Raw genomic sequence first — 144,179 nt, 5'->3', positions numbered from 1 at the left:
TGCAACACCGATCCAAGAGCCACTTGTGTCGCTGGGACTGATGGATTCTGAGGAACGCTCCAAGAACCGCTTCTGAAAGAAATTGCAAAATGTTACATCATAATACATATTACAAGAATTGTGATGGTGTGACAGTATTGTTTTAAAACGTACTGCCAGTGGTGCGCCACTGGCTCCACCACGATTGTCCTGTCCTGTCAGAAATAATTATCTTTTCATAATTATCTTAAGCCCCTTGTAGATCAGATATAGAGTCGCTATTTGAGAGAGAGGGAGAGAGAGAGAGAGAGGTCTAGACTCCATTCATGTGTAACAGTGGCCATGTTTAACTGCTATACTTGATGCTTTTTGAAGATGTCACAATGTGATTCAATCACATAACATGTTATTGTACTTTTGTGTGGGTATGCGTGCGTGCCCGGAACAGAGTAAAGTTGGTTGTAGCATGTGCCTGTGAACGTATTGAATGCAGATGATTTTCTGTTTGCCGCAAATGGAAATTATATCGTCCACAAATGCAAGCTTTGACATGAACTCATTTAGACCGTAGGACGTGTGGAGCCGTCCTAGCTAATCCAACCGATGGATCGCAAGGACTTATACACACGTCCTAACACAAGATAGGCCTAGCATCTGTTTTATGGACTGTGGAATGTAAAATAAGAGCAATACAATGCAGAGGCAAGGAAGTCGGGAGAACACATAGATGTGTTATCCCGATTGATCCCAGGAGCACCTACAGTAACCCTGACCCTAGTATAGATCTATATAGAACAAAGCGGAAATCCGGGCACACTTAATGTTAAAAAGGAGGAAAACTTTATTGAACCGACATGTTTTGACCTATACGGTCTTCATCAGGGCTGAAACATTAAGTGTGCCCGAATCTCCGCTTTGTTCTATAAAGAGCTATACAATGTTTACCTATAATGTGCTGTTTTCACTGTTGATAGACTTACAAATATAAAATTGTGAAGTGTGAATCCACAGTCATATTCATATGATTTTGGCATAAAAATGTAGTCTGGCATTTATTTGCACTCAGCCCCAGAAAGTAAACCAATCAAACTTGTGTGAAGTGAGCGGTGGCGTGCCTTTGAGTTGCAGCAGCCACTGTCAAGTACGTACGTGACGAGCGCCGGCTCACGTAATGAAGTGTTAAAATGACTACTTTTTAGGCAATTGGGCAAGACCTGTGAACATGAACTGTACTTTCCTCTTATACTTGCCCGACGGGAAAGTGGCTCCTCTTCTGCAAGCATTACACAGTACGTCCTGCACCCGTTACATGCGTCTTAATTGGTAACTGACACCATAGACTATACTAAACTTCTCCGTAAAGGAGGGCAATGTGCGAATGACGCTGCCTATGCTGGCTGTTTATATCTAACAATGCCGTGGATTCCTTGTGGGGAAAAGGGCTTAACACCACCATCGCAGCTCCATTCCTATACTTTCCTAATATTTGAACTGCTTTTTTTGGAAGCCATCTGCATATGACTGTCAAACACCTCAATGTAAACATTGATAATTTTTTATCTTTTTTGCTGTACGGTTCACATACCCACAAGACACGCAGACGGCATTTAATATATCAGCAGAGGAAAACGACTGCTTTTTTTGGAAGCCATCTGCATATGACTGTCAAACACCTCAATGTAAACATTGATAATCTTTTTTTTTACTGAACAGTTCACATACCCACAAGACACGCACGCAGAAGGCATTTAATTTAACAGCAGAGGAAAACGATGAATAATTGAATGTGACTGAATCTGAACGAAAATCCCTGCAGTCGTCATGAAAGGGAATTTGTGTATGTACATGCGTTCAGTATATGCACTATTTGGCTTTAATGCGCTGCTGGCTCTCTTGATGCATAAACAAATTGGGTCTAATACATTGAACCAGACACTTTACATGAGCTTATCAATGGGTGAATATAACCTGTTAAAGACCTAGTGAAATTAAAAATAAGTTTTTCACACTTTTAGACCATATCTGTGGTCATCATATAGGCATAACTAACATTGGATGCCAATTTCTTTTTGTATTTTATATCAAAAGTTCATAAAATCTAATTTCAATTACTTCTAGATGTGTGATGACGTGTAGAGGCTCACATGAATAAGAATTAAACTTGATTTCATTCACCTGTATTGTTACCAAATACTCATTCAAGATGACATGATCCAGACAGTATCAACTCGTTAACTTAATCATCACGCTAAAATAGGTAATATATCTGAAAACATTATAGGTTAGAATTGAAATAAGCCACAAAGCAGTAAACTGGTATAGCTGGCCAACTGTCTGCCTTGTAAACAAACAAAGTTCATGCGTCGTGCGTGGTCGTGCGTGTACGATGTAACACACTGATTGGTTCAGAAACTCAGAGCCTGCCGTTTCAGGCTGAAACTTTAAAAAAAATGCCCAAATTAACCATTTCACCCCGTCTTTACCTCATGGTTCCCATTCGGCTGCTCTACCAGCCACTCTACCCCCCCAGTCACTCCCGCCCAAGAAGATGGCAGAATGGGAACAGATTATATGATTGTATTAATAGTAGTCTGGCCTATAATAAGACATGCAAGCAATCCCGAGTGGCATGGCACTGTGTGATCACTCCAGCCTTAGAAAGCAGCTAAGTTCTCGTGCCCAAAAATGTTGCCCAACCCCTTTCATGCTCTCATCCTCTGTCATGATGCGCATGTACTCTGTATGTTGAGATGGTGATTAGCATTAAATCCGTCCAAAACATTTAAATCTCCCCAGCTTATGCAGTGTCACTCCGGGACAGGTGTGTACGAGGCTGGGAGGGAATAATCATCACAGTGCACCACTGCAGAGACAGTACTGTGGGGCTACTGCCTTATCTGTGCCGGCGCAGAGCAGATTTTCTCCTCTCTGCTCCAAGTGGTATGAAACTTACTATGGGTTGGTTCTAGCCCTTCAGAAGCCTATTTTGTTGATTACTAAACACGCTCCATCACACTTTCTCACCAAGTTTCTGTTGTTTGATTAATTACCAACAATGATCTCCCGGTAGGATTTGTTGACAATGCTAATGAGATATGCAGAGCTTTGACGCACTGCCTGCAGGTGACAAAAACAAATGAAGTGAGATGAACAACCTATATGTGAATAGGAGTGTTCCTCAGTCCTCAGTAGTCACTCTAATGAATGGAAAGGTGATACAGGGGCAAGCAGAGGTGTCCCTGACCTGGCCGACCATACAGCGCAGAGGAAAAATGAATTGAGAGCTGTAGCCAAAGCGGCAACATGTGCTGTGGGAGATTATTGGTTATCAGACCGCCGCTACTCATTTTACAGTCACACCGGTGGACAGGAAGGTTCAACCCTCAGTGTTATGGATGTGTTTACAGTGCAGAAAAAGAGAGAGGCAAAGATAGGAGGAAGCCAACTGTGCCAGTGTCACTCAGGCCCCCACGACCCAATGCGAGGTGAGATTGATGGCCGGGACAGAAGGCAGGGCAGGCAAGATGAAGCCTTCTCACTGCCACCTCTCCATAACGCCGTTTCGAGCGAGGTTGCGGCATCACACGGTGTGAACACAGTATATTTCTCCCTCTCTCCTCCTATGTACAGTAGTATAAAAAATTAATACAATAGGAATCAGCCTGGCATAACCACAAGGAGGAGAAATGCCTCTCCTTTTTAACTAACTGCGACATATATTATGGTATAACCGCAACGCTTACATAAATATTTTGATCTTCAAGGTCTAGAGGTTATTTGATTACTGTTAAAAAGAAACGTCTGCATCACTGAGCAATAGCATAACTCCGCACCTGATTTCCTTCTGTAATAGCACGACCCCCCCTCCCATAAAATAAATCACCCATAAATTTGCCTCTTAGATCAGGCCCTGTGGCAGACATTTTGCTCATGAGGTTAGTACCTTTTTAGCATCATGTCAACTTCATAAGCAGTCATCCTCACCGTTGATTAAATTCCAAAACATCCGATATAGGACAGTTAGAGACTGGGGGGGGGGGGGGGGGGGAAGAAAAAAAGAAAAACAGAGCAACAACAAAATAAAGTAAAAATAAATTGCATCTCAATTTTAGCGCACATCCTGAGCCAGAAGCGTCATTCTGTGGAAAAAAGGGACAGTTAAAATTTGCATTTAGATTACTGTGGTAATAGAAAAACCGTGGCGATGAATCTTGTTCTGAAAAGGAGACTAATGTGCTTGTATTCTGAATGAAATCATGAAAGTTAAACACTAGGGGATAGTCTGTATGGGGGTGAGAAAAAGACAATGAAATTGAATCATCATAGTCAATCCATCAGACTGAGTCTATATTAAGGCGGGTACAGTGCATTAGCAACAGTCAGGGGCCAGGAGGGGTAGGGGATTATATTATGACACAACAAAAACAACAACAAAAACAACAACACATAAATAGAGATTATGATAATGAATGTGTTATATTACGCAGATTAGTGTAAGCAGTAATTGCCGTTGCCGAAGGTTCATTTTGTTTGCGAGCCCATACCATGTAGCTAGCTTCATGATCTCGTGGGTGAGCTCCTGGAAATTAATTATTATGCCTAGCCTTTTGTAGGTTGTGTTTTTCAAACATTAACAATCGCATAAAATAATGTCATAACACTGGACTGCCTTCTTGGACATCATCAGCCATCATAACCCCTTTCAGAAAAACAGATAATACACTTGAGGTATTAACACCTCCACTCAACTGTTGTACTTAAGTAAACGTATCAATGCTGCAATGTAGAAATACTCAGTTACCAGTAAAAAGTCTGGAATTCAAAATGTACTCGAGTAAAAGCACAAAAGTATTGGCATGGAAATGTACTTAAAGTACCAAAAGTAAAAAGTACTCATTATGCAGAATATCCATCTCATTTCAAGTTTTCAAACATATAACAAAATCTTTTGAAAATAGCCGATCTACAAGCTTACAATGCGTTGCATTGCGACACATGCAATACTAATCAAAATATAAAGTAACTAACTAAAGTTGTCAAATAAATGTAGTGGAGTAACAGTACAATATTTTGCTTCTGAGATGTAGTGTTGTTTTCACAGCACATCTGTGCATAATGTAAAAACGTATTTACAGTATGTGCAACCACACTGACACACACAGCAGGCGATGCAAAAGCCTATTCCAAGAACTGAGAGGCGTTTGCCACACCACGCGTCGTGTTGATTTTCATATTCATGAGTGCCTCATTGTTTGTCAATAGCACATGCCGAGAGGGACCTAATTTGTTTTCCGTTTGCTTTACCCCCCTACAATCCTATAAATGATAGCTCCTCACCATCAGAGGCACTTAATTAACCACCAGCCAAGACTGTGCGCACGCAAACACACGTTCTAGAGCTGTCCCAAAATCTAATGATGAGGCGTCCATCGGGTGTTGTTTTGAGTCCCTCCGTCATCGTCACAACAGCAGGAATCAATCCACAAAAGGAGGAAAAGAGAACTGTGCACAAAGTTGGGGCTAATCTCTAATCTTTACGGGGTGAATTGTCCTCTGCTTTAAAAAAAATCTTTATCTGAGGCATCAGCGACTGAGCGTAGGATTGTGTGACATCCCATCAAGCTAGTTAGCGCTTGACACTCATTTGCAGTGTCAGTTGGATAGAGTGATACATTTCTCAACGGGAAACAGAAAAGCCAGACATGTCACACGATGGAAATCCATGTAAATGTCTGCCAGACACCATCAACATTCAGCTGCTTGCTGAGCTGATGATTCTGGCCTTGTTCTGGCGGGTAACATTGTGCAGGTGTTTACTTCTCCCATGCTCATACTTTTTTAATCTTGTAATTGTCCAGAAAGAATGCTTGGGTGATTCTATTACAAGTCTGTATTATTGCTTACCCACCACATAGTGTACAAGAGAGAGAAAGTGCTGTGTTTTATCTGGTGGTAGAATCAACATTTGTGCTGCAAGGAATGTGTGTGCGCGGCTGCGCGCGTGCGTGTTTTGTTTTACAATCTTTGGAAATGGATCTCATATGGACTATTTTCTGGTCCCCATGAGGAAAATGGTGATTTGTCGAGTAAAAGCAAGTATTGGCATGGAAATGTACTTAAAGTACCAAAAGTAAAAAGTACTCATTATGCAGAATATCCATCTCATTTCAAGTTTTCAAACGTATAACAAAATCTTTTGAAAATAGCCGATCTACAAGCTCAAATCTTTAGACCGTCACCTCAATGAAAAATAACGCACACATGTACACACACACACTCCTCTCTCTCTCTGTCGCTCTAATTAATTAGTCTCATGTCCTGCCGCTGTGTCTAGTTCCTCCCGGCAGATCTTGCCGGGAGCTGCCTATGCCATAGAAAGCATAGCAGTTCCAGTCTACACAGGAGGTGTTCCAGACTGGCTCAAAGATGGCAGATCAGGATTCTGTACAAGCATATTTGCGTTTCCATGGTGTTTCGAGTGCAGAGGGGGCTAGGCACAGATGGAGATTTGGAGAAACATGACCTCACAGCTCAAATTGTGCATATAGCCATTCTTGCTCCTGAAAACCACAATACCACAATAATGGCAGATGCATACACATATACACCAAGTTGTTTATGTTTAGTGTATAACTCTACACGCAGTTTATTGTCCAGCCGATACGACGGTTTTGGAATACCTATCTTTGACCTTTGACCCTTCACTTTAGCTCTGGGCCACTGGGTGACTCACATGATTCACATTGCATTTTAAGTTCTATTTAATCTATCTAACCAATTTGCGAATATTGTATAAAAACAATGTTGTCTATTTTTACTCCAAATGGCAATTGGTATATACATTTTGTCATGTAGAGACATGAGAAAAAGAAAATACAAAAGTATTGGCCTCAAAATGCACTTGCAGTACCAGCAGAATTGGTTCATTTATCATTACTACTACTACTACTACTACTACTACTCACTAATCAGTGTGGCGACAGTTACACATGAATGGAGTAGACCTTATGCCACTGCTTGCTCTCTCTCTCTCTCTCTCTCTCTCTCATACATTCATTGCCATCTGTACAGCATGAGTGTAAATCTGAAAGTGTACTTACTTGCACCTGTACGGACTTGTACAATTCACTTTGTCTAATCGAAGTGAAAGTAGAATGCGTTGGCTAAACAATGAAATGATAAGTTGCCACTACCAACCTGATAGAAAGTAGACCAGACTGCTTTGCAGCTGGTAAAAATGTGCTGGCCGGATAATGGCAGTCATAATAGTTTGGGATGTGTTTCTGTCACAAGATGCAAATTATCTCATTAGACCACGGCAATTAGAAGACAACAACCGCTATAATACGCAAAAGCTGTTCGACTATGATTAAAGATGCTGAAACAAGGGCATCAGCAGTGTTGTTTTCCTCTTAACCACCAGTGTTGGTAAGTAGGCCTAACAAGAGTAAAGTGACGGAAAGAACAGAAGTATTATTATTACTCTTTCCAGTAACACGTAATATAACTATTGCTAATATTACAGTTGCTTTCCCCCAAAGCCATTTGTAATTTTTGTGAGCTTTAGTTGAAATGGAGGACATTGCAGATTGAGACGTATTGCATGTTGTAGCCTAGTGCAATTTGTTTAAGTTGTCGTCCTTATTTTGGATTTTGTCTCAGAAGTCTCGCACATCATGTTTGGATACTAGCCTTCTAGCAACAGCACAGTCTGTTTTATACTGTGTTATATGTTTCTGATTTATACAGGACTCCAATATAAATCCCCCCCACCCCTTATCCAAGATGGGGTGCAGTGGCTTTTTGGAGCATTTTATTTTGTAGTTTCACTCTGAAACGGAAAGCTGTGTGTTTTTTAGGTCTGTGTGGGTCGAACAAATAATTAGAAGAAAAAAGGGCAGGGTACAACACTTTCTTTTTTACTTTTTCTTCTTTCAAATTATTTGTTAGGCCCAAAAAAAAATGTCCGAGACTTAAATGCCTTAAATAAATACTTTTGGAAACATCTATGGGAAAGAATAATGGGGAATTATTTCCTGGTGCCCTCGTCGTTCTGAAAGGGGACTGCGACACTCTATTCCCCTCACCTTGTTTTAAAGTCAAACTGAATGAATGAGAGTTATGAGACTTTTCAATCTTCTACAACAGTAGAAGTATGAACTAATGTTCATAGTAGGCTATGGTTGCACACCATGTCGCACACTGAAAATGGCTGATCTACAAGCTCACAAGTGGTTCACGTTGCGACAAGCTGTGGGCTTGTGGATCAAATTATTTTTCGTCAATCAGGAACACTGCAAACTGCTACTCGATCCAAGATGGTTTTTATTTTGCAGTTCATATTGTACATATCAACTTGATCTAAGTGCAAGGCAATTTTATTTGTATAGCACATTTCAACAAGGCAATTCAATGTGCTTATTCAAAACACGAAAAAACGAAGCAAGACTAATGTATTTGAAAGCTATTTGGTCCATGCTGTAGACTAATAATAATGTGGTTATTTTTACCTGGGGCTCGCATTTTTACCCGGGGCTCGCATGTTGAATATAATTATATACATGTATATAGATACAGTAAAGTCTGTATTGTTAACTTACTCTGATAGGTGTGTACAAATGTAACCAAATGGTCCTGTTCCAATAGGATTCCACAGTGTGTACAAAAAAATACCAGTAACCAAAAGAATAGTAGTAGTAGTGTGAGTAGTGTACAGATGGATTGTGCAGTCCAAGTAGGGAATGAGACATTACCCCAGGTGAAGGAGTTTAAGTATCTCGAGGTCTTGTTCACGAGTGAGGTGAGGACGGAGAAGGAGATCAGCCGGTTAAACGGAACGGGAGGGGCTGTACCGCACTGTTGTGACGAAAAGAGAGCTGAGCCAGAAGGCAAAGCTCTCTGTCTACCGAGCAATCTTCATTCCCACCTATGAATCATGTGTGTCATAACCGAAAGAATAAGGTCGCGAATACAAGCGGACGAAGTGAGTTTTCTCCAACGGGTGGCTGGCATTAGTGATGGGGGGAGAAGTTCAGTCACGCAAGAGAGACTTGGAGTAGAGTCGCTGCTTCTTCACCTAGAAAGGAGCCAGCTTAGGTGGTTTGGGCATCTGGTTAGGATGCCTCTCGAGCGTCTCCCTAGAGAGGAGACACTCGGAGAAGCCCCCGGGAAAGACCAAGGATGAGATGGAGGGATTTCATCGGCTCACTGGCCTTGGAACGTCTCGGGATCCCCCAGGAGGAAGTTACTAATGTTGTTGAAAGTCTGGAGCTCTCTGGTGGAGCTGTTGCCCCCCTGACCCGACTACGGATAAGTGGTTGAAGATGGATGGATGGATAGTGTGCTTCGTTACTTCTGGCAGGGAGTAAAGTTATAATATGGCTTTTGAAAATAGTAACAAGTAACGAGTAATATACAGACAGATTGGATTGAAACTGATACCAAATATACATTATCAATTAATAATGTTAGGAAAAAAGGGAAATAAACGCTTTAATATTGTAGGTGAACTTCACATACTATGGTATTTCTGCTACCATACACGGAGATACAGAGAAGTTAAGAACTCAAATGTAGCCTCCCCCTGGCCAGCCGGGGCGCCTGATGGAGGGGAAAAGAACTGGTTGGAATAACGTGTTCCTTTCACGCGCTACGTCCAACCAGGGAAACTCCCCCCTGTCAGGTGTAAAGGAGCAACTTGGACACTCAAGCATGAAGGAAGCATGAGTTAAGTCCGTTGCTCTCCCCAGGTTGGCGGAGGGTGTGTAGAGCCCAGGATCACAGTAGATGATTGACACAGGGGTGAAAAATGGGTTACAAAATCGTGGGATAAAAAATATATTTAAAAAAAGAAAAATAACTCAAATGTAATGTCTGTGTGTCTCCTTGGTCTTATCTGAGACTGAGTTGACATGTTGGGAGGATGAGAGTGGTCACTGGTCAGGGTCTGTTGGCTGTCCACCCAGAGGTACATGTGTCTCTTCTAATGTGCAAAAGGGAAGACTGTCACTTTTGACTTGGCAATCCTGTTGATGTTTTTATAGCTGTGCCCGTCAGTTCACCCCTGACAGGTCTGCAAAGTTTTGTACATCAGGCTACAGTATGTCTGACGGCCGCACCGCCCTCACTTTCTAGGCTTGATGATGGTGGTGAGTGCATTCTGCTGTACCATCTATCAGCGACCTCTTGAAGTTTTCTTTTCTTTTCTTTTCTTTTGTTGCCGGCAGTGGCCAAGTGCTGTTCCTCAGCAGGCAACCAATCACCGTACCCACTCTCAGCAATGGATGTATTAAAAGCTCTCAACTGCAAATCAGCCCGTTAATTAGTGGCAATGGTGAAGGATGTATAGTCGACCTGTTGCTCAATTACATTTTTATTGCAGCTGAATTAGTCCTTAGCCCGAGAAGGGGAATAAATAATTCACACCTTTAAAAAAGGACTTCTACTGAAGTGAAATAACTAGGCTACTTCTTCAACTTTGAATAGTTTGACCATGCAGGCTGTGAATTCTCCCCTGTCACCCTCACCACCTTTTTTCACCTGAGTTGAGATGGACACATTGGACAGTACAGTAGAAGCTTAGAGTATATATTAATAGAGACGTCACCAGATTTCTCCTCCCATCCACTTGCATTGCTATATACAGTATAGTATTTTTTTTTTTTTTTTTACATTTTTAATAAACATTTGACGTTTTTCAGAAAACTGGTTATCCGTACCATCATCAGTTTAAATGTCATAGATGGATTCACAAGTTGCCCCAACTAGGAAAAACACACAGAGACAGAAACAGAACATCAGATAGGATTTAATACCTGGGCACTTCAGGAGAGACTATACCCAAATAAAATAAACTGGAGCACTTGACTGGGGTGGAGTGCTCTGGTTTATTTTATTTGGGTAGGCCTATAGTCTCTCCTGAAGTGCCCAGAGGTATTACCGCTATATCTACTCTGATGCAAGTTGTCCCTATTGAGCACCGACGATCCCTTCTACCTTCTGCTGGCTGAAGCGTGCAGGACTTCTCCCAAACGGCACCAATGGTTCGCCACGCATCTCCGTGCAATATGCAACTACTTGCGACTACTTGCAGCCATTATCCCCAATGGCAGTTGCAAGGACTTGCATTGGCGTGGTTGACATTCAAACAGTTTTATTGCGAGTTGCGACTGGTGTGGTTTGGGCTTTACACAGAGACACACATGTCAGCTAGACAGGGACATTCGGACTACATGGCTTCCGTGTGCGGTTAGGGTAAGGGTTAGGGACAGGGTTAGGGTTAGTAATGCGGCGAGTCGGAATGGCGATGCGTTGGAATAGCAGGCTTCAGATTGTCAAAGCCTGCTGTTGTGTAACTCAGCCAGAAAGGCTCTCACCCTGTCGAGATCTTCTCATTCAAAAATCAATATTTAATGAGAAACAATAGTGAAGAAAATCAATTTGAATTTAATATTTTCCATTGGCCTCAATGAAATGTTAGCAATATTGGCTTTAATTTAGCTGCCAGTCCCTGCAGTTCATGAACTGTGAAATTGTAAGAGATGATAGCTTTATAATGTTAACAAGCAGAACAGAGGCTATTCTCAACACACTAGCCAGTTTGCTGTGCAGTTGGCCATTTTAGATGATGGTCTTACACGGGGTAATTTCCAATCAGAGACTACATCTAGTCAGAGAGACATTTACTCTTGAGACACAATCTAAATCTGATCAGCTTCCTGGAAGTTTTTTTTTGCTGCGGACCCCATTACATCTGAAAACATTTCAGTCAGGAACACTGACGTCAAAAAGTAGATTTAACCATTCATTGCAACAAATGGAATGCAATTAAACTGGCTCCACTCTTCATGTTCCCTACATTTTACTAAGCAGCATGCTAGCAAAATCAGGGAACGCTATGAAAAATCCACCATGAGTATACAAGAGCATTAAGTGTAAATTTCACGTGCAAAGAGTTTTGAGATGTCTTTGTTTGGACACTGTTTTGTCCAACAGGGTCAATTACACTCCTTGTTTTGCTAAGCACAATATGACTCAACACTTTAATTATTGTTGCATCTTTTAGCCTTGCAATGGAACAGGTGCATTTGCAATGCCTGTATGCTTTAATTTCCTGCTCAATGTTATCCATCTTGTCAGAATCAAACTGACCACTTAAACACTTCTGAAAGCCCCCCACACACCCAAAAGCTGCAATTGATTAACTCACTAAAATGACAGCGCAACAGCTAAAGTCCAACATGCATGGTAACATGGTTTTATTATTTTATTACAAGTAACAGCCCCCATCAGAGGGTAGTCCAGTTTCCTTCTCTCTGTCAAGTTTAACTTGTGCTCTGACAGCCTTTCCCGATCCATGAATCTTCATATCCAAACAGTGCAAACACATATTTGCTTGAGATGTGAGTTAACCATAACGGCTTTCACTCTGTCACACATTGCAGTATACTGTAGTGTAGGCTACTCTTTAGAGTGCTTTTGAGACAGCCATGCCCGTGATCGGATCAAGGACTCGTTTTCGTTCCTTTTATACCTTCAAAATTCCATGTACCATATGTCACGTTATCTCGGATTTGGAAAGAGTAATGCATAATTCACACCGTGCTGCAGGCATTTGCCGATGCTCTCACAGAAGTGTCTCTCCTTTTCTTTCTTAATCACTTGGCTTTCATTCGGAATGCTATCTGTTTCATCAGAGACCTCGTTGGAAGTGGATCCAGACACATTCACGCAGGGGAGAGCTGACTCAGTGTGATGCTCCTTTCTTTCGCCTCGGGCCATTTCTGTCTGTACAGCGAAGCCCTCCATATTATCTTCAGGGGGGAAAAGTTCAGTCTCTTACAGAGAACCCTCTCGTTCAGTGGGACATGCATCTCATTTAGTATACCCGTCATCACTATATGCAAGGTGATGTGCCATACCGGGGAGTGTGCATACTCAACAACTTTAGAGGTGTCTACGGGCAAAGAGTCAACCCAAGACACTTCTGAATTGTGTGAGTGTGTGTGTGGGGGGTCTTAATGGAAAGGTTACAGTTTGCTGTGCCCGCTTAAAGATGGAGTGCTGTGATTTTACCCCCTCCTAAAACATGATCATCAGGTACTATACTACAGTAGGAGGATTTTCTGAGTAGTGCAACCACTCCTATAGACAGCTATGTGTGTCCCTGGGTCTGTCCCTGGTCTGTCCGAGCACGGACACTTGACCAGGTGACACTGTTGTGCAGCCTAACGCACGCACACGCACACACACATTAGCTGTATGATTTGGGGTGTTACAGTACAGTCCAGTGACGGTACAGTAGAGGGACCCCCTGGGGACCCCCACACGGTAACTCTGTAATTTCTCAAACATTTCGGACGTGGGGTGGCTCGCCGGAACCGGGCCACCCCCCTGGGCGCGTTCCTGGGGTTTTGGGTATTCCGGGGACCCCCACACGGTAACTGTCATTTCTCGACCGTTTCGGACACGGGCGGCTTGCCGGAACCCTGGCCGCATTCTGTGGGTCTGGAACTTCCGGGGACCCCGCACGGAATGCACCACTCACTTCATACGGGTGTGATTTTGTTAAATTATTTTTTTCTTCAAAAAAGTTTACAGAAAATGTTAAAATGATTTTTATGGGGCCACACCCACCCACCACTTAATTAAGTATACCTGGTTTTCACCTTGGCATCACCCACCTGAACTTAAGCCTCGCCACAGCTGTTGTTGTATGATAATGGGGAGGGGTTAGTGGAGGGGATGATGTTAGGCCAAGCAAAATAATACTTTGGTCTCCGATTGGCTTTTTTGGGCTGAGTAGGTAGGGAATTAATTTTATTGTATTTTTTATTTTATTTTTTCGTGGGAAGGATGGGTAGCAAGGATTTTTCTTTTTTTCCCCTACGGAAATGATGGTTAGGCTTCTTTTTTTAATAACTTCAATATTTGCCTGAATTACCATCTTTTAAATAATTCTAATTCTAAAGTACACTGTACTTACAAAAGAGTGTCAGAAACATAACACTGTATGCCTACAGGATTTGAACATTTTGAATAGAATGTCCACACACTGGTTGAATACTTTTGAGTTTTAACTTAAGTGATGGCTGATGTTTAACAATAATTCAACTCATCTTGAGAGTGGAAAATGGAACTAAATGGACCCATAAGGGTCCACTTGGTTTCATTGTACACTCAAGAGTTATAAAGATCTACTGGTATAGGGGTTCATTTGGTTACCAACCCTCCATTATTTAGCTGGGGACCACCTGGAACCCCCCCCCCCCCCCTCCCAAGGACCACTGGTGGTCCCCGGACCACTGGTCCAAAGGAATGATAGACAGTATGTAAAGCACAGGCTGGGGCTGACAGAGAAAAAACAATGGTCTGGTCTCAGTGAACTGGTAAGCAGGGGGGGTGAGAGAGAACTCCCTCAAGGACCACCTGGGTCACTGGTTCAGAACCACTGACTTTAACAGATCGTTTTTAAGTACACACACACACACACACACACACACACACACACACACACACACACACACACTCTCTCTCTCAACCCCCCCCCCCCCCCCCCCCTCACTCTCTCCCGCATGCACTTCAGTCTGTTGTTGGCGTTAGCAGTCAATATTAGCATGAGTGTAGCTTCAGGCTTTCACAACTAACAAAGTTTTGTTGCTTGTCAAACAAAACTTTCTGAGCTTTTGTTTTTGACCAATGCCCACTTCAAAGATCATCTGATCTTACACGTGGAGCAAATTCATTAATAATGAGCTACTGACAGTGTTGGGTGAAAGACAACTAGCTCAGCAATGAGTACAGAGAGCAGGCAGCCTGCCTGCTTGGTGCACTGCTGCTGAATGACTGAATGATCAGTGAGAGAGAGAGGGAGGCAACATGCAAAGCATGGCATGCACTCTTTCAAACTCTTTCAAACGCAACACCGTGGGTTGCGTTATTCGCGTTAAAAGGAATTTGCGTTTGACAGCCTTATACAAAAAAAATCTTCAAGTAATAAAGCTGAAACATGAACTAGTGTTTTGAAGCAGAGAGCTACTGGTTATCTGGTTTGACTCGGTCGGATTTTGACTTTTCTTTTTTTCACCAAATGCCAATAAAATTTTCTGGGTCACGCATATTTAATATAGAGTCGGTTGGCAACCGGAGACCAATGTATTATTTTGCGTGGCCTTATGATCTCACTAAAGTGGTGGTATTTCGTTCTGGCCTTTTGACTCAAAGGCTTTCAGCTTTCAGGAAGAGACTACAAAATACACAGGGAAGACATATTTTAATATTATAACCCCCGTATGAAGTGTGGGTCATGACCCAAATAATAAGGTCACGAGTACAAGCGGCCAAAATGAGTTTTCTCCAACCGGTGGCTGGCATCTCCCTTAGAGATAGGGTGAGAAATTCAGTCGCACGAGAGAGACTCGGAGTAGAGGCGCTGCTTCTTCGCCTGGAAAGGAGCTCTCTGGTGGAGCTGTTTGCCCCCGTGACCTGACTACGGATAAGCGGTTGACGATGAAAATAATAATATTAAATAGTAAATACTTGGAGTTTAATTAATGCGTTTGTTTGTTTGTTTCCTCCATACGTCTTTTAGTCTACTCTCCTCCATATGAGCGGCCATGGGGACAAGATTCTCAGATGAGAGAGAGATGAGATGATTTTCAGGTGGCAGCTAGCAAATTGAGCCTAGGTCGGGGTGAAAAGTTGTGGCTTCACTGCCCATATTGATGGCAAAAGTTGCATACACACTGATGGTGCTCCTCAGCTGCCTCGGTGCAGAGACAGCTGACTTATCTCATCTCTGTAGCTGTCTGTCTTTCGGGCGTTCCAGAATGAGATCAGGCATGTTTCCTGACTCCGAATATTTGTACCAAAACTTCAGATGTCATGAGTCATGATTAAAGAAAGATATATATATATATATAAATAGTCCACTTGCCAGATTGTGAACCCAGTCATGTTGAGTACGCCAAAGTTTTATGTTAGAAATGTTGAGTATGGGTCTGTATGTAGAAACTGCCGGATGCTAACTTGCAGATGTTGAGCAATTTTCATAATTGCAATAATATGTGACCATACCATAAACAACCAAAATTCAAAATCAAAATTGTATCATGCTTTAAGTAGCGAGTGAAGTTTCTAAATGCTGGGGACCCATACTCAACATTTCTAACATAAAACCTTGGTGTATACTCAACATGTCCGGGTTCACAATGGGGCTCTATCGGTCGGGGGGGTAGGACCAAGGGATTTGGGATTTGTTTATAAACATTTTGGTATTTGTTTATAAACATTTGTGATTTGTTTATAAACATTTGTGATTTATTTATAAACATTTTGGGATTTGTTTATAAACATTTGGGATTTGTTTACAAACATTTGGGATTTGTTTATAAACATTTGGGATTTGTAAGTCTCATGGGGGGGGTAGGACCACTACCAGTTGACCTGTAGTAAGTCTCATGGTCGGGGGGGTAGGACCAAGGCATTTGGGATTTGTTTATAAACATTTTGGTATTTGTTTATAAACATTTGTGATTTGTTTATAAACATGTGTGATTTGTTTATAAACATTTTGGGATTTGTTTATAAACATTTGGGATTTGTTTATAAACATTTGGGATTTGTTTACAAACATTTGGGATTTGTAAGTCTCATGGGGGGGGTAGGACCACTACCAGTTGACCTGTAGTAAGTCTCATGGTCGGGGGGGTAGGACCAAGTCTTATGGGATTTGGGATTTGTTTATAAACATTTTGGTATTTGTTTATAAACATTTGGGATTTGTTTATAAACATTTGGGATTTGTTTATAAACATTTGGGATTTGTTTATAAACATATGTGGCCCCCACCTAGCTTCTTAATTTTGATCTCAAAGTGCACCAGATTGAAGCATTTTCATGGCAAATTTACAATTTTTATCCAGCGTGGCAAAGCAGGAGGGGGGGGGGGCTCTGTATAATATGTTGCCTAGGGCCTCAAAAGGCCTAGAACCGGCACTGGCTCTATGGACTGGCAAGTAGACTACTATAGCCGAGTGTCCAAAAATCAGCAAGGCAGAAACTTTAGCGGGGGAAAAGAGGCTCTCAGTTGTCGCCCCACTCCTAACAAACCACCATCCCAGTTATGTGTCACTCCGAACATAATTAAAACGTCGCCCTCTGCATGTCTCTCGTGTAAAATAATAAATATGCTAAAGAGCTGTTCCTTCCTCTCCCCCTATTTCCCAGCTCTCCAGAAGTCAACATCTGTTTGTCTTATTTATGGCAAGTGTTGATTTTGGCAGCACATTTTTATTTTGTTTTAGTCATAGTCTTTTGAATACATTTCTATTTAGTTTTAGTTATATATTAGTCATCTGAAAAGTTTTAGGTCTAGTTTTAGTCGACTAAGTTGATTTTGTTGACTAAAATGTATGTTGGCGGACCTTGATATTGTCGTAATGGCATATTTTACACCTGGTTACATGCTGAAAATAGCTGATCTACAAGCTCACAACGTGTTGCATTGTGGCATGTTGTGAGCTTGTAGATCTGCTATTTTCACTTCAGAGCGCTACACCCTTTTAGTTCTACTGGATCTCTTCTTCACTAGTCCCTCCCTAATAATTATGTTAGTCTAGTTTTTATAATTTGACGACATTGTCAACTGGTATATTTAGTCATAGTTTTAGTTTAGTTTTTATTTAGTTTTCGTCGGTGGAAAAATGTAGTCGACAAACCTTTTTCGTCCTAGTTTTTGTCGATTGAATCAACAGTTCTCCGACCGCAAATGAGGATCAACTAAGACACTTGATTGCTGTTTAATTACTCCTCTGTGTAGCAATGTGCTCAAATCTCTCTTCAAGGACCCTCGCTGGTATCATTGACTTTTCTTGTTGTGCAGACGTTGCACTTTGTTGAAGTAAATATTGTGTAGATTTATCAACAGAAACAGTTTTGGCAATGCGAATGGCTGCCATTCGTCACTATTAATGGCATAGTTTGGCTCTCCGTCTCGGTGATAATGAACTCCCTGGAAGATAAGGGTGATCCTCTGCAGGGGCGAGGTGTTGGTTCCCCAAACCAAGTGCTCATTTTCATTCTTTCAAATGCCTTTTGTGATCATTGGCTCCATTGCTGTTTATGCAACAAACCGAGCAAAGCCCAGTAATAATAATTCCTTTCAGACAGATATTGACTTGTAAACAGTTAAAAATAAGTTATTGAGATCAGGCATTTCGGGCGTGCCAGTTAAACTCTTATTTATTTTGTAATAAATAAATAAAGGCCACATGTTCACCTGTATGACATGCCCGGAATATAGAGTCTAGAGTTCATTTGGTTAATGAGAGACACATTTGTGTTCCGTGTTGTTGGTTTGTCGAATCCTTTTGTTCCATCTGTCATGTACCTGCATGTTGGCCTGCAATGTTTGTTCCCACGCCCCCTGTTTTTCTCCCCCTCTGACCCCAGTTCACCCCCGTCTGCCCCTCAGGCGTTGTGCTGATCATAACTAAACTTCACCTCACCCAGCATCTGTTGTCATCGTGAGGCAAATGTGCTGAATCAACTGTACGTACACCGTACAGTAACACCTACCCACATCTAGATAGACTATTTTTGTTTTAGGTGGGAAAATAAACCGTGTCATTCCTGATCGTCATATCTATGTAATGTTCGAGACAGACATGGACACAAATAAACATTCAAGTATTTAGCATATGGTGAGCTTAAAATAAATACATGAATAATAACAATCCCAGACCAAGGATTTATTTCTCAACCTACTCATGAGAGCTTATAAGCACAAACATATTGGATCAGATAATTCTGTAGTGTGTAAAGCTGGGCTCACACTACAAGTTTTAAAATCCTCTGCAAAGTGGATGTGTGTTTGATTTAACAAGATTATCTTCTCTATAATCTTAAACATGCACACACAATTAAACAACAAAGCATCTCCCATGATCACATGCAGATCGCAGACATAAGCAGCAGTGGAGCCGGATAAACTTGCTGCGGTGACAGTAATATGTCTGGGAAGACATACTGTACCTTACTGTATATGTACCATTGTGTTCTTAACACATATCGACAAGCCTCAGCTGCCCAGCCTAGCCTCAGCTAGATTGTTTTGACATGTTGACATGTTTCATCGCCATGATGTCAAACATCCTCTCATTCACTGCGATGTGGATTCGCTCATTCACTTCTGTCTCCTTGTCTCTTATGGTCATGTGCCATTCCCACCATCCCGCTTGGACTTTAGTGACAAACAGCTAAATCAATCAGATAATTATCAGAGCGGAACGATCATCTGTGATAAGGAGTTTAACCCATTTTGGGCGTCAACCCCTTTTGGTGTTGGCATTATGTTATAATATAGCTATTGAAAAATAGCAGATCTACAAGCTCATAGCGCGCCACCGAGTGGCGCGCTACGAGCTTGTAGGTCTGCTATTTTTGAAAAATCGAAGAACGACTGACATAGAAACATAGCTTTTTCAGAAAACTGTCAGGATTTAAAACGTATCGGTAAAACTCTGTCTAACCTCTAGCCTTGAGCCTTATCAGTCAGTTAGGCAACAGTATCGCCCACAAATATCTTGACCAAGGATCAAGCAGCAGCTATGCAGTATGCACTAAAATATCCAAAAGTAGGAGTCCACCTCAGTCTGTAGGAAATCGGGGACCATGGAAATATGTTTTACTCGTATAGAAAGCACCAACAGCAAAAGAAGCCATCATCAAAGTCCCATGATAGAACTGCCTTAAATAATTGCTTTCTCTCTTTACTTCCTTGAGAACAGGGCAACATGCAATTTCTCCTAATTGTTTTTTTGGTAACAGGCTGTTGCTCTGTTTCCTGTTTATTCCCACCACACCGAAATTCCACACTTGAAACACTTGAAATCCGGCATATGCAGACAATATGCACAACACAACATAATTAAAATAACGCAACAATCAATAAATTCTTTCCGATACCGGTGCACACACGCAACTCAAGCAAGGCTCAACTCTGCTGAATAGCCCACTGGGCCAGTCTGAACAGTTACCCCGGTCTTTAACCACCAGGGCCGGACGGGCACAGTGAACATTGGCATAATTAATTGCTATTACCGGTAGCAGCTACAGTATAACGAGGAGAGAACAAATATTTGGAGAGAACAAGAAAAGAAAACACTAAAGCTGTAACTTCCATTAATGCAGGTTCACTATTTCCCTGTCACTTTATTCCACACCTTTTTTTATAAAGCTCTGGGGATGTATTATTTTCTTATTTTATTTGTTTTCATAAAAATGATTGGCACTGTATTAATATACTTTTAAGACAGGTGTGAGGAAACTTAAAGTTAAGAATGAAAATAAGAACTAAACCTGAGAACCTTCCTCTCAGGAATGACATTTGTACAGTACAGTATATTTAAGAAGAAATGTGAGAAATAAATGTATTATATTCTGGTATCAAATATTTTTCTTAAGTGAACATTTAGGGCATGACTCGGTACCCAGGCTTTTATTTTCGTTCACATTCGGCTCGAAAAGGAATGCCTGAGGAAGATCTGGCATAGGAAGCCCACTTCCTTGTATTTCGCTAACCAATAACAGTGCAGAGGGGCGTTGCTCCAAAGTTGGTGACGTCGGTGTTCTCCGCGGGGGGTCCTCTAGATCATACAGGCTGGTCCAGGCCAGGTTATTACACAATCCAACCTTTTGTTTTCACCACATTGCTAAGCATAACTCATTCCTGCCACGGACCATCATTACTTTCATTCATGATTAGGCCATTGAACGTCTCTTACCATATAGCGGTGTATCTCCTACAAGTAATTTGAATGAGAAAATTCTCCACAGCTTAAGACAAAGTAGGCCTATTGTACCTGTGTTGTAAAAAGTAATGTGGTACAGAAAGAGCTAGGACTTTGACTGTTGCCTCTTGTAAAATCACATCCTTAACCTCATTAGTGAAGTGACTTATTTGAATGCCTCGCATTGACACGCCAGTCCACGAGGTAAAACACCTGTGCCTGTGGCATAATTAAAACGTCGCCCTCTGCATGTCTCTCGTGTAAAATAATAAATATGCTAAAGAGCTGTTTCTTCCTCTTCCCCCTATTTCCCAGCTCTCCAGAAGTCAACATCTATTTATGTTTGTCTTATTTATGGCAAGCCTTGACAACTAATAACTTTCGGAGGTAGTCTGTCTCTTATACGGTTGTGTGTGGGTGTGCGCAGGCACGTGCGAGTACGTCGGTGCATGCACGGGGGATATGGCTGCACCAGCAGATTGTCCGAGCCATATGCTCTTTGATTATTGGGGGTGACGTGCAAGCAAGAGCGCCTGTCAGCGCCGCCACCGCCATGTTATCTGAAACCCAAGACATGGCAGGGTCAGGCCGCGCACGCCCGTTGCCCTGACACATGCTAATGTGACTACCTCATCAAGTATGCGTGGAGCCGTTCTCACGGGGATCCTACAAGCAGTGGCGGGGCGTATATGGACAGAAATTATGGGAGCGGTCATTATCCATTAATGTTGATGCTAAATGAGGAGTGGCCCCCGAGGGAGAGGTATGTCTGGTTGGTTCAGAACTTTGAGCTCATCACGTTTGATTTTTCAGAGGGAAAATTGCATAACCTCACGTCCTCACATTTGCACTCAAGCCTAAATATAAGTTTACTTTGTCGTATGACAAATATACAAGGTTGTGACGCATTGTGAGATCGTAGATCGGCATTTATTATGTTTGCCAAAAATAGGGACTATTTTCAACGTGGTGAAGAAAATGTCCTCTGTTGGTAAAAAAGTTGTATACGTACACTAAACTACAGAGCCATTACACTGCTACAGTAGACCAGTGTGGATGACACCCTACTTGATGTGTGCTCAATAACATAATTTAAGGACCACTTCACCACTCGGAAACCCGTCCACCAGTGACATCTGGTAGTACTGTAGTATACAAATAATACAATACACGGGGGAAAAACACATGGAGGGTGCAACACATGGACACACTGCCTAAAAGAAAAGAAAATCAACACTCTGAATCATCGAAAGCCAAGGAGTGCAAGTGAATTCTCAAACGTGTTTTAAACACAGCCAAGGTTTGAGATGGGGTGGAAGATCATTCCACAGTTCCAAATGATCTCTCTCCCCTTGTCTCCAGCCTTGTATTTTGGACCACAATAATTTACTGGTCACAGTAGACCTCAAGACCTCTTGTAAAAACAATTTAATATGAAGCACAGATAGCAGGAGAAGAGTGTGAACAACACACATTCCTATAAACCCTCTATAAATGCGTACTGTAGAGGCAACGAGGTGTCTGTGAATGCACGGCCACCGGTTTTAATCTCAGGCTGCTGTTTACCTACATGGCTCTCAGGTGTAAGATGATCAGCATCATTGATCTTTTCTCTTGTCTAGCAGAGTGTTTAAGTGTGTTGCTTTATTGAAATAAGTAAGTAACGAGAGTTTGGATTGTGTTAAATGGATTCAACTGTGAATGATAGTGTGTTGTCATTGTAAATGGCCACCAACCAAGAAGTTATTGCCACTTAAGAAGTTATGGTTTACCTTAATTGTTAATTGCTGTTTTTCTGTTTTTCTATATTTGTGGCGATATGCCATGGTTTACTTGGTTTTAAAACTGTCCACTAGGTGGCAGAATTGGCCATGTCCTCTCTGGGCATTCAGGTATACAAGGTGACGTTAGAGTTGAAAGTTCATTGAAAATACAAGATGGCGGAAGCGCAGTTTTGATTGATTGATTGATTGAAATCTTTATTAACAGTTTGCAGAATTACAGTACATTTCAAGCACAAACTCAATACAAAGACTGTTAACTGTGAGTGGACGACCCAATTAAGCCTTACACTTGTTTACAACAGGGTCCACATTGTTCAATTCATCAAAACATTTAGAGACAAACAAATAGACACTTCTATGTAGTTAAAGAACAGAACAGGAATTCATCATATAGGAAGCGAAAAGGGAAAAAAAGTATATATACAGTGAGGGGAACAGGGGGATAAAAGAAAAGAAAACGAAAGACAGAGTGTAGGGCGCCTGCACACAACACCATGCGTTGATGCCATGTGTGCATATGTGCAGGCACCCAACACCACGTCCATACAAAAACATAGTACAATCCATAGTACAAAGACAGAGTGTAGGGCGCCTGCACACAACACCATGCGTTGATGCCATGTGTGCATATGTGCAGGCACCCAACACCACGTCCATACAAAAACATAGTACAATCCAGATACAAATTCAGCTTTTACAGAGGCCAGTTTCGAATTGCAGCCATCCGTAGGTGCCCTTTGAGAGCAGTTTTGAAGGAGCCAAGGGATTCACATGTCTTAATGACTGTTGGTAGGGCGTTCCACATTTTGGTCGCATAGGAGCGAAAAGAATTTAGTCCCTTGTTTGTGCCGAATCTGGGTTGTACATGGTTTGTTGCACTCCCTCTGGTGTTGTGGGTGTGGACTTCGTTTACATTAAGGAAGTATTTAGACAGGTACATGGGTATCTTGGTGGTGTATCTAATCTTGTGGACCAGACCCATTGCAAGATGCATGCAGTTCAGAACGAACTTTGTCAGCAATAAATATGTTTATATTTCATGATTAACACCCCTTGGAAGGCGGAATGAGGTTCGTGAGATAAAGATGTAATAGTGCCTAGAGTGTGTTTTTATTTAGTCAGTTAAAAAGAGCGTCTTTTATTGCCGTAATGTAAACACTATTGTCATGTGACATTGGCTGCAACACGTGGCTCCCGAAGGACTACGTTTACAAGAGTTAATTCATGTCTAATGTTTTATAGCTACAAGTTGACTTATGGTGATTAAGAAATATACCATTGGTGTTTATGGTCAAGTTTTGAAGTTTATTTTGGCTAAACTGTATACGTTGTATGACTTTGTATTTTGACTAATGTTGATTATATTTTCGTCATATCTCTGCAGTTTTTACGGTGCTTCTTGGTACCACACCAAAAATAAAGAGCATCAGTCTGAAACTCTACTGTCTCACTCTCAAAGTCCATACCAAGCCCAGGGGGCAGTTACAGTCATTTCCTTTACTGTTTTGCTTATACTCATCAAAAGTCTGAGTGTTCTTTAAAGGGCTATTTCACTTTCAAATGAAATAAACAAACAACATATAAAAATGAATGAAAAAAGTTAAAGAAAAAACACGACCTCCTCCAGTAGAACCAAGGACGGGTGCTTTCAAGTTTGAAGTTACAAACATGTTTGAAAGAGAAATATCCCATTAAGTGTTGTCTAATTTCTATCCGTACGTTATTTGAAGTAGATGGCACATTGGATTGGACTTTATGTGCTGCCATCTTTATGATCCGGACATCATTGCCATGAACTCTCTCTGTTTGAGGAGAGATAAACGCTTTTGGATTGTAGCTTTAACCCTTTTTGGGCGGGAACCCCTTTTGGTGTTTTAACTAAGCATTATTTTATACTTTAGCTATTGAAAAATAGCAGATCTACAAGGTCTGCTATTTTATTTTAATCGTAAAAATGCGGCACAAATCTTTTAATATGTATTCTTTCAGAGCGAACGTTTTTTCATTTCGATGTCAGGCCTAAATGGGTTAATGGATGAGCTTTGTTTCTGTGTATATTCAGGCGCAATTATGGTGCAATAACTTATATCCTATTGATCGCTGCTGTGTGCTGTATGTAAAACAATGACAAACTGTAGCCTTGAGAAACCTTTATTACCCGGCCATGCATGAACAAGATGTGATTATCAGAGCCTTTTGTGGAGTATATATATTTAAGAATGAAAATCATGCTTATTCCACATGGCGTTCTGATCATATTTATCATTGTTCCGTCAAATGAAATTCATCCTGCACTCCTGTGTGCTGCATCCAAATCAAATTTATTTTCTAAGCAGATGAATACTTCAAGGACATTGTTATTTGGCATGTTGTAGTGAAGCCCATAGGCTTAAGTGCATAGATTGAACTGCTCTATGTCCATTTGATAATATCACAATGCCCAACAAATAGATATTCAGATGCATACCTGGTGGCTGAATTATAATACTACAGTATTAGTTTTTTTTCTCCATGAGAGTTTCAAGTTAACTGCAATGTGATATATATGGCAGGGCAATGTGAGGCATTACACTCTTTGTATTCATTTGACATAGGTCAGATTCATGCCATTGTGCAAACATTGTTTTGTTTTATGTTAATTTTTTTTGCATTGGATGCGAGAAAGCTGAACAATTATTATCAGAAGAATAACTGTCAAGAACAAGCCTTCTCCAACACCTTTTAATTAATAATTGTCTCATCTTTAACACTTGCATGTCTCATTGAAGTAGGCTACTGTGATCTTTTTATAACACATTTTTTTTGTCCTTCAATTTCTGTTCAAATCAATCAAATCACATGTATTTATATAGCACATTTAAAAACAACTCTCATTGTACCAAAGTGCTTCACAAGTCAGAATATAATACAGTGCAGAAGTAAATAATAGAACAACAGGCAATTAAGACAAAATAATAAAAAATAGAAAGGTGCAAGATCATGTGGGGGATTCAAAGTCTTGTGAATATAAAAATCGTCAAAATATCAGGGCACGGTGGCACAGTTGGTAGTGCTGTCGCCTCACAGCTACAGTAGAAGGTCCCGGGTTCGATTCCCGCTCGGGACGCTGTGGGCGTGTCCTCTCCTCCGCGTCATCAGTGCCCATAGCCGAGGCCCTCACAAAAAACATACAGTAATCCTGGTCTATAAACTGCCTCCCCCTGGCCACCCGGGGCGCCTGATGGAGGGGAAAGGAACTGGTTGGAATAACGTGTTCCTTCACGCACTACGTCAAACCAGGGAAACTCCCCCCGTCAGGTGTAATGGAGCGACTTGGACACTCATGCATGAAGGAAGCATCTTTAAAAAGCTGCTAAAAGGGGTCACGGTGGTGCAGTCGGTAGTGCTGTCACAGCTTGAAGGTCCTAGGTTCGATTCCCGCTGGGGACACTGTGGGCGCTGTAGGCGTGTTCTCTCAGTTCTATCAGTTATCTATGCGCTACGTCCAAGCAGGGAAAAAGGCAGCTTGGACTCCTCATGCATAGAAGGAAGCATGAGGTCAGTCCGTTGCTCTCCCCAGGTTGGCAGAGGGAGTGTAGTGCCCAGGACTTGCATTAGATAATTGACACTGAGTGAAAGAAATGGGTTGAAAATTGTGGGATAAAAATTATATAAAAAAAAGCTGCTAAAAAGAAAAGCATTTGTTTGTTTATATGGCACCTCGTAACATATGTTTTCAACAGCATCAGGCATCAGGTGATGCTAAAGATGAGTCTACTCGTTTTATCAAATTAAATCTGTTTAATGGTCGAAAAGAGATGGAAAACCAGAAGCATGATGAACAATTGTCATTGTAAACTTGTGGTGAAAGTAAAGACAAAAACAGGTCACTGTATACATATCTTCAAGCTTGTCATTAAAGTGCTGTCTTTTCTTTTAAAATTAATGCATAATTTTTTTTTGGAGCAGCAGTAGCCTGAAATGTAAATATGGGCAGATGGCTAAATGGTCTTTTCTTCTCATTACAGGTAATGAACTTCATTCCTCGGTGAGCGGGAACCCTGACTGACGCAGGTGCTTGCTTTCCGCCACGCCACGCCTGCCTGCCTGCGCACCAGGGCCAGCCCACTCCCCTACACCAACCTCCCCAGACCACCACCCCCCCCAGCCCCACCCCCTCCCCCCAACCCCCCTCCCTACCTCCCCCAACGACCGATCCTCTTGTACACATCACATCTGATCTGAACCAAGGTCCGTCAGAGTGGCTTGGCTCCTGCCTTTGGACTTTGAACTCGGGGACTCAAAGCCCGCCAATGCTTACAAGGAACTGTTTGCTGCTGCCGTTCCTTTGGTTTGTCTTTCATGAAGGCTCGGTCTCCTGTACGCGGCCAGCCTTGGCGGTGGCGATGAGCAGGAGCCGGGCGGGAAGGGAGCAACGTCCCAGGAGCCTGGTGGGCCCGCCGCGCAATGGGCCGTTGGCCGGGTTTCAGCGCGTCAAGCGGGGCTGGGTGTGGAACCAGTTCTTTGTCCTGGAGGAGTACATGGGGTCAGACCCACAGTACGTCGGGAAGGTAAAGAGACGCCTTATTTCTGTTATAGTTATTTACAAGCATAGGAAAGAGATGATATAAATATAAGTAAAGTGCCGGGGAGAAATTGAATTGGTGGTAAATGGCGGGAGCGATGGAACATGAGGGAGATAGAATAGTCAATAGATGGACTGTGGCGTAAGTAGAATATGGTCCGGTCTACTCCAGTACCGTCACTGCTTTCGCTTCATTGCCTTTTTAATCTCATGATAGTGTGTTTTTTTAAGACATGTATTTCTGTTTCTGTTTGAGTGTTTCAAAGTTATTAATGGGGTAAGGTGTGCAGGGGTAAGAAGAAAAAAAGAAACTATACATGCATTTGGTTTCTTGCCAACATTTCTGTGCATTTCACTTGAATCTCCATGGCACACACATTGCGGTGCAGAGTGGATCGATGCATTCGATGCAATAAATTTAAATTTTATGGCTCTTGTAAAGCTGTCAGAACATCACAGTTATGAGCCAGGGGAAGATGCTGACAGCAATAGAAAGATAAAACGCCAGACCACTGTAAGCAGAAGTGAATTTCAGACTGAAAGACTCGGATACACCTTTCTCTTTGTTCTAGGGCATAAGACGACATTTTCTCTTTTTCCCCCAGCACATTCATTTAGTTTTTTCTCCCTTCTCAGCGGTGGCTTAAGACCACGTGCGGGTAACCTCTGCAGGGGTTTAAGGCTGTAGTTGTAATTTGGCACTCCTCGCTTACCCAGGATAATAGTAAGGCTGACTTATCAGGCCCAGTGCCGCTGCAATCGGCCCTGATGTGTTACGCCGTTTGTGGAAATCTCTGAAGGCTGAAGGCGAAATGAGGGAGAGAGGCCGCTGTCTGTGGCATTCTGAAGTCACTTAATCCCAGACTGCTGCACCGCTTCAAAATAATTGACTGATTCCCCCACCCTTGCGAAAGGCATTTGGACATGGCCCTTTCTTAATACAATCTTAAATAGAGTAAGGTGAATAAGTAACAGAGCTAACAGGATGAGACTTGAGCAGGTAATGCGTGCGTGCTAGGCGGTTGCAGGGTGTACTGTGACATTTTCTCCGGGCAAATTATCAAGCAGCAGTCATGGAGGGTGCCGTAATGGTGACAGTTTTGTTTTCAGTGCACATAAATGATCTCTAATGGGCTGTGCGCCTTAGTGGAATGAATGCCCAACCCTATAATACATCAATGCCTAATTGTGGCAAGGCATTCACTCCAGAGCATAAACATGATTACCATTCATTAGTTCCAGAAAAGACTTCAACAGCTTGCCGTGTGATGAAATGTCTTTTTCTTTTTTCTTTTGTATGCTACTGGTATAAAGCCTAGGCTGCATACAGCATACATTTTGCTTCCAGGTATGGGCTCTGCATAGAGGCATCTGGATATACAGGGCTCACAACTTAAAGCCCAAATTACAGCCATGTTTCCCTCTACAACACATTTCTTCGGAATGAAATGGCCAATCTCACAACGCGTTTCATTGTGATGTGTTGTGAGCTTGCAGATTGGCTGTTTTCTCTGATGACTACACTCGTACAATCACTTGCCTGTCCCCAGACGGAAAGACTGTTGTTCGGATCCCAGCACAACTGAAAAATATGTCGAAGTAATAAAAGAAGTTTGCTGGTTGTATAATATATACACCCTTACACCAGTGTGCCTATAGCATGTGAAAACGTGTACGTCACCAAGAGGGGGCAGCGTCTGAAAAGCTAGGGGCGGCCCTCTCGTGGTCTTTACATTCTAGCCCACATCACTCAGAATAGAGTGACTGTATGGTGTTGGTAGTGAACCAACACCAGGATGGATAGAAAGAACGTCTGGCCCAAATACATTACAAGGACAAGGAAAATGTTGTGAACAAACACGGCTGTGCTTAGATACTTTGTTGAACCTTATGTCTCTGCGCCTGTGCGCCATACAGCCGAGATCCAAGCCATTCTACGTCTTTTTTGTAAACATGATCAAATAGACAAATACTACAAATCATAAACACCAGTAATAAATAATCATATAGATCATGGAACAAATTACAGGAATGCATCAAATAAATAACATTACAGGATCTTCTCACTACTTCATTATATAAATAACATTACGGGATCTCAGTGCAAGAGAAGATACAGTTTAATAAACAGAGAAGAGAATTACTTATATTATATATTATATTAACGCATCAAGGTGGACGCAGAACTACCTCTTCACCCTTCAACATTTATAAACCAAATGAGACCAAATGTTTGCTCTGAGGGTTACACCTGGGCCTTTATAGTCCTACCACAGGTGTGGTGAATTAGTAGCCCCACCCATCACCAAATGAGGCAATCTCTTCCCACTCCACACCACTCTCAGCCAGAGAGTGGTGGGGTTTTCTACAACAACTATAGTGCCCCTAAAAACAACCTTGTGTCTTGTGAAACTTATACTCTTTGAGATACCATCACTTCTTATCTGGTAAAACCCTGACTTTTGATCTGGTTCCTCAATTGAATTGACGACGGTTGGTCTGATCATGTGACGATATAGTTGGACTCGGAATGTCAAACCAAGGAAACCAGACAAATCTGCCACAGGAAAAGATAATCCCTGGAGAGATTGTACTGGCACTGGTTTGAATTACATTTCGCTCACTCCAGGGTTGTGGGTCACCAATCGGAGCCCAGTATTCAAATGAGACTTTTTTTTGCTGTGACATTGGAATCTGTTTTTAATTATAATATCCATGCAGTGATATTAGTCTGGCCATGCCAGACTATCATTGTTTATGCTGTTCTTCAAGATGGACACACAGACACAGACTGACTGACACAACGCCCATTCCTTTCAGAATAGAAAGGCAGGGGAGATATGAATAAATCTGTCTTATCTAACCTCTACGGCACATCTCAGATCTGCCTGTTATGTGCTCATTGGAGACTTTGTTTTGTCGAGCCTTCTGGATCAGTAGGCCTAGTAATTCCATCAAACACTTTCAGCTCTTATTCCCTTGTGTTACAAACTCATGTGTCTAGGCGGGGTATATTGAGTGAGCAACATGTAAAGGAGGAACAGGAAACCATGATCTAATACAAAGTTTTAATATTTAATTTAATATTTATTTATATTTAATATTGAATATTGAATATAGGAGGTATTTACAATAAGTAGCTCTATAGCAAAATAAGAGACAATCAACAGAATATCAAACCTGAACTAAACGGAACAATCTCCTTTCCAAAGGGAGATTAGAACAGAGTGTGTGTGTGTGTGTGTGTGTGTGTGTGTGTGTGTGTGTGTGTGTGTGTGTGTGTGTGTGTGTGTGTGTGTGTGTGTGTGTGTGTGTGTGTGTGTGTGTGTGTGTGTGTGTGTGTGTGTGTGTGTGTGTGTGTGTGTGACATTAATATTAACCAACAAATATATATATTTATACTACTGTACATCATATCACTCATAATAACTACAGTAATACTCAAAACTAATCATAATAAACAATAAACACACACGCGACACAGTTGGCACCAACAATAAGACTTATTTCATTACTCTCCTATGTAGCCTCTTCTGATGGTAAAAAAATATGTGTTAATGGATCCAAAAATATAACAAACAGATTGAAGCAGGCACAGAAATGCACAAATTGGGCTTTGTCCTTACTGCTTTACAATGCTAATAACGCAGAAGTGCGAGAACGTTGAGAAAGCCAAACAAAAACAGTGAAAACCAGACAACACAACATCCCTAAGAGCCTCATCCACAGCGTTTAAATAAAAGCTTTTAATGAGGCATAATACTTTCACGCACTGCCACATTTATTTGCGAATTCCACAAATATACATAGATATCCACCTCCGGGCCATATGCTCATCATCCAGAAGACTTCACATGAAGCCTCGAACAGGATTTGCCTATTTGTTATGCGGCACACGAGAGACCGTTTTTCTAACGCTCCGAAATTAATATCACGTTCCAAGTACACACCTTGTCTTTTCACACTGCGGCGATGTCAAGCTCACAGAGGTCACATCTGTACATACGAGCCGCGTGTCACCAAAGAACAGGGAGCGGGGCTGAGGGGGGACGACTGTGATGAATCTGCTGTGCTGTTATGAGTTCTCTCATCTTGTCTATTTTTGGTTAATGAATGCAAACAAGGCAGTCTTTCCTTTTCTTCTGCGGTACCAGAGGGAAAATATGCAGCCTCGACAGTTTTATTGTGGTGTTGGGGGGACAAGGTACTGAAGCAATTGATACTTGAGATTTGATGTCCTCCAAAGGATGACAGCTTTTTCATTTTTTTTAATTGAACAGTATAATTGGCATGTTCAGTTCAGTTCAGTTTTATTGTTAATTTATTTACATGTTCTTGTCAAAAGGCATGTTAGGACTGCTAGACAAGTTTGCTTACAGTGCGTTTACAGTGAACCCGTTGTGCAGCAGTAGACTGGGGCTATGGTGATAGAACTTGCAAGGTCACAGCGGTTTGCACACAAACTCTGGCTCACACCTGGGACCTGTCTAATACAATCACACCCTTGTACTGTAGTGATTTGGTTTTTATTGCCTTAACCGCAGGGCAGTTTAGTGGCTAAGAGTAAGGGAAGGATGTGGCTTGTATTCCCTCTGATGCATTTCCTTACTTATACAACTGATTAATATACAAACTTATTGTGTTTGAAATCAGAGTTGACAGTGGAAGTTATAATTATATTGATAATAAGTTATACATAAGTAAATGAGTAAGAAAAGCCTGTTTAGTCCCATTGACCACAGCAATTATTTGATTGGGTGATGTATGATGTATGATCATAAGAGCGCCCCTCACTTCAATCAAGTGTGATTTTTAATGAATTAAGGAACATGCAAGGAACAAGCAATTTGTGGGATAAGTAGCACAGCTGAGTCTGAGGGTTGTGCCCATGAAAATATTGCCAAATCTTCTCTGCAAACATCTTATTCTGCTGTTGCTATTGACTCTTGCTTGGCATTGTATGATGGATTGTCTATCAGTAGCAAGGAAGAAAGACCTACTGGCATTTTACAATTTATTTACGCCATACAAGGATTTCAAAACACGTTGTACATCATTATGTTAAACTATCTAATGCAATCCAAAAACAATAATAATATGGTGGGGGTCTCTGAGGTTAAATTAATGGTTAAAAGTTGGGCATGCTGCACAAAAAAAGCACTACGCAACTTTTTACATTTTACACAATCACTGTTATGTACTGTATCTGCATCTGCATCTTTGCAAGGTGTTTGAAATGTATCTCCACCTTTTCATAAAACGCATTCAATTTTTAGAAATCATTGCAGCACCACATAATGATGCGTTTGAGACCTTTTTTGTTTGTTTCCCTCTCTTTGTTTTTTCCATTATTTAGATGAAGCAAGGATTTCGCAGAAGATCAGCAATTAAATCCCAGTCTGCCTTGGGGAATAATGTAACATGGCTGTATTATGTACTCAACAATTTGATAATGTTTTTAGCCTTTCCCAGCACTAGTAATCGACAACCAATAACTGCCATTGCTAGTTTGCCCATACAGTACGTCAAGCCAAGCCTCCTTGCTCTCAATCACTGTAATAGCTACTCTTTGCTGAGGTCAGCATCGCTTCCCCTCAGCATTTCACCCTACTGAGATATAAGCCTCTATCCCACACACACATAATGGATATAAAAAAGGTTTTGTGACACGTTTTGTTACTTAGGACAGATGGATGCATGATTTATAAACATTATCGCCAGGCACTTAGAAGACTAAAGTGCTGATTCACACACCGAACATATTGTACGTAGATCTACTAGCCTAGAAACATTCACCGGCCAGTATTTCTTAATTTTGCTTTGTTTATTTGTCATGCCTCCGGTGTGTAAAGACCATTTAATCATAAGCAGCACTTCCAGCCAGGCTCTAAGGTTCCAGTCCTGTACAAAGGTTTATATACAGTGAGTCATATACAGTGAGTCAATGTCATAATTCCTGTTTTTGCGGGATGCAGCATGCTTTCCCAGACACAGTTGGTCGCAAGGAAAATAATCAATTCCACACTATGCTTGGCTATTCAATTACTCTTGTATTGTGATTGAAGGCTCATGAAGATTTTTTGGTATGGTGGTATGGGCATAATGTTTTCAAAAAACATCGCAAACTGTTTTGCCACGGTTAGCGGGCCTCCATCATGTTGCGTCCACTCTCGAAAGAACAACACAAAGGAAGCACAAAATGATTCAGTCAGTGGGCAAGCACAGTCAGGGCGAATCAATTCAAGGCACCAAGGTTTGGACCATTGTGTTCTTAACCCATTTTGGGCGAGAACCCGTTTGGTGTTCACGTTGTGCTTTAGCTATTGAAAAATAGCAGATCTACAAGCTCATAGCGCACCACCGAGTGGCGCGCTACGAGCTTGTAGGTCTGCTATTTTTGAAAAATCGACTGTCATTTTCAAACAGACATTTTTAGAATCTGATATCAGGTCAAAATGGGTTAACCAGCTTCACATAGCTACATATTATGCATTGTGAAGTTTGCTGGGAGACCGATCAATTTTGTTGCGGAGGTTGTTAAATGCAAAGTGTGATGCCGAGGACCAGAAATGGAGAGGAGAAAACTCTGAGGCGGCACTGCACTACTCGAGTGGATGTGACACGTTGAAAACATGTGACCGGTGTGCGGTTGCACAGCCCAATCAACCGCCCCCGACCTCTAATGGATAAAGGTTGCTCATTTGAATAAAAGTCAATAAACCAGCGTTTGCGGGTGAGGTCGACTCCAACAACTTTGTTTATCCGGCTCGCTTCCTGGCTTTGACAAGCAGTGGCCATCCCTTCCATTTTTATATTGATGGCCCTGCCTCATGGCCTCGTCCAACATCGTGGCATAGATTTATCACCGGCACGAGGGGCCACATAATTTAATCTTTCAGTGGGAACCCATCAGTAGGTCATAAAACCTTTTCAACAAGACTTATGCCCTGATTGATTGCCACGCCCACCAACAAAGAAAGCTTTCATCTTCCCACGGTATGAAATTCACCAGCCCGAGCGGCATAACTACCCCGTGTTCCGCATCATTAAAGACAACCGGGGTTTTGAATGTTGTGGCATTTAGCTGTAAACCGCTTCCAAACATGCAGGGGGCTATTAGAAATTAAATGAAATACGGGAAAAAAATAATAAAAGCCTCTTTAACCGTGCAAGTGCTTTGATGATGATGGCCACCGCTGTAAAATACCCCAGCGTGGTTGCACGGAGGCAGGGTAGTTAATTAACTTTTACTCCGGGACTCGCAGGCTTCGTATCTGTAACCCACCGTGTCAGTACCGTGGAGGGGGCAAACTCAGTGACCCGTGAGCCAATCAAGGTTATTGCGAGCAGAGACCAAATGAAGTGGCAGATAATTATCCTGTTGATCTAGCCATGAAGCATGGCTAATGCAGGAGCTGGGTGTCTGTCTCACACTGCATAAGTGCACCTTCACTGATACAGGTGTGTGTGTGTGTGTGTGTGTGTGTGTGTGTGTGTGTGTGTGTGTGTGTGTGTGTACAGTATTATAAGTAATACTGTGTGTTTTTACGTGCATGTTCAGCAATTAGTCGAATCAATGTCAATGAAATTATCTCAAGAAGCCGTTACATTTTGGTTCAGGGAAATATAAAAGACGATAAGTTCAATGTGTATAACAACGAGCTTGCATATAAACAGTCTTGCAATATAGCGTCCATCTCATTGCGGTGCAGAGCTCAAAATACTTCACGGTTTGCAGACGCAAAGTTAATTTGAACGGATCGCTGTAGCGAGAATTATGCATGAGTCTTGCCAGGCACTCGTTAGAACATGTTAAGAAATTTGAGGACCATTTACAATGGTAATGCATGTTGATGATGAATGCCTCGAGAAGCCCTGGAAAAGCACTACGGACACAAAATGAAATCTAATGACGTCGTCCATCTATCCTGCCACTGGAATACCTTTCCATAAATTATCTTTCTCTTTGATAATGGAGCCCCCACCCCATCCCCTATGCCTTTCCATGAATTCCCTGAAAGATATTTCCAAATGGTTCCGCTAATGTCCCCAATCAGTATAACTTATTTGGCCCCTTGTTCGTATCTCGGCTGTGATGTGCAATGTGTCACGTGATTCTGGGCAGAAAATGGCACGCCTGTATCAGTCAATAAATATTATATTGTCTAATCAAGTGTGATATGAGAAATGGGGAATCCAAGATCAATAACTATCACATAGGTTAATGAGATGTACCGTATCAGACATTGCTCGAGTGCCGTGCCATGCCATATTCTGAGGAAAACACGTGTAATATTATCATTTTGGATCAATTCTAGGAATCTCTCTGCACCTCTTTATTAACGGATATCGCTGCTTGCCATGTTTAGATGGTTAGTATTGGTTAATAATACTGGGTGGGTACAACTTCCTAATCCTTCATCCCTCACCCCTCTTCACAACCAGTGAGTGTGTGAGATTGGGCTGGGCGAATGTATAATAAATATTGATATATACAATTTTATGTATGTATTGTATGTACTAGTCCTTACCCGTTCTGAATATATGAACAGCAAATTAACAGTATTATAACTGTTGCCAAGGCAATGCCCCGTCTGGGTGGAGTTAAACCCTGTTGTTGTTGCGTGTTAACGGTAGGCGGTTAAGAAAACGTCTCCATTTGGCCACCCAGAGTCCCCGACAGATAAGCATTCCGTTATGATGGAGCTGTTCAGTGTGTGACGCAGCCACGCTGTGTGCACACAGGGCTGTAACCTGTCGTTGCCAGTGTCCAGGCTTTGAGCGTGAATGTAGCTCATGTGTACGGCACGGCGAAGGAGGTGGTAGAGGAGGGAGCGGACAGTGTGGTGTCGAAACAGATGTTGTGCGGAAAACCCAGTATTAATCAGTGTCCGTCCCAAAATGCATTTCACTGGTGGCACTGGTGACACGTGATTTCCGGGGGGGGGGGGGGGGGGGGTTGTTTTTGACACAAATTAATTTAATTAAGATGATTGTTAGAAGATTGAGGTTGGAGGACAGGGCTGTGCGGCGCTACTGTAGGTTCCGTGAGGCTGTCCGTGCATTGTGGTGTTGTGAGGAGGCGCTTTGCTCTATGCGGAAGTGGACAGACACACACACACACACAGCGGTGCTTGAATTTAATAATGGTGTGTGTGTGTGTGTGTGTGTATATATATATATATATATATATATATATACACCATTATATATATATATATATACACACACACACACACACACACACACACACACGTATAACCTGCTTCTCAATTGTTCGATGATTGATTGAATAGGACAGAAATAGGACAGAAATGTAAAAAACAGTACAGTCAAACAAATAGTCTAAAAGGAATAGCACCTTGCGGTCTTGTTTCCAATTTACATGAGCAAGATTAAGTTGGTTATTGGTTCTAACTATCAAGAGTGCAAGTTGTCAGAGTTTCTTTTTTCTCCATTCTTTTTTTTGATGAATGCGTTTACGACCGCATAGCAGGTGAGATGTGGCAAGAGCTGTGAACAGCTGTAATAGGTTTTCAGAGCAGGGTGTAGGCCCCACTGCTATCTGCTGTGATCTATCAGTCTAGTCCATTTCACTCCTCTCTCTCAAGGCACACAAGGCACAGGCACGTGCATGCACATATACACCAGCTGTCCACACACATTAACATTAACTTCCAGCAGATGCACACACGCAAGCACACACACACACACACACACACACACACACGTCCAAGTCTTGCACATTCACGGTTATCACTTGGCAGACACTGCCAGCAGTTGCATATCTAGTGTAGTCCCCTGATTTGTATGTACAGTATGTTTGGCTTCCATTCCCTGTTAGCTGACTGAGAGGTCTGTCACAAACCAAACAGTCAACCACCTAGCGAGGCTGTCAGCTGTGAAAAGGAGATTTGCGTGCCAGTATCGATCGTCTGCAGCAAGTAACCCAAATCTGCCATGTTGTTTCTTGTTCTTACTACCAACCAAAGTCCTGAATCACTGGAAACACCAGGCCCAAAAAAGATTACAGCTTTAACATTACATCATATCCTATTTAATTTGAAAATTTCTGGGGCGAACATTCAGTGAAAATTGCATATTTGATCTGCCATTTTCGGGAAAGATATTCAGTTTAAAGCAAAAACAGGAGGGGGCCCAGTATAGAGCCCTGGGAGACTATACTGTACAGTATGTATACTGGGTATAAGTGGGTTAAATAAGATGTCTGATCAACGTTCCAATCATGGGCATGGACTTTCTTTGGTCCTCTGCAATACACCTGCATAGTGTGAAGATGATCGGATGAGGGGTCTGCGACACATGTGAGGCCGCCTGGAGTGGGTCTCTTCAGGGGAACTGCTCATCCGATCGACTTAACTCTTGACACTGCACTCCCCTGGGTTCTCAGAAAAAAAACACCCACTTCAGTGTGAAGTCGATCGGATGAACAATTCTTGATATGCGAAAGACATAAATGCGCATAAATACAGACAGACAGACCTCTGCTTCAGAATTTGGGACAGGGACCTACAGCAGCAGGGAAAAAAAAGTTTGTTTCTTTTCATTGGGTACTTTTATTTACAGTTTGTAATAAACACAGTGGTACGATTTCAGTTCACAATGAGCAAATGACTTGTTTCAACATGTCAGCACCATGCACCGGCGTAGGGTCAGTTTAGAGCTTGCCCAGTCTAACTTCGAAGAGAGAGAGGGGGGCGAAAAAACTAGAAAAACAACAAAAGATAGCCTACTTTGGCAGCCCTTGTGCATGCACATTTCTGTTAGTAGCAAACCATGCAAGCCGCCTTTGTTTGAAATTGTCCCCCATAAGCACGTCGGCAAAACCATTCACACCTATCGGCCAGATAGCCGTGAGCGAGCGAGCGCGCGCGCGCGCGCGCGCGCACACACACACACACACACACACGTTGTGCATGACACCAATTGAATCCAATCAAGAGAGAGAGAGCATTCAATCTTATTGTGTAACAGTTCCAATATTGTCCTTTTTCTATCCCTTTATTTTTCATTGCTTCCAATTTCAATTGTTTACCCTTGATCCTGTATGAGCTCCCTCTCTTGATTGGATGGAATTGGATTGAAAATGCACTTTCGGTTTACTAAAGAACTGGAGAGACGGGGAAACCCCTGTTACTGAACAAACACTCTATTGCAATGTTTACTCTCAAAATATAGAGCTCTTTTACTCTTACTGACAAGAAATATCACAAAGCATTGGTTTTCGATGCTTTCAAAGTGGGAGTTCCGTAGCCTGAATTTTCGTTTCACTTCATCGCCAGAATATATTTTCTTAGTGGACGTGGCTAGCGATTCAGGGCTGGAGCCAGGCTAGGAGTTCCGGGACTTCCAATTGGGTGCCCAGCGAAATTTGCAGTGGTAGAAAAAAGTACTCACTTGTTTTACTTAAGTAAAAGTACCAATACTGCAATGCTCACAATGCGACGCATTGTGAGCATTGTGAGCTTGTAGATCGGCTATTTTCAAATGGCCGAACTGTATAGTGTTGAAGTGGTTAATTTATGTTTTGTAATCAAAATTTTAATCTCCAAAGTAACTAGTAACTAAAGTTTAAAAAAAATATGTAGTGGAGTAAAAGTACAAATGTTGGTCTGGTTTGGACTAAAACAATGACAATTCTTTTTCGTTGACTACCTTTTTTCACTGACAACATCTAAGCTATGATGACTAAAACTACAGGACTAAATATATTGACAATTTCATCAACCGATAACAACTAGACTAAAATGTTAGGGAGGGACTATAGTGCAGAAGAGATCCAGTAGAACTTAAAGACAAGTAATTTTATGCTTGGTTGGGCTCGGGTGTTATCCATTAGCCATTACGACGCCCTCAAGGCCTGCCAGAATACATTTAGACTAAATCTAAATCTGTCGACTATCAACTGTACTAGATTTAGTTGAGTAAAATTAGACTCAACACAGAGAGAGAGAGAGAGAGCGCTGTGAGAGACCTGGTGGAAGTGGGATCGCAAATCGTTTTAGGCCCAACTCGCTGGCCGTGAAACCTCCCGGTCGGAACGCTGCCAGTCTTGTGTTTACCAAGGTCAGAATATGTGTTTGTCCATTGATCTGAGCTCAGATAGTCTTACATAAACAGAGGATAGTACAAAATTGAATTCAGAGCCAGCCAACAGGGACTACTGCTATATCCCTGCTAATACATTGTATTTGTGTGTGTGTGTGTGTCTTTTTTTTCTTCAACTTATTGTTTTTATTGTCATTGCCGGGGTAGACTACATTTTATACACAAGCATCATAGCATCATTCGGTTCTCAGTACAAAATTCACATTGTCTCCCCAAGGAGACAGCAGCAACATTAAAAGTAACACATTTGAAAAAATAATAATAATCATGAATAATAATACTAATAATAATAATAAAGTGAAGAAATGTAAACATGAAAGACAACATCTGATCGAGTAGTTCAGTCAACGGACATGAAAGAAAAAGAAAAAAGAAAAGAAAAGGAAAGAGGGGAAGGGTCCATCAATCAAAGAGAATGATATAGTATGCGAGTTACAGAACGTACCATACATATTTTTATAAATACTGTCACAGTGCGCATCTACCCACATATTGTACAATCATATCACATTAAACATTCATAATCTCTTTGTAGAAATACATCTTGGTAATGTCAAATCTCGATGCGTTGCGAAGGGCGTCCATTTCTTAATAAATTGCTCATGTTGTAGCCTCGCCAAATAAGTAATTTCTTCCATGTCTCTAATTTCTTTTACTTTATTCAGCCATTGTTCGTGGGTTGGAGGGTGTTTTCCTAGCCAATTTATTGTGATAGTCTTTTTGGCCGCTGTTAACAATGTCTGGAGGAGGTACTCCTAGAATAGCTGTCTTGAAATCTTGTGGTATCTGAGTGTCAAACACTTTTTTAAGCACCTCGCTGTGAACGCATTATCAAACACCTTTTCAACATCTGTAGCACAACTGGAGGTGCTGCTTGTTGTGTTGGCGTGTCAAACCATGTTGACATACGTACGTACCATGATGCCACCGAAAACAACTACACATCATAATACTACATGGTGGTGAAAAAAGTTTTGAAATGCTGAAAGTTTTGCTTCGAAAGGGTGAATATTTATTTTGAAGCATTGTAGAGTGTATGTATTATTGCAGAATATGTTTTTGTCGGATTAATTAAATAGACAAAGATCTGCTGTACAGAAAAAAATAATAAGCTTGTCTGTGAAACCACAGTAACGCCATTGTGCAAGATATTTTTGCCTTCATTGATATATTAACAGTAGTTCGACAGGAAAGGGGGAGAGAGATGGGGGGAAGACACGCAAGAAAAGGACGACGGATCGGGACTCGAACCCGCGATACGCTGTCGCTGGATTACCTTGGTGCCTGGACCGCTTGGCCGACCCAGGCCTGTGCACGTTTTTTTTTGACGACGGCACATTCAGTTGATATTTACAACTGGATGATGATGCTCGGTTTGCCCCGCTGAATCCACGGAGACAGCAGACACAGAACATGTCCCCAAACACTGAGGTAAACTTGTTGTTTTGTTTGATTCAGAGTGCCACCGAAAAATAGTTTCCAATAGCTTGTTATTTTGCGTCGAGTAGCGCTGTTTGCAGGCTACACGCATGATTGCCTCGGCCAGTAAAATACATCTCCCACATGAAACCTGGTATAATCTTCGTCGTACGGCGTATTGCATGCTGAAAATAGCAGATCTACAAGCTCACAATGCATTGTGTCCACCACACGTTGTGAGCTTGTAGATCAGATATTTTCAGCACGTGGAAATATGCAGGCTGAGACGTTCAGAAACTTTTCCCTTTTCAATAAAAGCACATCAGTTTTCACATGTTTGGGGCTTCATTCCATATATAGATGGAAGCAATTACATGAGGTGCTGCTTGTTGTGTTGGCGTGTCAAACCATGTCAACGCCAGTTTTTTTCAGTTCATGGTTCTATTTTGGAGTGTCGTTGACACATTGCCAAATTACATACGCACCATGATACCACCGAAAACGACTACACATCATCAACTACATGGTAGTGAAAAAGGTTTTGATTTTAGTTTAGTCATAGTCATTTGAATAAAACATTTTGTTTTAGTCACATTTTAGTCACCTGAAATGTTTTAGTTTTAGTCTAATGTTTAATGTTTTATTTTTTGTCTGACTAACACGACTTGCCATATGCTGTCCGTGGTGTGGCTATTCCGATGGCAATTGGTTTCCCACCCTACAGGCAAATTCACTATAGGATGTGTGTGTGTGAGAGAGAGAGAGAGAGAGAGAGAGAGAGAGAGAGAGGCGCCATGGTGCTGAACTAAGTAACTGTAGCTGCTGTCCATGGTTTTGAAGTAACTGTGGCTGCTTTCCGTGGTCCTGAAATAACTGCAACTGCTGTCCATGGTTCTGAAGTAACTGTAGCTGCTGTCCATGGTTCTGAAGTAGCTGGGGCTGCTGTCCATGGTTCTGCAGTAACTGTAGCTGCTGTCAATGGTTCTGAGGTAACTGTGGCTGCTGTCCATGGTTCTGAAGTAACTGTAGCTGCTGTCCATGGTTCTGAAGTAGCTGGGGCTGCTCTCCATGGTTCTGCAGTAACTGTAGCTGCTGTCAATGGTTCTGAGGTAACTGTGGCTGCTGTCCACGGTTCTGAAGTAGCTGGGGCTGCTGTCCATGGTCCTGAAGTACCTGTCACAGTGTTTTTGCTGTCGGCCAACCCTCTAGTCAATTTTAATGCAACAATATCTCCTTCAAATATTTTCCAATTTCATTGAATGATACATCATATGAAAGCTTACATTCTGTACTTTAATAATCTGTAAAAAACTACTCTGGCCGAAATAAGTCCCTTTTTGTCAGCTCCAGTCACATATGATAATGTGTTCCAATGGATCTAATGTAGTTATTTAGTCACCAGCTCTTGTGACTACTTGCACTTTCCAACCCTTTGCTTTGTGAAACATCAGGTGCTTGTAGATCGGCTACTTTCGCTACTTTGCACAACACTCTTGTACGGCAAAGTTGGGCATATATTTATACACTATTAAATCAATCAAATGTAATAGTTTTTTAGAAAACTGCAACAGAGTACAGTCAAACACTTATTCCAAAATAGCTTGCGGTCTTGTTTCCATTTAGGCCCTATGCAATCAATTCATAGACATGACTATGGAAGGTTTATGCCGAATGGCAACCATATGCATTCCTAACATGAAACCAAGATAATCCTGGTTTCAATGATCCAATTATAGTGTTTTCCACAGAGATTGGCTACATATACCACTTTAATGACTCAAATTAATCAATCAATATACAAGGTCCATAACCAATGAGGGGCAGAGAGCTACAATTCCTACAGAAAGCGGCTAAATAGCATGCTTTCCTTTTAACTAGCCTACCGCACAGAAGTGCAATTGGATTTATTTCCTCCACCAAGATAAATGTTTTCAGCTACAGTACAGTAAATACCATTGAGTATTGTTGAGAAAAGTAACATTCATAGTAGTTATAGTTATGACGGTCTCTTTGTATAGCTGCTGTATCTGTGCCTTGAATGGAGGAACATTATAATTGCTCCTCTCCTGTATTGTCAAAACAAGGCAAGGTTTGCCTAGTTTTTCCTGTACCTAAGTACAAGAGGTTTAGTGTCAGAGGCATGTGTGTTGTATACTGTAGCGTATACATTCTACTAGCAAAACAAAACTGACATCATATCATCGTCCGCTTCAATACAAAACAAACTTTAATGTGTATGTAGCTGCAAGCTATCCATCGGGGGAACTTCAGTGTTTGAATAACAAGCCGGGCTACTGTAGCAAAACTGTTTACTGTTTGCATTGGGGGAATCTAACAATGATTTCTAAGCTTTGGCTGGAAAAATGCGGGAAAATGTGGGAATGAAATGTATATTTGCCAGAGATAACAGCCTACTAGCAAAAGTTAACATTTTCAAATAGAAAAAGCTGCAGAATATGTCCACCAAAAGTCCACATGTAAGCTATAATAGCGTTATTAGTCTTGTAGGCTATACTCTTGGCCAAATGGCTGGCGTGCCCAACACATGAAGTTGATTGATTATTGAAAAGACAAACAGAGGAGAAAGTGTAGTGTGCCTCTCTGCCAAGCAGAGATTGCAAATTGGCTTTTTTACTACATACATCTTTCACATCTTACACATCTTATCACACTCTTATCACACCCTTATCTGGCTTTTTCGCTTTAGTCACTTTCTCTTGCATTCTCTGTCTGTCACCTTTTCTCTATTTCGCCCCCCCCCCCCTCTCTCTCTCTCTCTCTCTCTCTCTCTCTCTGTCTCTCTCTGTTGCCCATTTTCTTGGATTTACATAATGTTATCAGTAATACCACAATCAGAATTCAGCACAGACATTCAACATGTCCGTTGATTCATTGTATAACTTGTAAATAAGTGCTGCAAGGCATAAGAATACAAACCAGTGCCTGTGTTCTGTTGGGCCCAATGTGGCACAGTTTAAAAAGAGACCTTCTCATTAAAGAATCTCTTTATGTAATTGATTACCATTGTTGCAGTAATGGAATTTATAATTAGTACCAGCCAACCTTTGCTTCTAATTAATGAGTCTGTGGGCCTACAGTATTCTTTCCCCCCTTCCTTTATTTGCATTCATGTTTCTGTTTCATCTTTAATTGTGCTTTGTTGAATAGTTTTGCAGGTGTCTCTCCTCCTGGGTACTCTTGGGTAAACGGTAGCAGCTGTTGCTGCTGTCAATCATTGTGGGACTATCAAACGTAATGTCCTGTAAATGTGTTGACACAGTAGCAGTATATCACCATGCAATTCAGAGGTCCTCCAACTGGACAGCGCTACTGCTGTTGACTGCTATAGTCAACAGCAGTAGTCATTTACACAACGTGTCGCACGTGTTCTTCAGAATAATGAGTAAAGGCGGGTCACAGCCTGCACCGGTTTCGCCCCGGCGGCCTGGGACAGGGGCGTTTTGTCTCCCTTGTGGGGAACTGGCCACAGCCTCCCGCGTCGGAAAAGCGGGCGTCGCCTGTTCTGTTTTTCTCACTTGTACTGGTTTCTCACTTGTGCTGTAACATACACACACCCACCCACACGGACACACGCACACACAGGCACACACACACACACACACACACACACACACACACACACACACACACACACACACACACACACGCATTTATCATGTAGAGTGTATATAGTAATATTTGAGATTAGATTTTGTGTATTGTGTAATTATACACTATAATTATTAAGTGTTTCTTGAAAAACTGATAGTTCACCAGAGTACCTTTGCCAGCCCAGGAGTGGTTTCTATGGATTGTGTTGTGTTGCTCTAGGTCTAGGACATTGCCTTTCTGCTTATGTGCTGCTGCTGTTCCATTTTGAATTGTAAAGTACCCTTTGTACTACCACAGAGTTTTTGTAACTTTTGATATATATATATATATATATATATATATATATATATATATATATACATTTTTTTGTTCTTGTCTTTGTTCATTTTCAATCGTCTTCTTTGTTATCAATGCATGGCAGGGCACTGAACGGCCAGCTGTGTGGGTGTGACAATCCACTTGTGCTTCGATGCACACAGGGGCTATAGCTGCCATCCCCACCCACACTCTGTCGTGCACAGGTTATTTTATCTTCTCTAGTTTGAATCGTATTCCTGTGTGATGAGAACTAATTTCTTCATGTGCATTGTTCTTTTTATATATATATATGCAGATGTATTTAACAAAGTGTTGCAGTAAGTAGGTGCATAGATTCAATCTTAACTACTGTAAATCAACATAAATTAGTGCATGCTTATAATTTGTTGCTATTTAAATCAAGAAGTCAAATCAAAAGTAGAAACTGTATTTCCTCCACTCAGTGCTTAATACCTCAACTTTATATTCAGTTCACTCAAGTTCACTCACCGTATTAACAGTACAAAGTAGTAAGTATGCAGGAGTGGGTGAAAGATATTTCTGGCAAGGTTCCTTTCCTATGACACAGCAAAATTCTCACATAAATAATAATTAAATAAGATGAGATAAAAGTGCATAAAAGGTATAAAGGTAGGCTATTATGGCACAATAATGCTGCTTTACTTATTTACTGCACATATAGTCAAAGAAAGATAGGCTACAGCAGCTTCAAATATGCTGTGTTCCCCAGACTAGTGCTTATTATCAACTATAGATAAAAATGTATAAGGATATGTGCTTAGCTTAACCCATTCTGACCTGAGATCAGATTATAAAAATGTCTGTTTGAAAATGACAGTTTTCTGAAAAAGCTATGTTTCTATGTCAGTCGTTCTTCGATTTAACCCTTTAAGTGCCGGAAGTGCATCAAAATAGAAGCTCCGGAGTGCCGGATTTGTCTGAGTGCTTTTACTCTGAAAGCCATGAACCGGAAACACTTTCTTAAAAAAGTTGACTTGACAAAGTGACCTCACAATCTCCGATCATCTTAATATATTTATATACGCTCCAAAAAGCGTTCATATTTTGCGGGAGATACGGATGAGGAGCAGAAATGAAGCGCCAGCATATCGATCCATTTATCACCACGGAGAGCGCCCTGGATGAGGAGATACGAGTCATTCTTTCCGCCGCGCTAACATGGGAGTCAATGACAAGCTAATAGTTGCACAGAGCGTTAGCATACGGCAAGCGAAATGCAAAAAAAAAAAATAGGAATAATTCTGAATATTCTTATCTCGCCCCGTGTCGTTTGGACGTCGCTAGGACGTCCACAGACGTCGAAGGCACCTCTCGGTTCCAATCCTTATGACTTTTCCAGACGATTTATGTACTAAATGTGTTAAAAAGAATAGCATACCTACAAGCTCGTAGCTATGAGCTTGTAGATCTGCTATTTTTATATAGCTAAAACATAATGTAATGCTAACACCAAAAGGGGTTCCCGCCTAAAATGGGTTAAGGGTGGACAGGTCAGTGTACCCGTGGGTGCTAATATGGAGAAACAAGAAAGTACAGATTGCAGGCAAAAAGCGCAGCAGGCAAAAATATGGGAGAAATATAGTGGTGGTGGTGCAAGGGGATGCAATTTAAAAATATCGTTTTCCAATTCATGTCATACTGTATACTGTCGCTACTTGAGGACATGAGTGATGACCTAGAACGGATGGGATAGTTCATTCCCATTTTATATTTTTACTGTTTCACTTACTTCACCTTAGACTTTCCAGCTCGTTGGAAGAAAATGTAATTGTCCCCTTCCTGCTTTCCTCAGAGTGCCCTCCAAACCACTGCATACATCATTTTCCCCTCCAATGTTTTAATTGGACGATTGCATTTGATGCGAATGGTCATAGAACAGTAAATCATGGCGGCCAGCTACACTCCTTAGTTGAGTGCCTGTTTAAAAGGTTTAGTGCTCTCCCCAGTATAGTGTATGCCCTCTTGTCTCTTTGAGCAAAAGAATGCATTTAATTTTAGTTCCCCGCTGAAGTGAAGTACAAAGAGATCTCATCTCAAGAGTGCCATGGGTAGTTCAAGCACATAGTGAGATGACACCTCGGCACCCCCAAAATCTGATATTCATGAATTCAATAACGCATTAAAGAGGTATTAGATTCCTGTGTGGTGACCATCGCATCACATTGCATTACCTCCCATGAATACCTGAAAGGCTTTTAGATGGTGTGTCGATGCGTGTCAACAGGTGTATTGCTACAGGCCGGGGAAGTGTTCATCTTAGCAGACGCACAGAGATGGACTGCAGTGTTCTAGGTCAGAGCAGATATTTCCTCTGTGCAGGATGAAGTGTGTATTATAGCCTGCCTCCTTCAGGCTCATTCATAGTCTGGATTTCCGGTGGTGAGGTCTGAGGTGATCACAGAACTACTCGCCACCAGCTCAACGTTATTTCAGGCCCTGGTCACCTCACCACCGAAAATCCAGACTATGAATGAGCCTTCAGTTGAGCCGTCGAGAAGTGTCTGTCTGTCTGTCTGTCTGTCTGTCTGTCTGTCTGTCTGTCTGTCTGTCTGTCTGTCTGTCTGTGGCAATATGCATTATACTGTAGGCTTACTTGTTGTCAACGCAACTGTCATTGGAATTAATGTGGGTCCGTTCTCAATATATATTATAACTGTTTGTGCATCCAGCTGCTCAAACGCGACAAAAGCTCGGCCAAAGCAGATGGGTCGGGTTGGCTATAGTCAGGGAAGCCGATGCCTAACCAACCCCCAACGCCTCTGACACAGAGATATATTATAGACTGACAAAATAGATGTCAAACGCTGGTCATATGAAGTCCGAGATCCACATTGGAGCCATGACGTTTGAGTCAATCTTCATGACCATGATTTACGACCAACAGATGTTAGGAAAAATGTCACAAACGGGGTTCAATTGGCCAGGCTTCGCATGATGTAGTGCTCTAATCAGCGTTAGAGTTCTAGATCTGAAGGCTGCATAGCAGCCTGAAATTGTAGTGTGATTCTTGTGGAAAACCTTTCAAGCCTGAATGTGTTTGTCTGAGGTTTGTTACGGCATCTCATAGTGCACAGTTTTGGTAACCGCACTGCAATGTCGAACGGTTATCACGGCAACAGTAATTGGCCAGGGAAAATACATTATTTATGACACATTTAGCCTCATTAATCTGCAAAACGCTCTCAAGCATCTGATCATTCTATGTTTCTTTATAGCTGAAATGGTTTCTGCACGTCTACTCTCCACAGACACGAGTCTGCTCTTTGATGCTCTGTCTGCTTATGCTCGACACTCCCCGCAAATGTGCTCCATTAAAGATCTTCTGCACTGCATTCATCCAGCCATTATCTCTGTCATTGCCTGGACTTGACCCGTCATTTCCCAGTGTCTCAGCCAATTAGCCAATTCACAGGCATCTCTACACCTGTCCCCCGTTTACTGCAGTGTTCGATGAAAGTAGAAATGCTTGTCTAGTTGAAAAAATAAAACAGGCTTTCTCTCGCCTCGCAGCTGCACACCGACCTGGACGGCGGAGAGAGCGCGGTGAAGTACACACTGTCGGGGGAAGGAGCCGGCTCCATCTTCACCATCGACAAGACGACGGGGGACATCCACGCCTTACGGAGCCTGGACAGGGAGGAGAAGCCTTACTACACGCTCCGCGCCCAGGCCGTCGACATAGACACCAACAGGCCCCTGGAGCCCGAGTCGGAGTTCGTCATCAAGGTCCAGGACATCAACGACAACGAGCCCAAGTTCCTGGAGGGCCCGTACACTGCCAGCGTCCCGGAGATGTCACCCGTAGGTGAGTGCACTCATACTGATCGTTTACAAACCATGTGCGCCAGTACAGGCGCAGAGGACCGGGTCGGATGTCATCTTTATACTGTCTTTTATACCATACAGTATCTTGTCTTGTCAAGATTCAATTCATCCCCCTGAGCAAGCAGGCAGGCTCTATTGGTGCAATTGTAAATATGTACTTGTGCAGGAAAAAGGGTTCAAAGCCGGGGGAGAAGACATAGTGCATCTTTAAAATGCTATAGACACCGTTATCTTTACTGCTAAATGGCAGAATAGCAATAAATTAAACAACATTCAGTCACTTTAGGACAAATAAAACTTTTGCAAATATATTCCTCTCCTTTCTTCCGAAGGCTGCTTTTAAGCCTTGCAAGGTTCACAGTTCAAGGCTGTTTACTGTTGCTTGTGTACAGGTACAACAGGGTGAGATTTATTTTTGTTCCAGCATTCTATGAAGGATCCTATATCATCCTGAGAAGGGTGCAGAAGTTCAGCATCCATGCAGAACCAACCAAACAAACAAACAAACAAACAAACAAACAAGTTTTGCAATGGCTCGCCTATTGCCTCTAACAATGAAAGCTACATGGTCAGCTGCTGGAGCACATAAACATAACGGGACTAGAGGAGGACTGGCACCACACACACCAAAAAACAGACAAATCTAAAAGCTTCACAACATGAGCTTGTGGATCGTATACTTCCGATGTGGCGCCGGCCGCGGTGCACAACCAAGTGTAAATCAGGCACCACTCAGCTGATTTCACGTTTCACAGAGGCCGGTTATGCTCTAGAGTGCTGCGGCGTTATTTCACAGGCTTGTCTTTATGCTGCCCCCGCCCCCGGGGGAGGGCAGATCAAGGTAATTCACTGGGTGTATGGCTCCCCCTTGATCTGAATGGCAATGAGAGCTCTCATAGAAGAGAACTGCAAATCAGGCTTCTCCAGAGTATTACTGGCAGAGAGGCAGGAACACAACAGGCCAGGCTCCGTATGTGGGCACGCACACACAGCACGCACGCATGCACGCACACACACACACAGCACGCACGCACACAGCTCGCACGCACGCACGCACACACACAAACCCCCAAATGAACTGATTTCTCTTGAAGTGGAGGTTAAATGGAGTGTATATTAGAATGATGACGCTCTCTCCCATTATTTGGCAGAATACATTGTGCTTCGATGGCGTGATGGAGTGTGTGCTTACAAACTTGGAATCGGTGCTAATTACATTAATGAGACAAATGAAGCTGAAAGGGCCTTCCTCGGAGAAATGGATTGAAATCAGACCAACTCCAAAGAGTTGCACTTGCCTGCCTTGCATCACACACTGAATGCTGCCCATAGCATTAGACTTTTAAACAAAGTTTGTCTTGACTGAGACATTACTCATACAAACCAATATGCATTATGGCAAAGTATGTGTCATCTGCATTCTGCACATATCGCAGGTCTGTGCTGTTACTGTCCGGCCTAATTTGGCATATGTATGGCTTGGTTAACCCATTTAGGCCTGATGTCAAAATTAAAAAAAATTCTTCTAAATCCTGACAGTTTTCTGAAAAACCTTATGTTTCTGTATTCAGTGGTGCTCAATATTTCATGTCAAGGACCCCAACAATTATAATGTAATATGCCTCCGCCCCCCCTCCAGAGACCCTCTCAGTAGCAAAGATTTGATTTAAAATGTTCACTCTGTAATAATATATATTCAAAGATTTGAGACACATTTTCACAGTTTTTTCACCTGCTATGAGCTTGTAGATCTGCTATTTTTCAATAGCTTAAGTATAACATAATGCTTTAAAACACCAAAAGGGGTTCCCGCCCAAAATGGGTTAAGGAGGATTTAGACTAATCTCTGAAACCTAATGTTTGAATACAACAGTCGCCATCTGCTCAGACTACAAAACCATGTTGGCTACAACAAACAACTGGGAGATTACTGCAATGCAGCAATGACCATCTAAATGCTATCCCTATGGAGTGTCTTGGAGACTTAACCAGCAGGCTAGAAACCCTGAAGTTTACCGGAGTCCCCCATGGGTCTATCCTGGGCCCCTCCTTTGTTTCCTGCTACACCAAAACTCTTTGTCCACAATAGCAGATCTACAAGCTCACAAGGTGAATGTTCGCCTATTATGTAATCCCTCAAGAACAGATTCCGAGCTGCAGAGGGCACTGTATTTTTTTTATTATTATATATTTTTTTTACCTATTATATAAATCTTTCTCTGCCGCTAGCTGTTAGCCTATATGCTAACCATCTGCGTTCACTTTAAGAGGAGTTTGCCCGCCCCCCGCCCAATACACACACTCAATACACACATTTTAGTATTATTAAAATGGAAAAATCTGGGTCGGGAAGTGATTGGTCATCACTCACCCAACACCGCTGAACCCCCGACTGCTCCAGTGGAGCTGTTTAGTGGCCCACAGTATAAGACTGCAATCAGTTGTACTGATCAGCTCCCAGGTTTTAATGTGTTTGTTTGTCTGTGTGTTTCTATGTGCAGGGCGTTGCTGAAAAAGAGCACTTGTGCTCAGTTGGAGAAAAAAAAGAACCCTAACCCTAATCAAATAACATCCCCTAGCGGTGGGGTACGTACAGTACATATTATAAGCTGCTCTCTGAGTTGGCTCTGTACTTGGACTCCCCCCCCACATCAAATCTCTTTGCCAAAATATAGGCGATGTGCAGGCCAGGGAATCGTTCCCCCAAGAATAATATTCTGGTTGCTGGCGTCCAACTCCAAGTGGTTACGAGTGTTGCTCACCCAATATGTCTGTTTATATCTCTCTACACCCCTCTCTCTTCTTTCACCATTTTGATCTCTCTCTCTCTCTCTCTCTCTCTCTCTCTCTCTCTCTCTCTCTCTCTCTCTCTCTAGGCTTTTTGGCCTAGTAGGTCAGGTATTTAATTGGATTGACTATGGGACATTTGGGACACAGAATTCCTGTCCAGCCGTCATCCTAGCTGTGCCAACTGCAAAACGGGGGCTCTCGTGGGTTCTTCACAATGATGATCCCAGTTATTCTGGCTCGGAACACTGCAGTTATTTTTGGTTAATTTCCCCACATCTAAAGTTTGTTTGAGGAAGTTGTGATACAATGTTAGGGATGTGGATTAAAAGCGGTCGCACTCAGGATTGCCAACTAGTTTAAAGGGAGACGAACCGTACGGACAACAAGTAATTACTGTCCCTATTATTGTGTGGGAGCTGGATGGCTGCCATCTTGCTTCTATGCCTACCATGGCTCTTTGTTATCTAAATGGTAACATTGCTTAATGATTTGGCCCGCAAAAGGAGCATTTTGTTGTTGGCCTTGATTCCGTTTTTTTTTGCTAACCACAGCCACATAATGTTACAAATATAAAGGATATACAAATGCATACTACCGGAAAATACAAAAGCTATTTTACTAAACATTATTGTCCTTTTACACTCCATTACCGGTCATACCTAACAGTCTTTCCACTTTGAATGCTAACTACTGTATCTGAAAGGGCTCACACATGGGGTGATGCTGCGTCATGACATGAAACTAAACACAATCCTTTTGCCCCCCCATTACCAACCCCCCTCCCAGGTACATACGTGACGCAAGTGACGGCTACGGATGCGGACGACCCGACATACGGCAACAGCGCCAGGGTGGTGTACAGCATCCTCCACGGCCAGCCATATTTCTCTGTTGACCCGAAAACAGGTATTTAAAAAAATTAAATAAAACAGGGGAAAAGGGAAAAGGGCAGAATGTGAATGAAGCACTTGACACTCGGCGTGCCCGGTTGGACCGGTTGGAAGTTTGTATTCATAAACCAACATTCCATGTGATAGCAGGTGTGTGCATGCAGGGTACGAGTATAGCCATCTCCCAGTCAGTGACCTTCTGTGCATTTGCTGCTAAGAGACCGCGGGCACATTCTCAGACTACAGCAACTAGATACCACCACAGCGGCAGCAACTAAATTGGCATATCATGGCTAGCAGCAATTTAGCTGCGGTGACATTCACAGAGGGATTCAAAGGAAGCAATCATAAGAGAAAGAGGACTTCCAATTCCAAACAGATATGTCCTATGGCGTAGGTCCTCTGAGGCGAGCCGTCTAGAAGATGGTCTGTCTGTCTGTCTGTCTGTCTGTCTGTCTGTCTGTCTGTCTGTCTGTCTGTCTGTCTGTCTGGAATGTCTATGATTTTTCTTTTATTTCTTATTACTGAAAAAAACTAATAATTGAATGTTGTTTTGACAATTGTTGCTTTTTTGGTAATGTTTATTGAACATGTATTGAAATAATAATTTAAAACAAAACGTAGGAAACAAAACACAAAGAGACCCATAAAAAATGTGTCCACGACCCACAATTGGGTCCTGACCCAGTTTTGGGGAAACACTGCTATACAGTATAGATGTTTGTCATGGTGCTCTATAACCATTAAAGTTAAGTGCCTAAACTAAGCTGAAGAACCAGCTCTAAACTAAGCACCTAAAAAACACTCTAATAGGCGCTGAACAGGTTCTTGGAATGTATATAATGTCGCTCAATGGAAAAAGGGGAATATCTGCACTCATCAGCTACAGAGACTCAACTTGACTTCCTGAGTAGAGCGCGCCTTCAACTATAACGGTTTTGTTGTTCTATAATGTAGCTCAACCATGCCAAAATTCCAAAAATGTTTTGGTGTGGATGGAGCGATAGACGGATGGATAGATATAGGTACAGAGAGACTATATTCTTACCTTGAAAAAACACAGCACACAGGGGCAGATCAAACACTATTTGCCCGCTGTGTGGAGTAACTGCGAGGAAGAGGAACAAGTGGAGTAAGTGTGTGTGTGCACGGGTGCGTGCGTGCTTGTGTGTGCGTGTGCGAATATGTGTGTGTGTGGGTGGTTGTTCGCACAGGCCCTGACTCCGCTGTCTCCCTCCACTTTCTTTTAGGCGAGCAACCTCCTAATGACCTAGCTATTAATCTGCAGTACAAACGCTGTCTGATCCTGGGGCCTCTGATCCTCAAGTGAATCATTACGGTGCCTCCTCTGCTGAATGTCAAGCGTATCTGGGTTTGAGGATGACCTCCGTGTGGCTCGGCAGACAGCGAGTGCAGCGATCAGGACTCCTTTGAGGCAGGGGGCCCTCGATCTCTTGACTGGGCTCAGATAGCAAATCGGTCATTTCATGTTGCTAAACATCTTCCAGACGCATTATCCCCTTAAATCCTCTAGACTTAGTTAACTGGATCTGAGTGGGCTCTGTACTTGGACGCCAATCTGCAGTGTTCAAGTAGTGGTTGAGTGTTAATGTTCTCCCAATCTCTCTCTCTCTCTCTCTCTCTCCCCCCTCTCCCTCTCTCATGTCCCCTGCTTCCCTTGTCTCTCTCTGGCTGTCGGGTCAGGCGTTATAAAGACAGCATTGCCCAACATGGACCGCGAGGTCAAGGAGCAGTACCAGGTGCTGATCCAGGCCAAGGACATGGGCGGTCAGCTGGGAGGGCTGGCGGGGACGACCACCATCAACATCACCCTGAGCGACGTCAACGACAACCCGCCCCGCTTCTCCAAAAGTGAGTTCCCGGGATTTTTTGGTTTTTTTTAGTCTATCCCCTGAAATCAGTGAGGTGAGATGTTCTGACAGAAAAGGATAACATACTACTGCTACTGCTGCTGTATCACTAATGTTTTGTTATTTATTCTGGACAGAATAAATCCTGTGTGGACAGAATTGATTCGGGACAAATGGAAAGTATACAATACGAACAGAGGTATATAGGTTTGATCCATTATAAAATAATAATCCAAATTGATTGTATATCATACGCGCCGTGTGGCACAGTTGTGAAGTACCTGTGCACCACCGTGGATTGTATAGGTGCTCGATTATCATCATCATCAGCGTTGTAACTGGGTTACTGAGCGATCAAGCACAATTGACCGAGTTCGAGGGAAGGCCATCTTTGTCGGTGTGCTAGTAACTCCTACAGGCTGTGACGGTGCCTTTCAGTGTGGGGTGTTGAACCGGAGGGGTAGGGCGGTGGAACTTTGTCCTCCCGGTGGGGGCTCCTCACTGGCAGGTGAGTCAATAGGGTAAAACAGCAGTGGCAAACCACAGCAAACCACAGCAGAGGGTGTTTAAATGTAATAAAACATATATTCTATAGCTTTCAAGAAAGGGCAACTCTGCAAAGAAACATATGCATTCTGGCATACAGTGGTATGCGGTGCACTCTGCATACCACTGTACTGGTTGAAATGCTGTCATGAACGATTATGAAAATAAAATTATCATTTAGAATGTGCTCATTTAAATTTTAATGACATTGTGTTCACTCTTTTTTTCATAATAACATTGATAACTCTGGTTGGTACATCACATATTAGACAGCAAACACCATCCAATTACAAGGGAATCCATTGGTACCTCTCATTTGTAATTGCTTTTCATTATTTGTCATCATGCATTATTATAAGCAAGGGACCTATTTAGCTACGATGATTGCATCTCACTATCTGGGTAAATAGACGGAGGGTTTTGTCACTTTGCTCATTGGATCACTTTTTGTATTATATTGAGCATGCCAAGGTTGTCAGAATACTATATTTTGTTAATTAACCACATGAACCCTAGTGTCCCTATTCTGGGACTGTCATAATTGACGGACCTTTTGTGAACAACAAATATTCATATTAGTGTGCAAGCAAATATAGCAGGTGTATACAAGTTGTGAGCTTGCAGATTCACTATTTTCAGAAAAGAGATTTCATGCAGAGGGGGAAAATAGGGAGGAGGGAGGGGGGGGGGGGGGGGTTCAAGTACAGGTGTGGCTAGTTTCTTATTTTATACTTTGTCATATGACAGTGTCCTGCAAAACTATAGTAGCATTAGTGATCTACAAGCTGTCAAGGTGTCATGCATGGTGAGCTTTTATATCTGCAATCTGGTTTTATAAATATTCTCCTATGAAAAGTTCAAAAGTATTAACAAGATCGTCTGACTAATAACTGTATTGGAACATATAATGGTAAGTAATGGTTTTAGAATTTTCCCAACCAACAGCGGTAATATTGCACATATATCAGGCAGCAGCAGTAGGTACAGTAGCTGTATCGGCACGGCAGACTAGATTCGAGTCTGTGCACTAAAACTCATCTCTTTTATTTTCATCTTGAACCACTAAACAAGATTAATCATGTTGTCTGCTTCCTATACGGTCACGTAACAAGTTACCCCCGCCCCGAAACCTTTTCCAGTGCCTCTTCAGTGTACTCGTTCATCTGTGAAAGTACATTATATCGCACTCAGCACAAAAATTAGTCTGTGCAGGGTTTTTTTCCGTATTCCAAAAGTGTATGTATGAGGCAGACTTGGAAGGGAAGCAACATCGACACAGTTGCCCTCGTTTCCGCTTCTTAGGTTCATTTGAGGCGCAGCCGGGAGACTCCCCATGTGAACAGACAGGTAGATAGACGGTCCATGGTCTGTTTACACCTCCTTTTACCTTCTCTGCTTCTCTCTAAGTGCATAAGTGCATTTAAGTACGGCACTTTACTTTAAGGCACTTTTAACTTTACTTGAGAATTTCCATCTACTTGGAAATTATGGTTACAAGTTACTTTATATATGTTTGATTTGGTTAGCAGATCTATACGAGCTCGTGCTGTGAGCTTGTAGATCGGCTATTTTTGCTACTTCTGTGTGACACTGCAGTACGACAAAGTAGGGCATTCATTTACAAGAAAACATGAAAGGTTGGATATACGCAGGGCAACAAAGTGGCACCCGCACGCACACACGATCCCGCCCCATCTGCACAACACAGAAATAATGACTCCTCAAATGAACAGATGCCTCAACTGTAACAACCTGTCGTCTTCGGGGGGTGGCATGAGAGACGCAGAGAATCTCCATCTCGTGTCAGGTGTCTGGTAATGAATTAATCTAATCTGCGGTTTGAATGCTTTCAAACGGTTCTCGCTGTACTGTTCCTGGGCTCTCTGCAGTGGGAGGATTAAATCCCGTCGGCTGTCCAGCTGGTCTCAATGTTGAAGGGCTGCCGCAGCCTTGATGCCCGCATATGCTCCAAACCTGTCTAGATGTCCAACATTGCGCTGATACTCCAAGGTATCATGTCTGCGCCACTGGAGTCCTGTCGCCCTTACCTCTATTGTAAGTAAATGTTTCGAGAGGTTGGTGAGACTACATCTGTTCCTTGCTACCTGCCTTGCCGGACCCATGGCAATTTGCATATTGTCAAAACAAATCCACCGTGTAATTGCAATGGCTCTTCACACCACAGCTGTGGACAACAGCTCAGCATTCAACACGATGTAGTTCCTGCCAAATTCAACACAGAGCTCAGAGACAGAGGCCCGCAATCAACCATGTGCAGCCGGATACTGGACTTCACTGACAAGCTACCAAGACGTGAGAATGGGCAACATCACCGCAGACCCCTGGCCCTTAATACAGGTGCCCCTCAGGATTGAGCCCTTTCCTACAGTGCCTGTAAACATACGACTGGATAGCCTTTCATAGCCCCTACTCAGTGTTAGGTGTTAAGTTACTCTTAAACAGTAATTTATGACTTATTACTTTAAAAAAAAGTAATATAGTTACACTACTTACACTACTCCCTGCCAAAAGTAACTAGTTACTTATTACTTTACTTTTTCTCGCCCCCAGTAATTGCATATTTTGTAGCCAAAAGTCTTACTTTGCATTTTCAATAGGGATGTCCCTATATGTGACACTCCTAGCAGCCAACAATATTGTGTGACATTATTGTCTGGCTTTCCTGAATAATCACCTTTCCAATATTGTCCGTCATTTTGTTTCAGGAAAACTGAACCTCGTGTTATTCTGTGGCTTGTTTATTTACTTTCAATGGGAAAAACTACCCAACATAACTTATTTATTTTAAACGGCTACTAATTGCGTTTACTATGAAAACCTGCATTTCCCGTCAGTCTGTCAGTGCGTTGTGTCACACCACGTCATGAAAGGGACAGGTTCTGACATTCCATAATGTTGATCTGACCTCATCAAACCCTGTACACTCAAGACATGCTCCATATATGGCCAGTAGGCATACAGAATGCATTCCATACACAAATTTGATCCACACTGTTCATATAACAGGCACTCTCATCAGCATGTCCATCGTTGTATTATGCTGATGTATGAAATAGTTTTAAAGTGTTTAAACTGATTTTGACTGCCTATGACTGCGCTTCGAAAAATCTCACTGCAGTCTGTTTTTTAGATATTATTATGGCCGGTGGATGAGTTATTGCGAACGCAGTGATTACGAACGCAGTGATTGCGAACGCAGTGAGCACTTACTATGAGACCTAGCAGATCATGTCTGTCTGTGTGTCTCTCTGTCTGTCTGTGTGTCTGTCCCGCTATACGTCCAAATATGGAGTGTGTTGCATCAGCAATCACTCAGCTCCATATATGGGCACAAAAGGGGCCAGGTCCACATATACAGTAACAGCGGGACAGACACACAGACAGACAGACAGACAGACAGACAGACAGACATGATCTGCAGGGTCTCAGCTGCGTTCGCTTCCCGCGTTTGCGCGTCTCACTGATAAGTGGTCAGGACACCCCTCCCTGAAAAAGCCTTTTTGTCCTGACGACTTATCCATGATTCATACATTATGGATTGCTTTGAACTTCTCTATACAAATGGTATGGAAAAGTTCAAAGCAATTACTTCAATATAGAAAGTGAAGAAAGTTGGAGTAGAAAGTAGACAAAAATACAGAGATGGCCATGGAAATAATAACAATAATACACTTGTAATTTTGTGAGTTAAATTGCTCCATCTATGCCTTCCCTCCCAGCTTTGTACAAAGCTCAAACCACTCTCCCACAGCTTTTCTTCATCGTGGCCATCACAAGCCTGCATGTTGATGACCCCTGCTCCGGACAAGTGACTTTTGTGTCCGGACATGATTTATATACACTAGTCCTTACCCGTTGTGAGATATTGCCTCCCCATAAATATTGTTAATTGCCGTTCATTTTAACTTGTATGATATGTCTCCACAGGTAGGGTGAATATTTGTGTGTTTTTCAGAACTGATATCAAAGACTTCATAAGGATCCGTTTCAAGTAATTATCCCAATTCCCTGTGGCTGACCTGCAGTCTGAGAAGACTGCCACTGGTCCTTACGCTTAGTTGCAAATCATGTTGAATAACATGCCCTTGTGGCATGCGACAATAATAATGTCCCTGTGGCATTATTATTATGAGCTGCAGGAAGAAAGTGTGAGGGAAAAATGTTATTTCTCTCTCTGTGTGTGTGTGTGTGTGTGTGTGTGTGTGTGTGTGTGTTATGAAGCGGTTGAGCCGAAAAACAGCGTTTAACATTGGTCCGGTTGCTAAGCAACTTTGACCACGGCCCCCATAGACCTGTTCAAAGTTGTATTTTCAAAGCCTCTGAAACTCTGAAAATACGAGCACTGCATGTCCTTGGTGATCGGCATCCATTCGAGGTTCTTATGTCATTTGTGATTTTGTACTGCATCGCTCTCGACATGTTAACGTTTCTGAGCTAACGCTAATAATAGCCGATCATTACAACGGCGGTCTCCAGGCTGGGACACAGGAAATGAGCCAAAATATAAGAATCCCCCTGCAGGCATGATTTACCTCCACTCTGCTGCCACCTATCCAAATAACCACATCTGTGAGCTCTTCAAGTATGATCAACTCCCACAGTGATTCAAAACCTTTTTTTTCCTCTTTTTTTCCCTCTCTTTTTATGATTGGTAAACTTCTGTCTACATGCCTCGGGCACGAATTCAGTGCATTGGAAATTGCGGTTAAATTGATCAAATTTCAAACTGTCCTCCAGACGGAGGGCTGACACTACATCTTAAACCATGGATATGGGACGGAATCAATGATACGTGGTCACTGAAGTACAGAGGCAATCAGCTCAAATGTAGTCAAATACTGCTTCAGACTCACAGAAACGGGTACTACAGCAAGAGGAAGCCAAGTGTGCAGAGGCCGCCACCGGCAAGTCTCCTCCGATTCAAACTCAAATCTCCAGCTTCCGTACCTCCAGCTAGAAGTCTCTGTGCAGTCTAGCTGTGCTCGGGCACATCGGCACTTTTTTCTTGTACCTCCATTTGGAGCAATGTGCACTCTTGCACAATCTTGTGCATTCAGTGTTTTTTTTTTTATTCATTCAATAAATTGTGTAGCCCTTATGTTTTTAATGAGTATTTTCCTCTAACCATTGTGTTCGTGTCATGGGTCCAGTCAACTATATCTGTACGGTACGCTGTTTCTTTCCTTACCTGCTTGTGTGCGTCTGGCTGCCCCCTCACGGTCTCCCCATTGGCCTTGTTACAATCTATCTCAATACATTAATCTGTCCGGAGAATGAACCCTTTTTTCCTTCTGGGGAATAACACAACAACCGGGGGGGAAAAAAGATAACAAATGAGTCCAATATCCTCCTCCTCTGTTTGTGTTCCAGGTTTCTTTCACCTACGAGTCCCAGAGTCTTCGACGGTGGGGTCCGCCGTGGGCAGAATTAAAGCCCACGACTTGGACATCGGGAGAAATGCAGAGGTGGAGTACAGCATCGTGCCCGGCGACGGAGGCGTCATGTTTGACATTACCACCAACGAACACAACCAAGAGGGGATCATCCTCCTGAAAAGGGTATGAAGCGGAGCCCTGTTGTTATCCTGTTAAGTTACTCGGGGTGGAAACCTTGTATTTCTCAAAACTGTTCAGAAAAATAACCCGTGGTCCAATGGCTCCAATGTAGTTATTATTTAGTCACAGGCTCTGGTTAATATTTTCCAATGGTTTAATATTTATTAAACCCACACAGATTAACGATCACAAAAAAATAAGAAAGTACACGCATGAGCGTGTACTATCTAGCCTCATTTTGGGTTCACAGAATACTTAAGTGGTTGGTGGATGGACCAATGGTGGAATCCTGTGTGGTGGGAACCTTATGTGTACAAAACAGGGAATGCAGTTTTTATTTAGCCACAAACCATTTCCTCTGATATATATTCACAAAATCCACAGACTTAAAAACCTGGCATCCCTATTTTGACCATGTCATAATAGGCGACTGTTTTCAAAACATTTCAATAAGAGTGAAAATAGCTAATCTACAAAGTAGGCCCACACGGCACATTGTGAGCGTGACAGCCTGTAGATCGGCTATTTTAACAATTTCAACATTTGCACGTCGCTGTCATGCGACAGACTATTAGGGATAGATAGGAGGGATGGGAGGGATACAAGGTTTATTATCTCTAATAGACCCGCTGGACAGTCTGTACCCAAGGCACGAGCTCATCTAGTCATCAATCTTAACCTGGGAACACCTGGTGGATGCAATTAGCTGCTTTGCAGCTTAGAAAACCCCCAGCAGTCACAACGGAGAACCACTGGTAAAAGAGTGCAAACTCTACGAAACCATTTTTAGCCGTAGTTTTGCTGAGCACACACATCGGTGTTCGAGCGCTGTACCGCTTCACAGCCATTCCTTCACACCTGGGAGCTGACCAGTACAACCACAGTATTCTGCTGTCGGCCATTCAAGAACAGTTAGGGGTTAAGTGCTCCCGTCAGGAGGACACCGTGACCACGGCAGGATTTCTTGAGGAGCGCGACTGGAATACATTTTCAGTGGTGTAAATACAGAGTGGGGACAACTCTGTTCAGTGGACCATTTGTTTTCTCCACATGTATTTTACGGATCACAGCTAGAGCTTTGGTTCAGTTCCCGGAAACAGTTTTAGAAGAATTAACAGTTTGTGGTGCACTTAGACAACAGCAATATTCGTATTATCCAAATCAACAAGGTTTGAAAGGATGTTGACCAGGAAGGTAACGTTAGCTGTTCACACTCAAAGATCTTAACACGTTTCTTTTTTAAGAAATATTGATCTACTTTATTTATACTAATGACCAAAACTCTGTCTCATTCAAATCCCACCAGAGGACTTTATGCAAACTGTCTACACGAGTGACATGAAGTATTTCGGGCTTCTGTTGTCGCCACTGTCTCTTTACACCACCCTGGGCGGTGGGAGGGTTTCCATGTCCTACGTAGCTTACAGTCTTTGCCTCGGCTATCAACCGTAACCTTCACCACTTCATGGCCTGCGGATTATTCTTTATCCTCTGATTATGGTTTACTGTCTCTTTGGGGCCATGTTTTGTATTCCACTTTCTCTAGCGGTCCCTTATGACAAGCAGTGAATGAAAAGCAATGGGCTGAGTGTCATGCTAAAGGACATTTCAGATAGAGCCACACTGGCTGATGCATGGATCAAACATGTGCCATTTACAGTATGTCACAAACCAGACCTTCTATCCACTGCATCACCCCACTGACCACACCCTCTATAGCACCTACTGTAAGTGGGGTCTGGGGGCAAGAGTTCAAACACGCATGCACATTTGAGCTATTTAAATATAGCCAATCTACAAGCTCACAATACAAAAATGGTATCCTTGGAACCAAAACATTTCAATTGAGGCTGAACAATTTGGGATTCCTCGACATGAAAGCCTCTTGTGGGTCATTTTGATTCCATTCTGTACACTCTCAGAGTTCTGCAGTGGTCCTTGGAAATTAAATATTTGAGAACCACTGCTCTAAAGTAGTTGAGTGCTGTGCCCTAGCAGGCTCTAAGAGCCTCTGAGTCTTCTGTGCCAGGGGCTAATTTATTATGCCATATACACCCAAATCGATCAATTTGCCCGAGAAAAGTGACCTGTGGCAAAATGGATGTGTTTGGATATAAATCTGGCCTTGTTTGAACCACAGAGCAGATCTGTCCCATTTCTTATTAACACCACTGTATCCAAATATAGGCTTTGTAGGGTGATGGTGTCATTTCATTACCTTGTAGTCTATGGCTAAATGCCAGGGATATTCACTTATTTGCTGGCAAGGAGGAAGAAAGCCTTCTGCAGACACTTGCTACATTTACTGGAGACAAATGGAATACAGCGGTCGAAGCCATAGCAGTGAGTGTTCATCCACTAAATAACCAAGCTATTTAAAGACATAATCTAAATTATTAACTGCAGGCTATGCATACAGAGCAATTCAATATTGTTTCTCGAATGCTCATACAGTATATAAACAAACAAACACATAATACGTTTAGCTTGCCCTGTAACATGTTTACAATATAATTGGCCCAGTCAGTAAAAGTGATTTCTAAACCACACATTTATGTTAATTAGTGTCCTTAAAACAAGACTATCCAGACGATATTTAAATGTGTTTTTTTCTTTTATTATTTGTAAATAATGCATGACTTTAAAACTGCATTTGGAGGATGGAGAAAGGAAAGGATGCACTAAAAATGATGCCAATGTTATTATCCCTCGTAGATTTCGGTGTGCAGCTCACCCCACTACAATGCTATTACTTAGCAAAAACTGCCAAATGTATCATTATTGGCTCCCAGTTTTATAACCTCTATAACATTTTCTTTTTACTTCAATTATCTCCAATAAACCACCTGCACCAAATGCACTCACCTGAGTGTGAGTGCATTTTATTTTGGTGGATGCACCATTCTCAAACACACATCATTTGCATAATGTGCAAGATATTCTTCCTTGCAACCACATAAACAAGAGCTGCAAAATTGTTTGATTGCACATTCACAACACCCACAATCGTGAATAGCATCATGTTCTATTGACCGCTTGTCAATACAAGGAGGCCGCAAGCCCTGTTTCTTGCTGATTCTATTATGTTTTTGTTTAGTTGTTTTTCATTGTCCACTAAAGAGTTGGCCTCCTTTCTGTGCTCCTCTCACTCACTGGCTTGGCTTCTTGCGGCAATGACACTAGATCAGTCATCCTGGGTGACTGGTCGCTCTGCCAGTTATTGCACAGACCTTGTGAGTATAGGGACAGAGGTTTGAATCTGTCCGCCGTCTTGTCTCGCATGTCTCTCCTCCTTTCTCTCCCTCTGCCCTTGGAAATAAAGCACACAGATGCAAAAAAGGGTTAAAGAAAAAGATCACTCATCCAATATCAAAGAGCTGAAATAATAACTATACTGCCACAGGCATGACCTCAGACAGAGAAGCAAATACTGCTCCATGTTGCTGTGTTTTGGTATTAAGAGTTTGGCTCATTGCCCAGAGATGTGGATGAGATGTAGATATCGATGACTACAGTATATGTTCCAAGGACAGAGAATGTGGAGTGCTCACTGCTCAGTAATATGTGCAACACTTTCCTTGAGAGGGTTCTATTACAAACTGAGACATCCGTTTCCAAAATTGAGTGATCCATCTTTGGAGAAATGGTACACCTAATCCTAAAAAGATTGCAGGCGCAGCCGCAGACCCTGGTATTCGGCAATGGGGAATATAAAGCAGGGCTTCCCAAAAAACATTCAGCTCAAGGACCAAAAGATACATTTTGTGTCTGCCTGCGTGACCCAAATTTACCAAACATATTAAACACTAGTACTACGGTGTAAATAGTGAAACTAGCCCATCTCCAAGCTCACAGCACATGCACATATAAGTAGGCTACGATATACTATCATTACAATTATTGTGGGCATGCATGTGGCTACACAGCATGGGGTGTAGCTCATTTATAAAATAACACGCGTACGCGCAGGCACGCACGCACGCATGCATGCAAAGATGTTCACCTATAGCAGATGTTGGTTGTTATGAAGTCATATTCTGTTATAATGTATGTGAAGTCTTGTTTATGCAGTTCATTGTAATCGAGGCTCTGTACCTTGCAGTAGGCTAGTGTCAGAGCTGATCACACACAGACATGTGCGCGATGACATAACCCAGTAACACGCCCACGATAACACACACGCACAATGAAGTAACCCCAAATCAGACCCGTCTGAACCGAGTGGTGCTGTACTAGTACTGTACTGTACTGTACTGTACTGTACTGTACTGTACTGTACTGTACTGTACTGTACTGTACTGACACTGTACTGTTACACCCGGAATTACATGACTTACTTGACTTATTCCTGTAGGCTCCTAGGTGGAGCATAGGGCCGCAATCACACCCTGCCATCGGACTCTGTTTTGAGCAGTTTTCTTCAGCTGGGCCCACGATAGTCCGGTCGCCTTTGCCTCACTCTCCACTGATCTTCTCTAGGTCTGTTTTGGCCTTCCCACTTTTCTTTTACCCTGTGGATTCCAGTCCAGTGCTTGCCTAGTGATGTCGTCAGTAGGTTTTCAGAGGGTATGTCCAATCCACCCCCACCTTCTCTTCTTCACATCCTGGCTGATGGAGTTTTGGTTGGTTTTCTCCAACAGGCTGGTGTTTGATATTGTATCGGTGTATCTGATGTTCAGAATGCGTCTTAGGCATCTGTTGACAAATGTCTGGAGTATGTTGGTGGTAGTATTTGTCACTCTCCATGTCTCTGATCCATAGAGGAGAACTGACTTGACGTTGGTGTTAAATATTCTGGTCTTATTTCGGAGGGACAGTGCCTTGGAGTTCCAGATGGGTCGTAGCGTGGTGAACGTGTCTGGCCTTGTTTATTCTGCTTTTAATGTCATCATCTGATCCACCATCCTTGCGCAGTATGCCCCCGAGATATGTGAAGCGGTCAGTCTCTTTGATTTTGTATCCCTGTAGTTGGACTGGGAGGTCCTGTTTGTTGTTCACCTTCACAAGTTCTGTCTTTTTCACATTTATCTTGAGGCCAGTCTTTGCCGCCTCTCCGGAGAGTAGTGTTAGCTGTGCTGCCTGCAGCCTGCGTGCTGCTGCTCTGGAACGCCAGTCATGCAGTGTGCTGCGCTCCCCCCTCCACTCCTCCTCCAGTCACATAGAAAAGGTTAATCGCCAAGATTAACACAGCACGGCACAGCCCTCTTCATAATAAATAAATGCACATTACACAAACAACATAATTGTTGTTTTTATTATAATAAAAGTCTTTGGAAAAAAATCACGGGAAATCACGGAACCCGAGGCTCGCATAACTTTGGGGCTCGGCTCGGCCCGAAAACGTCGGGTCGAGTTCGGGCAGAGTTTGAGAACTCTATCTAGAACATAACAACAAAGAATAATACCCCAACTCCATCCCTAGACAGATAACCCTAGCACGGTGCCTACTTTATTTGTATTTCTTTATTCAGCACAGTATAAAAAAAACCACAGTGGACATATAAATATAAGGGTAAAGTGATAGGCTGAGGCAAAAAAGCCCAAGGGGCTTATACAAGGCCTCTACCTATGTAAATCAGAAAACATGATTGCAGTATATAAAACAAGAACAAAACAAAAAAACAACAAGAACATGATTAGAACAATGCAAGTTGGAAATGTATGCCCCACCCACTTATTATGTCTGTGTCCCTTGTATGCCCATATATGGAGTTCTTTGTCAGACATGCCCAAATATGGTGTCTATGCAGATGTCAGAACTTCATTGTGAAGTCAGAACAGGCCAGCTCCATATTGGTCAGGGGTGATCAGTTGGCTAATTTGGGCCCTGTCCAGAACCTGGGCAGAGAGGCCTTTTGTGGCGGTTTTAGACAACTGTGGGACCGCCCAACTTGAGACCAGGCACTGCAATCCCTGTGGCGGTGTGGAACGCGTGTGTCGAATTTGAAGTCTGTGTAGTGGGGCGAACAGTTCTCGAGTTACGTGGATTACAGATGTACACACAGAGACTTGGTGCATTTATAGATAGATAGCTATAACTGAATTGGCTGCAACAAGTTTAAGTCAAGTATAGCGTCATTTGAGTCGGAGACATTCGAGCCAAAGAATACACCGACTGTTTGTTTCTCCACTTCTGTAGGCTACAGTGGGGGACCTTTATTTTTTTTAACACCTCTGAAGTATAGGCCTATAGTAATGACATAGTTTAATGTTGAAAATGAGCAGCAGTCCCATTTAAGTGTGTCTGTGTGTTGTATAGATATTGAACCAATGAAAACTATGAGCTTGGTGGCTAAATAGACTGCAGCGCATTGATTCATTGGTACACAGGTTTCTTTGAAAGTAATAGTTTTGGACATACATTGTTTCTACCCGACAGCGACAAAATGTTTGTCCTTTACACTGTACATGTTACCTTAACTACCTTTACCCTCATGCGGCGCAGTGCCTAGCACAATGACTCCCTCACAGCGCCCCACTGAGATTCCACGCTCTGTCGAAAGCAGTGTGTGACCCCCCTGCGGTGAATATAAATGCCATTTCCTTAGCAGGAGGGTGAGAGGTTCAATAGGAAATGGCAGAGCAAAGCTAACTTTGCATAACCCAGTGGCCACATCATCAAAGAAATTCTCCTCACAAAAGGGGACAAAAACAGGACAAGTAGCAGGTTTTTGCTGAAGCCTAATTTGTGCTTTAAATGCCTTCTTCTGAGAAGATAACTGAGATAACCTTGACTTCAAAGATATATTGAACAAAAGAACAATAGTTTACAGAAATGAGAAACACTTGGCCATACAAAGCCAAACATAAATGTGCCACACCTTTTATTTCTAGGTTGTATGCTATTATTATTATTACCCTTATTATATTATTATTTACTTATTCTTGACTCTTGACTATATTATTCTTGATAGACCAGTTGTCTATCAGTTCTCTAGTGGATACTTGAATCCGCCTTGCAACATTGCAATTCATTCCACGCACTTGGAATGACAACGTGTGATGAGTTGGTACCGGATTTGACCATGCGGCGTCCTTTTGATGTCGGATGTTGACACGATGGAATGTTCCTGTCACATCGCACAGTGACGGATGACAGCTCTAACATTGCTCGACCAAAGCTGACTTTGCTCCGCTCAGCATGGCCACTTGCTAACCGGTTATTCCGACCAACGCGCGCAAGCTAATGAGAAAAAGTAATTAAAAGGCAAACAGACTGTACTGACAAGCAACAGCACATTGTGCAGTGATGATGTCCCCTAAAATGTTCTATTTGAGTGAATTGCATGTGTACCCACCTCAAACTATATATTTTTTCCTTTTTCAAGATCTGCTCGCTGCTTTGCGCCTGCTCCTTTCCAAACCTCGCTGTCCTCCTCATGCACTTCATAGTTATATTTCAGGATTGTTCAAACCTCCTCTAGTGGTTGTTTTTACTGAAGGGAGGTACTAGGTTTAGGGTTAGGGACAGGGTTAGTAATGGGGTGAGTCGGACCAACACGCCATCGGAATAATGCGGCGTTGGAATAATGATGCTGTGTGTGTGTGAGTGTGTGCGTGTGTGCGTGCGTGCGCGCGTCATATCCAGTTGTACCCAGCTACATATCAGGACTGATTGATGCAATTGTGTTGCCAGATCGCTTGCTAGCTGGCTGGGATGTAGGCATATAGTTATAATGCCCACCCGTCTGTCTGTCTTTACCTCTCACAGACAGACAGACCAACCGACATGTTTCAACTTAATAGCCCTTCCTCTGCATTGACAACGCTGTGTGGGAGAGCAACTACGTGAAAGGGACATTGTTGTATTGACTGCTGCCTGTTTTCTCAGTTTCATTACAGTATTGGGCCATGTGCAACAAAAACGACAGTCTCAAGTTGAGACTTAATTCAATCAGACTATACTGACAAGCAACATGCAGTGATGATGTCCACCCCTCAAATCTTGTTTGAGTGAATTGCATGTGTCCCATGGTGCCTTAATTGCACCTGTTCCGGTCAGAACCTTTATTTAGAAGAGTGAAGAGTGTTGCCAGTTGTTGTTGTACTTGTTTTTTTGGAATTAGCCATGTTTTCAAACTCTCCTTTGGTGATTGTAATCTGTGGAAGGATGATGTCATGGTACAGTGCGGACGAGTGTGGTTAGGAACTGTAGCTTAGTTTCCATGCACCTCACTCAGTCGCTCTCTCTCTCTCTCTCTCTCTCTCTCTCTCTCTCTCTCTCTCTCTGTCTCTTGTTTTCTTACAAACTGTTATAGCATATATATACTGTTTCCACAAGCGTACCATGGTCTCTGACCCTCTTTTTCAAATCAATTTGTACCAAAGAGCACCTTGTTGGGGATTTTTACTCCGGCAAAACGGATGCGCTCCTTTCTATCTGTTATACTGCAAATCCTTCTTTGTTTTCATTGATGGAAACTATTTTAGTATTTGCCACACAGCAGAATCACGCAAAGGTGTTTGAATGCCTTGATCCCCAAAAGATTCACCTGAGTGAATAATTGATTCTCAGCTCAGTGCAGCAGCTGTATATGTATGTGTGAGAGGTAGAGGAGGAGAGAGGAGAGAGGAGAGACTGTCGGGCGGAATTAGTTTCACGGCATTACTTTTCAGGAAATGGGGGGAAAAGTTAATGGAAACATTTTTAGTATTTGCCACACAGTAGAATCACGCAAAGGTGTTTGGATGCCTTGATCCCAAAAGATTCACCTGAGTGAATAATTGATTCTCAGCTCAGTGCAGCAGCTGTGAGAGAGAGAGAGAGAGAGAGAGAGAGAGAGAGAGAGAGAGAGAGAGAGAGAGAGAGAGAGAGAGAGAGAGAGAGAGAGAGAGAGAGAGAGAGAGAGAGAGAGAGAGAGAGAGAGAGAGAGAGAGAGAGAGAGAGAGAGAGAGAGAGAGAGAGAGAGAGAGAGAGAGAGAGAGAGATGAGAGAGAGAGAGAGAGAGAGAGAGAGAGAGAGAGAGAGAGAGAGAGAGAGAGAGAGAGAGAGAGAGAGAGAGAGAGAGAGAGAGAGAGAGAGAGAGAGAGAGAGAGAGAGAGAAAGTTATATAGCGGAATATTCGCTTCAGCGATTCACTATGGGAGCGCTCCCTCTGAGCGCGAGACACAGAATAATTATTAATAAACTCACATTCTACTAGTCGAATGGGCCTTTGCGACATGCCGTATTCCGTCACCTCCCCGGGTATAACCGGCGAAATACGCGCATGCGCACTAATTCGATTTTCTTCTGCTCGTGAGACACAAGCTTTCATATCACTGAGATCCTTTTTCCGATATTGGTTAAATAAAACAATTAATCTCAATAAGGACGGGTCTGCAATTCGACCTGTACCGCGAGGTTCCTTTATCGGTGATCTCACCTCGGTGATATAAGCTCACGAATTTAAGACTTCTATCGCTAAGTAAGTACTCGCTGTGTAAGCTAAAACTGCTTAGCCTGTTAGCTGCTGTATAAGCCTTTGTTAGCTAGTTAGCCCCGCTGTGAAAGCATAGCTTCTAGCCTGTTAGCTGCTGTACAAGCATAGCCTTTGTTAGCTAGTTAGCCCCGCTGTGAAAGCGATAGCTTCTAGCCTGTTAGCTGCTGTATAAGCCTAGCCTTTGTGAACTAGTTAGCCCCGCTGCATAAGCGATAGCTTCTAGCCTTTTTGTTCGGGTTGCTGTATAAGCCATACACTGTCTCGTGCTGCACAAGCCGTGTCGTTTATCTCCGTTGCTGTACCTATTAGCTGCTAGTGTACTGTAACCACAGCAGCATGTCTGAACGGAGTTGTTCTAGAGCTTCAGCCCGCCGCTATCAAGGCGACAAGTACCCGATGCAACAAAAGACATGTAAGAACCGCTCTTGCGGCAACTCCATGTCCGGATGGGACCAGCACAACTTGTGCGCCTACTGTCTGGGCCTCGACCACGCAGAAGAGGCCCTAGATTTTCCGGATAAATGTCTTAAGTGCGCGAACATGGACAAACGCAACCTTTGGCGCCGTTTGACCCGTGTACGGAAGTTATACGAGTCCCCCGAGCGCGACAACGACGAAAACTATGATGACTTCGAGGAACGTCTGCTCGAAGACGCACAAGATGGATGCCGTGCAGGCCCCGCCACGGTAAATAACACACGGCCTAGCCATAGTCCCTCGTGTGTACCAATGAGCTCAGGGATCCCCTTACCCTCTGCTGATTATAATAATAATGACCAGAAAGATGTTTTCATCAGGCAAGGCGCCAGGCCCCGCTCCACTGCGTCGGCCACGGTAAGTAGGCCTCCACCAGACGAAGTAGCCTCCACGTCTAGGCACTCCGAGTCCCAGGGGGCCCCAGTAGCGATGGCCAAGACCCCCCCAGTCTTTGACATGGACAAGGACTTCCCGCCCTTGACCCACACCCCACGTGCCGACCATGATTGGGACGGAGACGGGGACGAAGGCGACGACATGGAGACCGGCCTTCCCTCCTACCAACACTATAAAGTGCTGGACCAGGTCCACGACTCCGACTACGACGACGACGACGACGTCATTGTTGAGGAGGAATATGTTGATGTGGACGGAGAGCAGCGGGCCGAGGACCCTCCGGCCGTCGACGCCCAAGCAGCTGCTATGGCGGCCGAACAGGCAGCCCCTGCTGGACAGGAAGTGGCGCCCGTGCAGGGCGCCATCGCACCACCAGAGGCCAATCCACCTACAGCCGAGCTGCGTAAGCGAGAGACCGAGCTGCTGGATCTATACAGAACAGCAGCGGTCAGGTGCGGGCGAGACTGGCCCAAAGAGGACCCTGGCCTGCCGCCAGAGGACGGCTGGCAATGCCGCAGAGTCGTGCGGACCGAGCCTCCACCTAAAGACTCGCTGCCGCTCGCCGGAGGTTTTAAAAGTGTACTGACCCACACCTGGGCCGAACCTGCCTCTGACGCCAAGAAGCAGCGCCGTCGGGGGCTGGCCCTAGACACCGAGCTCGCCAACGAGGTGGGCTTGCTAGGACTCCCAAAAATAGACAGGGCCACCGCAGGGTACCTGGTGAACCCTCACAGCCCTCACTACTTCCCCATGGATAGGGACCCGGTTTTCCCTGACAAGAAAGACAAGGACGCCTCGCTAGCTCTCAACCGCCTCTACGACAACATGGTGACCATTGCCAAGTCAGCCAACGCAGGGGCCCTACTGCAGGGCTCCCTATCGATGCTCTTGGCCGAGGCGGGTGCAGCTCCCACTCCGGACCAACTGGCCGAGGCCCAACGCCTCGTCGATGAGATCATAGAGCTCACGCTGACCGTCACGGAGGCTGTTGGACGAGGCATGGCCAACGCAGTCCAACAAGAAAGAGTGAGATGGCTGGACGTGTTTCCAATTCCAAACCCAGGTGACGTCCGCTCTGTAATGCTTAGAGGGTCCATTACCCATGAGGGCCTGTTCCACGACGCTCTAAACAAGCTCATCGCCTCCGGAGAGGAGCAGAAACGGCAAGCCGAAGCGGGGAGCCACCTCCCCCGCCCGGGTAGACCTGCTCAGTCAGCCCCGCCTCCTCCTGCTCGCCAGCCTGCCGAGAGGCACAGCCGTCAGGCCTGGAGAGTCCGCAATGAGCGTCCGTCCTCCCGCCCCCCCCCGTTCACGGGGAGAGGGGAGGGGTCACGTGCATTCAACCAGACCCGTGGAAGACAGCGAACGCCTCGTGGAGACGACCGCCGCCGCCAGAACTCCCCATCACGCAGAGGCGGATTCAGGGGACGTGGACGCGGGCGTGGCCGCAATAAATAGCAGGCCTGGCCCTGCCTCGGGGGGCCGCAGAGGGCCAGCCCCCCAGCACCCCTGGTTCTGGGTTTGAATCCGTCGGGAGTGGTCTCGGACCTCGCCGGCGGACCACCTCCAAAGAGGTTAAAATTGTGCTCACACCGGATCGCAGTAGACGACGTTGGTGTTCAGAGTGTACACAATTTCCACACTGTGAAATATTCTGTAAATGTACAAGAATGTCATATTGCAAAATGTTCTGTGGATGTTTTTTCTGTAATAAAATATTGCAAAATAAAAAACAAACAAAAAACCCAAATACAAACCCGAACCCAGAGGGTCATGAACCCACCTTCAAGAGAGCCACTGCGGCTCTCGGGAAGTGTGGGGGGACGTGTCAACAAAGTGACAGGTCACAGCCTCAGACCTGTCACTTGCTGGCACCGTCACGGCCAAATTTTCCAGGATTGGTCGCCCCCGCCACCAGAGGGCGCCATTGCACCATCAATGAGCGCCAGGCCGGTGGCGGAGAATTCTGTGTCATCTCACAAGGTGAGTCAGGCCGCTGCCAGCCCCTGTCCAACAGGGGGCAGCATAGTACCACAGAAAAATTCTCCAGTAGTTATAGAGAATCCACTAGCTCTACATTTAGAACAGTGGAAACAGATTGGTGCATCTCCGTGGGTGCTGCGCACCATCGCCCGCGGATACAAGCTACAGTTTGCAATGAGACCACCCGTGTTCGAGAAGATTGTTATGTCACACGCGAGTGGTCAGGCGGCGGATGTACTACGATCGGAGATAGTCTCTTTGGTAAACAAGAGAGCCATCAGGGAGATTCCCACGAACGAGAGCAAGATGGGTTTTTATTCAAGATACTTTCTCGTACCAAAAAAGGGGGGGGGGCTAAGGCCTATCCTAGACCTCCGTGCTCTCAATCGACACATGAAAACTTTCCGCTTCAAGATGCTGACAGCGGACTCGCTAGTGCGTTCTCTGCGCCAGGGCGACTGGTACACCAGCGTGGATTTAAAAGACGCCTATTTTCACATCCCTATCTATCCACCGCACAGGAAGTTTCTGCGCTTCGGTTTCGAGGGGAAGCTGTACGAGTACATGGTGCTGCCGTTCGGGATGTCCCTCTCTCCCAGGGTTTTCGTGAAATGCACACAAGCCGCCATCGCTCCACTGAGACGGCGGGGGGTCCGCATCGCAACCTACATAGACGATTGGCTGATCTGCGCGAGCTCACCACCGGAGACGCTGTCCCACACTCAACTAGTGGTGAGTCTCCTATCTTCTCTGGGTTTCAGCATAAATCACGTGAAAAGTATTTTAGTGCCTGCACGGATAATAGACTATATAGGCATAACACTGAACTCTCTCTCTTTCACGGCCAGGCTGAGTCAAGAGAGAGTCAAGTCATTCCGTGCATGTTTGACTCTTTTCAGAACAGGTCACAAGATTGCGTTTGGAACTTGTCTGAGGATGGCGGGCCTCATGGCCTCGGCCATCTCCCTGGTACGCCTAGGCAGGTTATATATGAGACCGTTTCAGGCATGGCTGAGATCTCTGCGGATCCCCAGCAGTCAGCGACACAGACGGGTCCTAGTGACAGCGGAATGTGTGCTGGCTCTGAAATGGTGGAATGGTCAAAATGTCCTAACAGAGGGCGTCCCCATGGGGATAGTCCTCTCCAGAAAGGTGGTCACTACGGACGCGAGTCTATCGGGGTGGGGTGCCACCCTCGATGGGAGGACGGCCAGGGGGACATGGGACGCCGGCCTCCGAACCGCCCACATAAACTATTTGGAGTTAATGGCGGTTCTACTAGCTCTACACCGTTTCAAGCGGTTTCTACGTGGTTGCCACGTGCTGATACGCACGGACAACACTACGACGATGTACTACATCAACAAACAGGGCGGACTCAGGTCACGCCAGCTGCACATGCTAGCACGCCAGCTGATTTTGTGGTGCGACGAGCACCTCCTCTCGATCAGGGCATGTCACGTCCCAGGTCTCCTGAATGCAGGGGCCGACCTGCTATCCAGGGGTCCGCTCAGGTATGCGAACTGGTCTCTACATCCCGCGGTAGCGGCACAGGTTTGGGACAGGTTCGGGACTCCCGAGGTGGACTTGTTCGCCTCGACAGAGGACACGAAATGTCCCCTGTTCTTCTCTATCGGGGGGGAGGCACCTCTGGGCTTGGATGCTCTAGCTCACGGGTGGCCTCGGTCTCTGCTATATGCGTTCCCCCCACTGTCCCTGATCCTTCCCACGCTAAACAGGGTGAGGACTCAGGGCCTGACCTTGATCCTGATCGCTCCGTCATGGGGGTCGTGGAGGTCGGAGATAACTCCGCTCCTGTACGACCGCCCTTGGCAGCTCCCGCTGCGGGCGGACCTGCTCACTCAAGTGAGACACGAAATATTCCATCCCCAACCGCACACGCTGGACCTGTGGGCCTGGCCCGTGAGAGGTTGAATCTGCAGGATGAGGGCCTACCTCCTAACGTCATAGCGACTATTCAGGGAGCTAGGGCCCAGTCGACCAGAAAACAGTACGATGTAGCCTGGCGGGTCTTCGAACGGTGGTGTTTGAAGAGGCCTGGGCAAGTAGTCCCGTACCTGGCCTCGGTGAAGGAAGTTCTGACCTTCCTTCAGGAGTTCTTGGACGACGGAAAATCCTTCTCCACGGTGAAGGTCAATCTGGCAGCCATTTCGTCCTGTCACATAGGTATTGAGGGGAAGACCTTGGGTGAATACCCCCTAGTACGTCGCTTCATGAAGGGCGCGAACAGGGCACGTCCGGTCTCTCGGTCTATGGCTCCGCCATGGGACATATCTCTGGTTCTGGACGCTCTTATGGGGGCGCCGTTTGAACCTCTGGAGTTGGTGGAGCTAAAGTTCCTATCGCTCAAGACCGCTCTGTTGATCGCGCTGACGACCGCTAAGCGGGTTAGTGACATGCATGCCTTGTCTGTAAGTGCGGACTGCATGTTCTTCAGTGTAGATGGACTTAGGGTGACGGTGAAACCGAACCCAGCCTTTGTGCCTAAGAATTTTCTCGCTCGGAGTGTTCCTGTTGATCTGGGGTCGTTCCATCCACCTCCTCATGCGGGGGAGGAGGATAGGAAGTTACACTCTTTATGCCCAGTGAGGGCGTTACGGATATACATGCAGAAAACAGCTCCCTTGAGGCAGGGTAGCCAGCTGTTTGTGGCATGGGGCGCTGGGGCGATAGGTAAACCTGTCACGAAGGTGCGGCTTTCCCGGTGGATTGTGGAAGCCATTCAACTGGCCTATGCTAGTACGGGTACACCCCCGCCGGATGGCCTGAGGGCACACTCCACGAGGGGTGTGGCGGCATCCTGGGCGTTGTTCAAGGGTGTCTCGATACAGGACGTCTGTACGGCGGCGAGCTGGTCGTCCCCGTCGACGTTTGCGAGGTTTTATAACCTGGACGTAGCAGAGCCGGCTCTGGCTCATGCTGTCCTTGGTGTCGCGTCTGCACGCGGCGGTTCGCATAGGTAGGCCCTGGTTCAGGTAACTTAGGTTAGCCCAGAGCCTGGGGCATAGGTTTAGGCCCTGGAGCCATGAGGTGGTCCAAGACCATCAGCCCAGTTAGCCCTGAGGTGCTCTAGACGGCCTTTGGGCTGTCTGCGCCTCACTAGGTAGGGACATGGCCAGCGGGTCGGTGACCCGGGTGGCCTTCGTCTGCCTGTCTTCCCGAATCCTGGTTGTGGTCACTGTGTCAGGGACGCAGGTGGCCACGGAGGTATACCTGTCGGATGGGTGTGTCACGTCAGTGATATGGTGAAGGGAGTTTATGAAGTCTCCCATAGTGAATCGCTGAAGCGAATATTCCGCTATATAACTGGAGGTTACGCAGTAACCGTGGTTATATTAGGGATATGAGTGAAGCGATTCACCAAGATACCCTTCTAGCTTGTTACGGCAGAAGGAAAATGTTCACCGAATTAGTGCGCATGCGCGTATTTCGCCGGTTATACCCGGGGAGGTGACGGAATACGGCATGTCGCAAAGGCCCATTCGACTAGTAGAATGTGAGTTTATTAATAATTATTCTGTGTCTCGCGCTCAGAGGGAGCGCTCCCATAGTGAATCGCTTCACTCATATCCCTAATATAACCACGGTTACTGCGTAACCTCCAGTTTTTTATTGGTTCAACATTCATAAGACCCACACAAAAACACTCAAACCTCTTAAGCCCCAATCCCCCGCCGGATAGAAGCTAAACATCCAATCAACAAGCTCACAACACAAATCATCATATATACAGTTAATATGGGCGTGTGTGTTTGTGTGTGTGTTAGGTTGCGCACAGGTGGTGAAAAACAACCATGCCATTTCCGTGCTCATACCCAGCCACCCAGGCAGGCACCCAGCCAGCCACACACATAGCTCCGTAAGGGAGTGGTTGCACCACTCAAAAACATACCAAGGTGAAATATGGAGATAGGAGTTAAAACTCTGCCCGGCCCAACAATATGAAACCTCACCTTACTTCCATGTGAGTGTGTGCGTGCGTGCTTGTGTGCATGTGCATGCACACTAAACACTCTGTATGTGAACATGTGTACTTTCCTCATTTTCTACATGTGCACGCATTTAGTATATGCCTGCGTGACGACGGTGTGCCAACTTCGGTCTGTAGCCAATGGCCATACATCACTCGTCGCTGACCTTCTCACAAGGAGTAATGGCGGCACAGAATGCGACGCTGGCACAATTATGATGTAAATGAGGACATTTATTTGTTTACATGGCGAATGCCCTAGATGGATGGGCAAGGAGGCATCTTTTCCGCTGCCATTGTCTCACTTGCAGCCTTTGATATGCTGCCATTACAACAATGGGGTGGCGGGGATGCTTTCCCTTTCCGTTGGAGGCTACGCTGGCAGCTGCGCTGGCAGTGGGGGACATTCTGGGTAATTTAGTAATTCCCAGCCTGTGGCATGGGGCCTACCGGTTGGGCTGCGAGGATACTGTAAGTTGGCCCCCAAATAATTAGCAAAGACTAAGACGTCAATTTCCAAGTTTCAAATGTGTATTTTTTTGTTTGTTTTGTTTGTTAGCAGATCTACAAGCTTAAAAGCTTATACAAGCTCTACAAGATCTACAAGCTTAAAAGCTTGTACATCTGATGCTTTAGCTATTGTTTTTATTTGAATCCAGCTGAAAAGTAACCGTTTCAGACATGAGTTTTCCACTCTATTCCAGACGATATAGAACATAATGTAAAATGGCATGGCATTTCTTCATTTAAAACCTTGAACATGTTCTTTTCCTTGTGATATAACTACCGGTACATAAGAACGTATTATGTTAGTTCCATTTTTTTGAAGCCCCTTTACACCTTTTGCTGAATTGTGGAAAGGGATGTGTGGAAGAGAAAGATAGTGAAAGAAAGGTAGAGGGAGGGATTGAGGAAATGAGAGGGGGGAGGTAAGTGAAAGAGAATAATGAAAGAAGGAGGGAGAAAAAAATCAACAGGGAGCGAAAATAAAGTGTGAGTAGTAGTAGTGTGGAAGACTAATTTAATAATCCAATGGTGTCTGTGAGAGAGAGAGAGAGAGAGAGAGAGAGACTGTGTAGGTATACTGGGAGATGACGAGCTGTGTTTCCAGAAGCCGGACCCACCCCCGCCCCAGAACTTGTCTTGTTTCTGATTGCCACTGGACCCCCAGGGAGGGGGAGTGCAAAGTCTGTTTGGACAATGTCTCTCTGTCTCTGCCACTGTGCCTCTCTCCCTTTTTTCTCCTTTTTTTTGGTTAAGATTTATTCTGGGCATTTCAGATAGACAGTGAACAGAGAGACAGGGAAGGTAAGGGAGAAGAGAGGGCGGATGACATGCAGTAAGTGCTTCAGGTTCAGGTTGGATTTGAACTGGGGTCAGATGCCTTATTTATATGGTACAGTATGTGCCCTCCATTCTCTATTTCTGACACTCGCTCGCTCTCTGTCTCTCTGTCTCTCTGTCCGCAGAGTTTAACTTAACTCTTTACTCTGGAATAAAATATTTTGTGATGGCGGTCCGTGGCCAAATATATATGATTTTTAGGCTCCTTGACATGGAAAAAGTTTGAGCACCACTGATACAGATTTAGACTAGAAGACATTTGTAGAACCGGCCTCAAGTCTTAATGGGTTAAGGACTGCAAGGTTTGCCTGTGATAAGAGGATCAGCCAGGATAATGGTTCCAGAGGATGGTGGCCTGTCTGTGGATATAGTAGAAAAGGTAGCCAGCCTGAGTATATGGATGGGAAGGGGGTGTCTTTCTACCTCCCATCTGCAACCCACAAGATTATGAGAGACAATAGATTACGTCCACCACGGGATTCCACCACAGGGACATATATGTAAATGTGTCCAAACTGTCCATGCACGCACGCACGCACACACGCACGCATGCATGCATGCAAGCACCCACACACACACGCACGCACACACACACACACACACACACACACACACACACACACACACACACACACACACACACACACACACACACACACACACACACACACACACACACAGACTGCACACAGCTGGACCATATAGCATGATATCCCGGGGCTTTGTTAGTCGCAAGGCTTACAGTCAGATTAAATATTGTTTACATCAATTTGTCCACTTGCAGGTCCCCTCATCATCAAGTCCAGTGTCTCTAAGCACATGGAAGGGGGGGGGCTGACACGCTTGCCTGCTACATGTTTATGAAATGTGTTCCACATGTGTTCCACATGACATTGTTTAATGACAACATGCAGTGTTAGACTCGCTGTATGGGTTTAAATCCATGGGAATCCATTTAAATACAGGAGTATCTCATTATAGAGAGCGAATACCCCCCAGCATATCACAGCACAGTTAATATAGGCTATATGGTATGCTGTAGATGTTTGACACGGCTCGCAACAAATAAGGCCATGTATGGTACTGTAAACAGTTAAAACGGGTCTATGTGAAGTCATTTATTGCTAATATTATGAGAAAAGAGAAAAACATCTGCCCATAGTGAGATAAATGCAATTGTCTATAGCCGGGGAGCCACAGGCCCAAAAGCTCAAGGAATAGGGTTTAACCTGTGTTGTCATGCCGTACTTTTTATTTGTGTTTTTTCTATTCACTTGGTCATTAAGGTCCACAGAATGAGAGGCCTGCTCTGCCGGAAACATTGCGAGAAAAACTAATTATTGCCAGTTTTGTATACCACCTTAGACAATCAATATAAGGCAACATTTTTAAAATTTCATTATGTTTTAAGTATAGCATGTGACAATTGTGACATGTTAAACTAGGGGGTTTTCATGACATTTGTGTTGACCACATCACATTTGTGATGACGGCTATGTGATGAGGTCAGCACAAATGTAATGAGGTCAGCACATTTGGGCACATTTTGGCAAGTGGCTATGGCAGAATTTAGGCCAAGGAATGTTTTCGTGCAAAACGAATGCTTGGAATGAATTCATAGTCATGAAAACCCCCTAGTTTGACATGTCACAATTGTCACATGCTGCTTAAAGCATGATGAAATTTGGGAAATGTAGCCTTATATTGATTGTCTATGGTGTGGTATACAAAAATGGTCATAACCTTTTTTCGCAATGTTTCCGGCAGAGCAGGAGAACAGTGGAGTCTGTTATCCTATATGACAGTGCACGCTGGACCCTGAAGCCAATCCTGCAGAAGTCCCTTGACGGGTGCTACACCAGAATGCTGCGTGCAGTATTTAACATCAGCAAGACTGTACATGTCACTAACAAGACTCTGTATGAGGGATTACCAAGGGTGAGCCAGAAAATAGCAGCCAGGAGAATGAGACTAGTGGGACACTGCCAAAGGCATCAAGAACTACCAGCCAGCAAACTGGTGCTCTGGGAACCAACACACAGACATCGATCGCGAGGACGTCACACGCTAACATACGTGGATGTACTCAAGAGAGATGCAGCAGTGCAAAGTACCAACGAACTGACCAGATGTATGGAGAACCGGGATGACTGGAAACGACGATGGAGGGCTCATCTAAAGGACGACCTAGAGGCCTCTCATTCTGTGGATCTTAATGACCAAGTGAATAGAAAAAACACAAATAAAAAGTATGCCATGACATCACAGGTCCTGTCCAATTTTGGCTACTATGCTTGTTGTTGCCTTCAAACTTGTTTACTGTAAGACATTATCTGGGCATAGACTTCAAAAGTGGCGCATTGTTGAGAATGTTTAATTAAATTATGGGGTAATCTTGTGTTTGTAAATGTTTTTATATAGCATTTAATACTCAAAAACAGAACACAAGCAAACAGAACACAAGCAAAACACCTCTTTTCTTCACTCTGCGGAAAGCCAATTCTAAAGATTATTGGTCAGCACTTCTCATAATATTATGCCATTCAAGCACATTCAATACACAAATCATACTAATTGCCTGCAAATGACAGAATCAGACCTCTGTTGTCAAATATGTCCACTGTTATACTTTTTGTTTCCAACAGAAACTCACAATTATTGTCGAAGGGTGTAGAAACCCGGGTTCAATTCCCATGCAGTGTAGTGCCTTCGGCTTGGCCGGGTGCTCCAACCAACAATAACTATAATTGACAACGTGGGTGAAAAGCCAGCATGGGGTTGTGTCCATGTTTCTGCACTGGCAACTCCTACTGATAATGAAACGACCGCTAACCCTAACATCACTAACTTGACTGTGGGCAGTGCTGGACATTAACAAAGTGCATAACTTTCCCAACATACTGTACACATAACAGTATCTGTTCTTGGTATTTTTTGATACCTATTGCTTTCACTCCACTACATTGATGGAGCAACGTTCACTTGCAGTGGAGTAATATTTGACCAGGAGTATCTATATACTTTCTAGTATATAGATACTAGAAAGTATCTATATACTGGGGTTGAGTACTTTGTCCACCCTTAGCTGTGGGCTATCAGGGAAGAACAGGGGCACAGCAATAATGGACATTTGCACTTGGGACAAGGCGGTGGTTTCAAGATCATCGTGTCTCGCCGAGATAACAGACATCAATAGGACACGCCGTTAGAGATGGACAAACTGGCGTTGTGAAATTCAAACCCAGGTCAAGTCTGTAAGAGCGGGACCACGTGCGACATAATCCCTGTATTTGAGTATTTGAATAACGGGTGCACTTTAGGTTCACTTCACAGCCCATTGTCGAATATACTTTATTCTACTAGAATAACTTATTGTATTTAGCTACGGGAAGAGCTTAGAAACTAATCTATAGATTGCGGTGATTTGTTTTTGTACATTAATTGAATAACTCTTCAGAGGGTGACCGAGCGATCTAGACGAGCTGACGCTCTGATCCAGTGGGACATAAAGTCTGTGATCAGGTGTTGGCTGAGTGTTTCAAGGACACTTTGACAGCGGACACTTTTTTTGTAATTATGCGGCCCCTATAGGCCACCCTCACACACAAATGACACCTTGACGGGCACCGTTGCCATCGATGGGAATCAATCCGGTGGCATTTGGGCGTCTCGTAAATACAGACCACGGGTGACAAATCCGCTCACTGATCCGTTCGCAGTTTTCTGGATCGTATGAGTGCATGATGACTTTGTAATGCCTAATTTATGCTTTTGCCGCATGACGGCATCACAGACTGACAGTGGTGTAAAGTAACTAAGTACATTTACTGAAGTACTGTAGTACAATTTTGGTACTTTGTGGATTGTCATCATTATTACAAAACATACATTAACAGCTTCAGCCTTGATACATCCTGTACTTCTATTAATTCTAATGTATATATACATATACAAGCTCACTACACGTCGCAGCACCTCTACAAGCTCTTATGAGCTTGTAGATCTGCTATTTTCTAAATATTTGTATGCATTTAGAAAACTTGTGAAATGGGATATTCTGCACAATGCAGACAATTTTATTTTTTAGGTGGGATTGTCGAAAGGGCCTTTCTGTGTGGAGTTTGCATGTTCTCCCTGTGTCCCCTAGGGTAGGTACCCTCACAAATACATGCAGTAATCCTGGTCTCTAAACTACCTCCCCCTGGCCAGCCGGGGCGCCTGATGGAGCTTGGACTCCTCATGCATAGAAGGAAGCATGAAGTCTGTCCGCTGCCCCCCCAGGGTGGCAGTGGAAGTGTAGCACCCAGGATTACATTAGATATTTGACACTAGGTGGAAAAAATGGGTTAATTTTTTTTTCTTTCTTTTTTTCTCCATTGGTAATATCTTTTGATTTGTTACAGAAGGATTCAACAAAATAGTGTCAAATATCTTTGGCTCCGCGTTGCCATAGAGATGGTGGTTGAAGCTGCTCTATAGATTGAGTCGATCATTGCAGCAGGGGGTGAAATTACAGTCGTTATTTTAGGTCATGCTGTAGAAAGAGGCCAAATGAATGCTGTAGAGATGGTTTTAACCGGCTACCCTGGGCCCGTGCTTCTTACATGGATTCCCCTCAAACGATCGCGGCCTACTTTCACGCTCCAGGCCTACCACCAGAATCTACAAACCTGGACGAGGGACCCCACCCCCAACGACCCCACTCCACCCCCCTCCCTCCCCCAATGCAACCCGCGGCGACTATAGACACCATCAATGACCCTCCGCTTTCCTACTTCACCACGGAGGAAATAAGCACCATAGTCAGAGCCAACGGACTGCATATCTTTCACCTGAATGTCAACAGCCTTGGACCCAAACTGGCTGAAATCGGAATAGGAAACCCCAGAATAGGCATGCTGGGGTTCAAGCAGTTAATCTATTGCACCCCACACCTCTGGGGAAACCAGGCCACCCTATTGACTCCAAGCTCATCTGTCCTCTCTCGGTATCACCCTGCTACGTCTTTTCCTTTTCTATTCATTCCATAATTTTCTGGATTTGTGCACTTTTGGGCATGCAAATTGCAATATGCTGACGCAGGCAAAGGCAAGCGCTTTTGTCAATGTGAAGGCCATGGGCATGGCAATGACGCACACACAGATTTCTGCTTGGGTGTAAAGTCATGTTAGAACTCTGTCTGCACCGCATTCGCAGAAAATAGCAGATCTACGCGTGTTGTGAGCTTGTAGACCGGTTATTTTTGGAACAGAGATTTGCCGTAGACGGGGACAAAAGCGGTAATCCTGGTCTCTTTACTGCCTCCCCCTGGACAGCTGGGGCGCCTGATGGAGGGGAAAGGAACTGGTTGGAATAACCTGTTCCTTCCACGCGCTACGTCCGACCGGTGAAGCTCCCGTCTGTCAGGTGAAAAGAAGCGGCTTGGACTCCTCATGCATAGATGGAAGCATGAGATCAGTCTGTTGCTCTCCCCAGGTTGGCAGGGGAGTGCAGCGCCCAGGGTTACATTAGATAATTGACACTGGGTGAAAAAATGGGTTTACAAAATTGTGGGATAAAAATTATATAATATATTAGGGCCAACAACTAAGCCCCTTAGAGCAGTGCTGTGACTCAGTCTCTCGCACACAATGCTCTCCACTGCAGCAGAGGAGCGAGGACAGCACATCTCTGTGAGTGAGCTGTGGGGTGTTGGAGGGAGGGAGGGAGGCTATGAGGCAGCCAAGGACACTAACCAAAGTGACTGATGGCAGCTCGATCAAGTTAGCATTCACTTCCTTTCCCCCCTGATGCTTTAAAGAGGACCCCCCCATCCCCACCCTGAATGTGATGGGACATCAAACAGCTCTGTGAATCATGTAAGCCGCGTGCGATGATGATGTGCTCTTTGTGCTCGCTGCTCAATTGGCCGGTGATGTCACGGCCGTGAGCAGGTTGGGGGCGATGGGTTTGTCTTTAGCGCTCTCCCATGTGGCAGAATCTGGTTGATCTGTCAGTCAGCCCGGCGGCAGTATAAGTCGCTCCGGTCGCGAGAAAGGGATGATTAGACCTGGGCCTCCCTCTCTAACCGCAGAGTCGCTGATGGCGCGTGACGGCCCACCGGCTGGAAATTCCGGCAGATGCTTTTGACATTGAGACGGCTCGACGTGCCGGAACTATAATTTGGTGTCTGAGCGATGATGCGCACAACCGGTGGAACTAATGTGGTCGTTCTTTGGAGAAGTCGTTTGGTTTGACTGTAAATCAAAGTTAAATAAAAGCGTGAATTGTTTGTGGGAGTTGATTTGAAATGACTTTATTATGTAGCCCGAGTTATACAGTACTTAGATGCGTCACACATGTAAACATCGTGTAAGCTTGTACAGTATATTGGCTGTTTTCTGTGCGTGACACTGGCGCACTACAACATATAAATCAGGCTTTGGAGGTGTTTGGCGCAGCATTACGCCTTATTAGCTCAGCTCTGATGAGCTCTCAAAGGATGAACCGCGCCAAGTGTGCGTTAATGATTCATACGTGGTAGTGCAAATAAACAATACCACAATTAATGGGATTTTACGGCCCGGACACATTAAAGATTAAACAGCAGTGTTTTCCTAACCCCCTTTAATCTTCAGCCTGTTACCTTGGGTAATACCTGCATTCCAGTCGAAACCGCTGAATCAGCAGGCTAATGACCTGCTCGGACGCGATAAAGCCTCTTGGATGGGGGAAACTAGACTGGCCCATTGGTGCTGGTGGCTGAGAGTCCCCCTCATTAGCAGGATAGGAGAGGAAGGCCTGGGGGGATGAGGGGCCTTGGGAGAGGAGAGAGAGGCTATGTCATCACATTGAACTCTACACACATACACATGAAAAAATATTTGTTAAAACAGAGATTCTATTAAAAATGCATGACATCCTGCTTGGAGCTTCATCTTTAAAAAATGAATGAAATAAAAACATCTTCGTGACATTTCAATACAGGGGGTCTGGGGACACTGATCTGGGATCTGAGGGAAAGGGCAGAAGAGACTCTCTCTAATACCTCTGCAGTATCTGAGAGCGAGAGAGAGAGAGAGAGAGATTTGGCAGGTCTACTCAATACATTTGCAGTATAGTTTTTTGTAAATCTATGACAATTATGTCTTGCATTTGCTGTGATTTAAATACAAATTTGTCTCAAATACAGTATATACTGTAGCACAGTAGTGTTCCCTATGGGATTGTCACAAACCCTGTTATACATACCGGTACTTCAAAAATGGATCATGTTGCTTTTTTTGCGACATGGTAAAGTATAAATTATGTTTTACTGTTTTAGGCTCTGTCGCTGCATGGATTCTGTTTTAGGCTCTGTCGCTGCATGGATTCTGTTTTAGGCTCTGTCGCTGCATGGATTGTTTTAGGCTCTGTCGCTGCATGGATTCTGTTTTAGGCTCTGTCGCTGCATGGATTCTGTTTTAGGCTCTGTCGCTGCATGGATTCTGTTTTAGGCTCTGTCGCTGCATGGATTCTGTTTTAGGCTCTGTCGCTGCATGGATTCTGTTTTAGGCTCTGTCGCTGCATGGATTCGCAAAAAATATCTTAGAACCTAAAATTCCACCCTGGAATCCCCCCAAAAATGCACCCTGGTGTCTCCATTCAGCATTACTGCTAGTGCAATGAAGGTCTGCATTTACATATCAAAGGCTGTGGCACCACATCTAGAATTTCAAGCATGTTTTGTTGTGGTGTTGAAGAGCACCAGCACTGACATCAGAGGAAGTAGACCTGTCCTCTTTAACAAATCCTACCCGGCTGATGTTCATCCTTGTTATGTTTGTGCGTTATGCAAGTACATGTATTCAAGTATTGTACTTTTGAGGTATTTTATTTACTTTCTTCGGTGTTTAAAATGTCTCATACTCTGACTTCTACTCTAAAACAACAACAACAATCTGTAGTTACTTTGTAGATTTTGCTGATTATTATTACAAAACACAAGCCATATATATTTCAGCCATTTGAACATTATCCAGGTGATAATGAGTAGCCCAAGTAGGTGTAATTCCACGACTGGAACTATTGGCAAACATGGATGTCTTAGGCAAAGCATCCGAGCATATGGATGTCAATGTCATGTGGGTAATATTTAACTATACGACATGACAGTTCTTGGATAAGTAGGTCATGATTAAGAGGGAATGGCAAATGACTCGCTCGCTCATGAGACAGAATATTCAATAGCTAATTCATTTATCAACCAAGGCTGCTAGGAATGTGTGCTTGCTCAGGATAAATGCCCCCCCGCACCCGATATAGTACTCATCATTATCACATACCCACCCACTTTTTGGCATGGTTGAGGGGTGATTAACTACTTGAATCCTAGCCTCCCAATTCTGGGCATGTCAAAATAGGCAAACCTTCAGCAAAAAAAATAGCTGAATCTACTTTTGGTGAAGAGATTTGATGTAGAGTAGAGAGGCCAAATACGGACCCCTGGGGAACCCTGGCCAATGAAGTATGGGATTTAAGTGCTTAAAGGGCCAAGCGGGTGATACAGTAAGCTTCCAATGGCTGGACAGCTGCAATATCAGCCCTATGGATAATGTTGCAGCTGGACAATCAGCACAAGCTGAAGAGCCTACTACGCTGAACTGGCGCCATAAGCGACCTTGTCACTGAAGGAACTCGCCATGACAAATATGGATGAAACTCTTGTCGGGTAACAAAATCACATGCCTTGAAAGTGACTCAAGCTGTCTCATTTCTCTCCAAAAGCCCTTGAATATGATGGGATATGATTAATTGGGAATGTGCACTTTCTACATGAACTAGTTCAGTTCACAGTTCACAATTTAAAAAATGAACTATTTTAGTTCATCATTAAAAATAAAAATAAATAAAAAAACAGGTATATGGTTCAACTATTTTTGTTCTATTTCGCCCCCCAAAAAATACTTTGGCATTACTATGTCTATTACCGTTATCCAAATTAATTCCTTATTTGGACTTAAACTGTTATTCGTCTATAGTACTCAATTATTTTATTATATTTTGTGGAAAAATGCCATTTTAACACTGAGGTGCCCACAATGTTTAAGTGCCAACTCTTCCTGCACCCTTTTTGCAATGTGAAATGCCACTGAATCAGTCAGTAATCCTTTTCCACTTTGCTTCTGTCTTTATGGGCCACGTAAAAATGAACAGAAATGAACTTTCTGAACGTCTCACATCACGTGCTGAAAATAGCTGATATGCAGGCTAACAACGTGTTGTTGACGCGACGCGCTGTGAGCTTGCAGATCGGCTATTTTCAGCATGCAACACGTCGTACGATGAAGATTAAATCAGGCTTCACTGTTTTGTTGGCCGAAGGGATCATGTACAAAGCCTTCCTCGAAGCAAAATAAATAAGCTATTTATTGGATTTATTTTTCAGTATCAACAACATGTTTACCTCAGTGTTTTGGGTCGGGACTGGCCGTGCCTGGCTGTCTGTGTCTGCGTGGATCGGATCAGCGCGTCTGGTGTTTTAAGGCCTGTTTAGATGGAAATCTGGCACACAGTCTTAAACGAAGTGCACTATGAGAGAGTGACGTTCACACGCCCATGAACTCATTCACAAGAACATTCATCAAGCAGAAATACACTATCGTTCAGTTCACGTTCACACAAGATATGAACGAGTTTGTGAACGATCGGTCATTGAACGCGTTCAGGGACAACACTGACTGTGATTGTGGTAAGCTCACATTTCATATCACACACACCATACAGTAATAACTCCTATAAATGTTACAAAAATGTATAGATATTTTATGATATTTACTTTTAATCTGATAATTTCGAGAGGCCGATAATATCGGACAACCCAAATGTACACACCGCTAAGACGCGAAGCAAGACAGAAATCTCATTATGAACATTATTGAGGGCCCCATTATATGAAGACTATTGATTCTACATTTTGTTATGCTTTATTTTCAGTAGATAAGAGAGTGTACTGTAGACAGACCAAGGGCAGAGCAGTGGGAAAGACATGTGAGACATGACAGGCGTTGCATTCGATCTGGGGTACTCAAGACTCAACCTTTTTTTCCTGCCTCTTTTTTTAATAACCAATGGGATGCATGGATATGGGTGAGATTTACTTACAAAACAGTCCCCATTGTATGTGGTTTATACATAGCTAAGGGACGAAACTCACAGAAGGTGAAATTAGTTATTCAGTTACACAACATTTATCCAATATCCATTACAACAAAGTATACATATTCATTATGCTATACAATGTCATGAAATTATATATTAAGCAATATTACACAAAAGGGTGTGCGTTATCGTGATTATTAACAAGCCAGTTATGCGAAGGAACGAGGTGGAGCCAAGTTCCGAAAGCATCACTGAAGTGTATGCGATTGTACAACACTTAACATCAGAATAAAACATATCAAAATGTATTCATATTGTGGGACATTTCTCTCAAAATAACAACCTTTCTGCGAGTCTGCTCCGCGAGACTGTCTGATCAGCACAGCTGATTTATTTTTAAACATTTTGATCAGGTCTTGCTCGTTTGAAGCACGTTGTGCTGTTACTGTATGCTCGACGCACAGGTAAATAGCTATTTAAACCAAACAGATTGCTTTGTTGGAACTACCTGTTCTATAATCAGTGGTAAGACACATTTGCCCTAGTCTCAGTGCCAGGCATATTGAAGTTCTCCGCCAACCAATACACCACATATGGTGACATCTAAATTCACCGTATGGGCTAAGTGTAGATCTCGATACACCTGTCGCCTGGCTATACATGACTTATATTAGCACTAACAAAAGCCATTATCTTATCAGTAATATTTGCCTACCGGTATGTAGCACCAGTCCATGACATATAGCCAATAAGTGGTTCAGAGTGAAGGTAAAATTACACATGTACTCAGACAACAACCATCAGATATGACCTCCAGATCTGATTCACTTTCTCCCCTGATTCACGAATTGACACATCAGCCACACTTCTCATTAGCAGAGGAATTGTCATTACCCCTTCATCACCCTCATTTCAACCCTATTTCCAGGATTTTTGTGGCAAGAGACATTAACACCGGTTACTGTGGCTGCACTGTCTCCGGTACATCATGCGAGTCAGACAATTATAAAGGGTACCGGAGCTCTTGACATTCTTCATTTTTTGCCCCCGCCTCAGCCAGAAGACCTATGTTAATCGGAAGGAATTCGACTGACATTTAATCACAGTGAATTATCCCTCCTTTGCTGTGTACGGTTCAAAATGGCTTCTCTCGGTTCCATCTGCCGAGGAGCTGAGGGGTGTATAATTCACGGGACAGAGCTTCTCGACATGGCCGTGCAGATGTAAGATCCTCAATACAGCCTGGCGCTTTCGTAAAGTTCTACTGCGTGCACCAGACTGGGCGTAATGGATCGAGTACAAGGAATAAGCTGTAAGTAATGGAACAGTGAGCCGGCTGACATGAACATTTGGATCATGGAGCTAAGTGTTTGATGATCAGTACAGGGAACGATATGGTGATTTTGTGCCAAAGTGAAGCAGACTCTTATCTTCATTATTAAAATACATTGGCACATAAAGTCTCAACTGAAGTGAACACCTCGGTTGACAAAATATAAACACCATAACAGGCTTTATAGATACTGTAGAGTAGTTGTTCAAACACCTTTCAGGTCGAGATTATACCGTACGTTTGCCCATTGAAAATAGCAGATCGGCTTTTTTCACTGCTTTTTGGGGGGAAATTCTTTGATTTTTATTTTATTTCAAAATGCATAAAATTATTAACCTATTCCATGCTATCCTCAATATATCTTGTGGAAAGTTATAAATTCCATTTGAGCCATCCGCGAGATACACAAGATATGATTAAAATTGTTTAAAAATATTACTTTACCTTTTTTATATTGTTGTTACAGTAGCTTCCGTCGCTATCATCCATATAGGCCTCTCATTGTAGAAACAGCCTACATGCTAATCCATGGTACGCGTGCACGTGCACGCGGTTATTAGTGGTATTTATGCTCAGAATGGCATACAATGCCATGTTTATAGCCTATTAAAACATTAATCCAAGCCACACGAATCATGATGCTGCACTGATAGTGTAGGTGACAGGCCCATCCGTTCCCTAGGCCTACACTACAGATCCGGATGATGAGTGTGCAAAACCATACCTACATTAAATTGTTATCACCATGGAACTTCCCCAGTTGATTACTTACACGAAGACAATGATTTATTGTATTACAACATTTTAAATGTTTAATATGTAAATGAGGCATTATATGGGAAAATATGCAAACAATTTAAAATATGAAAAAGCTACTACTGTGGAAGGGTTATCATATATTTATTTACTTATATTGATCCTATAAACAATTGAATGTATAGGTATAGTTTTGCCCACTCAATTCATAATTGACGTTCTAATTTTGGAGCTCTGGCTCATGGACTGAGAACCAAAAAGAACTGAACCGGTTCCAACCGGTGGAAAAGGGGTCTCGGTGTGTGCCAAGCTCAGCACGTCTCCATCTCCGGCTAGCCAATTACGTGAAGATTATAGCCTAGACGTGTTTATCGCTGGGGAGAGGCCGTGGATGGAGGCGAGGGCTCGGGCTTCCATCCTAATTGTAATGATGCATTGTGTGGAGTCGGAGAGCAACGTTTTCCCAGGGCGACACTGTGGCTAATGAGGGCTACAGCATACGCCTCCTGCTGTCCACTTACAGTATATATATGTGCCATCGCCTTCGCTCTCCACCTGTGTATGTTTCAGCTGAGCTATGCATTGCTGTCTGCGCCAGCAATGCATAGCTGTGAGCTCCAGGCACGCCATGATAGTATATTAGGACTGTGTCTCAGAGGGACGTTCAGTTTATTCCTTTATTTTGATGTCTTTAATTATCTCTCTTTCTTCCAAAATAATCCACTTTCACACAAGCAGCGTTATTGACCTTTATATCGCACTGCTGTAAAGAAAAGAATACATTGAAAAAAGAATACGCACGCACACATGCACGCATGCAAGCACGTTATTTTTTAATACGTTATATTTGAATTCCTTTATGTCAAAGAAATTAAATACTAATCAAAGAATAAGGTCAGATGCAATGGACAGCTGACTCAGCCAATACAATGCAAATCGTGTACTCTGGGCCAGTCCTGGGTGTTATGCCTATCAACCAATCATTAGCAATTTGCTGAGTTTTGAGGTGAGTTGAGGTGAGTTCCAGCAAATCATTACTGGGATTATCCCAAACATAAACAAATAAATGTGCCAGGCATAGTCAGACTTGACTACACATTTTTTTTTAAACAGATATGTTCGAACATGCTGGTGGGGGCCTCTAAAGAAGAGTGCGAAACTTTGAAAATGTATGCAGCATTCTCCAGCGAATGTCTAATTTTGACCAACGTTGTTCTTTTGCGCCACCTTTTTTCGTATTGCCTATAGGATTTCTATTATGCCGAGTAGACCTTCACGGTTTCACCACACGACTTACACACAAGCAGCCTGTATAGGATAGTGTGGTTATACCACTGAACACCACACTGTGATTTTTGTGGCTTCAATCACAAACTGCACACAGTAACTGAGAGGATTGGTCAGGCTTACATCATTATTTGTATACTTATAGTATAGTACTTATATGTATTATAGGTATACTTTTACCTGACAATACATTATTATTATATTTCATGAATTAAAAGCAAACATCAAATGCCTAAAATGTGACTCGAATGACCCACAAGTTGAAAGCAGTGTGTGATTTCAGATCCAAGATTTACTTTATGTCAGCATCATAAAACACTGGCGTACTTTTGTTGGTGTAGCTACAAGGTGACTTTAGATGTTGTGTAAGAAAGAAGAAAGAAAGAAGGAAAGAAAGAAAAATGTTGAAATGTCGAACAAGCTCCCATATGGCTTGCTGTTAGGCTGCTTTGAAGCCTGAAGTCTTTCGGTAATGGTTGTGGAGATTGGCGTGCGGCGATTATCCACACTGAGTTTAGAGTTTTGGATAGAACTGTTGGATGAAGGGAGTTTGGTCTCCTCTCAGTGAGAGATCGGAGCACTGCAGTGTATTTCCTGTTGTGTGCCCAGCCGGTTGCATCTGGTGCACTGTAATCAAAACTGTCACAGTGGTTGATGGTCAATGATTGCTTTCAGATTGACTCAGCTTCACATTTTTTCCTTTACTTTTTATAAGCACGTGCTCTCTAGCAGAGACCTACAAAACCACAGAAAGGAGATGGAAGGGAGGTACTGGCCTTTAGTAACATTTGCCAATTTGCTGTGAAATTCTGAGTGCCCGCATGATTTCAAGTGTTTGCTCTCTGATTGGATCTGATTGGATTTAATCCAAGTGCGCACGTTGATTCAAACTACTAGTAGAGTGGTCATTTTAAAATGTGCGCTCACATGAAGAACCCATTTCTTGTGCTTTCCCCACGTGCACCTCTCTTCCCTCGCCTTCGCCATCTCTTGAAATAAGAATATTTTGCTAAGCTCTCACAAGCTGTTAACATGCAAGAGAATGCAAAAGGGGCCTGGGTCGGACAGATACTGTAGCATTGCTGCCACAGCGGTTATGTGTGTTAGTCAATTTGAAATAAACAGAAAGGAAGGTCTCTCATGTGACTCCGCAGTCGGTGGAGCATGGCCGAGCGCAAGCTCGTCAACCGCAGCCTGGTCACAGATGAGAGGGCAGGAGACCGGCAGAAGAACAAGCACCCGTTGTAGATGTGGGCCGGTTCGCCGATCCCTCCCCTCGCCTTTGACTAATTGACTCTGAGCCGGTGTGTCAGAGGCAGAGGATGTAGAACACCCCTTAAGCTGTTGTTCTGAGCGCTATTGTCAAGGGCGAAGTTCCACTGAACCACAATATCTACAACTTGACTTTTCTCACACACTGACGGAGGTATAGGGGAGCGCATCAAATTGCTCTGCTGATGTAGTGAGGTTCAACGTTTCACATAGATTCACAATTTGGCTCACTGTTCAAGTACCATTATGGGCCAAATATTCAGTTTGGTCAAAGTTGGAGAAAATGTGATAATTTCACTCCACTCGAGTATATTTCCCCGAACTGGTTCGCAAGCTATGCATCATTTCAGTTACAATTCACACGAAACAGAATGGATTGCCTCCGAGCACACATTTTGCCGGTTAACAAATGAGAAAGCAGTAATGAACCAAGTACTGTGAGGGACCTGAAGAACGCCCCCTCCCACACTAAGGCGAAATCCATTTCACCCGACCAAGTACTATACTTAAATAAATAAAAATGCAATTTCCAATACTTTTACTTATAATCCACTACACCTTGGATCCAAATGTTTTACGTCTGCTCCACATTCTTTTTTTGAAAAGGTAGTTAGTACTAGTTACTTTGTAGAGTTTATTAAATATTATTAATAAACATACATTAACCACTTCAACCCTATACACATTTCGGCCATTTGAAAATAGCCAATCTACAAGCTCACAAGATCTGCTATTTTCAAAAGATGTATATACATTTGAAAACTTATAATGGAACATTCTGCATATACGTTGCCAATACTATTGTTGAAATCAAGTACATTTTGAAATCCAGACTTCTACTTGTAACAGAGTATTTCTACATTGCAGTATTGACACTTTTACTTAAGTAAAAAATGTACACTGATGAAATGGTGTTGGTATGTCGTGCGACAGTTGTAGTTAGTTAGTACCGTAGTGTTTCAAATAGTTGCCCTTTAATTTGAAATATCTTTGAAATTTGGGACTTTAGCATGCCATCATGTTTGGTGCAGTCATTAGGTATTAGGGTTATTCACAATAACTGTAACTTGTTACAGTTTACAGTTCACTATTTAACACAATTTGTCTGGTCAGTATTCAAATGTGTTCCAGAAGTTTACATTTTCTGTGTGTTTATTATTATTACTACTACTACTACTAAACTCCATTCCCCCTCCCCTCCCCCCTCAGCCGCTGGACTTCGAGACCAAGAAGTCGTACACCTTCAAGGTGGACGCCGCCAACGCTCACCTGGACCCGAGATTCCAAAGCTTCGGGGCCTTCAAAGACACGGCGACGGTGAAGATTAACGTGCTGGATGTGGATGAGCCGCCTGTGTTCAATAAACCCTCCTACGTGATGGATGTGTATGAGGACACGAGCACCGGCACCATCATCGGCGCCGTCACAGCCCAGGACCTGGACGCCAGCAGCAGCCCTGTCAGGTATACTTGATCAATGCAAGCCGGGAAAGATACAAATTGCGAGTACCCGTTGAACCCATCTCTCTCTCTCTCTCTCTCTCTCTCTCTCTCTCTCTCTCTCTCTCTCTCTAGAACGTATTGACGTGCACACAAGCGTAAACCTGTGTACTTACCTTAGAACACATGTTGAGCGGAAGACAACAATAGACTCTTGCGAAGACAGAAACGGCATATGATAAAAAATGCATGTTCTTGGTTTCGTAATCTTTCGGCTTTTGTTCTAAAGCATTTGTGTACGCGCCGCCGCCGCCCCACTCAGAGAGCAAGACAGAAATGGAAAGGATACCTGTTGCAGAATGGGTTATTTGTTTTATTATGAATATTTAATATTACAACGGAATGGACAAGAAAGAGATTTGTGAAACACAATAGCTGATTCACTTTGTTGTGTGTTTCCCTACTTTTGTCTCGAGCATGTTAAAATATTCATCAATACAACAGCAGACTTTGTTCTTTTGTGCCATCTGAGAATGGTTCCGCATTCTTCCCCATACATACAGCAATAGACACAATGACCCATCATGCATAGGGAATTATGCTTTTACACTCGGAGAAGACCAGGCTATTTAGTACGACGACGCATTGTTTTCCGTCTCTGAAGCAAACAAAATATAGTATCATGAATACTGCATCATTGACTGAGTTCTAAGTGCTCCCTAAAGTTCACACCACTTTGAGAAATCGGGGCTCGTCGCAGTCTAATCAGAATCGTTGAGGTCACTAACTTTCAGACATTTGAGAGGATGTAAAACTACGCTGTATTTTTTTATTAAGCCGTAATGTCTTAGAAACAATTGCTAGAGTGTTAAATACCCTAAGACTGACGTTCTCACCACTAAAGTCTGTCAGTAATGTTCACTGGCTTGACATCATATTATGATTCAATTGAGTAGATAGCACGGTAATTAATTTTCATATCCACAGAATGCAGTGCATACTGAGGCAGACTTTCAATTTGTGGTGTACTGCTAACAAGTCGTTGATGTGTGTAGTCTTTTATCTTATTTTATTATATGGAAATTGCATTGAATAATGCATGTTGTCCTCTATTGTAAACAACAACAAAACATATAAGCAGAAGAAGAAGGGAAATGTTACGCAAGTCTTTGGGTGTGTTAGTCGAGGACAATTTGCCACAATGCATGGAATGTTTCTTTTACTCATATGTAAAGAGAGGAAAAAGTGTGCAACCCTCTAATTCTCCTCTCATAAAATGGACAATGAAACACAAAGACACAGATAGACAAGATACTAAGATTTGTGGATTTTATATACTCTATATAATATGGGTCTCTGGATAACCATCGATCCGACCGAAATCCCACTGAACTCCCTCGGGTCCTTGGCGATGCCCACGGCCAGTTTCAAGTCGATTGCTCAAGCGGTTCTCAAGATATGCAGGGCCTGCGACACACACACACACACACACACACACACACACACACACACACACACACACACTGATACACACAGATTTCCTGCATCTAGATTGATATTAATAGAGTATTATTGATCCCATGAGGGAAATTGAGTTGTCATAGTAAGAGCAACTGGAGTTAACAGACCTGTGGCGTGTACGCGGCCTCCAGGACAGTTGATATTGCTATCAACGTATTGACGGTGTATTTGAATATTCAATTTTTTGAGACGAACCACACGAAACAAGGTTTGCCTGAAGCACAAGAAAACACCACATTCTTCCCGGAGGTGGGAATTTCAATGTACTGACCCTGTCAACCCTTTGTGTAATATTCATCAAAGACACTCACACTGAGCTATTTGGACAAGATCATGTTCGGCTTCACGGCTCCCCTGCAAGCCGGGGTTAAAGCCTGAACCTGGGTAATTGGAAATTGAAGTGGTAGAAGTGGATGGAACTGAGGTCTTCTTAGTCTGAGTTTCTCATGAATTTTGCATCGGACTTCTGGTCTCATATGATTGACTCAGTTTGGGCAACAGGCAGCAGAGTAGTGGGGGGGAAACACAACACCATACGCCATACATATTTATGAGCAACTGTCTTTTAAGCTTAAACAGCGAAAATGGTGTGTGGGATGTGGTATGCCATTAGATTTTTGAGATGGTGACGAGTGTTTTATAGTCCAGCTTGGGGGCATTGGCCACATCTCACAGAGGACGTGCTGCACCATCCGTCTGGCGCTCTTTGTCGTTCATAGGTTGTGAGAGATTGATACGGTTTGATACAGTAGCGTGTTAAATTCATTTATGCTCTCCCGACAAAACGTTTACTCAGCATTGCCGTGTGGGTGCGTGTGCGTGTGCGTGTGTGTGTGTGTGTGTGTGTGTGTGCGTGTGTGTGTTTGTTTGTGTGTGCATGTGCCCGCAGTACTAGATTATATGGAGTATGTACGGTAAATGCAAAGTTCAGCATATTTCCTTTGGAATTGCCACTCAGAGTGAATAACGAAGGCGCCGCCACGTTATATTACACCTAACTCATATGCACGAGTCCCAGGGGGGAAATCACCGCCGGTTTAATTCTCTTGTTTGTGCTTGAAATGGCCGCCGTTAACCCAACGTTCCGTTGCAGGTATTCCATCGACTGGAAGAGTGACTTGGACAGCTACTTTGACATCGACCCGGTGGAGGGCACCATCTCCACCAACGAACCCCTCGACAGAGAGAGCATCGCCCAGCACAACATCTCCATTGTGGCAACCAAACTCAGTAAGTCCATGACAACGCCATCGATTGTGATTCATGCAGGTCTTATCATCCTTCGTCGGCCGGAATCTTTGTGACGGATTTAATGCACTTTTACCTCAAGTCAATACTCCAATCCGGTTTTGTTGGAAAGGTTTATGGGTGACTATAAACCATGATGCTTCCCCTACACGGTTTACGTCCAGGACATTGTCTGGCTTTGGCTGTAGGCCTACCAATCTCTCAACGCACATTTTTGCTTTTTCTTTTTACGGCATTGTACCGATGACGTCAGCTGTGTGTGTGTGTTCATGGCCATGAACAAATAGCTGAAACCATGTCCCACATCTTAAAAGGTTGCTATGTTTACATAAGTAGGCACGACAGAATAGTGGATTTAATATCGAAAGACATCTCTTCCATTTTCAGGTCCTCCATCATGCTTTATAAGCATTCTACTGTGAAGCAGAGGATGTTTAACCTGTGTAATGATGATTCTGAGTTCTCTAACATTTCAGCTAACACCCCTAATGTCATTGTTAATTTGTTGTAAATGAAAACCATAGAGAGGTGTTCATTCTCGAGGTCGGCTGTACCTTTGACTATAGCCTGGAAGAAGCCTTTCTAACCAAAGTGCTGAAGTATCAGCAGCTAGTGCAGACCATCTCACAGCCTAGGGCATGTGAATAAATTGGTTGTGAGGGGCTTACAAATGGCCGGCCTTTCCAAAAGGAGAGCCAAGCCGTTATTACGAGGTACTGCTCAGTTTCAGCCATTATAGGAAGCCGCTCAATTTATGCTCTGCCAACAAAACGTTTACTCAGCATTGCTGTGTGTGTGTGTGTGTGTGTGTGTGTGTGTGTGTGTGTGTGTGTGTGTGTGTGTGTGTGTGTGTGTGTGTGTGTGTGTGTGTGTGTGTGTGTGTGTGTGTGTGTGTGTGTGTGTGTGTGTGTGTGTGTGTGTGTGTGTGTGTGTGTGTGTGTGTGTGTGGTAATTGCGTATCTCCCCAAACTCTGCCTAATTTTGCCACGCCTAGTTTAACTTTTACTGCATCAGGGGATCAGTCACAAATAGCCTACTGACTGCACTGGGAAGCTGTTATTAGACCCTGTCTTGTTTAAATTATTAACCGCTTTTCCACAGATTTAATAGGCATCTCTGAGAGCTTTCTCACACCTCAGGTTGAAGAGTTGTACACTTGTTGTTCAATTTGATCAACATAACAACATTTTTTATTTTATCATTTAGTATTTGTAACACAGAAGATTCACAAATGTTGAAGTGAGAAAGAAATTAAAAGGGTAGGCTACCCTGAGATGTTGTTGCTTTATGCCCCCCCAAGCAATCGGTACGTACTGTATCTCAATTTGGAGCCGCTCTTGTTTCTCCACCTCCTTGCAATGCAGTAAAGCTTCGACATGAGCTTGTTGACAAAGCGGAACAAACCAGGCAGAGACATGTGAGGCTCTGCCAAGAAAGAGCAAGCTTTAAATAGTGTAGCTGTGACATTATAAGATGTATCAAGCTAATTCTCTTTTCATGAAGGAAGCGGAGCAAATTTCCCAGATAAATAATCAAATCCATCGTCATCAAGTCATCAGATCTCCTACGAGCCATCAAAGTCGTTATCTTGGAGGCTGGCTGGTGCTCAATCAAAATTACCCGCTCTGTATGTTCATTAGGGCTGGCTGTGAAATAAGGCCTGTCAAAACTTGAAGCTTTTATCGCCCTGGAAACTAGTATTAGCCACTTCCACTCAAGGTCATGGCTGATGAAATCTAAATACTGTTCTCGATATGTGTGCACTTGTAGTGTGTGTGTGTGTGTGTGTGTGTGTGTGTGTGTGTGTGTGTGTGTGTGTGTGTGTGTGTGTGTGTGTGTGTGTGTGTGTGTGTCTGTGTCTGTGTCTGCGTGCGTTTGCACGAGCAGTGGCATATAGCGCAAAATCAGGGGCCCTGATGCAAGGACGGGGGTGGGGGCCCTTTCGCAAATGGTAATGGAAGTGGTGCTCGTGCGGGAAATGTATTTTGCCTGCATACAGCCCAATGAGCCCATATGGTATAGTCCATCAATACAACACGCTGCATGTTTTCTCAAACGGAGATACATGGTGTAGGAAGCTTTCCTAAGGAAAGTGTGTCTGTGACGGTGCGTGCATGCTGTGTCTCAATTAACACCGGCAGACGACGTGTGTAATGTGCCCATACATGGATAGACATTAGACACCGGTTTATTAGACGTTAAAGATGGAGTGCCACCATTTTTGTACTTTTTCCAGTTTTTCATGTGTCTATGAGGTGACAGTACTTCAGTAGACACCCTGGAGTCGTTTTTATGTGCAATGGTGTATTAACTTTGTATTTAGGGTTTCTTCCTGGAGGCTGAACCCTTGACACAAGTTGACAGTCAAATTTTTTACAGTACCAGGATTAGAGCTTTATTTCAAGCCAAAGTCATTTATGAGGTCGGAAAAATCCAATTGAGGTGATATTCAATGGACAAGTTAAACCCAGTATGTGGAATAGATGCACTCCCCCAGTCTATTTTTGATCATTTCCATTTTCCAAAAATGTTCTTTCCCCGCTACTGAGACAGGGGAGAAATACATGCTGAGAGCAATGTCAACATTGGATAAAACACAAAGCTGTCACTCGTTCAGTAATAGGATGTGAGCAACTGTTCTCATATTTACATTTGATGAGAACCCTCGTGTGATGGCTTTGTTCTGTTGAATTTGGCAGCAAATTTTGATTTAGTTTGTCATGTTTTAGTCAACTGAAAAGTTTTACCATTAGTCTAGTCGACTAAATATCATAAGATTGTAGTCGTATTAATCTACAGTTGGTTTTGTCGACTAAAATGGCAGATTTGTTGAATGCTGAAAATAGCCCATCTACAAGCTCACAGCGCATTGCAGCGCAACGCGTTGTGAGCTTGTAGATCGGCTATTTTCAGAGCGCAACACCCAAGCCAATTCCAAGCTTTTAGTTGTACAACTTGTACTGGATGTCTTCTCCACTAGTCCATCCCTAACATTTTAGTCTAGTTATCTGTTGACTAAATTAATACACTTTTTAGTCCTAGTTTTAGTCAAAGCTCTCTGTCTAGCGAGCAGTCTTCGTTCCTACTCTCACCTATAAGGTCATGAAGTGTGGGTCATGACCGAAAGAAGTTCAGTCACACGAGAGAGACTTGGAGTAGAACCGCTGCTGCTTCGCCTGGAAAGCGGTTGAAGATTGATGGATGGATAGTTTTAGTCATCATAGCTTAGTTTTTATTTCATTTTTGCTAGCCCGTCCTATGCCCACGCAAATTGTGATTGGCCGGAATGAGATGATGTATGATAATAAGAGCGCCCCTCACTTCACAGTACACCGGTGTGATTTTTTAAATACCGAAAAAGAACGTTGTTTGTAATCAATATGCAGAGGCCCCTCCAGCACTGCACCCGAGTGGAAATCAGTCGAAAGTCTTTCACAAGTATAGCAGTATGAAAAAAGTGTGTGTGTGCGTGTTTTGTGTTGGTGATCAGTGGTTTGTTGGAATTGGGTGTGATAGTGGACTATCATGCCTGGCACTTAAATCGAGCAATGAAGGGCTCACAGCAGGATTGTATTTTGGCCAATATTATTGGCCGCAAGCCCCACCCATGTGCTCTTAAAGGACCATGTCACCACTTTTCAACCTATCTTCATATAATCGGTCCTCACTAATAATCAGTGTTGGGCAATATTACTTAGGAGTGTAATATGTTTACTTTACTTATTACTCCTTAGAAAAAGTAATAATATTACATTACTTATTACTTACTTATTACATTATATTACTTTTCAACCGGGCCCCTTCCACCCGCAAAAGAACACAATCTGTTTAGCCAGCTCCTTTTACAACTGAATCCAATTAATTGGAATAAGAAGTCTTCAATCAGCCAAACTGAATGATTGCAGGATATAAAACAATAGTCAACAGTCTCTCATCAGTCTTTTTCTGCTGCATATTCCACATTTGGAATTCAACATCAACAAGCTGAACTGCACACAGTCACAAATCAGCCAAAAAGGCTATAAAATAATAAAGCTGCAATCTCTCACTACCTTTTAAATGAAATGTTTTCAAACGACAGCCAACAAAACCAAAAAGTTTTTTTTACAAAGTAAATAATAATAATATTACTGTTTTGGCAGAGTAGTAACTTACTTTACTCGTTACTGGGAAAAGTAATAATATTACAGTAATATGTAACTAGTAACTTGTTACTGCCCAACACTGCTAATAATCATGATACAAATGGCACCATTTGTTTCTACTCCGTCTGTGTCTCATAGGAGGGCTGTGGGCAGTTCAGAAACCGTCTTCCAGTGACATCAAAGCTCGCTGCAATCAGAGTTCTATTCATTTTGATGACCAGTCTCCTCTAAAATCAGTTGACTCTTTTAAATACCTGGGACTTTGGTTAGACTCAGAGGTTTCTTTTAGGCCTCATATCGATTTCATTAGAACTAGAATAAATGTCAGTCTTAAAATAATGTATAGATCAATTAACTGTTTTTCCTTTAAGACAAGAAAACAATTTGCACAACAATTATTATTTCCCATACTGGACTATGGTGACATAATTTACCAAAACGCCACTGAATCACACCTTCACTCCTTAAATGTTGTCTATAATATTATTTGTAGGTTTGTTTTGAGGTGTCCTTACCATATACTCACCATCTCCCAACAGTTCTTGAACCGATTCTCGTCTGCTTATTATCTAAGACATACTCAATAGCTTTATTTTGTGCCCATAATCTCTAGAGAGATATGTAGGCGTACTTCTTTTCAAAGCACCAGCAGACTGGAATGCCCTGCTCTTGTCTGTTGTCTCTAAGATCAATCACTTCCTTTATTGCTTTCAAGAATGCATTATTAGTTCATCTTATATCTTGTTTTTGATTGCTCTTTGTGTTGTCCTGAGACTATCCTATTGGCATCATACTTGTTTATTTGCATTGAATGACTCATTTCTTGCATTAATGTTATATTTTATTTTATTTTTTCAATGAAACTTTGGGTTTACGAGTATACTGATGTAGTGGGTTTGTGTATGTCTTTATTGTTGTATGTTGTGCCCTGAGGGGACCGCCTTGAAAACGAGTTGCTGTAACTCAAGGGAGTATCCTCTGGTGACATTTCAAATAAATAAATCATCAATGGGGAATCCAAGCTAATGGAAACTGCAGGCTTTCTAGTCCATCGTTCTCACGATAATAAAAATCTAAACATTTTTGTAAAAAAATATAGTTTAAAAAGAAATCTGCCTAACAATGATGATGGACAGTGGTGGTGGACGGATTTCTGAACTGCCTACAGCCCTCCTATGAGACACACACTGAGTAGAAAAATATGGTGCCATTTTATCATGAACATTAGTGAGGACCAATTATATGAAGATAGGTTGAAAAGTGGTGAAGTGGTCTTGAACAATGCCGTCTCCAGCTGTCGGAGGTGTGAAGATCATTAGACTAGTGGGGGAGAAGGGGGGACGGCGGTCGATTTGGCCGATAAAGCCAGACCTAGTAGGTATATCTATGCCCTAAATCATATTTACAAAACGTTTCAAATGGGGAAAAAAACTGAGATGATATCAATCGAATATTTAGACAAAGTCATGCAAGGGGAACTTTCTCTGGACTTCATGGGCTAAGAAAATCAAATTTAAAATCTCAAAATCGGTCAAAACGGCTGCTCCGACGTCCTAGTGTTAAGAAAAGAAAATCACACCCGTGTGAAGTGAAGGTTGATCTTATCATCGTACATCATCATACATCATCTCATTCCGGGCCAATCAGAATTTGCGTCCTCACCTTCGTCTTCAATGTTTGGCGGCTCCCATTGTCTTAGGCGGCTGGCTTAGGCGGCAATGCTGCATGGGGGCACGGGTTTGTTATGCAATGTTTGTGTTTACACGAACACTCAAAATTGTCCATTCATTGTCAATGGGATTTAATGTTTGTGTAGGACAAAGTTTGTGTTAGCAGATACACCAAAAGCTGCATGGATATAGGAGGGGCTATCACGAAAATCTTATCAAGCTACACACACTGGTTTCCGATCGGGATCGGAGTGCCAGCTCGCTCACACACACACACACACACACACACACACACACACACACACACACACACACACACTGTATATCTCAGATATACTCCATGGTATATCAGATGGACTATTGGACTCCATGGTGCAGTTACCTGCAGGGAGAGTATCTCTCTCATCTTTTCATATGCTCACTCAGAACCCAGCAGTTTCATTGCACAGCTTTTGATTTCAGATTCTCTTTTGACCTTGGCTTGAGGTTGGCCAGATTGAACGTCCCTTCATGGGTCTTGGCTGACTGTCGTGGGTCCCCTGTGAAGCATTGTATTTTATATGATTTTGTTTTAAACTATTCATGGCTGGCTGTCACTGCTCCCACGTAGCAGGTTTCAAAGAAGAGAAGAGCAAAAATAAATAAATAACAGCATACCAACACAAAATCCACCTAAATAATGGCACGTTTGAGTAGAGGGCACCGTCACGGAATAACAATATGACCTGTCCCGCAGTCCTCGTCATCTTTCTCACACGTTTACCCACATGCATTTTCTGTATTGCCCCACTAGAATGTCAATTACGTCCGTTGACATTTGACGCTGGGTGGCTGAAGCCACCACCTCCTACTACGCTGTGGCCATTTACAGTAACACAGTGCCTTGTCTGAGTCTGGAGACCCCAGCCTGCGTATCGCAGAGCCGCACACACACACACACACAAACACACACACACAAAGCCACCTATTGAGACACAGCCAGACACTGCAGTCATGCAGCAAAGGGAGTAGCGCCGTGTGATGCTCGTCACAGAGAACTCATGCGGCACACGACTTGAGAGAACTGTGTGATCTTCTAACAAATGTACATACAGTCATACAGCAAAGGGAGAGCATGTGACATAAACAGACGTTGTACTCGCATAACAGCCGTGCAGAAAAGAGAGAGCATGTGCGTTGCTGTACACACAAAGCAGTCAGTGGTGTAAAGTAAGAATTTAAGTACCTTTACTCAAGTACTGTTACTTAAGTACAATTTTGAGGTATTTATTTTACATTACTCAAGCATTTCCAATTTAAAATACCTTTACTTCTACTCCAAATTTACTTTTACTCCATTCCATTTATTAGTTACCGTCATAGTTAGATTTTGATTGCAAAACATACACTAACCACTTCAACCCTATACATTTCATCCATTTGAATAGCCGATCTACAAGCTCACAATGCGTTGCAACACATTGTGAGCTTGTAGATCGGCTATCAAAAGATTTAAAATGTTTGTACATTTGAAAACTTGAAATGGGACATGCTGCAGGGCATAATGAGTGTACTTTTTGTACTTTAAGTACATGTTTATGTCAATATGTTTGTACTTTTACTCAAGTACATTTTTAATTCCGAACTTTTACTTGTAACATATTATTTCTACATTTGCAGTATGGGCTAGTATTGATACTTTGACTTAAGTATAGAATGTTAGTGCTTTTTCCAACACTGCACGCAGCAAATGGCACCATTGTGAGAGAGCACCATTGTGTCGCTCTACGTAATTTGGACAGCTGCACGCAAACGAAGAGCACCGTGTCACCCAAAGTACGGCAGTCATGCAGCTAAAAGGAGAGCTTATGTGTTGAGCAGCCATGCAGCAAATGGAGAGCACCATGTGTCACTCTACATAGGGCAGTCATGCATGCACAATGCCATTGAAGGAGAGTTGCGACATCTCCATTCACTTCATGGGGCCAGTCCAATGGCAGCCCCGTGTGGCTATGGGGAGCCGAATAGTTCCAAAGCCCTGCACCGGAAGTTCACAGAATGCACTGGACTCAATGGGAATTGAGTAGACAAGGCTTGAATAAACAAAGCCTTAATGTCTTTGACCTTTGTCAAATGCAGACAAATGAAAGTAGACATGTAGACAGGTTATTTTCGGATACCTTGTTTTCTGCAAAATAAGAGTTTCTGCAATGCTGCCTCTCAGTTCCTGAGCAGGCAGTATCGTGAGAATACTGCCCACGAATAATGCCTTTCATTCACTTCAGTGAAGCCCAGCTTAAATGATCTTAAATGCCCTTATTTTAGATTGTTTTGTAGTAACAGTATAACATAAACATTACACAGACTTTAGTTGTCACCGTACAATACTTTAAAGGAGCATTCAGTGATTTGGAAACCCCCCCCGGTCTGCCCCGGTAACAAGATGTGCACATGCACGCACTACAGTGGGAAGACACGCAACAGGCCAACAGCACGCACACTAAGGCCCACCCCCGCTCGATCATGATTGGTGGAAGGCTGGGCCACCTAGCCAAACACACACACACACACACACACACACACACACACACACACTGATAAGCATTTGGAATGTAGAAGTTGAGGCTTTCAATTTAGTTTGTCCCACAGATTAATATTGTGGCAATAGTAAATCTACAAGCTCACAATGCTAGGCTATTTTCACAAATCTAGCCTCTTTCTTATATTTATAATCTAGTATTTTTGGGCAATGTTTGTCCAGTTAGACCCACAGGTTCAGAACCACTGCACTAATAATCTTAATGTAGAAAAGAAAACAGTAGCAGAGTATTATAGTATACATGTACAGATCTTTTTTGTAGATGTTGCAACTCACCAATATTGTGTGTGTGTGTGTGTGTGTGTGTGTGTGTGTGTGTGTGTGTGTGTGTGTGTGTGTGTGTGTGTGTGTGTGTGTGTGTGTGTGTGTGTGTGTGTGTGTGTGTGTGTGTGTGTGTGTGTGTGTGTGTGTGTGTGTGTGTGTGTGTGTGTGTGTGTGTGTGTGTGTGTGTGTGTGTGTGTGTGTGTGTGTGTGTGTGTGTGTGTGTGTGTGTGTGTGTGTGTGTGTGTGTGTGTGTGTGTGTGTGTGTGTGTGTGTGTGTGTGTGTGTGTGTGTGTGTGTGTGTGTGTGTGTGTGTGTGTGTGTGTGTGTGTGTGTGTGTGTGTGTGTGTGTGTGTGTGTGTGTGTGTGTGTGTGTGTGTGTGTGTGTGTGTGTGTGTGTGTGTGTGTGTGTGTGTGTGTGTGTGTGTGTGCGTGTGCGTGCGTGCATGTTTGTGTGTGTAACTTGTCCTCTTTATTACACCGTCAATTCATGGAGTCCACACTTTGATATATCCCCATATCTGCAGCCTTTTAATAGGCCTGTGGTTGCACGTATAAAATGCTGGGTGGTTTTCAATAAAAACAATTTAATTAGCGCATTACATAGACCAGCCATATACAGACAGACATATTTAGGGTTGACCACTCAAGCAATGCAGGACATATCCAATAAAGTAAAACGAGCATAAATGGTGTTGTTGAAATGCTGACTTCAGTATAATTTCAATAAAATCACTATACCATTGCTCCATCTAGTGGAGTGAAATATATATTACTCACCACAGGCCAAGCAACTCAGCAGATACTTATGGAGATGAGCTGTCCCATTTAGGATCCAGGCTGATGGAGGATGATGGGAAAGATAACCCGCTGTACCCAGCTCTCTTAAACGCCTATAACTTTCAAAGACAGCATTTATAGCTTTTTGAAGAGTCAGAAGGTGTTAAGCCGTTTAAAATTGATATCAGAAAATCTGATGATTCAATGCCAAAATACATACAACTTTTTTTTTCTTGCCTCACATGAACGTTAGTCTTTCAGTTGGTGCACAGCACCAAAAAGGAAAGCCTGTGTCTGTCTTATTTTTTTATTTTTTTTTACCTCACTGTCGAAGATTGCTTTTTCCATCAAGGTCACTGACAGGTTGACAACTGAGGCATGGCTGCATCTCCAATCCCCTGTGAGTCTGAGCCACAGACATCCACCCACTCCCAACTGTTCCCTGTATGCTCCTCCACCACCCAGCACCAGCGCCACCACTCCGTGTGTACACACTTACATCCGTGTGCATGCACACGGACGCACGCACATTGCACACCTAAGCCCTTCTCAACTATAGAGCCTGGCCTTATTCCCACATCAAATCCATAAAGTTTACCTTGCTTTCGGCTTTGGCACAAGTTAAGGAACATCCCTCTAGTAACCCCCCCGCCCATTACAGTCAAACAATCATGGTTTTGATTTAAGCACGGTCCAGTCCATACTCCTTCCTCCTACAAATTGACGTCTTTCCGAGTTTCGGGAGAGCAGTGCCAGAACTTTTCCTCTGAACCCATGCACATCCAGGTGTCCTGACTCTCCAAACTATAGTTTGGATAGCTCCAAACCGGGAGATTTGTATGAGTATGTATTGCACTTTAGCAGCTCCTGGGGGACTCTAGTTCTGCAATTAATATGCTTAAAGCTAAAGCCCCATTACAGCTTGTAGTCTTCCTAAAGGCTGTAAACTGTTTAATGTTGTTAGAAGATGACATAATTCATCTGTGCCTCACGATCCCTCCCAACATCGCTTAATAATACAGTCACACACTGTGTTTGCATTAACCACTTAAGCGGCCCTTTATACTTTGTCTGGTTGGGGGGTATTTTCTTATTTGCTTGTTGGTTTGTTTGTTCAATATTTGGGGGATTATGGATTATGGATTATCTATAGTGACATGCCCAAGATAGGGATGCATGCATGGTTGAAAGGGCATAAAGCAAGAATGTTTGCAGACGTGTCAGTTGGCAAAAACAGCCATTATAGCTGACTCTGCTATCTCGAGAAATGAGTGAGCAGGTTTGGACTTTTCCATACTCAAGGACACATTAATGTACTGTCTGGTACAATGTTTGGCCTGGAATGTAAATACCGAGGCTATCCACCTGATGTCAGTAGTACAGTGTCATAAAGTTTCACCAGTCATTACCCTGCCTGCAGCAGTGGCAGGGCGCTGTAAACTCCAGGACGGCTGAGTGGTGTTCATCAAACCTGGTGTGAATGAGCTTAACGTTTGGGTGGAAAGGTCAAGGCTCAAGGGCACGATAAATTCCATTTGCATTATCTGTGTCATATCTCAGGATCAGAGGAGCATACTGCAAGACATGTTGGTGGGTGGTGGTGTTTTGTTGTTGTTGGTTTTTACCATGCAGAACACAGTCCAGGACAAACAGCGAGAGAGCGAGAGAGAGAGATACCTATTTTAGATAGCTAGGCTCCCATAAAAAGCACTAGAGAGGATAGCCTCAGCCAACCTGCTTTGCCAGTGAATTCTGCATTGTGATTTGATTTCTGCCTTATTCATAACTGCACACTACCTATAGCACTCTCACATACCATTGATAGCTAAAGATTAGACAGGGAGGCCACACCGTTATTAAAGTCAATGTCCTGTTTTATGCTATAGTTATTATATTGTCTTCTTTTATTATACACCTTTTATGTCTAGAGGACACAGCATAAAGTATTTTGCAGGTTTTTTTTAAGCCTGTTTTGCACACTGCTGCCACCCACTAAAATAGCAGATCCATAAGATCACAAAACGTCACAAATGTGACACGTTGTGAGCTTGTATATGGGCTATTTTTCTCCTGTCTGACGTGGCCCACAACTAGTACGAATCAGGCACTAGTGTGTGTGCGTGACGTGTGTGCGTGTGTGTGTGCGTGCGTGCGTGCGTGCGTGCGTGCGTGCGTGCGTGCGTGCGTGCGTGCGTGCATGCGTGCGTGCACTATACAGCATGACAAATAAAGCAACTTCAACATTCTTTTCTTTCAGACAGTCCAGTGTTGACCAGTCGAGTGGCGGTTACTGTTCATGTGTTGGACATCAACGAGTACTTCCCAGAGCTGGCCGTCCCTCATGAAACCTTTGTGTGTGAAAATGCAAAAACAGGACAGGTATGTTCATGCTCGTCTCCCCTTTTTTCTGTATTTCGAGTTACTCAATTTAACCACTTAAACCCTATACTTTGTTGACCGGAGTCCCTCGGGGCTATATGCTTGACCTTTCTGTTTTCACTCTACATTAAATAATTTATCTTCGCTGAAAATAACCAACAAAAGTTGCAGCGTGTTGTGAGCTTGTAAATCTGCTATATTTTCTGCCAAAGTGTACCCCAGAACAGTGTTCACTTCCTGCAAATGATTAGATTCACATTCATTGAAACTGCTGTTTGTGTACATGCACACAGAGCGCTATAGAACCGATGTGATGAAGCAACCCCGTATGAATGAGTCATCACCAACATAGAAGTTTGATGTGAAATAACCATTATTTTCGCATTGTTAAACGCTTTTCATCAAATGCAGAGAGACAATGCCTCAGTAAATCACCAGTAAACCAAGAAGCATCAGTCTAAACAATTACTATCAAAAATGTATAATCTGTACATTTAAACTATAGGATACCAGGTACACAGATAACCTAGCATCTGTCTAAATATGACCATGTGAAATGTCTATTTTGGGAATAAGGCGGTTGACGGAAACAGATTTATACTACTCGTGGTGTTTTGAAATGCACGTACTGTGCTCTCTGACATGAATGCCGATGTCAACACAGTGCTTTGTACACAGGGGCAATGTACACAGTAACACAGCAGGCAGGGCCAACGGTGTCTGGCTCAAGGACATGTCAAGCATGGTTGTAGGCTTACATGTTTTTTTTTTCTCTTTTTGCTGGGGAGGTTGATCTGTGACTTTTCAGGTCAAAGGACAGTCTCTCAACAACACAGAAGCTACTACGTAACGCCACCTCGTTTGACCATCCTCCATGGTTTTGTGCCAACAACACCATAGTGTTTTAAACCAGGAAAGCATCTGTGCCATTTTAGATTTTGGCTATATTCTGTACTGTACCCCGTATAGCAGCAATTTCTGATGGATTGAAAATGAAGGACCCCAATGGAAACACGCCTTAGTGCTTTCTTGGGTCTTTAATCCTCTTAGCAGACCTTGTATTGAACTGTACTTTCCTGTGCTTATTCTGCAAACTGTCAATACAGTTTTCAATCAATCAATGTGGGTTTTTTTTTTCTTTTTTTCCAGAAAACTGCTTAGAACGCATTTGTAGAATTCAGTATAGTCATTCAGTTGTGAAAACTATTGACTGGCGGCTATTTATTTATTGATTTATTGATTGGTTACGTTATTAAAAGGCTTTGGGTCAAGCCTAGGCTTGTGTCCATTGTGGTCCTCTGTATGATATCGGAATCGGTCAGTATTGGTACTGGCATATATGACCCTGCAAATAAGATCGGATATCGGTCATAATTTCATTATTGTGGGCCCCTAGTTATTGCCATCTTCCTTACTTCCTCCATAGGTGTTACAAATGATGCTAATGAAAGCTCTGTTGCATTCTGATCAAACAGAGTCAGGGTGCGGATGTTGTGCATGTTGGCTCACTGGAAACACCAGCGGGTCTCTTTCTCAAAGTGGGGTCCAGGGACCTTCATGGTTCCTGGAGGTTCTGAGAGTGTACAAATGGAACCAAATAGACCCGTAGTGGTCAATTTGGTTCCATATGTACACTCAGAGTTATGGGGGTCCTTCAAATTAAGTTAACGTTTGAGAACCATCATCGGTTTCCTAGCAACCTTGGCGAAAAGTGATCTTTAGCATAATCATATCAATGAAACACGTTAAGTGTTGGATTTGGTCTGACGACCACGGGAATCAATGACAGCTAATGTGTTAATCGCCAAGTAAAATGTCCTAATTGTGACAGCCGATGACAAGATGACCTCTGGGTATAGAGCGCTGCAGTCCCGCCCCCCTTTCAGAACGACGAGGGCAATTTCCATTTTTCCATTTTTCCATAGATGTTTCAGAAAGTATTTATTTAAAGACCTTTAAGCCTCGGACAAAGCCAAATCATGACAAAAGGGCAGGGTATATGACACTGTGTACAACACTGTGTCACTGTGACTGCGACGCTCTATAGGGCGATCTCCGCCGTCGGAGACAGCCTTCTGTACTTGAGCTCATACTCAACAGTGAGAGTGTGTGTGTGTGTGTGCGTGTGTGTGTGTGTGCGTGCGTGTGTGTGCGTGTGTGTGTGTGTGTGTGTCTGTGGGGCGGGGGGGGGGGGGGGGGGGGCTGTAATACTCTGCGGCGGCCTGTATGAGTGCATATTTGGGATGATGTATTTGGGACGCGGCGGAGCGTCACATAGCGTACACCACCTGTGCCTGTAAATTAGCCCATTAAGCAGCATCTATATGCAGCCGCCGTTGTGGAGTGCAGCAGAAGCTCTGCTGGCGCTCCATCACAGTGCTGTGTGTTTGCTCATTACACTGAGCATGCATGTAGGGCCGGCTGGAATCCAGCCCACTTGCTGCATGGATACAGCTGGGATGTGATCATGACGACGTTTATGTCTTGTGCCTGCCCACTGTTTCTGACGGCATGTCTTTTTTAACCCGATAAATAACACCTGAGGCCGATTCTAAACTGTCTACTAAATCCAGTTTTCTGGAGACAAAAAAACCCCGATGTTGGTATAATACATCTGTAAATCTGTAAATGATGTTTGGACTTGGATATTGTTTGCTTTAAAATAAAATATATTTGCACATATTTTCACGATTTGTGAATAGGCAAAGTGTTAACCCTAAATTGCCTAGAACACTAAACATGGGTGATTTTCACCCATGTTTTTTGCAATTTTCATAATGTTGCTGATGTCTGAGGTGGGTGGGTCTTTCAGTACCTTCATGATGCTCAGGTGAATTTCACTAGTGTTTAGTGATAGTGTGATAGAGAAAAATCCAATACACCCACAATGGACTTTTTATTCTTTTATTCACAGGACCATTCTCACATGTCTTAGGAATGGGTGGACCAAAGGAGAAGTTTCCAACTTAATTTATCTTTTTTTAGGAATATTAAAAAAATATTATGCACGTTTTTCACAGATTTTTTGTTTTCTTTGTGAAAAGTCATGATGAAATATTAAAGAAGAGTACCTCAAGTTGCCATGTATTGCTGTACTGCAATATATTTTTATATTTTTTATGGAATTGGGTAAAATATACCTGTGTTTAGTGACAAAAAAATATGTTTAGTGTTCTAGGGTTTAATGGTAATAGTGGCACTGGTTACACAGATGCTTTCCTGGTTTGAACTGGTTAAAGAAAAACTTCAAATGCGATTCTTACAGAAGCCACCAACTGCAGGCAGTGTCTTCCTAATTGGCTCATTCACCTCTAATGTCTCAACCCGTCCATCCTGTCCTCTCTGTCCTTCCTATTCACTCACTTACATCTCTTTCCTTGTCTATCCTCTTGTCGTCCTCTCTGTTCCTGTCTCCTTTTGCCCTCGTTTCCTTTCCTCCCCTAATCGCCCCTATCCTCTTCTCTCCTGCTCTGTGGCAATGAGGAGATGCCCTCCCCATCACGTTTCCATGAGCAGACGATGCCACAGTGTGACTCCACCATGTGTTGCACACAGCTGGTAGATGATAAAAGATGTGGTTTTTCTCTTGTTTGAAAGGGGGAAAAAAGCCATCATAAGTCTCCCTTGGTTATTGGCTGCGCTCACGCGGCTCTAAAACACACAGAAACACTTGTTTTTGAAGCACACCACGTTGTGGAACAAACCTCCCATGGAAAGTAATCTATAACCAAGACCCCAGCCAAGCAAGATACAACGGCAAGACAATATTTCCACCTGAAAGTGTCTAGAGGGAGGTGGTCGCGTTCAAACTGGGTTTAATAAAGTACACAGACACAGCGCGGTGCTTCCAGGTTTCATACTGTTTACAATGAGGGCTTGTTGCCTGATTCCTCTTATGAGTGAGTCACATCAAACTGGGCTGCATTGAACTGTGGCACGTGTTTAAACATGGGAAATGCAATTGTTCCAATAGAGCGTTGCAGTCCCGCCCCCTACCAGGGCCCAGGAAATGATTCTCCGTTCATTTTCTTCATAGACTTTTCAGAAAGTATTTATTTAAAGACTGTTACGCCGCGGACAAAGCCAACTCTTGTCGTGACAAATCATGACAATAAACACAATGTTTAGTAGAAAAAAACAGCAGGTTACAACACTTCTTTTGTTGTTTTTCTTCTTTGTAATTGTTTGTTTGGTCCAAAATATTGTGTTTATTGTCACGATTTGTCACAACTGGAGTTGGCTTTGTTCACGGCGTAACCGTCTTTAAATAAATACTTTTTTAAATGTCTATGGGAAAAATGCATTGGGATTCATTTCCTGGGCCTGGCGTCATCATGACAGGGGGCGGGACTGCGACGCTCAATAGTCTGTGACTGGTACAATATGACATGTTGTAATGATCAATATGCAAACACATGTGTTGAAAATTGTCAAAATCTGTCTTTCCATTGTTTTCCATTATAGTGCTAGTGGGTCTTGCCATGGGAATGATTACAGTACTTAAAGGAACTACAACATATTTTAACTAATTTTAATATTTAATATATTTTCATGTCCTTCAAATGTATTTCTAATGGTTTGAGCCCAAATCACCGCTCTGATATAACCAGTTCATGTCATTTCTGTCTGGTTTCATCACACAACACACACAAACTTCAACTAAAATCACATTGTCTGGGACAACAGACAACATTGTACACATCAAATGACAAGACCCTGAGCCATCTGTTCTACTGTGAAAAGTGTGGTTAGATTGAGTGTCCCATTTAATTGGAAACATTTCCTTTTATAACATTTTCCTCATACTACACTGAAGTATTAAATGACCTAATTATTTTTTTATGCCGCGCAATAATGAGTACAGCCTCATTGTCACAGATGGATGTGGAACCTTCCTATATGGGACGGCCTTATATGGATGTGAAATGGCAGAGGTGAACTTTAGAGCATGAAATTGCCGGGAGGCGAAAACCCGAGTAGAAAACGAGAGTAGATGAGCACATTACCGACTGAATTCAGTGGCCTGTGACCATGCATCGCCTCTGTTTAAAAACATTTTAAGTTGTGGGAAAAGAATATAAAATAATCACACACACACATGCGCACGCACGCACGTTTATGTGCCAATTTTAGGCAAGTTAATAGAAAAACAAGTATGACGAGCGGGAGAAAGAAAATGGAGTTTTCAGTTTCAGTTTATCACCAGTGAAGTTATGGACATTTATATTAAGACTTTATATTAAGGGCAGGTCTATAATGCATTATAACCACATTTATAATGCATATAATGCATTATTATACCACCTGTTATATTTTCTTTGGTCTTAGTTTGGTCTTAGTTTGTTATGTGTCCTTCCACATGGGTTAGGAAACTTAGTAAATGCCTATACTGTGTACGCCACACGTCACACTTTGAACGGCAAGCTGAAGTAGTTACAAACACATTTAACCACATGGTCCCTAGCATTCATGCCACGGGGCGCACATCCTATTTTCAAGTTTCCTTTGTATTGAATTCAGTACCTGTCCTCATATCCCTCTGCCTTGCGAGAAAGAAAATATAATATTAAATAGTGGTACTAGACTGTGTGTGAAATATTCACAGATGCTTTGGCCCTCATTTCAAGTCCACGTGTGTACGCAGTTCTGTCTGCTTTCCAGGAACAAAGGCATGTTATTTATACCGCATGGATAATATTTGAAGTTTCCATAAAGGTTGAACTAGTACAAATATATAATTAAGTGAGCATTGAGCTGTCAACTGACTCTGAATTACTGGAACTTAAAACTTAAAATGGCTACTGTATGTATGGTACCATAGCTATTCCATTATATTTTCTTTCCATTATCACCAATATACTGTTTTAATCAGTCTGGGTATACTATGTTGACAAATATATCACAAACCGTAGCATATCAGAATAAGGCTTCATGTCTTGCATGAGAGATGTTGAACCTCTTTTTTACTTCTTTTTTTCCCCCTTCTTTTTTATAGGTGATTCAGATCTTTAGCGCAAAAGATGAAGATCTGCCGAACGCCGGCCAACAGTTCTCATTTAAATCGCCGAAGGATGATTTGAAAAACAAGAATTTCACCATCAGAGACTTTGGGAGTGAGTCATCTTCTTTCTGTTACAAACACCATTTTATTTTATAGAATTATAAATTTATTACTGCATGGTTGCTCAGCTACAAAGCTGTGCTTTTGCCCCACATCAACAAAAGTACAGAACTTGTTCAGTGTAGTTTTAAATTGGAATACATGGCTTTCCAAACTTAATATTGTAATAAGTTTCACAGTTCTTTTTAACAGTTTGGGGAATACTATACTGTACCTGTCAACTGTTCTGTTCTGTTCTGTTTGCTTTTATTTATATATTTTTTCCCCTGGGATTCTCTCTTGAATATTTTCCTGTTAACCCATTCTGACCGGGCACCCATTTTGGTGTTAGCATCATGTTATGCTTTAGCTATTGAAAAATAGCAGATCTACAAGCTCATATCGCGCCACCGAGTGGCGCGCTACGAGCTTGTAGGTCTGCTATTTTAGAAAAATCGAAGAGCGACTGACATTTTTAGAATCTGATCTCAGGTCAGAATGGGTTAATCAGACCAGTGTGTGTCCAGTGGAAACCTCGTATGAATCTGATCTCAGGTCAGAATGGGTTAAATCTCTTGTATTTATTAACTTTCTACTAAAAAAACGAAAGGGGAAAAGCAGTATGAAATGAATAACACATGCACACACGCCTGCTGGGTAAAATAAAACAAACAATAAAACGAATAATCAGAAAATGACAATGTCCATTAAATTGTCAAGGTATGGTTTAAGGCTCACCGTTATAAAGGGAGCAATGCGCCGCACCCAGGACAAAATGACTAATAAGCATATGATCATTCATCGTCCCGTAATAAGGCCCGTAGGCTCCTTTGAAGTCAGCCCCACAGAGCAGCGTAATGGAAAGTGGGACGTGACAGGATGCAGCTGGGGGGAAGCCTATTGCATTCTGCAACCTTGGTGAGGTGCAGTTTTCCGACCTCGGATGTGTGTTTTCCTTTCAAAACGTTTTGGAAACACACTGTTTCGCTCTCTCGACACTATTGAGGAGAGACTTCCGCGCACTCGACGTACTAATAAAAGCAGGTGCGTCGGCGACAAAGCAGCAGAAGGCAGACACGTAGGAGAAGGACCCGCACACTGCCACTGGCTGATTCAAGAGCGTTTTATTTAATATGCACAATATGCAACGTTTCGGTCTTTCGACCTTCCTCAGGCTCTCTCAACACTGACTTGACTGCCACCTGGGGACCGGTATACTAACACAACAGGTAGCCTTGCAGCCCACCAACAGGGGAGGTTTTCTCCTTTTCCTTTTTTTGGATTGGGGGGGTGTGGGTCACAGAAGGACAGGTTCAGAGAGAGGGGGGGGGGGGGGGGGGCTGGGTCACAGAAGGACAGGTTCTGTGCAAGCGGAAGATAAAATGAACGAGTGATAAAGAGTAATGAGAGAGAGATCCAGAGTGACAGAATCAGCCTGTGGCGAGAGTGTAACACAGGAGAGAAAATTGGAGAGGGATGCAATCGAGAGAGAGAGAGAGAGAGAGCAAAGGAAATGAGAGAAGAAAGGAACATGTCTGTTCATCTCTTCTCTCGTGTGTGTGTGGTGGGGGAGGGGGGGGGGGGGTGGACGATTAACAACAGTGAGAGGGTTGTGCAATGTGTGCTTAAAATCCTGACCCTATCTGTCAGTGGAAGAAAAAGTGCTCCCACCTTGTCAGGGGAACAAACCTGCTTCGACAGGGTCAGACCACCCCGTTATGGCAGACATTACACTCTCCCCCTGCCTCGTATGCATTGTGAAATTCTCACCAGCCTCACACACCTCTTAAGGCTGCCTGCCCAAGTTGCTACCTCTGTATTTTTTTGTATTAACACGGTGGCACTAAAGGTGCACCTGCCTGCCATCTACAACAGAGTTGGTCCGTTTGAGTTCCCCTGTGTCCCAAGGAAAGTGGACCAATAGTGAACTGCACACCTCAACGACAACAAAAACAAAAAAAAACAATGAATGAATGAGTTTGATGTGAGACCTCGAGGCTTATGAGTTAGAAGTTGGTCTAATTGATGTCAGGCTACTCGGAGTGCAATATTTCTCTCTCCTTTTTTTGACCCTGGGGGTTAGCGATAATTATATCTTACTGTCATAGTCTAAAAGCCTTTTGTCTGATGCCGTTCCATGCATATACTATGTGTATAGGGTATGGCCTTGAATATCTTCTTATGATCATGTGACTTTGTTACAGTACATGGTTACTTTGCAACTAAGTTATTTCTTGGGCCCCAATTTTAAAGAGTCCATACAAAAGATTTCACAACGGGATGTAAAAAACGGAACAATTATGTTCTGCTAAGGAACAGATATATGAAAGACAAGCCAATTTTCACAGATTTAATCAGGAACACAACACCACTTGAAACCACATCTTCCATGATTTGGGCTGCCTGCGGCTGGTATTATTCCATCTACAGCTGTACTGTGTGTCCAATTGTCATGCCACTCAACTAACAAAAGCTCCCTGAAGGGATAATAAGATCCATACAATAAAAGCAATCTGATTGGTTCAAATAGGCTCTCTACCCGTGCTCAAATGAGCTTGACAGCACACCTTGGGGTGCAGGCACACTTAAGTGTCAAGAGGCAGCAAGAAAACGGGTGCAGTACGTTAGTTAGACTAGTCATTGGTCCGAAAAACGACAACCCACTTCAAAACCTAACCTAACCATAACCGCAAGCACGGGAGCAGGCGCATAGCTGGGTTAAAAGCGCCATGTGTGGGTCCATTGCTGTGATTGGCTGAGCCCGTTTCCCCAAGACATAATAATGTCACAATATAGAATTAAAATACTCTCAAAATCCCATTTAAGCCTGTCTTTAAGTCACCTTGCCAGGTTCGGGTCTCAAACCATTGTATCTCCCTTGTGTCCGCTCAGACAACACTGCCGGCGTTGTGACCAAACGGAGCGGCTTCCGACGGCGATCCCAGGAGATCTACTTCCTGCCAGTGGTCATTGAGGACAAGGGCTACCCGCTCAAAACCAGCACGGGCACACTGACCATCCGCGTGTGCAACTGTGAGGCCGACGGGGCTCTCCTGACATGCAGCGCCGAAGCCATCTTCCTCCCGGTGGGTCTCAGCACGGGCGCTCTCATCGCCATCCTCCTGTGTATCATCATTCTGCTGGGTGAGTTGCCATGGCAGTCATTTTAATATATTTGTGAGGGCCAAAATGTCCCCGCAAAGTATAGTTCAACTTAACTGAAATGTTGACAATAAACTGCATTTGTACTTCACATAGATATTCACCTTAAATCAATAAACTGCATTTGTACTTCACATAGATATTCACCTTAAATCAAATGTGGCCTAAATGTAAGCAAACCTATGTACATGTGCATTTTTAATAATGGCATAGTCTGAGGGAGAATTGCCTATTGTTTTTTATTTGAGTCCAGGGGAAGATAATACAAATTAGTATTGAACAAATTATACTATAGGCCTACATTATGCAATAAAAACTAAAGATTATTATTTTATTTTGATTTTTTTTCCTATAAATTTAAAATAACATTTTGGTAATGCATCTGTCATTATGAGAGAGATAGACTTCTAATAGGCCTACTTAAAAAATGAAAGCAGCAGTGACTAATCATACTACTACATGTTTCACATTATCACCTCAAGTCTTATTTTGAAGACTGATTAGTGTCTAGTGTCTACACGAGGTCTGATTTTTACTAAAGCTGTGCTGGCTTGATGCTGATGGAATGAGAACCGAATAAATGCTGGATTAAAAGCTAGATGTTGGCTTAACTTCATTTTATGAAAACCACTGTGGAATAGTGATGGGATGGTTAATAAAAAGTTAAAAAGAAGAATAGAGTCTGCACACTGATGCTGAAACAGCTCCTCTGAAGTTCAATTGCTCGTCAATGTTTTCGTTTTCACGTCTTCATCAGGACATACTGTATGCATTATTCCATCAGCCAACAGGCTTAATTCGTTCAAAGTGGGACACATTTTCAAAAATGTTGTCTTGTATACAGTAGTTTGTTAATGGTATGGTCACATATAACCCCCTATAATAGAAATTGCTCAATGACGTGCCAGCCAGTCAGCAGGTGCATTCAGGAATGCATACAGTAGACAATATTTTAGGCCAATAAAAATACAACCAAATTTCCCACTCTACGCCTCCGACTGCTGGACTATATAATTATGTCCTGATCCTGTTTCGATTATTCGATCTTCGAATAAGATCGAAACTTTGACACGTGTGTGTGTGTGTGTGTGTGTGTGTGTGTGTGTGTGTGTGTGTGTGTGTGTGTGTGTGTGTGTGTGTGTGTGTGTGTGTGTGTGTGTGTGTGTGTGTGTGTGTGTGTGTGTGTGTGTGTGTGTGTGCACGTGTGTGCGTGTGCACGTGTGTGCGTGTGCATGTGTGCTTGAATATTATATATATATAGGTATAATGGGGGAGGGTATAATAAATTAATGCCAATGGGAGGGTCACACCTATTTATTTCAAAGCACTTTAGAATCATCCAGTGACTCCTCATTCTAAACATCAAACAGTCACTTAATAATGGACTGTGGTGCTCTCGCATTACCCTGGAGGCGTGAACTGTGGTGGCTGATTATAAAACACTTAATAAACTCTGTCACTCGATGAGCCGTGCTAGATTGGAGGGAGGAACGTATCTCCTTATTGGCCCCGTAAAGTGCAGCCTTCCTCCGAGGGCTTCTCCTTTAACTTGCTCCGCAAGGTCACGGTTGTAAAACTCCCCGCTAACTCTCTCTCTCCTCGGCCTGCCGTTAAGGGCCCCCCTCATCTGCATGGTGGGGGAGGACATAAATGTCGATTTATGGCACCGTTTGAGCAGAATTGTGTGTGGGCTGCTAGGATCAATAAAAGAGGAAGGTTCCCATTTTACAGCATAGGTTAAATACGAGCGTGACCTCTGAAGTGCTTGAGGACGAGGAGGCTCAGTGTGTGGCCATGGAAACACTCTCCCAATTCCAACACATCCATACAGGGCCTTTCTGTTAAGCGGTCTATGGACTGCATTATAATCAGGGACATTATTATATTATCATTGCGTATCATTGCATGGGAGTGGCTCACCGATTGTCCACACATTAAATATACTTTATTACTTTAACCATTTCAGTGATGTCTAAATAAATGTGAGCACAAACTCAACATCAATGCCGTAGAATGATGAAGGTAATGCGAGTGTAGTTTTGTGTTAGATGCAGTGTTGGAAACAGTACTCGCATTTTTTTAATGAAGTAAAAGTATCAATTGTGCAATTTAGAAATACTGTTACAAGTACAAGTCTGGAATTCAAAATGTATTTGAGTAAAGTACAAAAGTATTGGGATCAAAAAGTACTTAATGTATCAAAAGCAAAAGTAATCTTTATGCAGAATATCTCATTTCATGTTTTCAAATCTTTCGCAAATAGCCGATCTACAAGCTCGCACTGCATTGCGATCGTATATTAGTATAGGCCATTTAGGGTTTAACCTCAAACAAATTGCAACAGAAACGCTTCCAACTTTTTTTGTTTCATAAATATGTTAGTAACAACATCAAAAGTCCTAAGAAATCCCAGTGCTGGAACATATTGAAAAATGGCACTTGCCAAATTGTAATAACCATCACAGTTGTGATGACTCAGAATCATGAAATAAATAACTAGTTACTAAAGTTTTCAAACAAATCCAGTGGAGTACAATATTTGCCTCTGAAAACTGCATAAATGTACTTAGTTACTTTACACTACTGACAAGAACCCTGCGACATACTAGCGTCATGTCCAGGGGGTGTACTTGTACATCAAGCTGCCTCACGCTACAGAAACAGGAGATAGGCTCCTGCCCTATGGGCCTCATGGCTCGGCAAGGCTACTTACTTACTTAACAAGAACATTTCATTTCTGAGCTACTGTTTCCTGTGGCTAGATTTGTCAGGATGACCCAGTTGCTCCTGTGGCTGTGAGGGGAAAAAAGGACACAAGAATAATGAAACTGGAGACTGTTTCTGTAGCCATGAGGCCCATAGGGAAGGAGCCTATCTCCTGTTTCTGTAGCCATGAGGCCCATAGGGCAGGAGCCTATCTCCTGTTTCTGTAGCCATGAGGCCCATAGGGCAGGAGCCTATCTCCTGTTTCTGTAGCCATGAGGCCCATAGGGCAGGAGCCTATCTCCTGTTTCTGTAGCCATGAGGCCCATAGGGCAGGAACCTATCTCCTGTTTCTGTAGCCATGAGGCCCATAGGGCAGGAGCCTATCTCCTGTTTCTGTAGCCATGAGGCCCATAGGGCAGGAGCCTATCTCCTGTTTCTGTAGCATGATCATTCAAGTAGTGTCAAGCAGGGAGGCACTGGGTCCCATTTTTTACAGTCTTTGTCCCGGCCGGTGATCAAACCCCGACCCCCCCAGTGATCAAAATAACAATTATTCTACTTTCTCTAATTATGTAGACTTCTTGTGTATTAAGTAATGAATGTTTAACAATAATATATAATAATATAATATAAAGAATTATACAGGTCCATTTTGGTTTCATCTTACGCTCTCAAGAGTTAAAGATCTATACGGGTCCATTTGGTTACCAACCCTCCATCATTTAGCTGGGGACCACCTGGAACCCTCTCAAGGCCCACTGGTTTAAAACCACTGGCATAAAGCCACAGCCAGTAAACACATGGGGCATATTGGAGTGATGTTCCCATTAAAATCGGCTCATGCTGAAGTATGCAGACATTCCACTAGGTGGAGCTAGCACACTTTCTACCCGTACATCAAATCACCAGGGAAGACAGAAATAAAAGCAATGAAGGTAAACAAACAGGAAAGGAGAGAAGGAACAAAGGAAGGAAGTATGCCTACTTGATGCATTTAGCTATTATTTTAATTGTATTTATTGTTTCATCTGAATTTATTTACCGTCTCGTTTCAGTTGAATAATGTGTGTATTCTCCCCTTTACTCTGCTTCTTTGAGAGTTCTGTACTGTGTATAATAAAGCCAACAGTGATATATAATATATTTTCTGTATTTACCAGTATTGTGGAAAGAGAAAGAGTTCACACACACACACACACACACACACACAGACACACAGACAGACAGACAGACAGACAGACAGACAGACAAGACAGACCCATATTCTTGCACGTACATTTTCTTCTGGTTTATTTTATTTGACATTTGCTTTGACAATGCAAATGTGTGTTTCGCGTGGCAGTAACGCCACCTTGAATTGAACTGGAGATTCGAGAATTGAGAGAGAGAGAGAGAGAGAGAGAGAGAGAGAGAGGATTATGCATTGAAAAAAATATCTATTCTCTATTCTAATCTAGTCTGGTGCTATGTACAGTATATGCACAACCCCGGGCAGCCAGCGTCTCCCCTGGGAGGATTGGAGCTAAACCGGATATTCCACAGCAGAATGAAAACTGTTGAATTATAGGTCTATCCACACAAATGCATTTTTCACTACAGTGTGTCTACAGTATTCTATTTCCCAGTGTCTGTCTGACTGTGCTGTGCAGCCAGTACTCGCTATTTTATTCCTGTCTCCTAGACACATCAGCAATACATTATCACAGATGGAATTCATTGCGTGCTTGTGTTGTAGGCAGTGGCCATGAAATCCCAATGATTTATGCTGCAGTGTGTGCAGTACTTTCATATATTGTATGCAATAGGCCTATACTGTAGAGCAGTGGTTCTTAACCGGGGAAAATAAGCGGCCTCCTTATGCATAGAAGGAAGCATGAGGTCAGTCCGCTGCCCCCCCCCCCCCCCCCCCCCCCCCAGGTACTAGTTAGGCACGATTCATACTCCTATTTTAGAGCCGAATAAAAGTCGGTTCGGCTCTGTAGAGCCTACAGTGTGACGTCATTTGAGGTTCGGGGGGGCGGGGACCGTCCTAAAGTCGTCTCTTCGGTGCTACTGAAAATTTCTGACGAGCCGAAATCCTTTCGGCACTACAGCTGTAAAAGTGAATGAATGAATGGGCCCTTACTTTGGAGATTTAAATTTTGATTAGAAAACATACATTAACCACTTCAGCCCTACATGCATTTCGGCCATTTGAAAATAGCAGATCTACAAGCTCACAATCTGCTACCTGCCAAAAGATATTGTACACATTTTGAACTTGTGAAATGGGACATTCTACACATTGCAGGATTTATTTTTTCTTAAGTAAAACGTGCTATTTACTATTGGTATTATTAATTCCACTATTAGTACTATTTTTCCACGACTGGCGGTGATATGTGACTCCCCCCCCCCCCCCTCCAGTCATCGTGGTCCTCTATGTGGGCCTGCGGCGGCAGAAGCAGAAGGAGACCCTCATGTCGTCCAAGGAGGACATCCGAGACAACGTGATCCACTACGACGACGAGGGCGGCGGCGAGGAGGACACGCACGCCTTCGACATGGGCACGCTGCGCAACCCCAAGGTCGCAGAGGTCAAGGAGGTCCCGCCGCCGCCGCGGCAGTGCAGCCGGAGGGACGTCAAACCCGAGGCGAGGCGGCGCCGCGGCGTTGCGGGCGTTGCGGCCGCGGCGGCGGCGGCGGGGCCGTCTCCCACGCCGCCGCCGCTGCTCTCCCACCACGAGGCCAGCCTCAACGTCGACCACGACGACGGCAGCGCCGACATCCGCCACTTCATCGCGCAGCGGCTGCGGGACCACGACGCGGACAACGCGGCGCCGCCGTACGACTCGCTGGCCACGTACGCCTACGAGGGCGAGGGCTCCGTGGCCGAGTCGCTCAGCTCCGTGGAGTCGCTGGCGGCGGCCACCGCCGAGGACAGCTACGACTATCTCACGGAGTGGGGGCCACGCTTCAAGACCCTGGCGGGGATATTCGGGGAGGTGGCGTCGTCGGCGTCGGCGGTGTCGGCGGCCGAGGGGAGTCGGTTGTCGGACGCGACGGCGACCGGAGAGAACACGGTGCAATGACGCTGCTTGTTTGTACTGTAGACTCAGAACCTGTGACACGGTGTTTATTTATTTCAGTAGGCCAAACACGTCTAGTAGCATTTTCACTATTATTATTATTATTATTATTATTATTATTATTATTTATTTATTTATGTATTTCCCCACCCACAATCTCTCCTTTTTTTTGTGCATTTGTTTTCCCTGGTTTAACATTTGCTGGTGCATCTAATGCTTTGTCCACGCTCACTCTTGTGATTGTACAAGCGGACGGTAAGTAGACTACTAGGAATACGATGTGATTTGATTCTTAAAGGTAGCATTTTAATTAGCATTCAAATGAATGTTATGTATCTTATTTTCTACCTGGGGAATAAAAACAGACACAGACACAAACTAAAACAGGAAATGCTGCAATTTCCTTGGACGTCCTTGAAAGTGCCTCGATATAATTGTTCTCTCATTTGCTGTTCCAGACAACATATCCTATATGTTATCTCTTGGAACCCCAAAGGTCAGCTGAATGCTCACTCAGTATACTGTGCCCTGATTTGGTCGAGATGTTTACCACGACCGACCAACGTCTACTCTGTGGAAACAGTGCGGTGGCCGATGTTTGGCCAAAGAGGTTATGAATGTTATTTATTGTTCTATTTATTTATTGGTTGATTGATCTTTGATTTGATGTGTTTTGCGTATTTATCTATTTATCTCTAAATCATCAAACTGTATTTTTTATTTTTGAAGACACTTGAGGAATTTTGTAATTATTATGCGAGATCCACATGAAAATGGGCAGCCTGTTAGGTGGATCCAATAGACTTCTACTAGACTTGTAAAAAAAAGAAAAAAGAAAGAAAGAAAAAAAGGGATAATTTAGGGCTAAATACTACAGTTTAGTCATGTAATAAACACGTTTTTCTTTTCTTAAATAAACCACACTTGGACAAAGCCTCCCTTCCTGATTACTAAGTGTTGAGAAATGACATTGGGTTGCAGGGTCGACACAGCCTTGTCCAGCCAAACTTGAGTGTCTCTCTCTAGGTCATCCTCAGACATTGTCGCTTCCCGTCAACCCGGTTCTCCATAAATGTGACCAGCTCGTTGTTACTTTGCGCTTCTGCGTCTTTCTTGAGTACATCCATGTATGTTAATGTCGGACGTCCTCGTGACCGATGTCATGATGTAACAGCCATAGCCACTTGCCCAAAATCTGCTGAACTCATCACATTTGTCATGACGTCTATGGCCGTTTCTAGCCCAAGGAGTGTTTTTTGTGCAAAACGAATGCTTGGAATGGATTCAGAATCATGAAAAAACCCTAGTTTGACATAATTATGCTACTTAAAGCAAAAGGAAAGTTTGACATTTTTGACAATTTTGCCTGCCATAGGATGTTAATGAAAGAAGAAAATTGCCCAATACTAACAGCCGGTCAGCAAGTGGATTCATGAATGTATGTACTGTATATAGACAATATCTTAGGCCAATAAATAAGACAATATACCAAATTTTCCACTTTAAATAAGAGAAGCATGTCGGCTGCCGGACTATATATTAATAGAGACAGCACCAACAGCAAACACTGAAGCGCAATGCACATGGTGGCCGAAAGTGTATTGCAGTTGGCAGCACTGGGCCATACGTGAACGCACTGGCTCGCGCCACGAGCCAATACACAACGGCGGCGCTCGTTCACGACACGCTCACGCACGCACGGTACTCGTTCATGTTTTTGGCTCGGCACGTTCACGTATGGCCCAATTCCATCCCAGAATGCACTCTGTTCCATTCCCGGAAGAACAGGGGTTAATCGCCTCATGCGCAGGGTGAGCAACTCAATTCAAGTAGATGGGAGGAGAAATCCGGTGACGTCTCTATTATATATAACTATATGGTTTCCCCCAGTACTTTATAATGACTTCTCAAACCTTTGAATTATTTCCACACCTACAGTACTTGGAAATCGCTGTGATGGGCAAATGAGGGATGAGGAAGGAATCCAACGACCTAGCCCCTTCAAATCTCAAACTTTGCAATGGATTCACCTGTTAAGCCCAACCTTCACAACACAGGCCCCTAAACCCCTCTCCTATCCCCACTTATCATCGTCTCCGCCAGTTGACACATTGTTTTATTGCTTGTGCGTGTCTCTTTTCCAAGCCTCCCCGACCATGGAACAGCATAGCCTCTCTCCAGAAGGGGAAAATTATTCCAGAAACGAGTTGATTTACAACCGACAAGCCGAGACGTAGATGCATTTCCCGAGAGGACTTGGTTGTAGAATTGCACCATCAGCTAAATGTCTCCTGTTCTGAGAACACACATTTAAGGTACAAAGACTTATGAGCAACACAAAGGCTATGGTTCACAGTCACTAGCCTAATCCCCTGATTCTTTTTCTGTGTGGTCCTCTCTGTCTCTTAATCCTGATTTATACTTTGTCATACAGTATGGCAGTGTTGCACAAAAAAGGCTGATGTGTTATTGTAGGGCAGGCTATACCTCTCTGTCCTTGCCTGTAGGCTACTTGTGAGGTGGCCGGCCGAAGCGGGCCAATCACTTTGCCCCGGACAGTGCTTGTCGAGACTTGCTGCAACGTTGTGGTGAACCACTCATCCGTTCGACTTTGCACATGGCACTGCACAACCTAGTGTCCTCAGCCACACACCCGACAAGTGTGAAGTTGATCAGATTCACGGTTCTTGAGATATGCTAAGGACATACAGACAGACATGCAGTACAGTACAGAGATCCCCGGGATGTATAGATAGAGTTACTGTATGAGTCTTGCTCTGTCACTTTCCCTCTCCCTCCCTGACTCACCGATGTTCCTATTGTGAGACAGACTTCAAGCTTCCCTTCCTGCCGTGCACTTTCACCCTTACGTTTCGTATCAATCATGACTGGGCAGCTTGCCACTGTCGAATGTGCCGTTTGAACTCCTAACAGCCGGGGGCGTTGTGATCACTGGACCACTATGCACCCCTGTTGTAGCATGGCCTTTCTCAAATCTCAACATTGCCATAGACAGTGATGATCCACCCTGTCTTAACGGCAGGAGGCGGTACAAACAGATTCGGTACAAACAGAGATGTCAGCACCAACAGGACAGGCTAGCAAATGATCGCAGTGTACCTGTATCTGCGTGCACTGGAAGACACGGCTCTCTCATCATGAGCAGCAAGAGCCCACGCAAGGTCAGTGTTAGTTTGACTCAGACAGCATAACAAATGACATTTTTATACTCTCAGTGTAGGAGAAATCTTTCGCACACCTATAAATCAGGCGTATGCACAGGTGTGTATAGGCCAGTGGACATCAATGGTCCCTTATAGCCTACTGTTATTTTATGCATTTCATTTGATTGTTGTTGGTTATCCTTTGACACTGTAAAGCACTTTGTAAACATTATTTTCGAAAAGCGATTTATAAATAAAGTTTATTATTATTAATATTAATATTCACAGATTGTATTTGACAATTATATTCTATATTTCTCATAGCCGCAATTTGCAACTCTAGATTTCTTTATAATGGGATGAATCTAGAGTTGCAATACCCTCCATTGACTCCCCACTCATCTTTTTTGGTTTGCGATCTGCTTGTCTTAAACGACGTTAAACTCACCAACATTGCAGCTGTAGTACAAACTGGAATTATCCTCTTTCAATCTGCCGAGCTTGTTTTTCATAAAAATCCACCGTAGAGATGTTATGAGCTACTTTCTGTCAAGACATCCTCTGCAAGTGATTCTTTTTCCAAGTGTTGCAGTTCATAACAATTAAAAAGATTTATTCTCTTACCAGGAGAATCATACTCAATAATCCACGAAAGAGGAATGCCCTGTCCTTGTCCATGTTACAATCCCTAACAGAGAACATTATAAACGATGTTGACAGCAATGACCTAAGGGTCATAATCATATCAGGTAAGGTATGGAAATATTTATTTATTTATTTATTTGACAGGGACAAAGCTCATTAATCAACATGTCAGTTTTCACATCAATGTAAATGGGCCAGAGTTAGCCGAAGCTAAATTTCATCTGTAGTCCCTGGGCAGGCTGCTTGCTTGATTGAAGTACCGGTATGTATTATCAGTTTGGAGAATTACATTACATTTCAAGCACAATTCAATACAAAAACTGTTAATTGTGGACGACACCATAAAGCATTACATTTGTTTACAATTCTATATAATCAAAACAGGAAACACATAAAAGGAGGTAAACTGGGGGAAACGGTGAGGGGAAAGGGGTGGGGGGTATTCAGACTTTACGGGGCCAGTATGCCGTACGATATGGGCTATAGCCCATGGTCCAAAATGATGAGAAACGAGGCTAACTTTTTTTTTCAAAATTTAAAAAAAACATGGGCTATAACCCATCGTTTTTGTCAAATTGCGGAAATTGCGGAAATTGTGGAAATGGTAATTGTGGAAATTGTGGAAATGGAAATTGCAGATATTGCGGAAATTGCGGATATTCTTTTTCATTTTTTCATTTTTTTCAAATCCTCAAAAATGATGAAAAACGGCGCGCTATAGTATGCCGTACGATATGGGCTATAGCCCATGGTCCAAAATGATGAGAAACGAGGCTAACTTTTTTTTTCAAATTTTCAAAAAACATGGGCTATAACCCATCGTTTTTGTCATTTCGTCATTTTTTTCAAATCTTCAAAAATGATGAAAAACGGCGCGCTATAGTATGCCGTACGATATGGGCTATAGCCCATGGTCCAAAATGATGAGAAACGAGGCTAACTTTTTTTTTCAAAATTTCAAAAAACATGGGCTATAACCCATCGTTTTTGTCATTTCGTCATTTTTTTCAAATCCTCAAAAATGATGAAAAACTGCGCGCTATAGTATGCCGTACGATATGGGCTATAGCCCACGGTCCAAAATGATGAGAAACGAGGCTAACTTTTTTTTCCAAAATTTCAAAAAACATGGGCTATAACCCATCGTTTTTGTCATTTCGTCATTTTTTTCAAATCCTCAAAAATGATGAAAAACTGCGCGCTATAGTATGCCGTACGATATGGGCTATAGCCCACGGTCCAAAATGATGAGAAACGAGGCTAACTTTTTTTTCCCAAATTTCAAAAAACATGGGCTATAACCCATCGTTTTTGTCATTTCGTCATTTTTTTCAAATCCTCAAAAATGATGAAAAACTGCGCGCTATAGTATGCCGTACGATATGGGCTATAGCCCACGGTCCAAAATGATGAGAAACGAGGCTAACTTTTTTTTCCCAAATTTCAAAAAACATGGGCTATAACCCATCGTTTTTGTCATTTCGTCATTTTTTTCAAATCCTCAAAAATGATGAAAAACTGCGCGCTATAGTATGCCGTATGATATGGGCTATAGCCCACGGTCCAAAATGATGAGAAACGAGGCTAACTTTTTTTTCCAAAATTTCAAAAAACATGGGCTATAACCCATCGTTTTTGTCATTTCGTCATTTTTTTCAAATCCTCAAAAATTATGAAAAACTGCGCGCTATAGTATGCCGTACGATATGGGCTATAGCCCATGGTCCAAAATGATGAGAAACGAGGCTAACTTTTTTTTCCAAAATTTCAAAAAACATGGACTATAACCCATCGTTTTTGTCATTTTGTCATTTTTTTCAAATCCTCAAAAATGATGAAAAACTGCGCGCTATAGTATGCCGTACGATATGGGCTATAGCCCACGGTCCAAAATGATGAGAAACGAGGCTAACTTTTTTTTCCAAAATTTAAAAAAACATGGGCTATAACCCATCGTTTTTGTCATTTCGTCATTTTTTTCAAATCCTCAAAAATGATGAAAAACTGCGCGCTATAGTATGCCGTACGATATGGGCTATAGCGTTTTTGTCATTTCGTCATTTTTTTCAAATCCTCAAAAATGATGAAAAACTGCGCGCTATAGTATGCCGTACGATATGGGCTATAGCCCACGGTCCAAAATGATGAGAAACGAGGCTAACTTTTTTTTTCAAAATTTAAAAAAACATGGGCTATAACCCATCGTTTTTGTCATTTCGTCATTTTTTTCAAATCCTCAAAAATGATGAAAAACTGCGCGCTATAGTATGCCGTACGATATGGGCTATAGCCCACGGTCCAAAATGATGAGAAACGAGGCTAACTTTTTTTTCCCAAATTTCAAAAAACATGGGCTATAACCCATCGTTTTTGTCATTTCGTCATTTTTTTCAAATCCTCAAAAATGATGAAAAACTGCGCGCTATAGTATGCCGTATGATATGGGCTATAGCCCACGGTCCAAAATGATGAGAAACGAGGCTAACTTTTTGTTCCAAAATTTCAAAAAACATGGGCTATAACCCATCGTTTTTGTCATTTCGTCATTTTTTTCAAATCCTCAAAAATGATGAAAAACTGCGCGCTATAGTATGCCGTACGATATGGGCTATAGCCCATGGTCCAAAATGATGAGAAACGAGGCTAACTTTTTTTTCCAAAATTTCAAAAAACATGGACTATAACCCATCGTTTTTGTCATTTTGTCATTTTTTTCAAATCCTCAAAAATGATGAAAAACTGCGCGCTATAGTATGCCGTACGATATGGGCTATAGCCCACGGTCCAAAATGATGAGAAACGAGGCTAACTTTTTTTTCCAAAATTTCAAAAAACATGGGCTATAACCCATCGTTTTTGTCATTTCGTCATTTTTTTCAAATCCTCAAAAATGATGAAAAACTGCGCGCTATAGTATGCCGTACGATATGGGCTATAGCCCACGGTCCAAAATGATGAGAAACGAGGCTAACTTTTTTTTCCAAAATTTCAAAAAACATGGGCTATAACCCATCGTTTTTGTCATTTCGTCATTTTTTTCAAATCCTCAAAAATGATGAAAAACTGCGCGCTATAGTATGCCGTACGATATGGGCTATAGCCCACGGTCCAAAATGATGAGAAACGAGGCTAACTTTTTTTTCCCAAATTTCAAAAAACATGGGCTATAACCCATCGTTTTTGTCATTTCGTCATTTTTTTCAAATCCTCAAAAATGATGAAAAACTGCGCGCTATAGTATGCCGTACGATATGGGCTATAGCCCACGGTCCAAAATGATGAGAAACGAGGCTAACTTTTTTTTCCCAAATTTCAAAAAACATGGGCTATAACCCATCGTTTTTGTCATTTCGTCATTTTTTTCAAATCCTCAAAAATGATGAAAAACTGCGCGCTATAGTATGCCGTATGATATGGGCTATAGCCCACGGTCCAAAATGATGAGAAACGAGGCTAACTTTTTTTTCCAAAATTTCAAAAAACATGGGCTATAACCCATCGTTTTTGTCATTTCGTCATTTTTTTCAAATCCTCAAAAATGATGAAAAACTGCGCGCTATAGTATGCCGTACGATATGGGCTATAGCCCATGGTCCAAAATGATGAGAAACGAGGCTAACTTTTTTTTCCAAAATTTCAAAAAACATGGACTATAACCCATCGTTTTTGTCATTTTGTCATTTTTTTCAAATCCTCAAAAATGATGAAAAACTGCGCGCTATAGTATGCCGTACGATATGGGCTATAGCCCACGGTCCAAAATGATGAGAAACGAGGCTAACTTTTTTTTTCAAAATTTAAAAAAAACATGGGCTATAACCCATCGTTTTTGTCAAATTGCGGAAATTGCGGAAATTGTGGAAATGGTAATTGTGGAAATTGTGGAAATGGAAATTGCAGATATTGCGGAAATTGCGGATATTCTTTTTCATTTTTTCATTTTTTTCAAATCCTCAAAAATGATGAAAAACGGCGCGCTATAGTATGCCGTACGATATGGGCTATAGCCCATGGTCCAAAATGATGAGAAACGAGGCTAACTTTTTTTTTCAAATTTTCAAAAAACATGGGCTATAACCCATCGTTTTTGTCATTTCGTCATTTTTTTCAAATCTTCAAAAATGATGAAAAACGGCGCGCTATAGTATGCCGTACGATATGGGCTATAGCCCATGGTCCAAAATGATGAGAAACGAGGCTAACTTTTTTTTTCAAAATTTCAAAAAACATGGGCTATAACCCATCGTTTTTGTCATTTCGTCATTTTTTTCAAATCCTCAAAAATGATGAAAAACTGCGCGCTATAGTATGCCGTACGATATGGGCTATAGCCCACGGTCCAAAATGATGAGAAACGAGGCTAACTTTTTTTTCCAAAATTTCAAAAAACATGGGCTATAACCCATCGTTTTTGTCATTTCGTCATTTTTTTCAAATCCTCAAAAATGATGAAAAACTGCGCGCTATAGTATGCCGTACGATATCGGCTATAGCCCACGGTCCAAAATGATGAGAAACGAGGCTAACTTTTTTTTCCCAAATTTCAAAAAACATGGGCTATAACCCATCGTTTTTGTCATTTCGTCATTTTTTTCAAATCCTCAAAAATGATGAAAAACTGCGCGCTATAGTATGCCGTACGATATGGGCTATAGCCCACGGTCCAAAATGATGAGAAACGAGGCTAACTTTTTTTTCCCAAATTTCAAAAAACATGGGCTATAACCCATCGTTTTTGTCATTTCGTCATTTTTTTCAAATCCTCAAAAATGATGAAAAACTGCGCGCTATAGTATGCCGTATGATATGGGCTATAGCCCACGGTCCAAAATGATGAGAAACGAGGCTAACTTTTTTTTCCAAAATTTCAAAAAACATGGGCTATAACCCATCGTTTTTGTCATTTCGTCATTTTTTTCAAATCCTCAAAAATTATGAAAAACTGCGCGCTATAGTATGCCGTACGATATGGGCTATAGCCCATGGTCCAAAATGATGAGAAACGAGGCTAACTTTTTTTTCCAAAATTTCAAAAAACATGGACTATAACCCATCGTTTTTGTCATTTTGTCATTTTTTTCAAATCCTCAAAAATGATGAAAAACTGCGCGCTATAGTATGCCGTACGATATGGGCTATAGCCCACGGTCCAAAATGATGAGAAACGAGGCTAACTTTTTTTTCCAAAATTTAAAAAAACATGGGCTATAACCCATCGTTTTTGTCATTTCGTCATTTTTTTCAAATCCTCAAAAATGATGAAAAACTGCGCGCTATAGTATGCCGTACGATATGGGCTATAGCGTTTTTGTCATTTCGTCATTTTTTTCAAATCCTCAAAAATGATGAAAAACTGCGCGCTATAGTATGCCGTACGATATGGGCTATAGCCCACGGTCCAAAATGATGAGAAACGAGGCTAACTTTTTTTTTCAAAATTTAAAAAAACATGGGCTATAACCCATCGTTTTTGTCATTTTGTCATTTTTTTCAAATCCTCAAAAATGATGAAAAACTGCGCGCTATAGTATGCCGTACGATATGGGCTATAGCCCACGGTCCAAAATGATGAGAAACGAGGCTAACTTTTTTTTCCAAAATTTCAAAAAACATGGGCTATAACCCATCGTTTTTGTCATTTCGTCATTTTTTTCAAATCCTCAAAAATGATGAAAAACTGCGCGCTATAGTATGCCGTACGATATGGGCTATAGCCCACGGTCCAAAATGATGAGAAACGAGGCTAACTTTTTTTTCCAAAATTTCAAAAAACATGGGCTATAACCCATCGTTTTTGTCATTTCGTCATTTTTTTCAAATCCTCAAAAATGATGAAAAACTGCGCGCTATAGTATGCCGTACGATATGGGCTATAGCCCACGGTCCAAAATGATGAGAAACGAGGCTAACTTTTTTTTCCCAAATTTCAAAAAACATGGGCTATAACCCATCGTTTTTGTCATTTCGTCATTTTTTTCAAATCCTCAAAAATGATGAAAAACTGCGCGCTATAGTATGCCGTACGATATGGGCTATAGCCCACGGTCCAAAATGATGAGAAACGAGGCTAACTTTTTTTTCCCAAATTTCAAAAAACATGGGCTATAACCCATCGTTTTTGTCATTTCGTCATTTTTTTCAAATCCTCAAAAATGATGAAAAACTGCGCGCTATAGTATGCCGTATGATATGGGCTATAGCCCACGGTCCAAAATGATGAGAAACGAGGCTAACTTTTTTTTCCAAAATTTCAAAAAACATGGGCTATAACCCATCGTTTTTGTCATTTCGTCATTTTTTTCAAATCCTCAAAAATGATGAAAAACTGCGCGCTATAGTATGCCGTACGATATGGGCTATAGCCCATGGTCCAAAATGATGAGAAACGAGGCTAACTTTTTTTTCCAAAATTTCAAAAAACATGGACTATAACCCATCGTTTTTGTCATTTTGTCATTTTTTTCAAATCCTCAAAAATGATGAAAAACTGCGCGCTATAGTATGCCGTACGATATGGGCTATAGCCCACGGTCCAAAATGATGAGAAACGAGGCTAACTTTTTTTTCCAAAATTTCAAAAAACATGGGCTATAACCCATCGTTTTTGTCATTTCGTCATTTTTTTCAAATCCTCAAAAATGATGAAAAACTGCGCGCTATAGTATGCCGTACGATATGGGCTATAGCCCACGGTCCAAAATGATGAGAAACGAGGCTAACTTTTTTTTCCCAAATTTCAAAAAACATGGGCTATAACCCATCGTTTTTGTCATTTCGTCATTTTTTTCAAATCCTCAAAAATGATGAAAAACTGCGCGCTATAGTATGCCGTACGATATGGGCTATAGCCCACGGTCCAAAATGATGAGAAACGAGGCTAACTTTTTTTTCCCAAATTTCAAAAAACATGGGCTATAACCCATCGTTTTTGTCATTTCGTCATTTTTTTCAAATCCTCAAAAATGATGAAAAACTGCGCGCTATAGTATGCCGTATGATATGGGCTATAGCCCACGGTCCAAAATGATGAGAAACGAGGCTAACTTTTTTTTCCAAAATTTCAAAAAACATGGGCTATAACCCATCGTTTTTGTCATTTCGTCATTTTTTTCAAATCCTCAAAAATTATGAAAAACTGCGCGCTATAGTATGCCGTACGATATGGGCTATAGCCCATGGTCCAAAATGATGAGAAACGAGGCTAACTTTTTTTTCCAAAATTTCAAAAAACATGGACTATAACCCATCGTTTTTGTCATTTTGTCATTTTTTTCAAATCCTCAAAAATGATGAAAAACTGCGCGCTATAGTATGCCGTACGATATGGGCTATAGCCCACGGTCCAAAATGATGAGAAACGAGGCTAACTTTTTTTTCCAAAATTTAAAAAAACATGGGCTATAACCCATCGTTTTTGTCATTTCGTCATTTTTTTCAAATCCTCAAAAATGATGAAAAACTGCGCGCTATAGTATGCCGTACGATATGGGCTATAGCGTTTTTGTCATTTCGTCATTTTTTTCAAATCCTCAAAAATGATGAAAAACTGCGCGCTATAGTATGCCGTACGATATGGGCTATAGCCCACGGTCCAAAATGATGAGAAACGAGGCTAACTTTTTTTTTCAAAATTAAAAAAAACATGGGCTATAACCCATCGTTTTTGTCATTTCGTCATTTTTTTCAAATCCTCAAAAATGATGAAAAACTGCGCGCTATAGTATGCCGTACGATATGGGCTATAGCCCACGGTCCAAAATGATGAGAAACGAGGCTAACTTTTTTTTCCCAAATTTCAAAAAACATGGGCTATAACCCATCGTTTTTGTCATTTCGTCATTTTTTTCAAATCCTCAAAAATGATGAAAAACTGCACGCTATAGTATGCCGTATGATATGGGCTATAGCCCACGGTCCAAAATGATGAGAAACGAGGCTAACTTTTTTTTCCAAAATTTCAAAAAACATGGGCTATAACCCATCGTTTTTGTCATTTCGTCATTTTTTTTCAAATCCTCAAAAATGATGAAAAACTGCGCGCTATAGTATGCCGTACGATATGGGCTATAGCCCATGGTCCAAAATGATGAGAAACGAGGCTAACTTTTTTTTCCAAAATTTCAAAAAACATGGACTATAACCCATCGTTTTTGTCATTTTGTCATTTTTTTCAAATCCTCAAAAATGATGAAAAACTGCGCGCTATAGTATGCCGTACGATATGGGCTATAGCCCACGGTCCAAAATGATGAGAAACGAGGCTAACTTTTTTTTCCAAAATTTCAAAAAACATGGGCTATAACCCATCGTTTTTGTCATTTCGTCATTTTTTTCAAATCCTCAAAAATGATGAAAAACTGCGCGCTATAGTATGCCGTACGATATGGGCTATAGCCCACGGTCCAAAATGATGAGAAACGAGGCTAACTTTTTTTTCCAAAATTTCAAAAAACATGGGCTATAACCCATCGTTTTTGTCATTTCGTCATTTTTTTCAAATCCTCAAAAATGATGAAAAACTGCGCGCTATAGCATGCCGTACGATATGGGCTATAGCCCACGGTCCAAAATGATGAGAAACGAGGCTAACTTTTTTTTCCCAAATTTCAAAAAACATGGGCTATAACCCATCGTTTTTGTCATTTCGTCATTTTTTTCAAATCCTCAAAAATGATGAAAAACTGCGCGCTATAGTATGCCGTACGATATGGGCTATAGCCCATGGTCCAAAATGATGAGAAACGAGGCTAACTTTTTTTTCCAAAATTTCAAAAAACATGGGCTATAACCCATCGTTTTTGTCATTTCGTCATTTTTTTCAAATCCTCAAAAATGATGAAAAACTGCGCGCTATAGTATGCCGTACGATATGGGCTATAGCCCACGGTCCAAAATGATGAGAAACGAGGCTAACTTTTTTTTCCCAAATTTCAAAAAACATGGGCTATAACCCATCGTTTTTGTCATTTCGTCATTTTTTTCAAATCCTCAAAAATGATGAAAAACTGCGCGCTATAGTATGCCGTACGATATGGGCTATAGCCCACGGTCCAAAATGATGAGAAACGAGGCTAACTTTTTTTTCCCAAATTTCAAAAAACATGGGCTATAACCCATCGTTTTTGTCATTTCGTCATTTTTTTCAAATCCTCAAAAATGATGAAAAACTGCGCGCTATAGTATGCCGTATGATATGGGCTATAGCCCACGGTCCAAAATGATGAGAAACGAGGCTAACTTTTTTTTCCAAAATTTCAAAAAACATGGGCTATAACCCATCGTTTTTGTCATTTCGTCATTTTTTTCAAATCCTCAAAAATTATGAAAAACTGCGCGCTATAGTATGCCGTACGATATGGGCTATAGCCCATGGTCCAAAATGATGAGAAACGAGGCTAACTTTTTTTTCCAAAATTTCAAAAAACATGGACTATAACCCATCGTTTTTGTCATTTTGTCATTTTTTTCAAATCCTCAAAAATGATGAAAAACTGCGCGCTATAGTATGCCGTACGATATGGGCTATAGCCCACGGTCCAAAATGATGAGAAACGAGGCTAACTTTTTTTTCCAAAATTTCAAAAAACATGGGCTATAACCCATCGTTTTTGTCATTTCGTCATTTTTTTCAAATCCTCAAAAATGATGAAAAACTGCGCGCTATAGTATGCCGTACGATATGGGCTATAGCCCACGGTCCAAAATGATGAGAAACGAGGCTAACTTTTTTTTCCCAAATTTCAAAAAACATGGGCTATAACCCATCGTTTTTGTCATTTCGTCATTTTTTTCAAATCCTCAAAAATGATGAAAAACTGCGCGCTATAGTATGCCGTACGATATGGGCTATAGCCCACGGTCCAAAATGATGAGAAACGAGGCTAACTTTTTTTTCCCAAATTTCAAAAAACATGGGCTATAACCCATCGTTTTTGTCATTTCGTCATTTTTTTCAAATCCTCAAAAATGATGAAAAACTGCGCGCTATAGTATGCCGTATGATATGGGCTATAGCCCACGGTCCAAAATGATGAGAAACGAGGCTAACTTTTTTTTCCAAAATTTCAAAAAACATGGGCTATAACCCATCGTTTTTGTCATTTCGTCATTTTTTTCAAATCCTCAAAAATTATGAAAAACTGCGCGCTATAGTATGCCGTACGATATGGGCTATAGCCCATGGTCCAAAATGATGAGAAACGAGGCTAACTTTTTTTTCCAAAATTTCAAAAAACATGGACTATAACCCATCGTTTTTGTCATTTTGTCATTTTTTTCAAATCCTCAAAAATGATGAAAAACTGCGCGCTATAGTATGCCGTACGATATGGGCTATAGCCCACGGTCCAAAATGATGAGAAACGAGGCTAACTTTTTTTTCCAAAATTTAAAAAAACATGGGCTATAACCCATCGTTTTTGTCATTTCGTCATTTTTTTCAAATCCTCAAAAATGATGAAAAACTGCGCGCTATAGTATGCCGTACGATATGGGCTATAGCGTTTTTGTCATTTCGTCATTTTTTTCAAATCCTCAAAAATGATGAAAAACTGCGCGCTATAGTATGCCGTACGATATGGGCTATAGCCCACGGTCCAAAATGATGAGAAACGAGGCTAACTTTTTTTTTCAAAATTTAAAAAAACATGGGCTATAACCCATCGTTTTTGTCATTTCGTCATTTTTTTCAAATCCTCAAAAATGATGAAAAACTGCGCGCTATAGTATGCCGTACGATATGGGCTATAGCCCACGGTCCAAAATGATGAGAAACGAGGCTAACTTTTTTTTCCCAAATTTCAAAAAACATGGGCTATAACCCATCGTTTTTGTCATTTCGTCATTTTTTTCAAATCCTCAAAAATGATGAAAAACTGCGCGCTATAGTATGCCGTATGATATGGGCTATAGCCCACGGTCCAAAATGATGAGAAACGAGGCTAACTTTTTTTTCCAAAATTTCAAAAAACATGGGCTATAACCCATCGTTTTTGTCATTTCGTCATTTTTTTTCAAATCCTCAAAAATGATGAAAAACTGCGCGCTATAGTATGCCGTACGATATGGGCTATAGCCCATGGTCCAAAATGATGAGAAACGAGGCTAACTTTTTTTTCCAAAATTTCAAAAAACATGGACTATAACCCATCGTTTTTGTCATTTTGTCATTTTTTTCAAATCCTCAAAAATGATGAAAAACTGCGCGCTATAGTATGCCGTACGATATGGGCTATAGCCCACGGTCCAAAATGATGAGAAACGAGGCTAACTTTTTTTTCCAAAATTTCAAAAAACATGGGCTATAACCCATCGTTTTTGTCATTTCGTCATTTTTTTCAAATCCTCAAAAATGATGAAAAACTGCGCGCTATAGTATGCCGTACGATATGGGCTATAGCCCACGGTCCAAAATGATGAGAAACGAGGCTAACTTTTTTTTCCAAAATTTCAAAAAACATGGGCTATAACCCATCGTTTTTGTCATTTCGTCATTTTTTTCAAATCCTCAAAAATGATGAAAAACTGCGCGCTATAGTATGCCGTACGATATGGGCTATAGCCCACGGTCCAAAATGATGAGAAACGAGGCTAACTTTTTTTTCCCAAATTTCAAAAAACATGGGCTATAACCCATCGTTTTTGTCATTTCGTCATTTTTTTCAAATCCTCAAAAATGATGAAAAACTGCGCGCTATAGTATGCCGTACGATATGGGCTATAGCCCATGGTCCAAAATGATGAGAAACGAGGCTAACTTTTTTTTCCAAAATTTCAAAAAACATGGACTATAACCCATCGTTTTTGTCATTTTGTCATTTTTTTCAAATCCTCAAAAATGATGAAAAACTGCGCGCTATAGTATGCCGTACGATATGGGCTATAGCCCACGGTCCAAAATGATGAGAAACGAGGCTAACTTTTTTTTCCAAAATTTAAAAAAACATGGGCTATAACCCATCGTTTTTGTCATTTCGTCATTTTTTTCAAATCCTCAAAAATGATGAAAAACTGCGCGCTATAGTATGCCGTACGATATGGGCTATAGCCCACGGTCCAAAATGATGAGAAACGAGGCTAACTTTTTTTTCCAAAATTTCAAAAAACATGGGCTATAACCCATCGTTTTTGTCATTTCGTCATTTTTTTCAAATCCTCAAAAATGATGAAAAACTGCGCGCTATAGTATGCCGTACGATATGGGCTATAGCCCACGGTCCAAAATGATGAGAAACGAGGCTAACTTTTTTTTCCAAAATTTCAAAAAACATGGGCTATAACCCATCGTTTTTGTCATTTCGTCATTTTTTTCAAATCCTCAAAAATGATGAAAAACTGCGCGCTATAGTATGCCGTACGATATGGGCTATAGCCCACGGTCCAAAATGATGAGAAACGAGGCTAACTTTTTTTTCCAAAATTTCAAAAAACATGGGCTATAACCCATCGTTTTTGTCATTTCGTCATTTTTTTCAAATCCTCAAAAATGATGAAAAACTGCGCGCTATAGTATGCCGTACGATATGGGCTATAGCCCATGGTCCAAAATGATGAGAAACGAGGCTAACTTTTTTTTCCAAAATTTCAAAAAACATGGACTATAACCCATCGTTTTTGTCATTTTGTCATTTTTTTCAAATCCTCAAAAATGATGAAAAACTGCGCGCTATAGTATGCCGTACGATATGGGCTATAGCCCACGGTCCAAAATGATGAGAAACGAGGCTAACTTTTTTTTCCAAAATTTCAAAAAACATGGGCTATAACCCATCGTTTTTGTCATTTCGTCATTTTTTTCAAATCCTCAAAAATGATGAAAAACTGCGCGCTATAGTATGCCGTACGATATGGGCTATAGCCCACGGTCCAAAATGATGAGAAACGAGGCTAACTTTTTTTTCCAAAATTTCAAAAAACATGGGCTATAAGCCATCGTTTTTGTCATTTCGTCATTTTTTTCAAATCCTCAAAAATGATGAAAAACTGCGCGCTATAGTATGCCGTACGATATGGGCTATAGCCCACGGTCCAAAATGATGAGAAACGAGGCTAACTTTTTTTTCCCAAATTTCAAAAAACATGGGCTATAACCCATCGTTTTTGTCATTTCGTCATTTTTTTCAAATCCTCAAAAATGATGAAAAACTGCGCGCTATAGTATGCCGTACGATATGGGCTATAGCCCATGGTCCAAAATGATGAGAAACGAGGCTAACTTTTTTTTCCAAAATTTCAAAAAACATGGACTATAACCCATCGTTTTTGTCATTTTGTCATTTTTTCCAAATCCTCAAAAATGATGAAAAACTGCGCGCTATAGTATGCCGTACGATATGGGCTATAGCCCACGGTCCAAAATGATGAGAAACGAGGCTAACTTTTTTTTCCAAAATTTAAAAAAACATGGGCTATAACCCATCGTTTTTGTCATTTCGTCATTTTTTTCAAATCCTCAAAAATGATGAAAAACTGCGCGCTATAGTATGCCGTACGATATGGGCTATAGCCCACGGTCCAAAATGATGAGAAACGAGGCTAACTTTTTTTTCCAAAATTTCAAAAAACATGGGCTATAACCCATCGTTTTTGTCATTTCGTCATTTTTTTCAAATCCTCAAAAATGATGAAAAACTGCGCGCTATAGTATGCCGTACGATATGGGCTATAGCCCACGGTCCAAAATGATGAGAAACGAGGCTAACTTTTTTTTCCAAAATTTCAAAAAACATGGGCTATAACCCATCGTTTTTGTCATTTCGTCATTTTTTTCAAATCCTCAAAAATGATGAAAAACTGCGCGCTATAGTATGCCGTACGATATGGGCTATAGCCCACGGTCCAAAATGATGAGAAACGAGGCTAACTTTTTTTTCCAAAATTTCAAAAAACATGGGCTATAACCCATCGTTTTTGTCATTTCGTCATTTTTTTCAAATCCTCAAAAATGATGAAAAACTGCGCGCTATAGTATGCCGTACGATATGGGCTATAGCCCACGGTCCAAAATGATGAGAAACGAGGCTAACTTTTTTTTCCAAAATTTCAAAAAACATGGGCTATAACCCATCGTTTTTGTCATTTCGTCATTTTTTTCAAATCCTCAAAAATGATGAAAAACTGCGCACTATAGTATGCCGTACGATATGGGCTATAGCCCACGGTCCAAAATGATGAGAAACGAGGCTAACTTTTTTTTCCCAAATTTAAAAAAACATGGGCTATAACCCATCGTTTTTGTCATTTCGTCATTTTTTTCAAATCCTCAAAAATGATGAAAAACTGCGCGCTATAGTATGCCGTACGATATGGGCTATAGCCCACGGTCCAAAATGATGAGAAACGAGGCTAACTTTTTTTTCCCAAATTTCAAAAAACATGGGCTATAACCCATCGTTTTTGTCATTTCGTCATTTTTTTCAAATCCTCAAAAATGATGAAAAACTGCGCGCTATAGTATGCCGTATGATATGGGCTATAGCCCACGGTCCAAAATGATGAGAAACGAGGCTAACTTTTTTTTCCAAAATTTCAAAAAACATGGGCTATAACCCATCGTTTTTGTCATTTCGTCATTTTTTTCAAATCCTCAAAAATGATGAAAAACTGCGCGCTATAGTATGCCGTACGATATGGGCTATAGCCCACGGTCCAAAATGATGAGAAACGAGGCTAACTTTTTTTTCCAAAATTTCAAAAAACATGGGCTATAACCCATCGTTTTTGTCATTTCGTCATTTTTTTCAAATCCTCAAAAATGATGAAAAACTGCGCGCTATAGTATGCCGTACGATATGGGCTATAGCCCACGGTCCAAAATGATGAGAAACGAGGCTAACTTTTTTTCCCAAAATTTCAAAAAACATGGGCTATAACCCATCGTTTTTGTCATTTCGTCATTTTTTTCAAATCCTCAAAAATGATGAAAAACTGCGCGCTATAGTATGCCGTACGATATGGGCTATAGCCCACGGTCCAAAATGATGAGAAACGAGGCTAACTTTTTTTTCCAAAATTTCAAAAAACATGGGCTATAACCCATCGTTTTTGTCATTTCGTCATTTTTTTCAAATCCTCAAAAATGATGAAAAACTGCGCGCTATAGTATGCCGTACGATATGGGCTATAGCCCACGGTCCAAAATGATGAGAAACGAGGCTAACTTTTTTTTCCCAAATTTCAAAAAACATGGGCTATAACCCATCGTTTTTGTCATTTCGTCATTTTTTCAAATCCTCAAAAATGATGAAAAACTGCGCGCTATAGTATGCCGTACGATATGGGCTATAGCCCACGGTCCAAAATGATGAGAAACGAGGCTAACTTTTTTTTCCCAAATTTCAAAAAACATGGGCTATAACCCATCGTTTTTGTCATTTCGTCATTTTTTTCAAATCCTCAAAAATGATGAAAAACTGCGCGCTATAGTATGCCGTATGATATGGGCTATAGCCCACGGTCCAAAATGATGAGAAACGAGGCTAACTTTTTTTTCCAAAATTTCAAAAAACATGGGCTATAACCCATCGTTTTTGTCATTTCGTCATTTTTTTCAAATCCTCAAAAATGATGAAAAACTGCGCGCTATAGTATGCCGTACGATATGGGCTATAGCCCACGGTCCAAAATGATGAGAAACGAGGCTAACTTTTTTTTCCAAAATTTCAAAAAACATGGGCTATAACCCATCGTTTTTGTCATTTCGTCATTTTTTTCAAATCCTCAAAAATGATGAAAAACTGCGCGCTATAGTATGCCGTACGATATGGGCTATAGCCCACGGTCCAAAATGATGAGAAACGAGGCTAACTTTTTTTCCCAAAATTTAAAAAAACATGGGCTATAACCCATCGTTTTTGTCATTTCGTCATTTTTTTCAAATCCTCAAAAATGATGAAAAACTGCGCGCTATAGTATGCCGTACGATATGGGCTATAGCCCACGGTCCAAAATGATGAGAAACGAGGCTAACTTTTTTTTCCAAAATTTCAAAAAACATGGGCTATAACCCATCGTTTTTGTCATTTCGTCATTTTTTTCAAATCCTCAAAAATGATGAAAAACTGCGCGCTATAGTATGCCGTACGATATGGGCTATAGCCCACGGTCCAAAATGATGAGAAACGAGGCTAACTTTTTTTTCCCAAATTTCAAAAAACATGGGCTATAACCCATCGTTTTTGTCATTTCGTCATTTTTTTCAAATCCTCAAAAATGATGAAAAACTGCGCGCTATAGTATGCCGTACGATATGGGCTATAGCCCACGGTCCAAAATGATGAGAAACGAGGCTAACTTTTTTTTCCCAAATTTCAAAAAACATGGGCTATAACCCATCGTTTTTGTCATTTCGTCATTTTTTTCAAATCCTCAAAAATGATGAAAAACTGCGCGCTATAGTATGCCGTATGATATGGGCTATAGCCCACGGTCCAAAATGATGAGAAACGAGGCTAACTTTTTTTTCCAAAATTTAAAAAAACATGGGCTATAACCCATCGTTTTTGTCATTTCGTCATTTTTTTCAAATCCTCAAAAATGATGAAAAACTGCGCGCTATAGTATGCCGTACGATATGGGCTATAGCCCATGGTCCAAAATGATGAGAAACGAGGCTAACTTTTTTTTCCAAAATTTCAAAAAACATGGACTATAACCCATCGTTTTTGTCATTTTGTCATTTTTTTCAAATCCTCAAAAATGATGAAAAACTGCGCGCTATAGTATGCCGTACGATATGGGCTATAGCCCACGGTCCAAAATGATGAGAAACGAGGCTAACTTTTTTTTCCAAAATTTAAAAAAACATGGGCTATAACCCATCG

The 144,179-nt window shown here is 42.5% G+C and overlaps 1 protein-coding gene across 1 annotated transcript; it reads left to right on the top strand.

Annotated features, from left to right (window-relative positions):
• Positions 1-26,844: 26,844 nt before the first annotated feature.
• Positions 26,845-123,553, top strand: LOC308336416 (cadherin-12-like; the record flags this gene model as incomplete). Its single annotated transcript, XM_080793779.1, has 11 exons — positions 26,845-27,102; positions 48,126-48,420; positions 52,017-52,136; positions 53,825-53,992; positions 59,929-60,116; positions 93,703-93,956; positions 96,547-96,683; positions 108,393-108,514; positions 114,510-114,627; positions 117,507-117,758; positions 122,889-123,553. The coding sequence occupies 11 exons, from the start codon at positions 26,845-26,847 to the stop codon at positions 123,551-123,553; spliced, it is 2,577 nt and encodes an 858-aa protein (XP_080649905.1).
• Between the last annotated feature and the right edge of the window lie 20,626 nt (positions 123,554-144,179).

The sequence above is a fragment of the Protomyctophum bolini genome (assembly GCF_963924005.1).
Source record: "Protomyctophum bolini genome assembly, chromosome: 21".
NCBI classification, from domain to species: Eukaryota; Metazoa; Chordata; class Actinopteri; order Myctophiformes; family Myctophidae; genus Protomyctophum; species Protomyctophum bolini.
This window is presented reverse-complemented; position numbering and strand designations above follow the sequence as displayed.